Below are 144,179 nucleotides of genomic sequence, written 5' to 3'. Positions count from 1 at the left end.
ACGCCTGTGCTAGAAACGGCCTGCTTCCCTTCTGTGCCACCAACAAACCGCCAGCTGTAAGACTTTGATTTTTCTTTTTGCTGAATCTGTTAACGATATATCTGGTCTTTGTTTAATATCAGTGTCTGTGTAATCAGGGCAATGATCCATTTTGGAGCAAGAAATTGCCGTAGGAGAAACCAGAAAAACCAGACAAACCGGAAAGAGCAACACGGCAAAAGACTAAAGCTGTGAAGAAGACTGCCCACAGGAAAAGAACCACTGCATCTTCTAATCCGGCCCCTGATGATGAGGTGGATAATCCGGACTTTGAGGTAGAGCTTGATTCACTTGGTTTATTTTTCATGCGTCTTATTGATGATGATATTTGTTAGGATGAGGCCGAAGCCAGCCACGCAGATGTTGCAGAGGTAATTATTCTCTCTTCCGACTCAGAAACTTTGCCTTCACAAAAAATCCGTCAGGCAAACCAGAAAGTTAAATTTTCTCATCCTCTTGCTTATTTGGATCCTAAACTTCTTATGAAGACCCAACAACCCGAAGCTCATCGCACCACCCGGCACAGCGACCAGGTAGTTACCTCCGCCGGTTTACCGAACAGTCCGGTTCGGAAACGCCATTCAGAGGTCTCTAATTTGCTTGTCAGTGCTTGTCCTAAAGCGGGCTGCTTTCGTCAACCTCTTAATCCGTCTGACTCTGATTACCAGGTTACTTCCCACTCATCTTCTGGCAAGTCATCGGCTAATCAGCTCCCACCGCTCAAAACGGTGCTTGGGTAAGCTATACTTATTGTGATGTTTGCAGTACATCGCCTTAGAACATATGCTGTATTTGATTTTGTTATTCTCCTCAGGGCCAAACCTAGGCCAAGCAAGAAGGCCCGCCTGGACAAAGCGGCCGAAGAAGATGTCATTCTTGAACCAGGCAAGACACCCAATCTTGAAGCGGCTATTCCTGAGGATATACCCAACGATCCACCCCAGCAGGACGATGATCTTATTGCTGAAGAGAGACCTACTGACGCCTCAGGTCCTGTCAATCAGCCCACAGGTTCCATCTGGATTGAAAGCTCCACCGGTCCAGCAAAACCTACTAACAAGCCAACAGCCCCAGTGCAAACCAGCGGTACCCAGGATGATGAGGTTGTCATTACTAGCACTGGCCATACTGAACCAAGCAGTCCCGTCGCTTTATCCAAACATTCTGCCAAGGAAGGATTTGCTGCCTTTGGCAAAGGCAAGTGGAACGCTGATCTGACGACTTATGTTGCTCTGAACGCCCAAGATATCCATTCCGGCTATCTGAACCGGTTGTATACCAGTCACGACTATGAAGCCGGTCTGGTTAATATGATGAAAGAGAAATATGAGGTAACTTCCGTATGCTCCTTCCTGCTTGTATGCTTCCATTCTTGCTGACTCTCCTAGCCCCCAAGGGCCGGTTTGTAATATTCATTCAAACCGGGACTTACCAATATAAATCTTGATGCTTTGAAATTCGCTGATGTAGCCCCCAAGGGCCGGTTCAACTTAACGTAGTTAAACCGGTACTTTAAGTAATTGAAATTGCCGCATCAGAATATATACGAGCAAATAGCCATTAGCCCCCAAGTGCCAAGTTGAATACTTGTATTGATCTTGGGACTTTATAAGCAATTGAAAGATGAAGATCGAATATGCATTAGCCCCCAAGTACTAAGTGCATAACTTGTTATGTGATTGGTACTTGAATCCTTATACCGATTTGTTGAAGCATATATCTGTATGCATGCAAGCGGAGCTGAAGACGAAAGAAAACCAAGTCACCGATCTCCAAGAAAACCTAAAAACCCAATAGGCTGAAACCTCCAAAGCAAAAGAGGAATTGGCCAGCGCTTTAAGCGCCATGGAACAGCTTAAGGAGAGCTTCAAGAAGAAGCGGGCGGATTGGGCCACTGAAAAGTCCGCTTTGATCAAACGAGCAGAGGATGCCGAGGCTGCACTAAAACCAGTGGCGGATGAACTGACCAGCATAAAGTGGCACGTGCATGCCATGACTACTGCTATCTTTGGTAAGCCACTTTGCCTTTTGAATTGGCTCTGCCTCCTTACAGAGTCGCCGGTTTATTAACCCTTTATGGTATTTCAGGGACACGCATTGGTCACTTGGGGTCAGATGTGCGGAAGAAACTGAAAGCCGCCTATACATTGGTTGAACAATTGTATACTGGTGCCCAACGGATCATCTGTACCGCATCTCATAACAAACCGGCGCCCACTTTGATTCAAGATACTCTGATGAAACTGTCAGTGCTTCCTGCTCGGGTTGAAGACTGAAGAAATCTGCTGCTCGAACCGGTGCAATCAATGCCTTAATCCGGGCAAAAGCCTGGGTGCCAGATTTATTGAAGCGGCTCAGGGCTATCCTAGCTTGAAGGAAGACGGGTCAGAATTTGGTGAAGCGGATCTGCGAGCAATAAACCGGGAGGTACGTCCGCTAGCTTGTCAATTGGCTGAGGAAGCAGACTTGTCTCATTATCAAGCCCAATATGATAGCCAGAACAAGCGAATAGCCGCACCAATCCATGAATCGGAAAATCTGATCCCTCCAATCCGTAAGCATATTTACGCTCCCGATATTGACCCATCATTGCTGATCCATGATGAAGCTGTTTTTCAAGCATTAATGGGAATCGACTGGACAACTATGGATTTCCAGCCACTGGGTAGAGAAATGGAGGTTGAAGCGGCACAGGATGACCCACAACCATTAGGCCAGGCTGGTGACCAAGCTTGAACCAGAAGCCGGTTTTAAAACTGCCTCTCCTTTGCGAAAAACAATTATATTATTATGGGCACCATGTTGCCTTGTAATAGGCTAGCTGATACCTTTGATGTTGATATGCCTTCGTGCCTAATTTGTTCTTCCTGTGGTAATGAACTTTCCAAAACACTTTCTGAAATGAAAAATTCGTCAAGTGCCACCGCGGTTGTACCGTCAGGCGGAATATGATGTCTGCAGATATGAAATCAAAACATCCAAAACAAAATTTTAAGTATATGATCAAATTTTTGAGATACATAATACCTGCCATCATTGAGCGTGAAGTTGGCTTGGCCAATCTTGAAGCGGAGTTTTGCAAACCCACACTGTTGGAGGAGATAACAGCTCCTGTATATATATGACGTTGGTTTACCATGTAAACCGTGCCGGGTTATAATAAACACCGTGTTACTCCATAGGAGGATGTTAACAACAAGGATCAAACTGAGCAAATAGCCTCCGGATTGACGTGAACTGTGTTCCGTCCATTGATTGGTTAAAAAACTTTGTCGGTTTAAAAAACGCAATAAAAAGCAAAAAAAAACCTTCAAAGAAAAGTGTGAAGCAAAAGCAATGACAAAACCATTTGCCAAAAAAGGTTTATTTAAGCTGATCAAATGGCGTTACCATGGCCAAACACGACGAAGCTCCCGTTAGGTGTAACTATGGTTCTAGTCAGCCAGGTCCCCAAATGAAACCGTGGCATTTATGCCGACCAAATGGCATGGTCATGGTTCGGGTTCGACCAAGCCCCCAAGTGATTCTGTGGCCTTAGGCCGATCAAGAGGCATGACTGGTTCAGACATGACCAAGTCCCCAAGTGATCTGGTGGCTCTCGCCTATCAAGAGGCATGGTATTGGTTCGGACACGACCAATCCTCCAAGTGATATAACACGATGCTTTTAGCAAAGTGAACTCAAGGGGTAAACCGGAAGCCGCTTTAGAATAACTCCGTGTAACCACACATGATGTAAAAGAACAGATACCCCACTTTAGCTGAGGTTCTGGTTTATTATAGTTAATATATACATCGTTGTAATATGTACATAAATAGAACCAATGGCTCAGGTATAATAAGGCTGAAGATGAGCTATGTTCCACGGCCTGTTGGTCTCCTCCTCTGATGTACGTGAGTCCTTATGTTCTCGAATATCGATCAGATAGTATGACCCATTGTGCAGATTCTTGCTGACCACGAAAGGCCCCTCCCAAGGTGGGGATAACTTATGCATATCAGTCTGATCTTGGATGAGCCGAAGCACCAAATCTCCCTCCCGAAAGGTTCTGGTTCTGACCCGGCGACTGTGATAATGACGAAGATCCTGCTGGTAAATCGTCGATCGGGCGACTGCGATATCACGCTCCTCATCCAACCGGTCCAAAGCATCTTGCCGTGCTGTCTTGTTGTCCGCTTCAATATAAGCTGTTACACGAGGTGAACCATGACGGATATCACTGGGGAGAACCACCTCCGCTCCATAAACCATGAAGAACGGTGTGTATCCTATTCATCTGTTGGGCGTTGTATTGATGCTCCATAACACAGATGGTAATTCTTCTACCCAACAGCCCGGCGTTCTCTGCAAAGGAACCATGAGCCGGGGCTTGATGCCTCTCAAGATCTCTTGATTAGCTCTTTCTGCTTGACCATTGGACTGTGGATGTGCCACTGATGAAACATCGAGCCGGATGTGCTCCCGTTCGCAGAACTCCTTCATAGCACCTTTGGACAAATTGGTACCATTATCTGTGATGATACTGTGTGGAAAGCCAAACCGGAAAATCACTTTTTTAATAAATTGAACCGCCGTGGCCGCATCACACTTGCTAACAGGTTCTGCCTGCACCCACTTTGTAAACTTGTCAACCGCCACCAGGAGGTGGGTCTTCTTATCTTTGGACCTTTTGAAAGGCCCAACCATATCCAGCCCCCAAGTCGCAAACGGCCAAGTAATTGGAATCATTCTCAATTCTTGAGCCGGTACATGAGCACGTCTTGAAAACCTTTGGCAACCATCACATTGTCTGACCAGATCCTCCGCATCAGCATGAGCAGTTAACCAATAGAAGCCATGGCGGAACGCTTTAGCCACCAGAGACTTTGAACCGGCGTGGTGACCACAATCTCCTTCGTGGATCTCACGCAAAATTTCACGGCCTTCTTCAGGAGACACGCAGCGTTGAAAAGCTCCTGATACACTGCAATGATGCAACTCGCCGTTGATGATAGCCATGGACTTGGATCGCCGGATTATCTGCCGGGCCAGAATCTCATCCTCTGGCAACTCGCCCCGGTTCTTGTACGCCAGGTAAGGAAGCGTCCAATCTGGAATAACATGAAGAGCTGCCACCAATTGAGCCTCCGGATCAGGAATAGCCAAATCCTCTTCACCAGGGATCTTGACCGACGGGTTGTGCAGCACATCCAGAAAAACATTGGGCGGGACCGGTTTGCGCTGAGAGCCCAGCCGGCTTAAAGCGTCCGCCGCTTCATTTTTCCGCCGGTCCACGTGGTCCACCTGATAGCCTCTGAAATAACCTGCAACAATATCCACCTCACAACGATATGCTGCCATGAGTGGGTCCTTGGAATCCCAAGTGCCAGACACCTGCTGAGCCACAAGGTCCGAGTCACCGAAGCACTTAACTTGACTTAGATTCATCTCCTTAGCCATCCGAAGACCATGGAGCAAGGCTTCATACTCAGCTGCATTGTTAGTACAAGGGAACATTAAGCGGAGAACATAACAAAACTTATCACCTCATGGGGAAGTTAATACGACTCCAGCCCCCGAGCCTTCCAATTGCCTGGATCTGTCAAAATGGATGGTCCAATACGTGTGATCCATCTTTTCTTCAGGAGCTTGCATTTCCGTCCAATCATTGATGAAATCAACAAGTGCTTAAGACTTAACCGCTGTCCGAGGCACATACTTCAAGCTGTACGGCCCCAGCTCTATAGCCCACTTTGCAATCCGGCCAGTTGCTTCCTGGTTCTGGATGATATCTCCCAAAGGAGCAGAACTGACCACTGTAATTGGAGGCCCTTGGAAGTATTGTTTAAGCTTCCGTCTTGCCATAAAAACTCCATACACCAGCTTCTGCTAATGCGGATACCTTTGCTTGGACTCAATGAGCACCTCGCTGATATAATAAACCGGACATTGAACCGGATGCTCCTTACCTGCCTCCTTTCGCTCTACCACAATAGCCACGCTGACCACCCGAGCATTAGCAGCAACATATAGCAGCAACGGCTCCTTGTCAATGGAAGCGGCGAGCACAGGCGGATTGGCCAATTGCCGTTTTAAGTCCTCAAATGCTTCATCAGCAGCAGAACTCCAGACAAACTGATCCGTCTTCTTCAACATCTGATACAAAGGGATTGCCTTCTCACCGAGGCGACTGATAAACCGGCTTAACGCAGCAATCCGGCCTGCCAGGCGCTGAACATCATTGATACACTTCAGTTTAGCGAGGGAGGTGATGGCTGTGATGTTCTCCGGATTAGCCTCAATTCCCCTATTGGACACCAAGAAGCCTAATAACTTGCCCGTTGGTACACCAAAGACACACTTGTCCGGATTAAGCATCATCTTGTATGTTCTCAGGTTATCAAAGGTTTCCTTCAAATCATCAATCAGAGTCTCCTTCTCCCTGGACTTAACCACGATATCATCCATGTAAGCATGTACATTACGGCCAATCTGCTTGTGAAGACAATTTTGTACACACCATTGGTAAGTTGCTTGGGCACTCTTGAGCCCGAAGGGCATAGACACATAGCAGAAGGCTCCAAAGGGAGTTATAAATGCAGTCTTCTCCTGGTCCTTAACTGCCATTTTGATCTGATGATAGCCAGAATACGCATCCAAAAAACTTAAACGCTCACAGCCCGCCGTAGCATCAATAATTTGATCAATATGGGGGAGAGCAAAAGGATCTGCTGGACAAGCCTTATTAAGATCTGTGTAATCCACACACATGCGCTAGGTGCCGTTTTTCTTGAGGACCAGCACCGGATTGGCAAGCCACTTAGGGTGAAAAACTTCAACAATAAAGCCAGCTGCTAAGAGCCTGGCTACCTCTTCTCCAATTGCCTTGCGTCTTTCTTCGTTAAACCGGCGGAGGAACTGTTTCACCGGTTTATATTTAGGATCCACATTAAGTGTGTGCTCAGCGAGTTGCCTCGGTACACCTGGCATGTCAGAGGGTTTCCATGCAAAAATGTCCCGATTCTCACGGATGAACTCGATGAGCGCGCTTTCCTATTTCGGATCCAAGTTGGCACTGATGCTGAACTGCTTGGACGAATCACCAGGTACGAAGTCAACAAGCTTAGTTTCTACTGCCGATTTGAACTTCAGGGCCGGATCATGCTCCATAGTTGGCTTCTTCAACGGAGTCATGTCCGCCGGATCAACATTGTCTTTATAATACTTCAACTCCTCAGTGGCACAAACCGACTCTGCATAAGCCGCATCTCCTTCCTCGCATTCCAAAGCGATTTTGCGGCTTCCGTGAACCGTTATTGTCCCCTTGTGACCCGGCATCTTGAGCTGCAAATACACATAACAGGGCCGAGCCATAAACTTGGCGTAGGCCGGTCGCCCAAACAGGGCATGATATGGACTTTGGATTTTCACCACTTCAAACGTCAAAGTCTCCGACCTGGAATCATGATCATCCCCAAAGGCCACTTCCAGAGCTATCTTACCAACGAGATATGCTGATCTGCCAGGCACTACACCATGGAATACTGTATTAGACGGTTTGAGGTTCTTATCTGTTAGTCCCATACGACGGAAGGTCTCATAGTACAGGATGTTAATGCTGCTCCCTCCATCCATGAGCACCTTGGTGAACTTATAACCTCCCACCTGAGGCGCCACCACCAGAGCCAACTGACCCAGATTATCGACCTGGGGTGGGTGATCCTCTCTGCTCCATATGATTGGCTGTTCAGACCAACGTAGATAACTGGGTATGGCCGGTTCAATAGAGTTGACTGCCCGCCTCTGAACCTTCCGGTCTCGCTTGTCCAAGCTAGTGGTGAAGACATGGTACTGCCCACTACTCAACTGCTTTGGATTGCTCTGGTAACCCGACTGTTGCTGCTGTTGGTTGTAACCACCCTGGTTGTTCTAACTATTTTGACCATTATGTCCGCCCGAATTACCATTGAATCCTGAACCAGAACTTCCTCCACCGTAACTCGGCCCAGATCCTGAGCCACCTCCAGATTCGTGATCATATCGGAAATTATTAGAATTCTTGAACTCCTGCATAATAAAGCAATCCTTCCAAAGGTGGTTTGCTGGCGCCTCCTTCGTCCAATGTCTTGGACAGGGCTGGCTTAGCAGATAGTTTAGGTGGTTTGGGTTAGGGTTGGGTGCTCCATTACGATTTTTCAGTCTACCCTTGTGTCGCTGGCCATCGTCCTGTGCATTGGTATTAGCCACAAAGTCCATGTTACCATCCGCTTTACGCTTTCCTCCACCACCATTGCCTGCCCAGTGATGCTGCTAACCTTTGGAACTGCTGTTCTTCTTCCCTTTCCCTGTCTTGTCATCATCAGATTCGGGATCCTTGGTACTATCAGAATCAGCATATTTCACCAAAGCGGCCATGAGGGTCCCCCATGTCAGTGCAATGACGCTTCATCCGTCCCAACTTCAGCTTCAGGGGCCCAAACCGGTAGTTGCATTCTAGGGTTAATACTGCAGTGTCAGCGTTGATGCGGTCTGAGGAGTGCAACACTTGTGAAACCCGGCGCACCCAATGAGTCGTTGATTCTCCTTCCTCCTGGATGCATGCAGCTAAGTCCACTATCGACATAGGCTGTTTACAGGTATCCTTGAAATTGCTAATAAACCGGGCTCGTAATTGGGCCCATGAACTGATAGAATTAGCCGGCAAGCTTTTTAACCAAGTACGGGCCGTTCCTTCAAGCATCATGGTGAAGTATTTCGCACACGCCGCGTCATCCACATCAAGCATCTCCATGGCTGAGGGAGTCCTGGATTAGGGGGTGTCCGGGTAGCCGGACTATACCTTCAGACGGACTCCTGGACTATGAAGATACAAGATTGAAGACTTTGTCCCGTGTCCGGATGGGACTTTCCTTGGCGTGGAAGGCAAGCTTGGCGATGCGGATATTCAAGATCTCCTACCGTTGTAACCGACTCTGTGTAACCCTAACCCTATCCGATGTCTATATAAACCGGAGGGTTGTAGTCCGTAGGCAATCAACTCCATATACAACAATCATACCATAGGCTAGCTTCTAGGGTTTAGCCTCCTTGATCTCGTGGTAGATCTACTCTTGTACTACCCATATCATCAATATTAATCAAGTAGGACGTAGGGTTTTATCTCCATCAAGAGGGCCCGAACCTGGGTAAAACATCATGTTCCCTGCCTCCTATTACCATCCAGCCTAGACGCACAGTTCGGGACCCACTACCCGAGATCTGCCGGTTTTGACACCGACATTGCTGCTTTCATTGAGAGTTCCTCTGTGCCGTCACAATCAGGAAGGATGCCTCCTCCCGTCTTTAAAGACGGCGTCGTTGCTAAGGGAGCCTTGGCTGTCGGCCAAACCCTCCGGCTAGGTGGTTTCCTCATGACCGCCTGTTCGGCTGTTGCACCGACGGTGACCTCTCGGGTCATCAAAAGCAACCTACACGTCAGCTCGGAGCTCGTCGAGCAGCTAGATCCAATGGAGATCTCTTCCGTAAACGAGCTCTTGGATCGCATCGCCGCCCTGGGGGTCGCTACGGATTATGACCAGGTTGGACTTAAACCCGATCTAAGAGAAATTAACTCTCCCCAAGTCATCCACCACGTTGTCGTGGTAGAGGCGCAGTGCGGCGACCCTTCATCTATTTGAAGGACTAGCTACGTCCGAATTCCCGACTCCTCCTAGCTGGATACCCGCGGAGAGGAGGATGTAACTCAAGACCCGAGCTTAGGATCAGGCAATGGGCTAGATTCGTTGGACAACATCCAAGAATCCGAACTTCAGAGTTCAGAAACTCTTCGTCCTCCGAATCTTGGATTGGGTGAGGTTTCAGATTCAATGACACCCGCCCACCCGAACATAAGCGATCTCTCCCAAATCAGGCAGAGGCCCGAGGAAATAGTACATCATTACTGGGCCAGATTCCTCCTGGTTATGAATAGGATAAAGGATTGCCGCGAGGGAGACGCAATCTCAATTTTCTGCAGTAATTGCACGGACGAGGGAATCGTTAACACCGTAAGTCGTCGTGATATTACACGCTTCGCTGACTTGGCGTCCATAGTACAAAAATACTGTGCGATGGAAAGCGCCTGGAAAATCGAAATAAAATTTTGGGATAATCCGGCCTTGAATAGTAATCCCGTCCGAACTAAGAGTGTGCATCATCATAGGACACCCGGGATAAACACCAAAAAGCCAAAACCCTCTACAGGGCATGGAACCGTACTGGAAAGGTGGCTTGATGGACCCTGTAGAATCCACAGTACAGAGGACGCCACACCAACTCACAGCCTTAGAGCATGTTGGATACTCCGGCAGGTGGCCAAAATTGGCGAGGACCTCTTAATTCTGGAGGCCGCAGAAAGCCAGCCCGAGGACACCAGTACCGTTCTCACAGTCTTCGAGACTTGCATCAAACAGTATGCGAAAAAGAACACTCCACAGCCTCGCCGAAGTCTATCAAGTTGCAACAATAAATCCATGGAGCGACACTACTATTACCTTCAACACAAGTGATGAACCTAGATTCCGAACAGCCCGAGCACCAGCCGCATTGGTCCTCAGTCCCATACTGGACGGCTTTCGCCTCACCAAGGTGCTCATGGATGGAGGCAGCGGACTGAACCTCATTTATGAGGAAACCCTTCAAAAAATGGAAATAGACTGGAACCGTATCGAGCGAAACAGCACAACCTTTAGAGGAATAATCCCTAGTCGGGAAGCGCGCTGCACAGGAAAAATCACACTAGATGTGGTGTTCGGCACGCCAGATAATTACAGGTCCGAAGAAGTCATATTTCAGGTGGCCCCGTTCAAAAGCGGATATCACGCTTTACTGGGACGGGAAGCATTCTCAATCTTCCAAGCAATACCCCATTACGGGTACATGAAGCTTAAGATGCCCGGGCCGAACGGAATTATCACTCTAGCTAGTGATCCAGACGTAGCACTCCGCGCCAAAAACAAGATGGCCGCATTAGCCCTGGAGGCACTATCCGAAGCCTTAGCGGCCGAGGAACTGACTGCGCTGCGCTCCACGGTTAACAGGGATGATGTGATACTCGATAAGAGTTCAAATCCACATCCTTCAAGCCAGCTGACGAAATAGTCAAATTCCAGGTCCATCCAATGGACCCCAATAAAACAGCTTCCATCGGGGCACGACTGAACCCTGATGTAGACGCCGCACTGCGAGAGTTCCTATGAGAGAACTGGGACATTTTCGCCTGGCACCCTTCAGACATGCCAGGGATCCCACGCAGGCTGGCCGAGCACAGCTTAAATATCCTAAAAGGATTCAATCCTGTCAAACAAGCCCTTCGGCGTTTTTCCGAACCCAAGAGACAAGCTATGGGAGAGGAGCTAGCCAAGCTATTGGAGGCCGGATTCATTAGAGACATAAAACATCCGGACTGGCTAGCAAACTTGGTGATGGTACCAAAGAAGGACAAATCCTGGCGCCTGTGTGTCGATTTTAAAGACCTCAACAAGGCTTGCCCAAAGGATCCCTTCCCCCTCCCCCGTATCGATCAAATTATCGATGCCACCACAGGACACGACTCCTTGTGTTTCCTCGACGCATACTCCGGATACCATCAAATCAAGATGGCAGAATCAGACTAAGCCGCAACAGCATTCATCACACCATACGGCCCATTCTGCTTCAACACAATGCCCTTCGGGCTGAAAAATGCCGACGCAACATATCAGCGCATGATCCAGACATGTCTGGCAAATCAGATCGGCAAAACATTGGAGGCGTATGTTGATGATGTGGTCGTCAAATCAAGACATGTCGAATCTCTAGTAGACGACTTGAGGCTTACATTCGATAACCTCCGAAAATATGACATCAAGCTCAACCCGGAAAAATGCGTCTTCGGCGTTCCAGCCGGAAAGCTCTTGGGCTTCATTGTATCCGGTAGAGGAATTGAAGCAAATCCAGCCAAGATCCGAGCTTTGTCACAATTGGATATCCCAAAGGACCTCAAACAAATACAAAAATTAACCGGATGCGTGGCGGCTTTAAGCCGCTTCATCTCTCGCTTGGGAGAAAAGGCACTACCCCTCTATCGCCTCCTTCAGCGCACCGAACACTTCGAGTGGACGGAGGCCGCCACGGCCGGACTTGATGAAATAAAAGCCATATTGGCAACAAACCCAGTCCTGGCCGCGTCGAACACCGGTGAACCAATGTTATTGTACATTGCAGCAACACATCAAGTTGTCAGCGCAGTGCTTGTTGTCGAGCGGGAAACGGATGGACACAAATTCCCCCTTCAAAGGCCGGTATACTACGTATCCACTGTCCTCACTCCATGCAAATCACGGTACCCGCATTATCAAAAGATTGCATAAGCGGTATTCATGGCATCCCGGAAGCTACGACACTACTTCCAAGAGTGTTCCATAACAGTAGCCTCGGAAGTACCACTCAACGATATTATCAACAACCGCGACGCAACGGGCCGGATTGCAAAATGGGCCATCGAGCTTCTCCCGTTCGATATAACCTATAAGCCACGGTGAGCTATTAAATCGCAAGTTTTGGCCGACTTCGTCGCAGAATGGACGGAGGCCGAGCTCCCTAAAGAGTACGACACATATTCAAACTGGATTATGCATTTCGACGGCTCCAAAATGTTGGCCGGACTGGGGGCTGGCGTCGTCCTGACGCCCCCCACAGGAGACACAGTCCAATATGTGCTCCAAATCATGTACATGGATTCCAACAATGCAGCCGAATATGAGGCCCTCCTACATGGTCTCCGGATAGCAGTATCCATGGGTATCCAACGCCTAGAGGTACGCGGGGATTCAAACCTCGCGATATCCCAAATAAATGGAGACTTCGACGCCAAGGACCCAAAAATGGCAGCTTACCGCAATGCCGTCCTAAAAATGTCAGCTCAGTTCGAAGGGCTGGAGTTTCACCATATAGCCCGAGAAAACAATCAAGCAGCGGACGTCCTGGCACGCATCGGAGCAAAACGTGATGCAGTCCCCCCCAACATCTTTTTGGAAAGATTGTTCAAGCCATCCATAGCATGGGAGGGGGAACCTGCAAATAACCGCCCAGACCCAGCCGCACCACTCGACACCAAACAATCTGACACAATTGGAGGCTCTGCCAATGAAATTACACCTTCAGCCCACGTAATAATGGCGGTCATCGCCCCATGGACAGAACCATTCCTAGCCTACCTTACTAGGCAGGAACTCCCGGAGGACCAAAACGAGGCCCGCTGCATAGTGCGGCGATCTAAAGCCTATAGAGTCCATGAGGGAGAGCTTTATAAGAAAAGCCCTACCGGAGTCCTTCAAAGGTGCATCTCCAAAGAGGAAGGGCGGAACCTTCTGGCTGAAATTCATGCCGGACTCGGTGGCCACCCCCCCGCTGCTCGGTCCCTTGTTAGCAAGGCTTTCCGTACAAGCTTTTATTGGCCGACGGCCCGGGCAGACGCTCAGGACCTAGTCCAACGATGCGCTGGTTGCCAACTTTTTGCCAACCAAAGCCATATGCCACCCACCGCACTCCAAACTATACCCATCACCTGGCCTTTTGCGGTCTGGGGGCTTGACATGGTCGGACCCCTTAAAGGTGGGACCGATAGGAAAAAATACTTACTGGTCATGGTGGATAAATTCACCAAATGGATAGAAGCCAAGCCTGTTAAAACGGCCGAATCCGGACCTGTGATAGACTTCATATCCGGGGTTGTACACTGTTATGGCGTCCCCCACAGCATCATAACCGATAACGGTAAAAACTTTACCACCGACGAGGTAAAACTCTGGTGCAAAAACATGGGCATCAAGCTCGATTATGCTTCCGTCTATCACCCACAAACCAACGGCCAGGTCGAACGTGCAAATGGTCTTATCATGAGCGGCATTAAACCCAGACTGGTGCGGTCCCTCAAGGAATCTAACACACACTGGGTAGAGGAGCTCGACTCCGTGCTATGGGGGCTGCGGACCACGCCAAATCGCACCACCGGATAAACACTATTTTTTATGGTGTACGGCGCAGAGGCAGTTTTGCCCTGCGACATAATTCATGACTCACCTAGAGTGCGCATGTACGAAGAAAGAGAAGCCGAGCTCGATCGGCAGGACAACTTGGACGCCCTGGAGGAGGAGCGTGACGTGGCAAAAGCCCATTCCGCATTTTATCAACAGCAGGCCCGAAGATATCAAAGAAGAGAAGTACGGGCCAAAAATTACAATGTTGGCGAACTAGTTGTACGCCTGCCGGATAATAAAAAGGACAAACTCAAGCCCAAGTGGGAAGGTCCATTCATAATCGACCAAGGCCTGACTAGCGGGGTGTACCGCCTGCGAGATGTGTTGGATAACCGACTCGAGCCGAACCCGTGGAACGCCACCCGTCTCCGAAGATTCTATGCCTAGCGCCGGACTCTGTGTTCGTCTCCTTCCTCTGTCCATTTTTTGCATTTTTCTGTCTTACATTTATCTACTTCCCCTCTTTTCTTTTATAGCCCTTAAAGGCTCATCTAGTAACGCGCCACTCGCGCTCATTAAACCTGGGGGCTTCTTTAACAAAAGCTTATTTATACGGGCTTCACACCCAACACATGCGTCAAACTTCCGCATGTACCTTTTTCTTCACCATTATATGCATCGATAAGACTTAATTTTTGGCCAAGCTGGGTTGCCTGGCTCCTGTGCTTACCCCTACGTTCCCGATTGTTCGGCTAGGCGGTAAAGGGAGCACCTTGCGATTGTTACTGCCGGGTCAGCCGGATGTGTACCTCAGACTGGGTGAAGCCGAAAGCTAGCGTTCTTAAGGGAATATTCGGTCGGTGACATAAAAGATGATCTTTTTACTCATTTTATGCGCCCCCAGATGCTTTTTCTGCGTCTTTTTACGCAGTCCGGACATGCACTTTAGGGCATGCCTCCCAGCAAAAGGAACCCCTAATGGAACTATTCTCTCTGGAAGATGTTTCTTACTAACCATGTAATATAACATAACTAGTTGGGCACTTGTCTAATAAATCACTAATGACCCCTATGCCTGGTCTCCACGCATACCACGGTTCTTATATAACCGCTATGGTATTGGGACACACTCCGGACCGTCAGGTCCCGAGGTTGAAGCGAAAAGGTCGGCAACAACAAACGATCTACAATCCGGCTAGAAGGCATTACACATGTCAATTCAAAATTACATAGTCATTCTGACTGACTGTATTCCTCTTCTATACCATCTAACAGGCTGTCTAATTTACAGTCCTGCTAGGAATACTTCGCGGCCAACTCTACTTGGCCGTATACTAAGCTCACAGGGATCTCCTTCCCGTCAGGCCCCACTGGTCCGACCTCGGCCATGTGGTTTGGGTTAGACTTCGTAAAATGGGTCTTCACCATGGCCCAGGCTTCCCTAGCGCCTTGCCAGTAGGCCGATATCTTCCACAACCGGAAGCGCCGCCGAGCTCCCTTCAGCTTCTCTGCAAGCTCTCCAAGGCCCTCGGGCATGGAGTGGGCAGGCCATAAGGCTTGGGCAACACCTCGCATCGCTTGCCGAATTCGCTCGTGCAGTTGCATGAGTTCGGGAAGAAGGTCACCCGTAGAACCGGGCATTTCCTCTGCAGGACGACCTGTGAGCATACCTACAGACATTACTCTGTTAGTCGACTTCCTCGCCGAACTCTTTTTTTTTCAAAGTTCGTTCAAGCACTTACTGAATATGCCGCGTCAAAGCCGCTGATTCTCCCTCGTGGAGTCCGACAGCTGGCCACGAACATCTTTAAGTTCGACGTCCAGCCTGGTGTTGGCATCTTGAAGATCATTCTTCTCTCACCTCACCATTGTCAATGTACTCTCACCGGCCTTTAGCCGGCGTAAGAGTTGTTGCTTTTCCGGATCGAGTCCGGCGCCATCTGCAACATGATTTGTCAGATTTGCACCCACACCGCACAATACTAATCTTTCGAAGCGTATCTTACCTGAGGGGGTCTCTTTGGGCTCCCCTGCTGCGGCTAGTGCGGCCTCTAGTTGGGCCTTGAACTTTTCCAGCTCCTGGGACAGTACGATATTCTTCTCTGTAAGAACCTGCTTATTAAATGATCCTTAAATCAGTTGCTTTAACTGTTTCAAGTCTCGGGGGCTACTGGTATATCTATATTTGACCAACATTTTCTTACCCGTATGTCTTTTACATACTGCTCCGTGGCTCTGGCTAAACCATTTTGAGCGGCACGGAGGTACGCATCTCCCGAATTAAAGGCATCTAAAGCCTCTTGGGAGAAACAAGCGTCGCGTAGAACTGTCCGACGACGCCTGTGGTTCATGGCACTCTCCACTTCAGAATTTGTGGCAGACAGCCTGTCCGCATCCTCTGTCGGAGGAGCGTTTGGTGCGCGCCTTGTGCTCGCCTCCGCTTCCTGGCCAGACGTTGGAGCCTGGCTGGTGGGGGCGCGATTGGCAACCTCTCCGGATGTAGTCCGGCGAGGTCTCTTTGTTCTGAAGATAGCACGAACTTTAATATGCCCTGACAGAATAACACCGGGGAAACAGAGGGCGCGCTATACCTTTGCGCCGGCATCTCAGTCCGGACTGCATTCCTTTTTGCCCCACGGGGTCCTGCGGCCCCTCGTTGGCTAGCCGCCGCAGGTTCGGCCTCCTGCCTCGGAAATCTCCCCTGCAAAACACGGTTGTCATCAGAAACACTGGAATACGTGAGAGTGGAATCTCTCTCAAGGGAATGAGACTCCGGTTTCTATCACCTGGGAGGCCGGGATTTACCCTGGGTAATCAGACGTGATGGCTACCAAGGTATTGTCCTTGCTTAGCTGATGGAACACCCCGTCGATAAGCTCCACCGATATGTCCGGGTCCTCTTCGGAGTCCGGATCGAGGGACCGTTCTGGGTCCTCGGGCTGTGGAGGGCGGCTGTTTATATCCTTTACCTCCTGTCGCAGTTCCTGCACTGAAGTCGTTAGACTACATATCTAACCGTGGGAGTATAAAACAGACGGGCAAGCACAATTATTCACTTACCCAACTTGGAGGATCGTACATAGTAAATCCGGCCTACGGATTGACGCGGAGGAATTCCTCCTTTTCTCCCTTGTACAAAGAGGATAAGATCCTTACTAGGACGGCAGCTGAGGCCGGCCCCTTACGACCGTAACGGGTGGCGTCATCCTCCCCGTTGAAATCCCACATGGGGTGGCCTCTATATTGAAGCGGCTGCACCCCTCGCATAATGCATGCGGACATGACTCCAATCATGGTTAGTCCGGAATGAGCCAACAGTCTTATCCGGCCCATCAGGTAAAGGACATCTCTGTCGCTTTCTTTCTGAGAGCTCCGCGGACACCAGCTCAAGCGTTTCTTCAATGGGGCACTCTTGAACTCAGGGAGACCGACCCGGATAGGGTTCGGTAGTGGGACGTCATCTACGTAAAACCATTCTGAAGGCCAGTCCTCGGACGCCTTCTTTGGGGTTCCGGATAGGTATCCGGTCCCGGCGATGCGCCATACTTTGGCTCCACCCACTTGGTATATAGACCCCTCTCGAGAACGGGGCACCAGGCAGAATAACCTCTTCCACAGCGTGAAATGAGCCTCAACGCCTAAAAATAGCTCACAAAGGGCGACGAAACCCGCAATATGTAATACGGAGGCGAGCGTGAGATTGTGCAGCTGGAGGCCGTAGAACTCCAGAAGCCCGCGGAGAAATGGATGAATTGGAAACCCCAGTCCCCTTATTAGATAGGGGACGAGGCACACCCGCTCTCCTTTAGAAGGATTGGGGGTGCTCTCCGCTTGTTTTCCGCTATTATAGGTGGCGAGACCGGCTCGGACCGGGACCATGTATGCTTGAGGGAGAAATCCCTTGGCCTGAAGCGACACTAACTCGCTATGCGGGATGGTGCAACTCTCCCAGTCCTTGGGTTTGGGACCGGAGGGGCGAGGGGAGGAGCTGCGACGGCTGGTCATGTTGGAATGGACCTTTGCTGGAAGCGCTCTGATGATAACTCAGGGAGAGGAGAAGATGTGGTTTGGACCTAAATCCCCATCCCATTAAATAGGCGGCTCGTTTATACGGCTAGGGGCGTGGATGTAAAAACGCCCCGGCTTTTCGCATTCGTTTGACACGTGGAAGACGGCCATTATTGGGCGTGGGAGTTGAGGAGCACTACAATACAAAAATCGGACATTATTCCTACAGGTACACATGATTTGGAGAAGAACCCGCCTTGCAATGCCGAACAATCTGCGCGCCGGACTCATCGTCATTGAAGCCTGGTTCGGGGGCTACCGAGGGAGTCCTGGATTAGGGGGTGTTCGGGTAGCCGGACTATACCTTCAGACGGACTCCTGGACTATGAAGATACAAGATTGAAGACTTCGTCCCGTGTCCGGATGGGACTTTCCTTGGCATGGAAGGCAAGCTTGGCGATGCGGATATTCAAGATCTCCTACCATTGTAACCAACTCTGTGTAACCCTAACCCTATCCGATGTCTATATAAACCGGAGGGTTGTAGTCCGTAGGCAATCAACTCCATATACAACAATCATACCATAGGCTAGCTTCTAGGGTTTAGCCTCCTTGATCTCGTGGTATATCTACTCTTGTACTACCCATATCATCAATATTAATCAAGCAGGACGTAGGGTTTTACCTCCATCAAGAGGGCCCGAACCTGGGTAAAACATCGTGTTACCTGCCTCCTGTTACCATTCGGCCTAGACGCACAGTTCGGGACCCACTACCCGAGATCCGCCGGTTTTGACACCGACAATGGCCATCTCATAGCTCTCCACCCATGTCTTTGGAGGTTGATCCGCCGTGTAATTTGGTACCTTGCGCGGGCCTTTGAAATTCTTGGGCAGGCGTACGTTGCGTAAAGCGGGGATAAGGCAAGGTACCCCCAAAGAACTAGAAGTAACACCAGGTTCAGTCGAGGTGGTTGGACGAACCGGCGTGAGCTGCCGAGCCTGATGCTGTGTGGCTTACTCGGCCTCCCTGCATGCGCGGGCCCGGTCCACCGCTCCCTGAGCGTTATCAGCACCACCCGCCGGGTTGTTGTCACGGGGTGCCCCACGTTGTTCATTACTCGACACTGCTGGTTCATCCATATGTCTGCTATAGCTCCGGCTTGGACGGGGGGTCGAGTGGATCCGGTCGCGGTTGTACGAGTACGCTTCCTGTTGGGCCAAAGCTGTCCTCAGAAGTTCCTTGACCCGTCGCGTCTCTACTGCCTGCGGCGAGTCACCTTCAATTGGAATGGCCTCCAGCCGTGCAGCAGTGGCAACAAGATTGTCCATTGGGTTGGAGTAGTGACCCGGAGGTGTTAAAGCAGCCTGAGGTATAATGGTGTTTTGACGAGGCGGGTCCATCTGACGAGGCTGAACCGGTGCACCGGCCCCAGGGGCTTCTGCCCGGTTTCCCTCCAGCGGATTGCCGGCTCTTGGTCCTAGAGTGTTGAAAAGGTCTTTGGCCTCGAAAACCGGAGGTAAGCGGGATCGGTGCTTCCTCCTCATGACTTCATGCGACGCGCTCTGGTCCAACATAAGCCTATAGGCCTGTGCGTCTAAAGCGGCCCGCTCTGCGGCCATCCTGGTATCCTCAGCCGCCAGATCCGCCTTGGCCTGGGTGATCTGTTCCTTTACCTTTGCAATCTCCGCGTTGTGAATGTCCTGATCCGGCGGATTGACCTCCGCCATAAGCACAGCCAACGCATCAAATAGTTCTGATAGAACCTGAGCCAGCGGGCGCACAGGGCTTCCTGCCCCGGCAGCCGTTGCCGCTGCTGGACCAGAGGTCGTTGCCGTAGCGGTCGAAGAATGAAGCGCTGCTTGTGTGCCAGTCATGAATATTCCAACCCGGTTGGGTAGATCAGAGGGGTCCGGAATACTGTTGCCATCAGAACAGCCCCCAATCCGGCCGTCTTGTAGCTGATAAAGAGATTCGGTTTCTCCGGTCGATGACTCGTAATCGGGACAAATGACGGCATCGCTGCGAGATTCCGATTCATCCTCATAACTTCCTCCATGGATGACTCCCACGAAGGCATGCTTCATGGCCGGTTTAACCCGGGCGGATCGCGCATGCTGAGCCATCTCGACGAGGTCGGTGCAGATGTCCGGCTCAGGGCCCGGTTCACCGATCTTGCCAATGAAAACGTGAATGCTACCAAAGGGGACCCGGTACCCGTACTCAATTGAGCCGGCCTCGGGGCCCCAGCCTGCATCATCGATGTAGAGCTTGCCGCGACGACTCTTAGTCATCCGGCCTACAGCGTAGCCCTCGAGTCCTTCAAAGTGGCCCTCCAAGAACTTGAAACCATCATGCGATAGCCCCACGGTGGGCGCCAACTATCGTGGTTTTGTCACTGCAGATGTCCTAGAGAAAGGACTTAGTCATGGAGCCATCACGACGGGTTAGCATGAAGGGGTTACAGCGGACACAGGGACGCAAGGGAGTTTATACTAGTTCGGCCCCTTCAATGAAGGTAAAAGCCTACGTCTAGTTGTGATGGAATTGATGGGGTTTCGATGACTAGGGAGCAAACAAGCTTCGCCTATGTCTCGAGTTGTTGTCTGTTGTCCTTGAACCGCCGCTGGGTCGTCCCCTTATTTACACGGGTGACTCCCGTCGGTTCACAGAGTCCCAACACCGGTCGATATTCGTATCCGGGTTGGTCTCTCCTTATTCCTAACTTACAATACAAGTTTATATACAAATTCCGGTTTACAGCTACCAGTCTTGAACCGGCTACGGGCCTTAGGCTCTCATCTGCCTTCTTGGGATTTATCACTTCTGGAACTACTAACAGCATTATCATTATTCTTACTATTCAATTCATTGAGCAAATCATTTTGAGCTTTAAGTACTTGTTCTACTTGAGTGGTAACCATATAAGCATGTTTACTAATAAGTTTAAGTTCACCTTTGACATTAGCCATATAACCACCCAAGTGTTCAAGCATATTTGAATTGTATTTCAATTGTCTACCAAAATAAGCATTAAAATATTCTTGCTTAACCATAAATTTATCAAACTCATCTAAGCATGGGCTAGCAAACTTAGTAAATGGGATTTCAGCTTTATCATATCTATAGAGAGAATTTACCTTTACTACCTGTGTCGGGTTATCAGGACCATGAGTTTCTTCAATAGGAGATGGATTAAGGTCATATGTTTCTTCAACAGGCGGTAAATTAAGACCGTGTATTTCTTTAATAGGAGGTAAATTCTTAACATCTTCAGCTTTAATACCTTTTTCTTTCATAGATTTCTTTCCCTCTTGCATATCTTCAGAACTGCGAAATAGAATACCCCTCTTCTTCGGAGTTGGTTTAGGAATAGGCTCAGGAGTTGGCTCAGGAAGTGTCCAATTATTTTCATTTGTCAACATATTATTCAATAGAATTTCAGCTTCATCCGGTGTTCTTTCCCTGAAAACAGAACCAGCATAACTATCCAGGTAATCTCTGGAAGCATTGATTAGTCCATTATAAAAGATATCAAGTATTTCATTTTTCTTAAGAGGAGGATCAGGCAAAGCATTACGTAACTTGAGAAGCCTCCCCCAAGCTTGTGGGAGACTCTCTTCTTCAATTTACACAAAATTATATATATCCCTTAAAGCAGCTTGTTTCTTATGAGCAGGGAAATATTTAGCAGAGAAGTAATAAATCATATCCTGGGGACTACGCACACAACCATGATCAAGAGAATTAAACCATATCTTAGCATCACCCTTTAATGAGAACGGAAATATTTTAAGGATATAAAAGTAACGAGTTCTCTCATCTTTAGTGAACAGGGTGGCTATATCATTTAATTTAGTAAGATGTGCCACAACAGTTTTAGATTCATAGCCATGAAAAGGATCAGATTCAACCAAAGTAATTATATCAGGATCAACAGAGAATTCATAATCCTTATCAGTAACAAAGATAGGTGAAGTAGCAAAAGCAGGGTCAGGTTTCATCCTAGCATTTAGAGATTGCTTATTCCATTTAGCTAATAACCTCTTAAGTTCATAACTATCTTTGCAAGCTAAAATAGCCAAAGAAGCTTCTTTATCAAAAACATAACCCTTAGGAATAACGGGCAAGTCTTCATCATCACTTTCATCAATATTATCAGATCCAATAATTTCATTCTCTCTAACCCTAGCAAGTTGTTCATCAAGAAATTCACCAAGTGGCACAGTAGTATCAAGTGTAGAAGTAGTTTCATCATAAGTATCATGCATAGCAGAAGTGGCATCATCAATAACATGCGACATATCGGAACGAATAGCAGAAGCAGGTTTAGGTGTCGCAAGCTTACTCAAAACAGAAGGTGAATCAAGTGTAGAGCTAGATGGCAGTTCCTTACCTCCCCTCGTAGTTGAGGGATAAATCTTGGTTTTGGATCTCTCAAGTTCTTCATAATGATAAGTAGATATAAATCCCAAGTGACTCAAAGAATAGAGCTATGCTCCCCGGCAACGGCGCAAGAAAATAGTCTTGATAACCCACAAGTATAGGGGATCGCAACAGTTTTCGAGGGTAGAGTATTCAACCCAAATTTATTGATTCGACACAAGGGGAGCCAAAGAATATTCTCAAGTATTAGCAGCTGAGTTGTCAATTCAACCACACCTGGAAACTTAATATCTGTAGCAAAGTATTTAGTAGCAAAGTAATATGATAGTAGTGGTAACTGTAGCAAAAGGTAACGGTAGCAAAAGTAATGTTTTTGGTATTTTGTAGTGATGATAGCAATAGCAACGGAAAAGTAAATAAGCGGAGAACAATATATGGAAAGCTCGTAGGCAATGGATCGGTGATGGAGAATTATGCCGGATGCGGTTCATCATGTAACAATCATAACATAGGGTGACACAGAACTAGCTCCAATTCATTAATGTAATGTAGGCATGTATTCCGAATATAGTCATACGTGCTTATGGAAAAAGAACTTGCATGACATCTTTTGTCCTACCCTCCCGTGGCAGCGGGGTCCTAATGGAAACTAAGGGATATTAAGGCCTCCTTTTAATAGAGTATCAGACCAAAGCATTAACACATAGTGAATACATGAACTCCTCAAACTACGGTCATCACCGGTAAGTATCCCGATTATTGTCACTTCGGGGTTAACGGATCATGACACATAATAGGTGACTGTAGACTTGCAAGATAGGATCAAGAACTCTCATATATTGATGAAAACATAATAGGTTCAGATCTGAAATCATGGCACTCGGGACCTAGTGACAAGCATTAAGCATAGCAAAGTCATAGCAACATCAATCTCAGAAAATAGTGGATACTAGGGATCAAACCCTAACAAAACTAACTCGATTACATGATAGATCTCATCCAACCCATCACCGTCCAGCAAGCCTACGATGGAATTACTCATGCACGACGGTGACTCATCATGAAATTGGTGATGGAGGATGGTTAATGATGACAATGGAGACGAATTCCCCTCTCCGGAGCCCCGAATGGACTCCAGACCAGCCCTCCCGAGAGGTTTTAGGGCTTGGCGGCGGCTCCGTATCGTAAAACGTGATGAATCCTTCTCTCTAAATTTTTTCTCCCCGAAAGCAAATATATAGAGTTGGAGTTGAGGTCAGAGGAGCTCCAGGGGGGCCACGAGGTAGTGGGCGTGCCCTAGGGGGACAGGCGCGCCCCCACCCTCGTGGACAGGTGGTGGCCCCCTGGTCTTCATCTTTTGCAAGGATTTTTTTAATTATTTCCAAATAGACGCTCCGTGAAGTTTCAGGTCATTCCGAGAACTTTTGTTTCTACACATAAATAACACCATGGCAATTCTGCTGAAAACAGCGTCAGTCCGGGTTAGTTCCATTCAAATCATGCAAGTTAGAGTCCAAAACGAGGGCAAAAGTGTTTGGAAAAGTAGATATGATGGAGACGTCTCAAAGATCACATGTTCAGATCCATTATGCATATCAATACCCCTCTGATTATGAACATGAATATGCTTTGTGAGTAGTCACGTTTGTTCCTAAGAACATGGGAGAAGTCTTGATATAAGTAGTCATGTGAATTTGGTATTCGTTCGATATTTTGATGAGATGTATGTTGTCTTTCCTCTAGTGGTGTCATGTGAACATCGACTACATGACACTTCACCATTTTTTGGGCCTAGAGGAAGGCATTGGGAAGTAATAAGTAGATGATGTGTTGCTAGAGTGACAGAAGCTTAAACCCTAGTTTATGTGTTGCTTCGTAAGGGGCTGATTTGGATCCATATGTTTCATGCTATGGTTAGGTTTACCTTAATACTTCTGTTGTAGTTGCGGATGCTTGCAATAGGGGTTAATCATAAGTGGGATGCTTGTCCAAGTAAGGGCAGTACCCAAGCACCGGTCCACCCACATATCAAATTATCAAAGTACCGAACACGAATCATATGAACGTGATGAAAACTAGCTTGACGATAATTCCCACGTGTCCTCGGGAGCGCTTTCCTTTATATAAGAGTTTGTCCAGGCTTGTCCTTTTCTACAAAAAGGATTGGGCCATCTTGCTGCACCTTATTTACTTTATTTACTTGTTACCCGTTACAAATTACCTTATCACAAAACTATCTATTACCGATAATTTCAATGCTTGCAGGCAATACCTTACTGAAAATTGCTTATCATTTCCTTCTACTCCTTGTTGGGTTTGACACTCTTACTTATCGAAAGGACTAGATAGATCCCCTACACTTGTGGGTCATTAAGAATCTTTTCTGGCGCCATTTCCGAGGAGTGAAGCGCCTTTGGTAGGTGGAATTTGGTAAGGAAAAATTTATATAGTGTGCTGAAATTTACTGTCACTTGTTACTATGGAACATAATCCTTTGAGGGGCTTGTTCGGGGTATCTTCACCCCGACCAGTAGAGCAAAGAGTTTCTCCTCAACCTACTGAACCTACTGAAAATGTTTACTTTGAAATTCCTTCGGGTGTGATAGAGAAACTTCTAGCTAATCCTTTCACCGGTGATGAAACATTACAACCCGATTTGCACCTAATCTATGTGGATGAAGTTTGTGGATTATTTAAGCTTGTAGGTATGCCCGAGGATGTTATCAAGAAGAAGGTATTCCCTTTATCTTTTAAGGGAGAGGCATTTACATGGTTTAGCCCATGTGATGATATGGGATCATGGAACTACAACCGATTGAAATTGGAATTTCATCAGAAGTTCTACCCTATGCATCTTGTTCATCGTGATCGTAATTATATATATAATTTTTTGCCTCGCGAAGTAGAGAGCATCGCTCAAGCTTGGGAGAGGCTTAAGCCAATGTTATATTCATTCCCCAATAATGAGCTCTCAAAAGAAATGATTATTCAAAAAATTTATGCTCGGCTTTCTCTCAGTAATCGCTCCATGCTTGATACTTCTTGTATTGGATCTTTTATGATGAAGACTATTGAATTCAAATGGGATTTATTGGAAAGAATTAAATGCAACTCTGAAGATTGGGACCTCGACGAAGGTAAGGAGTCAGGTATAACACCTAAGTTTGATTGTGTTAAATCTTTTATGGATACCGATGCTTTCCGTGAATTTAGCACTAAATATGGACTTGACTCTGAGATAGTAGCTTCTTTCTATGAATCCTTTGCTACTCATGTTGATCTCCCTAAGGAGAAGTGTTTTAAATATAATCCTCCCATTGAAGTAAAAGTAGTTGCACCTATTAAAGTAGAAGAAAATACTATCACTTATAATGATCCTGTTGTTCCTACCTTTCCCTGTTAGAATAAAGGATCATGCTAAAGCTTTAATATTAAGACACCTAAACCCCCTGAGAAAATTAAAGTTGAACCTAGTGTTGCTATGGTTAAAGATCTCTTGGCCGATAATATTGATGGGCATGTTATTTACTTCTGCAATGAATCTGCTAGAATTGCTAGACCTGATACTAAAAATAAACATAGACCTATTGTAGGCATGCCTGTTATTTCTGTTAAAATAGGAGATCATTGCTATCATGGCTTATGTGATATGGGTGCTAGTGCAAGTGCAATACCTCATTCCTTATACAAAGAAATTATGCATGATATTGCACCTGCTGAGATAGAAGAGATAGATGTTACAATTAAGCTTGCCAATAGAGATACTATTTCACCAGTTGGGATTGTTAGAGATGTTGAAGTCTTGTGTGGGAAAGTTAAACCTGCTGATTTTCTTGTTGTTGGTTCCCCACAAGATGACTTTTGTCCCATTATATTTGGTAGACCCTTCTTTAATACTGTTAATGCTAAGATAGGCTGCAATATGGATATTGTTTCTATTGGTTTAGGGGATATGTCTCATGAAATTAATTTTGCTAAATTTCGTAGACAACCCCATGATAAAGAATTACCTAGTAAAGATGAAATTATTGGTCTTGCTTCTATTGCCGTGCCTCCTAGTGATCCTTTAGAATAATATTTGCTAGACCATGAAAATGATATGTTTATGAATGAAAGAAGGGAAATAGATGAAATATTCTTTAAACAGGGACCTATTTTGAAGCACAACTTGCTTGTTGAAATCTTAGGGGATCCTCCTCCACCTAAGGGTGATCCCGTTTTTGATCTTAAACCTTTACCTGATACCCTTAAATATGCTTATCTTGATGAAAAAGAGATATATCCTGTTATTATTAGTGCTAACCTTTCAGAGCATGAAGAAAAGAAATTATTGAAAACTCTGAAAAAGCACCGTGTTGCTATTGGATATACTCTTGATGCTCTTAAGGGCATTATTCTCACTCTATGCCATCACAAAATAAAGCTGGAGAGAGACGCTAAACCAGTTGTTGATCACCAACGATGGTTAAATCCTAAGATGAAAGAAGTGGCAAGAAAAGAAATACTAAAGCTTCTGGAGGCAGGTATAATTTATCACGTTGCTGTTAGTCAATGGGTAAGTCCTGTCCATTGTGTCCCTAAGAAGGGAGGTATTACTGTTGTTCCTAATGATAAAGATGAATTGATCCTATAAAGATTTGTTACAGGTTATAGAATGGTAATTGATTTCCACAAATTAAATAAAGATACTAAAAAGGATCATTACCCTTTACCTTTTATTGATCAAATGCTAGAAAGATTATCCAAACATACACATTTTTGCTTTCTAGATGGTTATTCTGGTTTCTCTCAAATACCCGTGTCAAAGGAGGATCAAGAAAAGATAACTTTTGCTTGCCCTTTCGGTACCTTTGCTTATAGACGTATGACTTTTGGTTTATGCAATGCACCTGCTACCTTTCAAAGATGTATGACTTCTATATTCTGTGATTTTTGTGAAAAGATTGTTAAGGTATTCATGGATGATTTCTCCATTTATGAAACTTCTTTTGATGATTTCTTAAGAAACCTTGATCGAGTTTTGCAGAGATGTGAAGAAACTAATCTTGTCTTGAATTGGGAGAAGTGCCACTTTATGGTTAATGAAGGTATTGTCTTGGGGCATAAAATTTCTGAAAGAGGTATTGAAGTTGATAAAGCTAAAGTTGATGCTATTGAAAAGATGCCGTGATTGAAAAGATGTCGTGTACTAAGGACATTAAAGGTATAAGAAGTTTCCTTGGTCATGCCGATTATTATAGGAGGTTTGTTAAGGACTTCTCAAAAATTCTTGGCCTCTGACTAATCTCTTACAAAAAGATGTTCCTTTTGTCTTCGATGATGATTGTGTAGAAGCATTTGAAATACTTAAGAAAGCTTTGATTTCTGCACCTATTGTTCAGCCTCCTGATTGGAATCTACAATTTGAAATTATGTGTGATGCTAGTGATTATGTTGTAGGGTTGTTCTAGGACAAAGAGTTTATAAGAAATTAAATGTTATTCAATATGCTAGTAAAACTCTAGACAGTGCCCAAAGAAATTATGCTACTACTGAAAAAGAATTTTTAACAGTTGTATTTGCTTGTGATAAGTTCCGACCTTATATTGTTGATTCTAAAGTAACTGTTCACACTAATCATGTTGCTGAGAACCCCGTTGCGGACAACTTGTCTAGGTTAGAAAATGTTCTTAATGACCCACTACCTATTGATGATAGCTTTCCTGATGAACAATTAGCTGTCATAAATGCTTCTCGTACTGCTCCATTGTATGCTGATTATGCTAATTACATTGTTGCTAAATTTATACCACCTAGTTTCACATACCAGCAAAAGAAAAAGTTCTTCTATGATTTAAGACATTACTTCTGGGATGACCCACATCTTTATAAATAAGGAGTAGATGGTGTTATTAGACGTTGTGTACCTGAGAATGAACAGGAACAGATCCTGCGCAATTGCCACTCTGAGGCTTATGGAGGGTACCATGCTGGAGACAGAACTGCACATAAGGTATTGCAATCCGGTTTTTATTGGCCTACTCTCTTCAAGGATGCCCATAAGTTTGTTTTGTCTTGTGATGAATGTCAAAGAATTAGTAATATTAGTAGACGTCAAGAAATGCCTATGAATTATTCACTTGTTATTGAACCACTTGATGTCTAGGGATTTGATTATATGGGACCTTTTCCTTCTTCTAATGGGTATACACATATCTTAGTTGCTATTGATTACGTTACTAAGTGGGTAGAAGCTATTCCAAGTAGTAGTGCTGATCATAACACCTCTATTAAGATGCTTAAAGAAGTTATTTTCCGAGGTTTGGAGTCCCTAGATACTTAATGACTGATGGTGGTTCACATTTTATTCATGGTGCCTTTCGTAAAATGCTTGCTAAGTATGATGTTAATCATAGAATTGCATCTCCATACCATCCACAGTCTAGTGGTCAAGTAGAACTTAGCAATAGAGAGCTTAAAATAATTTTGCAAAATACTATCAATAGATCTAGAAAGAATTGGTCCAAGAAACTTGATGATGCATTATGGGCTTATAGAACTGCATATAAAAGTCCTATGGGTATGTCTCCGTATAAAATGGTTTATGGAAAGGCATGTCACTTACCTCTTGAACTAGAACATAAGGCATATTGGGCCATTAAAGAGCTCAATTATTATTTGAAACTTGCCAGTGAGAAGAGGCTTTTTGACATTAGCTCACTTGATGAATGGTGAGCCCATGCTTATGAGAATGCCAAACTATTTAAAGAAAAAGTTAAAAGATGGCATGATAAAAGGATACAAAAGCGTGAATTTAATGTAGGTGATTATGTATTGCTATACAACTCTCGTTTAAGATTTTTTGCAGGCAAACTCCTCTCTAAATGGAAAGGTCCTTACATCATCGAGGAGGTTAATTGTTCTGGTGCCATAAAAATCAACAACTTCGAAGGCACAAATCCGAGGGTGGTGAACGGTCAAAGAATCAAACATTATATCAATCCTATAAATGTTGAAACTAATGTTATTGAAACCGTAACCCCGGAGGAATACATAAGGGACACTTTCCAGAATGTTTCAGACTCCGAAAAGGAATAGGTACGTGGTACGGTAAGTAAAAACCGACTCCAATTCAGTTCTAATGGAAAATTTTCTCTGTTTTGGAATATATAAGAAAATAGGAAAATAAGAAGTAGTCCGGGAAGGACACGAGGCTTCCATGAGGGTGGAGGGCGCGCCCCCTGCATCGTGGGCACCTCGTGTACTCTCCGGACTCCATTTTCTTGCACGATACTTCTTTTGGTCGGTAAAAATTCATTATATAATCTCCCGAAGGTTTTGACTGCCGTATCATGCAAATATCCTCTATCTTTGTTTCGAGTTGTTTCTATGGCAGATTAGAGCAATATTTCATCCCAAGATTCGGAGGGAGAAGGCTATGTGGCTGATTAACTTGCAGATCATAAGGTCTACAGGGACTTGGAGCATTGTGGTCAGACCACGGAGGAAGAAGAAGACTATGAGCCTAGGGGAAAGGAGGAGACAAGCTCAGATGAAGATGAAGTCCCATTACCTCAACCTAGGGACATGCATGTGGAGTTCAAAAAGTCAAGCCTCCCCAATAGAGCAAAGAAACCTAAGGTCGAGTTTATCCCTTTTCGTCTCTTGCAGGAGAACAAACAAGAACTATGCAAAAAGGTATTAAGCCTTGAGCGGGAGATCGAGGACCTAAGGGAGCAAAATTCTATCCTCAAGCGCAAATTAAGGAAGATGGACGACAAGCCTACATCATCAATAACTCCATCATCACCACCTCCGAGGAAGGAGACATAAACACATGGCTATGGGCACTCCCCTTGGCAACTTCCAAGCTTGGGGGAGTGCCCCGGTATCGTGTCACCATCACACTTTTATCTTTACCGTTTTTCTTAGTTCGGTCCTTTTGATAATATCTTGATCTAGTAGAATAGAGTTTTGGTATGATCTATTTTTTAGTTTTGCTTTATGATCCTTCTATGTAATCGAGTCCGTGAGCTATATATAATAAAAATTAGTGTTGAGTCAAGGGCTTGGTTATCTTACTATGATCTTGAGGGAATAGAATAAAGGAGAATAAATAAAAAGAAATAAAGAGATCATATGGATCTTATGGAGAGTAATGACTTCACATATAAAGAGTATGATGAATAAAAGTTGTTGAGAGTTGACAAACATAGTTTTGGTCATCGTTGCAATTAATAGGAAGTAATAAAGAAAGAGAGGTTTTCACATATAAATATACTATCTTGGACATCTTTTACTATTGTGAGCACTCATTAAAGTATGATATGCTAAAGAGTTGACGTTGGACAAGGAAGACAACGTAATGGGTTATGTTTTCTTACATCTGAGATAAATTATATTGTCATAGATCATCCAACATGTTGAGCTTGTCTTTCCCTCTCATGCTAGCCAAATTCTTTGCACCAAGTAGAGACACTACTTGTGCTTCCAAATATCCTTAAACCTAGTTTTGCCATGAGAGTCCACCATATCTACCTATGGATTGAGTAAGATCCCTCAAGTAAGTTGTCATCGTTGCAAGCAATAAAAATTGCTCTTTAAATATGTATGATTTATTAGTGTGGAGAAAATAAGCTTTATACGATCTTGTGATGTGGAAGAAATAAAAGCGACAGACTGCATAATAAAGGTCCATATCACAAGTGGCAATATAAAGTGACGTTCTTTCACATTAAGATTTTGTGTATCCAACCATAGAAGCACATGACAACCTCTGCTTCCCTCTGCGAAGGGCTTATCTTTTATTCTTGTCTTATACTGCATGCAAGAGTCACGGTGTTCTTCACCTTTCCTTTTTACATTTTATCCTTTGGCAAGCACAATGTGTTGGAAAGATCCTGATATATATGGCTAATTCGATGTGGGTTTTCATGAACTATTATTGTTGACATTACCCTTGAGGTACAAAGTTGGGAGGCAAAACTATAAGCCCCTATCTTTCTCTGTGTCCGATTAAAACTTCATAACCATAAATATCGCGTGAGTGTTAGCAATTGTGAAAGACTAATTGATGGTTGAGTATGTGGACTTGCTGAGAAGCTCTTATATTGACGCTTTCCTATGTTATGATAAATTGCAATTGCTTCAATGACTGAGATTATAGTTTGTTGGTTTTCAATGAAGTTTCTGATTCATACTTGAGTATGTGAATGAATTGTTACTTTAGCATAGGAGATCATATGAATATATATATATATGTTGTTGTTCTAAGAATGATCATGATGCCCTCATGTCCGTATTTTATTTTATCGACACCTCTATCTCTAAACATGTGGACATATTTTTTGATTTCGGCTTTTGCTTGAGGACAAGCGAGGTCTAATCTTGGGGGAGTTGATACGTCCATTTTGCATCATGCTTTTATATCGATATTTATTGCATTATGGGCTGTTATTACACATTATGTCACAATACTTATGCCTTTTCTCTCTTATTTTACAAGGTTTACATGAAGAGGGGGAATGCCGGCAGCCGGAATTCTGGGCTGGAAAAGGAGCAAATATTAGAGACCTATTCTGCACATCTCCAAAAGTCCTGAAATTCAATGGGAATTATTTTCAGAATATATAAAAAATATTGGGCGAAAGAAGTACCATAGGGGGGCCACCCATCGTCCACGAGGGTGGGGGCGCGCCCTACCCCCTGGGCACGCCCCCTACCTTGTGGGCCCCCTGGTGGCCCTCCGATGCCCAGCTTTGGCTATATGGAGTCTTTCGTCGAGGAAAAAAATCATAAGCAAGCTCACGGGATGAAGCTCCGCCGCCACGAGGCGGAACCTTGGCGGAACCAATCTCGGGCGCCGGTGGAGCTGATCTACGGGGGAAACTTCCCTCCGGAAGGTTGAAATCATCACCATCGTCATCACCAACGATCCTCTCATCGGGAGGGGCCTAATCTCCATCAAAATCTTCACCAGCACCATCTCATCTCAAACCCTAGTTCATTGATACGTATCCGTCGTATCTACTTTTCCAAACACTTTTGCCCTTGTTTTGGACTCTAACTTGTATGATTTGAATGGAACTAACCTGGACTGACGCTTGTTTTCAGCAGAATTACCTTGGTGTTGTTTTATGTGCAGACAGCAAATATTCTCCGAATGACCTGAAACTCCACAGGAGGTCTTAGAAAAAACAATAAAAAATCCTCGCCAAATATGAAGATCAGGGGGCCCACACCCTTTCCATGAGGGTGGGGGGCGCCCCCCTACCTCATGGGCCCCCTGGAAACCCTTCGACGCCAATTCCAACTCTATATATTCGCTTCCGGAGAGGAAAAAATCAGAGAGAAGAAATCATCGCGTTTTACGATACGGAGCCGCCGCCAAGCCCTAAAACCTCTCGGGAGGGCTGATCTGGAGTCCGTTCGGGGCTCCAGAGAGGGGGATTCATCGTCGTCGTCATCATCAACCATCCTCCATCACCAATTTCATGATGCTCACCGCCGTGCGTGAGTAATTCCATCATAGGCTTGCTGGACGGTGATGGGTTGGATGAGATTTATCATGTAATCGAGTTAGTTTTGTTAGGGGTTGATCCCTAGTATCCACTATGTTCTGAGATTGATGTTGCTATGACTTTGCTATGCTTAATGCTTGTCACTAGGGCCCGAGTGCCATGATTTCAGATCTGAACCTATTATGTTTTCATGAATATATGTGAGTTCTTGATCCTATCTTGCAAGTCTATAGTCACCTACTATGTGTTATGATCCGGCAACCCCGAAGTGACAATAATCGGGACCACTCCCGGTGATGACCATAGTTTGAGGAGTTCATGTATTCACTATGTGTTAATGCTTTGTTCCGGTTCTCTATTAAAAGGAGGCCTTAATATCCCTTAGTTTCCAATAGGACCCCGCTGCCACGGGAGGGTAGGACAAAAGATGTCATGCAAGTTCTTTTCCATAAGCACATATGACTATTTACGGAATACATGCCTACATTACATTGACGAACTGGAGCTAGTTCTGTGTCACCCTATGTTATGACTGTTACATGATGAACCGCATCCGGCATAATTATCCATCACTGATCCGGTGCCTACGAGTTTTCCATATACTGGTTTACGCTTATTTACTTTCCTGCTGCTACTGTTACAATCACTACAAAATACCAAAAACATTACTTTTGCTGTCTTTACTTTTGTTGCCGCTACCACCGCTATCATATTACTTTGCTACTAAACACTTTGCTGCAGATACTAAGTTTCCAGGTGTGGTCTAATTGACAACTCAGCTGCTAATACTTGAGAATATTCTTTGGCTCCCCTTGTGTCGAATCAATAAATTTGGGTTTAATACTCTACCCTCAAAAGCTATTGCGATCCCCTATACTTGTGGGTTATCAAGACCTTTTTCTGGCGCCGATCCCCTATAGCTCTATTCTTTGAGTCACTTGGGATTTATATCTGCTGGACACTATGAAGAACTTGAGAGATCCAAAAACCAAGATCTATCCCTCAACTACGAGGGGAGGTAAGGAACTGCCATCTAGCTCTGCACTTGATTCACCTTCTGTTGTGAGTAAGTTTGCGACACCTACATCTGCTTCTACTATTCGTTCCGATATGTCGCATGTTATTGAGGATGCCACTTCTACTATGCATGATACTTATGATGAAACTGCTTCTATGCCTGATACTACTGTGCCCCTTAGTGAATTTCTTGAAGAACAAATTGCTAGGGCTAGAGAAAGAGAAATTGATGAAACTGAATACGATGATGATAGTGATGATGAAAATATGCCTGTTATTCCTGAGGGTTATTTATTCGATCGAGATGCTTCTTTAGCTATTTTAGCTTGCAGAGATAGATATGAGCTTAAGAGGTTATTAATTAAATGGAACAAAGCATCACTTAGAGATAAAATGAAACCCGATCCTGCTTTTGCTACTTCACCTATATGTGTTCTTGATAAAGATTATGAATTCTCTGTTGATCCTAATATAATTACTTTGGTTGAATCTGATCTGTTTTATGGCTATGAATCTAAAACTATTGTGGCACATCTTACTAAGTTAAATGATATAGCTGCCCTGTTCACTAATAATGAGAGATCACGTTACCTCTATTTACTCAAGATATTTCCGTTCTCATTAAAGGGCGATGCTAAGATATGGTTTAATTCTCTTGATCCTGGTTGTGTGCGTAGTCCCCAGGATATGATTTATTACTTCTCTGCTAAATATTTCCCTGCTCATAAGAAACAAGCTGCTTTGAGGGAAATATACAATTTCGTACAAATTAAAGAAGAGAGTCTCCCACAAGCTTGGGGGAGGCTTCTCAAGTTACTTAATGCTTTGCCTGATCATCCTCTTAAGAAACCTGAAATACTTGATATCTTTTATAATAGACTAACCGATGCTTCCAAAGATTACATGGATAGTTGTGCTGGTTCTCTTTTCAGGGAAAGAACACCGGATGAAGCTGAAATTCTATTGAATAATATGTTGACAAATGAAAATAATTGGGCACCTCCTGAGCCAGCTCCCACTCCAATTAATGATCCTATTCCTAAACCAACTCCGAAGAAGAGAGGTGTTCTATTTCTTAGTCCCGAAGATATGCAAGAGGCAAAGAAATCTATGAAAGAAAAAGGTATTAAAGCTGAAGATGTTAAGAACTTACCTCCTATTGAAGAAATACATGGTCTTAATATACCGCCTGTTGACGAAGTATATGACATTAATCCTTTATTCATTGAAGAACCTCCCGATATCCCGACACAGGTAGTAAAGGTAAATTCTCTCTATAGATTTGATGAAGGTGATATCCCTCACTATAAGTCTGCTAGGCAATGCTTTGACGAGTTTGATAATTTTATTGTCAAACAAGAAAATTTCAATGCTTATTTTGGTAGACAATTGAAATATGATTCCGATATAATTAAATACTTGGGTGATTATATGGATAATATTAGAGGTGAACTTAAACTTGTTAGCAAACATGCTTCTATGGTTACCACTCAAGTAGAACAAGTACTTAAAGCTCAAAAAGAATTGCTCCATGAAATGAATAGTAAGAAAAATGATTATGCTGTTAGAGTGGCTACTAGAACTGGTAGAATGACTCAGGAACCTTTGTATCCTGAAGGCCACCCTAAGAGAATCGAGCAAGATTCTTAGAGAAATAATATTGATGTTCCTAGTTCTTCTAAGAAGAAGAAAAAGAAAAATGATAGAACTGTGCAAACTTCTAGTGAACCTATTGCTGAACCACCTGATAATCCAAATGATATCTCTATGTCTGATGCTGAAACACAATCTGGTAATGAACATGAACCTAGTGAAAATATTAATGATGATGTTCATGATGATGCTCAACCTAGTAATGATAATGATGTAGAAATTGAACCTGTTGTTGATCTTGATAACCCACAATGAAAGAATCAACGTTATGATAAAAGAGACTTTGTTGCTAGGAAACATGGGAAAGAAAGAGAACCTTGGGTTCAGAAACCCCTGCCTTTTCCTCTGAAAGCATCCAAGAAGAAGGATGATGAGGATTTTGAGCGCTTTGCTGAAATGATTAGGCCTATCTTTTTACGTATGCGATTGACTGATGTGCTCAAAACAAATCCTTATGCTAAATATATGAAGGATATCATTACTAATAAAAGAAAGATACCGGAAGCTGAAATTTCCACCATGCTTGCTAATTATACTTTTAAGGGTGGAATACCAAAGAAACTTGGAGATCCCGGAGTACCTACTATACCTTGCTCCATTAAAAGAAATTATATTAAAACTGCTTTATGTGATCTTGGAGCCGGTGTTAGTGTTATGCCTCTCTCTTTATATCATAGACTTGACTTGAATAAGTTGACACCTACTGAAATATCTTTGCAAATGGCTGATAAATCAACTGCTATACATGTCGGTATTTGTGAGGACGTGCCCGTTGTGGTTGCAAACGTTACTATTTTAACAAACTTTGTTATTCTTGATATTCCCGAGGATGATAGTATGTCTATTATTCTTGGAAGACCTTTTCTTAATACTGCAGGGGCTGTTATTGATTGCAACAAAGGCAATGTCACTTTTAATGTTAATGGTAATGAGCATACGGTACACTTTCCGAGGAAACAACCTCAAGTTCATAGTATCAACTCCATTTGAAAAATTCCATCGATTATAATTGGAGGTTTTGAATTTCCTCTTCCTACGGTCAAAAAGAAATATGATATACTTATTATAGGGGATGTGCATATCCCCGTTGAGGTAACTTACTGTTATTCGAAATTTCTCCGGTTTCATGATTATGGGAATGAGTTTGTTAACAAGACCTGATCAACCTTGTTAGTGGATTCTTTTTGATAAGCATGAGATGGATGAAACTAGAAGCACATATTTCTGTACCCTCTTTATATTTTCTGTAATTTAGTAGAAATAAAGTAAAAATATTATTTTTTCTGTCTGTTTCCTGACTTATCCGTGCAATATAAAAATATCCTAAAAATAAAAGTCCTCAGAATGCCATGCCAATTTAATATGATTTTTTCAGGAATATTTGAGGATTTACTGTGCAAAAATTACCACGGGAGGAGCTGCCACCTGGCCACGAGGGTGGTGGGCGCCCCCCCCTCCTAGGCGCGCCCCCTGCCTCGTGGGTACACGGTGGCCCTCCTCCACTTATCCCAGCACCCATCTTCTTCCCCTGTCTCACACAAACCCGAAAAACCAACTCAAGCACGAGTTCCAGCCACTTTTGCTGTGATTTTCGATCTACTTGCTCAAAGCACCTCTCGCAAAACTACTTGGGGAGATTGTTCCTTGGTATGTAACTCCTCCATTGGTCTAATTAGTTTTTGTTCTAGTGCTCTATTCTTTGCAAATTTGTGCTGCATAGGTGACCATGTTCCTGAGCTTGCATGTCAAATTTATATGGTTCCAAGTAGTTCTAATGCTTGATATAGGCTCTAAGCACTTGTAGGAGTAGTTACTATCGGTTTTATTGAAGTGGCTTCACTTTTGTTTGAAGTTACTAAAAATTTCAGAATTTTTCAGAGAAAAACAATATGCTTAGGAAGATGTTCCAAGGTGGTTCCTCTAAGAAGCAAGGACCCAGGATTGCTATGCGCGATGCTGACGAGGATCCACCAAGAGACGCTCTGGTACGGCCTTGCGAGTGGCCGTCAGAAAATTTTGTGGACCGTGCGGGAATTAAAGAAGAATTCAAAGCATATTTGCGCAATGCCGGTTTTGAGGAATTTGAGGCCAACAAATTCCCCCAGTATCATGATCTCACAAGTTCATTTGTGAGGAGGTTTGAGTATTCATCTTCGCATAATTCTCCTTCAGTCATGTTTGATCTTTATGATAAATCTTATAGAATGGACTTAGAGGATTTCACTCTTGTGTGCAAACTTCCATCATGGGGTAGTATTAGGGATCCCCTAAATCTGAATTTAGAAACTTTCTTGCTGATATAACTGTGGGGGAATCTAGAGATATAACGCAAGCTACCATAGGGAGCATTCACTTTCCTGCTATACATTATTTTGCTCTCTTCATCGGTAGATGCATAAATGCTAAGGATGAATCATGTCACATGTGTGTCCCTGACCTTAGCATTCTTAGGAGTGCTGTGTTAGGAGACCAATCTTATCATTTGGGAGCCATTGTAGCTCGTAGGTTGCATCATAATAGACATAATGGAGATTTCTTTGGAGGAATTTATGCAACCCGCTTAGCTCATTTTCTTGAGATAGACATCCGTGAGGGTGATATGGAGTTGCCTCCTGCATATTTAGATTATAACTCTATGGTTTCGCACCAGTTTGTCGAGAGGCCTGAATCACCTCTCTTATATCGCTTAATTTTTGATAAACGACGTGTTTTCCGTATTACTCTCCCTGCTCCTGCCTTCTTTGATTCACAGACAAAAGGAAGATATGTTATTACCAGAGAGGAGGCAGAAGAGTACGAGAGGAGAGCGGAGGCAACTCGACTCCACACTGCAGCTCAGCAGGCGATAACCGCTGCATAACAGTATGATCCCAACTATTCCTCCTCATCACAGTACGACCCCAACAACTATTATTATGGATATCCGCCAGGCTAGCCGTGGCCATAGACCAACTAAGGCCAAAAGCCTAAGCTTGGGGGAGTACGTATTTCTCACCGACATTACATTTATGTTCACACACACTCATTGCTAGATGTCGGTGCTTATACTCTTTCATTGTAATATCCATGCTAGTTCATTTTCTTTTTCCTGCTTTCTTCTTGTGTGTTTGTTAAACCTTAAGAAAACCAAAAAAAATAGTAGTAATTTACTTTCTTGATGTAGTTGTAATTAAAAAGAAGACCCAAAAAAAATATTTCCCGTTCTTCTTTTGCTTGTTGGGAGCTTTCCCGTGTAAATAGTTTTCTTTTCTTTTCTTTTCTTTGGGGTCAGTAGGAGAAGACCATAATTAAATTGTTGTGGTGGCTCTTATATGCTTTAATGTTGATTTAATCCAGAGCCCATATTGCCTTGTCTTCTTCTGTTTCTTGAATGCTCGCAGATCCCAGCTTAGTCCAATGCACATGCACTCTTATTATTATTCACACCGTTCGGTCGTGCAAGTGAAAGGCAATTATGATGATATATGATGGACTGACTGAGATGAGAAAAGTTGGTATGAACTCGACCTCTTTTGTTTTTGTAAATATGATGAGCCCGTCGTTCTTGATTCAGCTTATTATGAATAAACATGTTTGCAATGACAATTAGAGATCATAGTTGCTTGTGCCATGCTTGATTAGCTATGAGTTATAATGGTTTACCTTGTGTGCCAACATGCTATTGAGATGACTATGATGTGGTATGATGGGGGTGGTATCCTCCTTTGAATGATTTAAGTGACTTGACTTGGCACATGTTCACGCATGTAGTTGAAACAAAATCAACATAGCCTTCACGATATTTATGTTCATGGTGGATTATATCCTACTCATGCTTGCATCCAATGTTTATTAATTTTAATGCATGTACATGGCTGTTGTCGCTCTCTAGTTGGTCGCTTCCCAGTCTTTTGCTAGCCTTCACCTATACTAAGCGGGAATACTGCTTGTGCATCCAATCCCTTAAACCCCAAAGTTATTCCAGATGAGTCCACTATACCTTCCTATATGCGGTATCTACCTGCCGTTCCAAGTAAATTTGTATGTGCCAAACTCTAAACCTTCAAATAAACATTCTGTTTTGTATGCTCGAATAGCTTATGTATCAACAAAGGCTGTCCTTATCTTCCATGTTAGGCGGGTTATTCTCAAGAGGAGTGGACTCCGCTCTTCACTCACGAGAAAATGGCTGGTCACCGGGATGCCCAGTCCCATGCTTTATGCAAACTAAATCAAAATTAATTGCAAACAAAACTCCCCCTGGGACCTGATGTATGTTGGAGGCACTCGTTGTTTCGAGCAAGCCATGGATTGATGCTTGTTGGTGGAGGGGGAGTATAAACTTTACCATTCTGTTTGGGAACCGCCTATAATGTGTTTAACATGGAAGATATCGCCATCTCTTAGTTGTTACGTTGACAATGAAAGTATACCGCTCAAAATGCAATTTATCTATATTTCAAAACCGAGCTCTGGCACCTCTACGAATCCCTGCTTCCCTCTGCGAAGGGCCTATCCATTTACTTTTATGTTGAGTCATCACCCTCTTATTAAAGAGCACTAGCTGGAGAGCACTGCTGTCATTTGCATTCATCACTATTAATCTATGTTGGGTATGACTATGATTGGATCTCTTTTACCATGAATTACAATGTCTAGTCAGTCCTTGATCTTTAAAGGTGCTCTGCATTTATGTTTTGCGGTCTCAGAAAGGGCTAGCGAGATACCATCTTGTTATATCATATTATGATTGTTTTGAGAAAGTGTTGTCATCCGAGATTTATTATTATGACTTGCTAGTTGATTATGCTATTGATACGAGTAATTGTGAGACCTGAGAATTATTGCAAATGTGGTTAGTTATGATCTATGCTGAAAACTTGAATGCTGGCTTGACATAGTTACAACAACAAGAGCAAACCGAGTTTGTAAAAGTTTTTCTTTCTTTCTTTCAGTTTGTCAACTGAATTGCTTGAGGACAAGCAAGGGTTTAAGCTTGGGGGAGTTGATACGTCTCCGTCGTATCTACTTTTCCAAACACTTTTGCCCTTGTTTTGGACTCTAACTTGTATGATTTGAATGGAATTAACCTGGACTGACGTTGTTTTCAGCATAATTACCTTGGTGTTGTTTTATGTGCAGAAAGCAAATATTCTCGGAATGACCTGAAACTCCACGGGAGGTCTTAGAAAAAACAATAAAAAATCCTTGCCAAATATGAAGACCAGGGGCCCCACACCCTTTCCACGAGGGTGGGGGGCGCGCCCCCTACCTCGTGGGCCCCCTGGAAACCCTCCGACACCAATTCCAACTCTATATATTCACTTCCGGAGAGGAAAAAATCAGAGAGAAGAAATCACCGCGTTTTACGATACGGAGCCGCCGCCAAGCCCTAAAACCTCTAGGGAGAGCTGATCTGCAGTCCGTTCGGGGCTCCGGAGAAGGGGATTCGTCGCCGTCATCATCATCAACCATCCTCCATCACCAATTTCATGATGCTCGCCGTCGTGCATGAGTAATTCCATCGTAGGCTTGCTAGACGGTGATGGGTTGGATGAGATTTATCATGTATTCGAGTTAGTTTTGTTAGGGTTTGATCCCTAGTATCCACTATGTTCTGAGATTGATGTTGCTATGACTTTGCTATGCTTAATGCTTGTCACTAGGGCCCGAGTGCCATGATTTCAGATCTGAACCTATTATGTTTTCATGAATATATGTGAGTTCTTGATCCTATCTTGCAAGTCTATAGTCACCTACTATGTGTTATGATCCGGCAACCCCGAAGTGACAATAATCGGGACCACTCCCGGTGATGACCATAGTTTGAGGAGTTCATGTATTCACCATGTGTTAATGCTTTGTTCCTGTTCTCTATTAAAAGGAGGCCTTAATATCCCTTAGTTTACAATAGGACCCCGCTGCCACGGGAGGGTAGGACAAAAGATGTCATGCAAGTTCTTTTCCATAAGCACGTATGACTATTTACGGAATACATGCCTACATTACATTGACGAACTGGAGCTAGTTTTGTGTCACCGTATGTTATGACTGTTACATGATGAACCGCATCCGGCATAATTATCCATCACTGATCCGGTGCCTACGAGTTTTCCATATACTGGTTTATGCTTATTTAGTTTCCCACCGCTACTATTACAATCACTACAAAATACCAAAAACATTACTTTTGCTGTCTTTACTTTTGTTGCCGCTACCACCGCTATCATATTACTTTGCTACTAAACACTTTGCTGCAGATACTAAGTTTCCAGGTGTGGTTGAATTGACAACTCAGCTGCTAATACTTGAGAATATTCTTTGGCTCCCCTTGTGTCGAATCAATAAATTTGGGTTGAATACTCTACCCTCGAAAGCTGTTGCGATCCCCTATACTTGTGGGTTATCATTCATCTGTTGTATCCAATCTTTGTATCCAAACCTCAGATTGGTACTTGTGGGTTTCTAGTAGTGTTGATTACTCCTTGTTGTTGATGCTAGTTGGTTTACTTGGTGGAAGATCATATGTTCAGATCCATTATGCATATTAATACCCCTCTGATTATGAACATGAATATGCTTTGTGAGTAGTCACGTTTGTTCCTGAGGACATGGTAGAAGTCTTGCTATAAGTAGTCATGTGAATTTGGTATTCGTTCGATATTTTGATGAGATGTATGTCGTCTTTCCTCTAGTGGTGTCATGTGAACGTAGACTACATGACACTTCACCATTGTTTGGGCCTAGAGGAAGGCATTGGGAAGTAATAAGTAGATGATTGGTTGCTAGAGTGACAGAAGCTTAAACCCTAGTTTACGCGTTGCTTCGTAAGGGGCTGATTTGGATCCATATGTTTCATGCTATGGTTAGGTTTACCTTAATACTTCTGTTGTAGTTGCGGATGCTTGCAATAGGGGTTAATCATAAGTGGGATGCGTGTCCAAGTAAGGGCAGTACCCAAGCACTGGTCCACCCACATATCAAATTATCAAAGTACCAAACGCGAATCATATGAACGTGATGAAAACTAGCTTGAGGATAATTCCCATGTGTCCTCGGGAAAGTTTTCCTTTATATAAGAGTTTGTCCAGGCTTGTCCTTTTCTACAAAAAGATTGGGCCATCTTGCTACACCTTATTTACTTTATTTACTTGTTACCCATTACAAATTACCTTATCACAAAACTATCTCTTACCGATAATTTCAGTGCTTGCAGGGAATATCTTATTGAAAACTGCTTATCATTTCCTTTTGCTCCTAGTTGGGTTCGACACTCTTACTTATCAAAAGGACCACGATAGATCCACTACTCTTGTGGGTCATCAAGCATCAGCTCCAACGGCGACCTCCACTAATCCGGAGGCGCCGAATGCTCTGGTGGAAGCACTACGGCGTGCTTCCATCGTGGAGGAGCACCGCACCCTGATGGGTGTGGTGGTTGAGAAGGTTTAGTCTGCCAAGAGCGGGCTGAACGAAGCCTTCACCGGCATGCTAACAGGCTTCGAGGTATGCGACATAATGCTCTAGATGCTTTTCATATGAAGGAAATATACCTGTATATAGATAGTAGTCCCTGAAACTCTGTTCAGTTTTGAAAAAGGCCGAACAGAGGATCACATAGTATTCGGAAGAGGTGACGTACTTTTCTATTTTACAACAGGCTTCCCTGTTGGCGGCAACCGCCCAGACCGCTGAAGTTTCCGAACTCAATCGGAAACTGAAGCTGGCTGATGATGAGATCGACCGCGTTAACAAGCGGTTCGATGAGGCGCAAGGTATGTGTGTACATTGAAAAGAGTTTGATCATACATCCGAAGTGATATGCAAATTCAGAGTGTAACTCATGTATTGCTGTAATTATGAGTGCAGCTAGCGCGGCCGAGGTCGAAACCCTCAAGAATGCCCTTGCACAAGTCAAGGAGGAGGCAAAGATGAGCAAAGCAGCTGCAGAACTAAACACCGAACAGGTCGCCCGCCGCCAGCATGAAGAGAGGGTGGCCAAAGTGGAGCAAGAGCTGAAAGATGCCATCAGCAAATGCGAGGCTTTGGAGGAGAAGACTACGACCCAAGCGGCCGAACTCGCCAAAGCCCTACATGAGGCCAAGGAGGCACGGACCGAGTCCCAGAGTGCTCGTGAAGAGATCCGGCAGGCCAAACAGAAAGCGGCTGGTAAGCCCTTTCTTTTGTAGAGTATATTTGGGGGTCAAAGATATGCCTTGCTCACTCGACTGTGGAGTTCTCCAGATGCCTTTGCGGATCTTCCGAGGAGTGTTGCCAAGGTCGTGCAGTTCTTCCAAGCCCAGGAGGGGAACATCACAAAGAAGTTGTTCTGGTCACAGTTCCTGGCGCTGGAGCGTCCGGTGCTATTGAACAACCAGATGATGCAACTGTCGGAGCTGCATAGGATGTCCGGCCTGGCCATGCAGGATATCATAGTCCGGCTTTGGCCAGCCGAGCCCATTCCAAGTAGCTACTTCGGCTTGGTGAGGCGACTCGGTGATGCGTTGCCTCGAGTTGAAGCTGTGAAGCCTTCGTCATGCATAGAGGGTGCGCAGATGGCCTTTGCTCGTGTCAAGATGCATTGGGCGAAGATGAAGGCCACCATCGTGGCAAACGAAGGCCCGCCCGAAGGCAAGGACAACCGCAAGCCAGAGAGGTACTTTGACGATGTCCTGGTTGGTGCCCGAATAGTAGAGGGCCAATGCTCAAAGGATGTCATGTTTGAGTGAATGTATTAGGGTTATCCAGACTTTTTTTATGAACGAAGGCTTGTAATATATTTATTCCTTTATCTGAAAATATTTTCCTCCTATGTGGCCATTTCAATTCTGAAAGTTTTCCAGTCGTCGGCTTCAGCCCCCACGTAAATGCTACGGGGGTGTTCGATATAGTCGCGATCACACTTGACCCAACGTCTTGGTCCGTAAAGGAGGTGTCTGCGCAGCGAACCAGGCAGTCAGACTATGCGGCTTTATTACTTTCACTTAGCCATAGGAGTTTGATGGTGGGGCTAAGGACTAGCCCCTGGTGCATATGCAGCCTTCCAAACTAGGATGGCTGTATCGCATGACTAGGCGAAGGCCAATCCTTCTTATAATATGGAGTAAATCACAAAGGATTTGTAGTAAGTCGCCGAATCGCCGACCAGCTCTCGCCCTACCATGACAGTCAGTTTTCGGCTTTCTCTACTGAGGTGTTTGACCGGACGAACCAGAAACACAATCGCACTAGTTCTCCCTTTACTACCTTAGCCGAACTAGCGGAACATAAGGTGGTAATCACAGGAGCCGGGCAACCCAACTATAGACCAAACACATGATTCGGAGCTGATGCGTATAATGCAATATTCATGACGCCGAAGTATACCCTAAAAGTATTCAGACTTTTGAACATATACGTGGCCGAATAGGGCCCTCGGCATTTAGGTCGGACCAAAGTATGTATGACAATCTAAAGCAAGGAGGGAATACAGGTTATGAAATAAACAAATACCGAATAGGGGTCGGCGAAAAATTGTTTCCATTATAATTGATTGATACGTCAAAACATGCTATTATAGCTAATGCCATAAACATCAAGGCTATTTTCCATGCTAAGAATTTGTAAACAAGGGGAGGCTGTATACGGGGCCTAAAAAGAAAAGGTAGTCTTGAAGATCCCATTGATGTCCTACCGCACGTCTATGCCATTTCTCCTTGGTAGAAAATCACTTGAGAGGAGCGGTCGACGATCGTTTATACGAAAAGGGTCCCAGAAAGAGCCCATGCATGACCATAGGGTAGTTAGGTTTTAATGAACCTATAGTACGAGGGAGAAAAGATCAAAGAAGAAGAGTTAAGGTCCAAATAGGGTCAAGCCGCACTATAGACCTTGTCCGCAGTGTGCCTCCATCATTGCCCAGGGTATTTTGAGTGTGTAATTATGCACACGCGGTACATATGCCGCGGTTGTGTGGGGCTATCGACGGAGGCAAAACTGCTAGTCTAGCTCTGGATTCACCGAGTTGTCATTCTGCAGAGTAGGCCAGACTCACTTAGCAGTGTCCGAGGTCTTGATGGCCGATGAAGTGTTCGGCTTGATGAGGCTGATCTGCACTTCGGCTGTGAGGGCCGCGGTGTGATCCTCCGTACGGAGGGAGCGCTCCATATTTCCATTGACTATGATAACGCCACACGGTCCGGGTATTTTGAGCTTTAAGTAAGTGTAGTGCAGGACCGCATTAAAACGGGCGAAGGCGGTTCGTCCGAGCAGTGCGTGATAACCATTGTGAAAGGGGACAATGTCGAAGATCAAGTCTTCACTTCGGAAGTTATCCGGTGAACCGAAGACGTCGTGTATCACTCCTTTAAAGGTGGTGTTACTGGGCTTGATTCTTGACGGGTCAATACCAATTTTACGGATAGTGTCTTGATAGATCAGGTTAAGGCTGCTGCCGCCGTCCATAAGGACTCGGGTGAGATGGTATCCATCAATGATTGGATCGAGGATCAGGGCTACGAACCTCCATGACGGATACTGGTCGGGTGGTCCCTGTGATCGAAGGTGATCGGGCAAGCCGACCATGGGTTGAATTTAGGGGCCACAGGCTCTACGACGTAGACGTCCCTTAGTGCGCGCTTGCGCTCCCTCTTGGGGATATGCGTGGCATATATCATATTCACTGTTTTGACCTCAGGTGGAAATTTCTTCTGTCCCCTTGTGTTCGGTGGGCGGGGCTCATCATCATCCTCCCTTGGCGACCCTTTCCCCTTGTGTTCGGTATTTAACTTACTGGCTTGTTTAAAGACCCAACAGTTTCTATTGGAATGATTGGCAGGCTTGTCAGGGGTGCCGTTATCTGGCAAGGCCGGTCGAGTATTTTATCCAAATTAGATGGCCCATCCTTATTTCCTTTGAATGGCTTCTTCTGCTGACCGGGCTTAGAGCCATTGTATTCGGCATTGACCGTTGTATCTTCAGTTTCTTCATTGTTGTTCCAACGCTTGTGTTTGTTACGTCGTGGCCTTCTGTTTCCATCCCTGGCTTCGGAGGTGCTAGGGTCGCTGGTACTATTGCTTCTACGAGCTAACTAGCTATCTTCTCCCACGCAGAAGCGGGTCATGAGTGCGGTAAGAGCTGCCATGGGCTTCAGCTTTTCCTGACCGAGGTGTCAGGCAAGCCATTCGTCGCGGACGCTGTGTTTAAAGGCTGCTAGGGCTTTGGCATCCGGATAGTGGACAATTTGGTTCCTTTTAATTAAGAACCGAGTCCAGAGTTTGCGGGCTGACTCTCCGGGTTGCTGGACTATGTGACTAAGGTCATCGGCGTCCGGTGGCCAGACATAAGTACCTTGGAAGGCATCCTCCAAATCTTCCTAGCTGCTAATGGAGTTCTCTGGGAGGCTATTCAACCAGTGTCATGCTGGTCCTTTAGCTTTAGGGGGAGGTATTTAACGGCGTGGAGGTCGTCACCGCGAGCCATGTTAATATGGAGAAGAAAGTCTTCAATCCATACCGCGGGATCTGTCGTTCCATCGTATGCTTCAATGTTTATGGGTTTAAACCCTTCTGGAAACTGGTGCTGCATTACCTCATTGATAAAGCACAAGGGGTGTGCGGGGCCTTTGTAGCGGGCAATGTCCCGACGGAGTTCAGATGACATCTGTGTTCGGTTTTCGTCTCGAGTTTGGTTGGGCTTATCGCGCCAAGCTTGATGGCCGTCATCTCGCATTGGAGCGCGTCCCCTTCATCCATAGATTGATCTAGTCCAACCAGCTCCATTGTCCAGGCCCTGACGAAGTCGTAGCTGTAGCCCGGAGCCGCTGCCTCTTTTCCTCGACGGCGAGGTGGTGCGGTATGGTGTTCGGCATAAGCAGTCGCTTTGTCTCGTCCACATGGTGGTCAGTCTGGTTCGTCGGCGTGATTATATCTTGACGGTATTGGCTCAAGGGCCTCGTCATCAAATTGTGGTAGTAGCCGACGTCTCGGATAACTCTTTGTTGGGCGCTCGAGGTCGTATTCTTCGGTGGCCAGGACCTTGGTCCATCTGTCGTTGAGCGTATCCTGTTCGGCTTGAAGCTATTGTTGTTTCTTTTTAGGCTCCTCATAGTGGTGATTAGCTGTCGCTTGAAGCGCTCTTGCTCGAGGGGTTCCTCTGGCACCATGAAATCTTCGTTGCCAAGGGTGACATCCTCCTCGGATATCGGTAGACAGTTACTATCTTCCGAATCCTCATTCCCGACGAGCTCGTCGGGGTTAACTTGTCCCTCCTCCCATTCATCCTGCTCGGACGCAGGCTCGACGGGGTCTTCGGCGTCATCCAGAGTATTGTTATCTCCGATGCCGATATTGCTTTCCTTTTCGCGACGTGGTTTTGAGCGGCACCGCTGACGTCGGAGTTTTGATGGTGCCTCGGCGGGCTTATCCTCGGTCGGGTTGTTATCACTGTCGCCGTCCTTCTTTTTAGGGGTATCCACCATGTACACGTCGTAAGTGGAAGTGGATGTCCAGCGCTTGGTGAATGGCGGGTTTTGGCCTGGTTCGTCTCCGGCATCGTCGTCCATGCCGTCGATGTCTTTGGAGGCAAAATCTAGCATGTCGGTTAAGTCCTCAACAGTGGCTATTAAGTGGGTGGTGGGTGGGACGCAAAATTCCTAGCTCTCAGCCCCTAGTCTGGGCTGGGCGTAGTTCGGAGGTAATACTTCCATAATGGCGAGAGATCGCATTAAGGCCAGAGCCTCATTTAGGAGTGAAGCATGGACGGGGAACCGGAGACCTACAGAGCCAGCGCGTGGTAAACGTCACATGGCCGTGCTCAATGAACGCAGACCGCGAGAGTTCGGAGCTAGCATCCAAAGGTGAGTTTGGCTCCCCGATGATAGGGGATTCATGTTTGATTCCAGGCTTGCCGATAACGTAGTCGCCTCTGGGTCTCCGGCAGGGAGCTCCGTAGTAGGAGAGAGTCCGGTGGGGTTAATACTCTTGTCTTCGGACAAGATGGTCCGCTCTGGATCTAAGGCCAGGGCAGGAACGATAGTTGATCCTTGAGCGGTGCCTAATGGTGGATCTGACGGGTTTCCTTCTTGAGGATGAGGAATAGCGGTCGAGGCCGTGAACCCTTCAAAGATCAAGCCTCCTTGGATATCAGCAACATAGTTCAGGCTTCTGAATCTGATCTGATGACCAGGGGCGTAGCTATCGAACTATTCAAGGTGACCAACTGAATTGGCATGTAGAGTGAAGCCGCCAAACACAAAAAGTTGACCAGGGGGAAAGTTTCCCCGGAAACAACATCATTGTCAATGATCGAACGAGCCATTGAACCTTCCACCGATGACATAGTGGAACTCTCAATGAAAGCACCAATGTCGGTGTCAAAACCGGCCGATCTCGGGTAGGGGGTCCCAAACTGTGTGTCTGAGGATCGAAGGTAACAAGGGACAGGGGGAACACGATGTTTACCCAAGTTCGGGCCCTCTTAATGGAGGTAAACCTACGTCATGCTTGATTGTACTTGATGAGTATAGGGGTTACAAGAGTTGATCTACCTCGAGATCGAAGTGGCTAAACCCTAGATGTCTAGCTTGTATGAATTCTGATAGCCTCTACGGACTAAAACCCTCCAATTTATATATACACCAGAGGGGCCTAGGGTTGTACAGAGCCGGTTGCAGAGGAAGGAAATTACATATCCGGACACCAATCTTGCTATCCACGCATAGGAGAGTCCTACCCGGACACGGGGGAAGGTCTTCTGCCTTGTATCTCCACGGCTCATCAGTCCGTAGTTCGGACACCCGAGGACCCCCTAATCCAGGACTCCCTCACCGGTTCACCATCTCACTTCATCTCCTTCCTTGTGACAGAAACCACCCCGCCACCATCATCTGCCCCCAGACCTCACCAGATCTCCTTCTTCCCCTCGGGCCTAAAAATGGGACGCAAAAAGAGTGTCGTAAAGGGGAAACAGGCGGCTAAACCTGCGGACCCAAGGGCAGAGACGAAGAAGGAAGCAGAGGAGCTGGCCCAACGGGGGCGGGAGAATGTTGTTTTTTCGTCATTGGACTTGGATGCCAAAACACTAATGCACAGGTATGCTTACATGTGGGGGAAAGAGACCAAGGATGGTCATGGAGCACCAGTAGTTCTCCCTGATGGGCCCAAGATCCCAGAGGACTCATATCCCTTCTTTTGCGCCTATTTTTATTGTGGCCTTTAGTCCCCATTCCCCGATTTCTTCAGCTCCATGATGTCCGCCTATGGATTTCGCCTGTTGGATTTCACACCCAACGTGATGACATGCATGGCGGTTTTTGCCCATCTGTGCGAAGATTTCGTTGGGGTCGCTCCCAACATGGATTTGTTCTGCCACTTCTACATCCCTCGCATTGAGGACAAATCCCTTTCAGGGAACATATCTTGGATTCCGTGAGAGAAGAAAGAAGACTGGGGGTACCTTGGAGGTGAGATGCATGGCAAGTGGGAAGAGTGGAGAGGTGACTAGTGTTGGGTTCAAGACAAAGATGCTCCTCCATTCTGCTTGCCGTGGACTAAGCACATGGTGCGCGACAAGGACTGGAGCGATTTGGGTGCCACTCATGGAAAACTCCGCCCGACTCTGAACAGGATCACCCGCCTCAAAGCTGTCGGGCTTACCATTGAGCATGTGGGAGCTGACTTCCTTCGGCGTTGTATTGCGTCATTGCACAGGAGAGACAAATTTTCTTGGGAGTACAGGGATGCCGCCGACCGGATCTGGCTTTATCCAGGCCGCAACGACAACCTGACGGTCATGAGCCATGCTTGGTTGTACGAGCAATAGTTCCACAAAACCATCACCTTCCATTTGCCGGCAAGAGTCATCACGTTGCACATCAACTCCGCAGTGGGCCAGATCCTCCAGTGGATGCCTGACTACAATGCTAACGTAGTCAAGTGATGTCTACTACACAACCTTCTTCTTGTAGACATTGTTGGGCCTCCAAGTGCAGAGTTTGTAGGACAGTAGCAAATTTCCCTCAAGTGGATGACCTAAGGTTTATCAATGCGTGGGAGGCGTAGGATGAAAATGGTCTCTCTCAAGAAACCCTGCAACCAAATAACAAAGAGTCTCTTGTGTCCCCAACACACCCAATACAATGGTAAATTGTATAGGTGCACTAGTTCGGTGAAGAGATGGTGATACAAGTGCAATATGGATGGTAGATATAGGTTTTTGTAATCTGAAAATATAAAAACAGCAAGGTAACTAATGATAAAAGTGAGCGTAAACGGTATTGCAATGCGTTGAAACATGGCCTAGGGTTCATACTTTCACTAGTGCAAGTTCTCTCAACAATAATAACATAATTGGATCATATAACTATCCCTCAACATGCAACAAAGAGTCACTCCAAAGTCACTAATAGCGGAGAACAAACGAAGAGATTATGGTAGGGTACGAAACCACCTCAAAGTCATCCTTTCTGATCAATCTATTCAAGAGTCCGTAGTAAAATAACATGAAGCTATTCTTTCCGTTCAATCTATCATAGAGTTCATACTAGAATAACACCTTAAGACACAAATCAACCAAAACCCTAATGTCACCTAGATACTCCAATGTCACCTCAAGTATCCGTGGGTATGATTATACGATATGCATCACACAATCTCAGATTCATCTATTCAAACCAACACAAAGTACTTCAAAGAGTGCCCCAAAGTTTCTACCGGAGAGTCAAGACGTGCATAGGTTCATGGGCGGAACCCGCAAGTTGATCACCAAAACATACATCAAGTGGATCAATAGAATACCCCATTGTCACCACGGGTATCCCACGCAAGACATACATCAAGTGTTCTCAAATCCTTAAAGACTCAATCCGATAAGACAACTTCAAAGGGAAAACTCAATCCATTACAAGAGAGTAGAGGGGGAGAAACATCATAAGATCCAACTATAATAGCAAAGCTCGCGATACATCAAGATCATATCACCTCAAGAACATGAGAGAGAGAGAGATCAAACACATAGCTACTGGTACATACCCTCAGCCCCGAGGGAGAACTACTCCCTCCACGTCATGGAGAGCACTGGGATGATGAAGATGGCCACTGGTGAGGGTTCCCCCCCTCCGGCAGGGTGCCGGAACGGGTCTAGATTGGTTTTCGGTGGCTACGGAGGCTTCTGGCGGCGGAACTCCCGATCTATTTTGCTCCCTGAAGTTTTTAGGGTATATGGATATATATAGGAGGAAGAAGTACGTCGGTGGATCTCCGGGCTATCCACGAGGCAGGGAGCGCGCCCAGGGGGGTGGGCGCGCCCCCACCCTCATGGGCAGCCCGGGACTCTCCTGGTCCATCTCCGATACTCCGTGGGCTTCTTCTGGTCCAAAAATAAGTTTCGTGAAGTTTCAGGTCAATTGGACTCCGTTTGATTTCCTTTTCTGCGATACTCTAAAACAAGGAAAAAACAGAAACTGGCACTGGGCTCTAGGTTAATAGGTTAGTCCCAAAAATCATATAAAATAGCATATAAATGCATATAAAACATCCAAAGTTGATAATATAATAGCATGGAACAATCAAAAATTATAGATATGTTGGAGACGTATCAGCATCCCCAAGCTTAATTCTTGCTCGTCCTCGAGTAGGTAAATGATAAAAACATAATTTTTGATGTGGAATGCTACTTGACATATTTCTCTAATTAATTCTCTTTATTGTGGCATGACTGTTCAGATCCATAAGATTCAAGACAAAAGTTTAATATTGACATAAAAAGAATAATACTTCAAGCATACTAACAAAGCAATCATGTCTTCTCAAAATAACATGGCCAAAGAAAGCTATCCCTACAAAATCATATAGTCTGGCTATGCTCTATCTTCACCACACAAAATATTTAAATCATGCACCAACCCCGATGACAAGCCAAGCAATTGTTTCATACTTTTGATGTTCTCAAACTTTTTCAATCTTCACGCAATACATGAGCGTGAGTCATGGATATAGCACTATAGGTGGAATAGAATGGTGGTTGTGGAGAAGACAAAAAGGAGAAGATAGTCTCACATAAACTAGGCATATCAAAGGGCTATGGATATGCCCATCAATAGATATCAATGTGAGTGAGTAGGGATTGCCATGCAACGGATGCACTAGAGCTATAAGTGTATGAAAGCTCAAAAAGAAACTAAGTGGGTGTGAATCCAACTCGCTTGCTCACGAAGACCTAGGGCATTTTGAGGAAGCCCATCATTGGAATATACATGCCAAGTTCTATAATGAAAGATTCCCACTAGTATATGAAAGTGACAACATAAGAGACTCTCTATCATGAAGATCTTGGTGCTACTTTGAAGCACAAGTGTGGTAAAAGGATAGTAACATTGTCCCTTCTCTCTTTTTCTCTCATATTTTTTTGGGTCTTCTCTTTTTTTTGGCCTTCCCCTTATTTTTTTCCGTCCAGAGTCTCATCCTGACTTGTGGGGGAATCATAGTCTCCATCATCCTTTCCTCACATGTGACAATGCTCTAATAATGATGATCATCACACTTTTATTTACTTACAACTCAAGAATTACAACTCGATACTTAGAACAAGATATGACTGTATATGAATGCCTCGGGCGGTGTACCGAGATGTGCAATGACTCATGAGTGACATGTATGAAAGAATTATGAACGGTGGCTTTGCCACAAATACGATGTCAACTACATGATCATGCATAGCAATATGACAATGATGGAGCGTGTCATAATAAACGGAACGGTGGAAAGTCGCATGACAAAATAACTCAGAATGGCTATGGAAATGCCATAATAGGTAGATATGGTTGCTGTTTTGAGGAAGGTAATGGTGGGTGATATGGTACCGGCGAGAATTGCACGGCACAAGAGAGGCTAGCAATGGTGGAAGGGTGAAAGTGCGTACAATCTATGGACTCAACGTTAGTCATAAAGAACTCACATACTTATTGCAAAAATCTATTAGTTATCGAAACAAAGTACTATGCGCATGCTCCTAGGGGGATAGATTGGTAGGAAAAGACCATCGCTCGTCCCCGACCGCCACTTATAAGGAAGACAATCAATAAATAAATCATGCTCCGACTTCGTCACATAACGGTTCACCATACGTGCATGCTACGGGAATCACAAACTTTAACACAAGTATTTATCAAATTCACAACTACTCAACTAGCATGACTCTAATATCACCAACTTCATACCTCAAAACAATCATCAAGTATCAAACTTCTCATAGTATTCAATGCACTTTATATGAAAGTTTTTATTATATCCCTCTTGGATGACCATCATATTAGGACTAGTTTCATAACCAAAGCAAAATACCATGCTGTTCTAAAGACTCTCAAAATGATATAAGTGAAGCATGAGAGTTCATTAATTTCTATAAAATAAAACCACCACCGTGCTCTAAAAATATATAAGTGAAGCACTAGAGCAACAACAAACTACTCCAAAAGATATAAGTGAAGATCAATGAGTAGCTGAATAATTATGCAACTATGTGAAGACTCTCTAACATTTAAGAATTTCAGATCTTGGTATTTTATTCAAAGAGCAAGCAAAACAAAATAAAATAAAATGATGCTCCAAGCAAAACACATATCATGTGGTAAATAAAAATATAGCTCCAAGTAAAGTTACCGATGAACGAAGACGAAAGAGGGGATGCCTTCCGGGCATCCCCAAGCTTAGGCTCTTTGTTGTCCTTGAATATTTCCTTGGGGTGCCTTGGACATCCCCAAGCTTAGGCTCTTGCCACTCCTTATTCCATAGTCCATCAAATCTTTACCCAAAACTTGAAAACTTTACAACACAAAACTTAACAGGAAACTCGTAAGCTCCGTTAGCGAAAGAAAACAAAACACCACTTCAAGGTACTGTAATGAACTCATTATTTATTTATATTGGTGTTAAACATACTGTATTACAACTTCTCTATGGTTTATAAACTCTTTTACTAGCCATAGATTCATTAAAATAAGCAAACAACACACGAAAAACAAAATCTGTCAAAAACAGAACAGTCTATAGTAATCTGTAACTAACGCAAACTTCTAGAGCCCCAAAAATTCTAAAATAAATTGCTGGACGTGAGGAATTGATCTATTAATCATATTGAAAAAGAATTAACTAAATAGCACACTCCAATAAAAAATGGCAGCAATTCTTGTGAGCGCTAAAGTTTCTATTTTTTACAGCAAGATCAAAAAGACTTTCCCCAAGTCTTCCCAATGGTTCTACTTGGCATGAACACTAATTGAAACATAAAAACAAATGTAACCAGAGGATATATAAATTATTTATTACTAAACATGAGCAAAAATCAAGGAATAAAAATAAAATTGGGTTGCCTCCGAACAAGCGCTATCGTTTAACGCCCCTAGCTAGGCATGATGATTTCAACAATGCTCACATAAAAGATAAGAATTGTAACATAAAGAGAGCATCTTGAAGAATATGACTAGCACATTTAAGTCTAACCCACTTCATATGCATAGGGATTTTGTGAGCAAACAACTTATGGGAGAAATAATCAACTAGCATAGGAAGGCAAAACAAGCATAACTTTAAAACTTTAAGCACATAGAGAGGGAACTTGATATTATTGCAATTCCTACAAGCATATATTCCTCCCTCATAATAATTTTCAGCAGCATCATGAATTAATTCAACAATATAACCAGCACATAGAGCATTATTTTCATGATATACAAGCATAGAAAATTTACTACTCTCCACATAGGCAAAATTCTTCTCATAAATAATAGTGGGAGCAAACCCAGCAAAATAATTATCATGTGAGGCATAATCCAATTAAAAACTAAAATCATGATGACAAGTTTCATGGTTATCATTATTTTTAATAGCATACAAGTCATCAAAATAATCATCATAGATAGCAACTTTGTTCTCATAATCAATTGGAACCTCTTCCGAAATAGTGGATTCATCACTAAATAAAGTCATGACCTCTCCAAATCCACTTTCATAAATATCACAATAATATTCAACATCCTCCAAAATAGTGCGATCATCACTTCCTAAAGTTTACACTCTTCCAAACCCACTTTCATCAATATAATCATCATAAATAGGAGGCATGCTCTCGTCATAATAAATTTGCTCATCAAAACATGGGGAACAAAAAATATCATCTTCATCAAACATAGCATCCCCAAGCTTGTGGCTTTGCATAATATTAGCATCATGCATATTCCAAGAATTCATACTAACAACATTGCAGTCATGCTCATCATTCAAATATTTAGTGCCAAAAATTCTAATGCATTCTTCTTCTAACACTTTGGCACAATCTTCCTTTCCATCATACTCACGAAAGATGTTAAAAAGATGAAGCGTATGAGGCAAACTCAATTCCATATTTTTTTGTAGTTTTCTTTTATAAACTAAACTAGTGCTAAAACAAAAAACAAAAAGATTCGATTGCAAGATCTAAAGATATACCTTCAAGCGCTAACCTCCCCGGCAACGGCGCCAGAAAAGAGCTTGATGTCTACTACACAACCTTCTTCTTGTAGACGTTGTTGGGCCTCCAAGTGCAGAGGTTTGTAGGACAGTAGCAAATTTCCCTCAAGTGGATGACCTAAGGTTTATCAATCCGTAGGAGGCGTAGGATGAAGATGGTCTCTCTCAAGCAACCCTGCAACCAAATAACAAAGAGTCTCTTGTGTCCCCAACACACCCAATACAATGGTAAATTGTATAGGTGCACTAGTTTGGCGAAGAGATGGTGATACAAGTGCAATATGGATGGTAGATGTAGGTTTTTGTGCTCTGAAATTATAAAAACAGCAAGGTAACTAATGATAAAAGTGAGTGTAAATAGTATTGCAATGCGTTGAAACAAGGCCTAGGGTTCATACTTTCACTAGTGCAAGTTCTCTCAACAGTAATAACATAATTGGATCATATAACTATCCCTCAACATGCAACAAAGAGTCACTCCAAAGTCACTAATAGCAGAGAACAAATGAAGAGATTATGGTAGGGTATGAAACCACCTCAAAGTCATCCTTTCTGATCGATCTATTCAAGAGTCCGTAGGAAAATAACATGAAGCTATTCTTTCCGTTCAATCTATCATAGAGTTCATACTAGAATAACACCTTAAGACACAAATCAACCAAAACCCTAATGTCACCTAGATACTCCAATGTCACCTCAAGTATCCATGGGTATGATTATACGATATGCATCACACAATCTCAGATTCATCTATTCAAACCAACACAAAGTACTTCAAAGAGTGCCCCAAATTTTCTACCAGAGAGTCAAGACGAAAACGTGTGCCAACCCCTATGCATAGGTTCATGGGCGGAACCCGCAAGTTGATCACCAAAACATACATCAAGTGGATCAATAGAATACCCCATTGTCACCACGAGTATCCCACGCAAGACATACATCAAGTGTTCTCAAATCCTTAAAGACTCAATCCGATAAGATAACTTCAAAGGGAAAACTGAATCCATTACAAGAGAGTAGAGGGGGAGAAACATCATAAGATCCAACTATAATAGCAAAGCTCGCGATACATCAAGATCATATCACCTCAAGAACACGAGAGAGAGAGAGAGAGAGAGAGAGAGATCAAACACATAGCTACTGGTACATACCCTCAGCCCCGAGGGAGGACTACTCACTCCTCGTCATGGAGAGCGCCGTGATGATGAAGATGGCCACCGGTGAGCGTTCCCCCCCTCCAGCAGGGTGCCGGAACAGGTCTACATTGGTTTTTGGTGGCTACGGAGGCTTCTGGTGGCGAAACTCCCGATCTATTCTGCTCCCTGAAGTTTCTACGGTATATGGATATATATATATAGGATGAAGAAGTGCGTCGGTGGATCTCCGGGCTGTCCATGAGGCAGGGGGCGCACCCAAGGGGGTTGGCGCGCCCCCACCCTCATGGGCAGCCCGGGACTCTCCTGGTCCATCTCCGATACTCCGTGGGCTTCTTCTGGTCCAAAAATAAGTTCCATGAAGTTTCAGGTCAATTGGACTTCGTTTGATTTCCTTTTCTGCGATACTCTAAAACAAGGAAAAAACAGAAACTGGCACTAGGCTCTAGGTTAATAGGTTAGTCCCAAAAATCATATAAAATAGCATATAAATGCATATAAAACATCCAAAGTTGATAATATAATAGCATGGAACAATCAAAAATTATAGATACATTGGAGACGTATCATCAAGGCAGACTGGGACCTACCTACTGATGACCCACAATTATAGGGGATCAATTGTAGCTCTTCTCGATAAGTAAGAGTGTCGAAACCAACGACGAGCAGAAGGAAATGACAAGTAGTCTTCACTAAGGTAGTGTTTGCAAGTGCTGAAATTGTAAGTAGCAGAGTAATTTGATAGCAAGATAATTTCTAATGAGCAAGTAACGATAGTAGTAACAAAAGTGCAGCAAGGTAACCCAATCCTTTTGAGGCAAAGGACAGGCCAAAATGGTCTCTTTTGATAAGATAGCGTTCTTGAGGGTACACGGGAATTTCATCTAGTCACTTTCATCATGTTGGTTTAATTTGTGTTCACTACTTTGATAATTTGATATGTGGGTGGACCGGTGCTTAGGTGTTGTTCTTACTTAAACAAACCTCCTACTTATGATTAACCCTCCCACAAGCATCCACAACTACGAGAAAAGTATTAAGAATAAATTCTAACCATAGCATTAAACTTTTGGATCCAATCGGTCCCTTACGGAATAGCGTATAAACTGGGGTTTAAGCTTCTGTCACTCTCGCAACCCGTCATCTAATTGCTACTCCACAATGCATTCCTTTAGGCCCAAATATGGTGAAGTTCCATGTAGTCGACATTCACATGACACCACTAAGGGAATCACAACATACATATTATCAAAATATCGAACACATATCAAATTCACATGATTACTTGCAACATGATTTCTCCCATGACCTCAAGAACAAATGTAACTACTCATAAATAATAAACATGCTCATGATCAGTGGGATATTAAATAGCAGATTGGATCTGAACATATAATCTTCCACCAAATAAACCATACAGTAATCAACTACAAGATGGAATCAACACTACTAGTCACCCACAAGTACCAATCTATAGTTCTGGTAACAAGATTGAAAACAAGAGATGAACTAGGGCTTGATAGGAGATGGTGTTGTTGAAGATGTTGATGGAGATTACCCTCCCCAAGATGGGAGAGTTGTTGGTGATGATGATAACGATGATTTCCCCCTCCGGGAGGGAAGTTCCCTCGGCGGAATCGCTCCGCCGGAGGGCAAAAGTGCTCCTGCCCAAGTTCCGCCGCGAGACGGTAGCGCTCCGTCCCGAAAGTCCTCCCCTTATTTTTTTCTAGGTCAAAATGACTTATATACCAAAAGATGGGCACATGAGGAGGGACGAGGAGGGCACAACCCACCAGGGTGCGCCTGGGCTCCGTGGTGCGCCCAAGTGGGTTGTGCCCACCTGGTTGGCCCCTCTGGTAGTTATTTGCTCCAATAATTCTTAAATAATCCATAAAAAATCTCCGTGCAATTTTAGCTTGTTTGGAGTTGTGCAGAATAGGTGGCCTGGCGTAGCTTTTCCAGGTCTAAATTTCGAGCTGCCGGAATTCTCCTTCTTTGTGTATACCTTGCATATTATGAGAGAAAAGGCATTAGAATTACTCCAAAAAGCATTATTATGGATAAAAACATTGTAAGTAATAATAAGAAAACATGATGCAAAATGGACATATCAACTCCCCAAGCTTAGACCTCGCTTGTCCACAAGCGAACACCGAGATCGAAAAACACGTCCACATGCTTTGAGAGAGAGGTGTCGATAAAAAAAATACGGACATAGAAGCATCATGTTGATTATTATAACAGCAAGAAAATTAAACATAGGGCTTTTATCATAAGACTTCTTATCATATACTTCTCATGAATAAGTAATAATTCATCACACAATCGAAGTATAAAGAAAAAACACTATTAGAAATCAACAAACTATGTTCTCAGTCAACTTTGCAACTACAATTCATCATCTTTTCAGGAAGGGTCGCGTGTCGGAGCCTTTAGGAAAGTCCACATACTCAACCATCATATAGTCTTCTATGATAGCTAACACTCATCGCGTACACATGAGCAAAACGTTTCCACTGGACACATAGAAAGATAGGGGCTTATGGTTTCGCCTCCCAACGTACTCACCTCAAGGGTGATGTCAACAATAATAACTCATGCCACCCATATTCAACTAGACATATGTGCCTAGATCTTTCCTCACCACATGATGCTTGCCAAAGGAGAAAAATAAAAGGAATAGAGAGAAAAACTTTGACTCTTGCATAAAAGTAAATACATAAAAGTAAAAGACAAGCCCTTCGCAGAGGGAAGCATAGGTTGCCATGCGCTTATTTGTTTGTATGCTCAATCCCTTAGTGCAAAAGAACGTCACATTACATTGCCCCTTGTGATAGCGACATGTATTAGTCTGTCGCTTTTATTCTTCACCATCACAAGTTCGTGCACCGCTCAATTTTCTCTTACACTAAATGATCTCACACTTCTAGAAGCAATTTTTATTGCCTTTTTGCATTGATGACAACTTACTTTAGGGATCTTGCTCAATCCCTAGGTAGGTATGGTGGACACTTGAAAATAAGATTTGGTTTAAAGGGTTTTTGGATGCACAAGTAGTATCTCTACTTAGTGCGGAATTTTTGGCTAGCAAAGATAGGGGCAAGCACCACATGTTAAAGGATCCATGACAATATGACTTCTATGTGAATATGAACAAACATAAATCATTATGTTGTATTCCTTTTCCAACGTCAACAATTTTGGCATATAATATTTTGATGAGGGCTCATAATCACAAAAGATTTCTAGGATAGTATATTTATATGTGAATCCTCTATTCCCTTATTAGTTCTTTCATGAGTTGCATCATTGACTAATGCTATGTTTGTCAATCTCTAATAAAATTTTCTACTTATACTTTTCCTTATGTGGTGCCATCACCTACCATAGGATTAGTATATGATCTTATCGATTTTTCCTTCCTTTTATTTATTTCCTTTCTCCTTTTCCTTTCTTAATTCTTTTCTTTATTTGCAACATGAGAGTAAAGAAAGCAAAAACTCACACTAAACTTTATTATATAACTTGCACGCGATTACAAGGATAGATCACTAAGCAAACTCTCAAAGAAGAAAGGGTCGAACTAAACTTTTATTCATCTAAAGCAAAAGATCGAACTAAAATAAGTAAAAGCAAAAATATAGTGGGATGATACGATACCAGGGCACCTCCCCAAGCTTGGTGGAAGCCAAGGGGAGTGCCCATAGCCGATACTCAGTTCTCTTTTGGTGGTGAAGAAGGTGATGTTGGTGATAGCGATTCTATCCTTAAGGATCAAGAGATTCTCCAATAGACGAATGACGCTCTGGAGATGGTGATGTGCTCTTGATGTGGAATATTTTCAAGAGTGAGATACTTATTTTGTATGCGAACTATTTCAATGATGCGAAAGGCTTCAATCTCAGCAGGAGTAAGATGAGTAAGGTAAGTATTAAGGATATCTTCCTCCTCCTCAGCTGGCAGTGCTTGTTCGAGGACCAGAGGTTGATCTACGGTAACATCCTTGCTCCCATCTCCTCTGACGTCTTCCACAAGTTCTTCTCTATTCAGCTCGATCTTCATCAACCAAGCATCCTCTTCCACGTTGTTGGAGGAAGAAGAAGACATGATGCCTGGCCCGACAGATCTGACAGAAAACAGCAAGAAAAGAGAACAGAGGATTTCTTCGTGATACAGGGATCAACAGGTTCAGGAAGTATATATATATATTATCTTGGGGGACAATCAAACTATAGAAAACGGAGTACAGAAGGTGTCCCAGGCGGGCACAACCCACCTGGGCACACCAGGCAAGCCTGGCATGCCCAGGTGTCTCGTGCCCACCAGGGGACGCTTCCTGGAAGTTCCTTTATTTCCAAAATTCTTAAATATTCCAAAACTGATAAAAAATATTTTGTGGATTTTTCGGAGTTCATTTACCTACCGTATCATGTACCTCCTTATTTTCACGATTCTGAAGCGTTCCGAAGGACTCTTTTATGTGTTCTTCCGGTGTCAAAGTTTGAATAATATTACTTTCAATATTAATAGGCATACCTGAGATATAATGGTTTATTCGTTGCCCATTGACAACCTTCGGGTTAGTACCTCTGGAATTATTTATTTTGATGGCTCTAGACTGATAAACCTCCTCGGTGACATATGGGCCTTCCCATTTTGAGAGGAGTTTTCCTGCAAAGAATCTGAAACGAGAGTTGTACAAAAGAACATATTATCCGACTTTAAACTCATGCTTTTGGATTCTTTTGTCATGCCATCTTTTAACTTTTCATTTCAATAATTTTGCATTTTCATAATCTTGGGTTCTCCATTCATCTAATGAGCTAATATCAAATAACCTCTTTTCACCAGCAAGTTTGAAGTCATAATTGAGGTCTTTGATTGCCCAAAATGCTTTATGTTCTAACTCAAGAGGCAAATGACAAGCTTTTCTGTAAACCATTTTATAAGGAGACATACCCATAGGATTTTTATATGCTGTTTTATAAGCCCAAAGTGCATCATCTAATTTCTTAGACCAATTCTTCCTAGACCTATTGACAGTCTTTTGCAAAATTAATTTTATTTCTCTATTGCTAACTTCAACTTGACCACTAGACTGAGCGTGATATGGTGATGCAATTCTATGGTTAACATCATACTTGGCAAGCATTTTATGGATAGCACCATGAATAAAGTGTGAATCACCATCAGTCATTAAATATATCGGGACTCCAATCCTTGGGAAAATAACTTCCTTAAGCATTTTAATAGAGGTGTTGTGATCAGCACTACTGGTTGGAATAGCTTCTACCCATTTAGTAACATAATCAACAGCAACCAAAATATGTGTATACCCATTAGAGGAAGTTAAGGGTCCCATGTAATCAAATCCCCAAACATCAAATGGTTCAACAGCAAGTGAATAATTCATAGGCATTTCTTGACGCTTACTGATATTACCTATTCTTTGACATTCAACACAAGATAAGACGAACTTACGGGCATCCTTGAAGAGAGTAGGCCAATAAAATCCAGATTGCAATACCTTGTGAGCAGTTCTATCTCCAGCATGATGCCCTCCAACGTGACATTTCCGTAGGATTTGTCACTATTCATGCTCAGGTACACAACGTCTAATAATACCATCTACTCCTTCTTTATAAAGATGTGGGTCATTCCAAAACTAGTGTCTTAAATCATATAAGAATTTTTTTTCTTTTGTTGTTATGTAAACCTAGGTAGTAAATATTTCGCAACAATGTAATTAGCATAGTTAGCATACCAAGGAGTACTATGAGAAACATTTATTGCAGCTAACTGCTCATCAGGAAAACTATCATCTATAGGTAGTGGGTGTTGGGGAACGTAGTAATATCAAAAAAATTCCTACGCACACGCAAGATCATGGTGATGCATAGCAACGAGAGGGGGAGAGTGTGATCTACGTACCCTTGTAGATCAACAACGGAAGCGTTAACTTGGTTGATGTAGTCGTATGTCTTCATGGCCCGACCAATCAAGCACCAAAACTACGGCACCTCCGAGTTCTAGCACACGTTCAGCTCGATGACGATCCCAGGACTCCGATCCAGCAAAGTGTCGGGGAAGAGTTCCGTCAGCACGACGGCGTGGTGACGATCTTGATGTACTACCATCGCAGGGCTTCGCCTAAGCACCGCTACAATATTATCGAGGACTATGGTGGAAGGGGGCACCGCACACGGCTAAGAATATGATCACGTGGATCAACTTGTGTCTCTAGGGGGTGCCCCTGCCTCCGTATATAAAGGATCAAGGGGAGGAGGCCGGCCGGCCCTCTATGGCGCGCCAGGGAGGAGTCCTCCTCCTAGTAGGAGTAGGACTCCTACTAGGAGGGGGAAAGAAGTGGGGAGGGAGAGGGAAAGGGGGGCGCCGCCCCCCCTCTCCTAGTCCAATTCGGACTAGGGGGGAGGAGGCGCGCGGCCCACCTTTGGCTGCCCCTCTCTCTCTCCACTAAGGCCCATATGGCCCATTACTTCTCCCGGGGGGGTTCCGGTAACCCTCCGGCTCTCCGGTTTTCTCCAAAATCACCCGGAACGCTTCCGGTGTCTGAATAAAGCCGTCCAATCAATCTTTATGTCTCGGCCATTTCGAGACTCCTCGTCATGTCCGTGATCACATCCGGGACTCCGAACTAACTTTGGTACATCAAAACTCATAAACTCATAATATAACTGTCATCGAAACCTTAAGCGTGCGGACCCTACGGGTTCGAGAACAATGTAGACATGACCGAGACACGTCTCCGGTCAATAACCAATAGCGGGACCTGGATGCCCATATTGGTTCCTACATATTCTACGAAGATCTTTTATCGGTCAGACCGCATAACAACATACATTGTTCCCTTTGTCATCGGTATGTTACTTGCCCGAGATTCGATCGTTGGTATCCCATACCTAGTTCAATCTCGTTACCGGCAAGTCTCTTTACTCATTCCGTAATACATCATCCCGCAACTAACTTATTAGTTGTAATGCTTGCAAGGCTTCAGTGATGTGCATTACCGAGAGGGCCCAGAGATACCTCTCCGACAATCGGAGTGACAAATCCTAATCTCGAAATATGCCAACCCAACATGTACCTTTGGAGACACCTGTAGAGCTCCTTTATAATCACCCAGTTATGTTGTGACGTTTGGTTGCACACAAAGTGTTCCTCCGGCAAACGGGAGTTGCATAATCTCATAGTCATAGGAACATGTATAAGTCATGAAGAAAGCAATAGCAACATACTAAACGATCGGGTGCTAAGCTAATGGAATGGGTCATGTCAATCAGATCATTCAACTAATGATGTGATCCTGTTAATCAAATAACAACTCTTTGTCCATGGTTAGGCATAACCATCTTTGATTAACGAGCTAGTAAAGTAGAGGCATACTAGTGACACTCTGTTTGTCTATGTATTCACACATGTATTATGTTTCCGGTTAATACAATTCTAGCATGAATAATAAACTTTTATCATGATATAAGGAAATAAATAATAACTTTATTATTGCCTCTAGGGCATATTTCCTTCAGTCTCCCACTTGCACTAGAGTCAATAATCTAGATTACACAATAATGATTCTCACACCCATGGAGCCTTGGTGCTGATCATGTTTTTCTCGTGGAAGAGGCTTAGTCAATGGGTCTGCAACATTCAGATCCGTATGTATCTTGCAAATCTCTATGTCTCCCACCTGGACTAGATCCCGGATGGAATTGAAGCGTCTCTTGATGTGCTTGGTTCTCTTGTGAAATCTGGATTCCTTCGCCAAGGCAATTGCACCAGTATTGTCACAAAAGATTTTCATTGGTCCCGATGCATTAGGTATGACACCTAGATCGGATATGAACTCCTTCATCTAGACTCCTTCATTCGCTGCTTCCGAAGCAGCTATGTATTCCGCTTCACACGTAGATCCCGCCACGACGCTCTGTTTAGAACTGCACCAACTGACAGCTCCACCGTTTAATGTAAACACGTATCCGGTTTGCGATTTAGAATCGTCCGGATCAGTGTCAAAGCTTGCATCAACGTAACTGTTTACGATGAGCTCTTTGTCACCTCCATATACGAGAAACATATCCTTAGTCCTTTTCAGGTACTTCAGGATGTTCTTGACCGTTGTCCAGTGATCCACTCCTGGATTACTTTGGTACCTCCTTGCTAGACTTATAGCAAGGCACACATCAGGTCTGGTACACAGCATTGCATACATGATAGAGCCTATGGCTGAAGCATAGGGAACATCTTTCATTTTCTCTCTATCTTCTGCAGTGGTCGGGCATTGAGTCTTACTCAACTTCACACCTTGTAATACAGGCAAGAACCCTTTCTTAGCTTGATCCATTTTGAACTTCTTCAAAACTTTGTCAAGGTATGTGCTTTGTGAAAGTCCAATTAAGCGTCTTGATCTATCTCTATAGATCTTAATGCCTAATATGTAAGCAACTTCACTGAGGTCTTTCATTGAAAAACTCTTATTCAAGTATCCCTTTATGCTATTCAGAAATTCTATATCATTTCCAATTAGTAATATGTCATCCACATATAATATCAGAAATGCTACAGAGCTCCCACTCACTTTCTTATAAATACAGGTTTCTCCAAAAGTCTGTATAAAACCAAATGCTTTGATCACACTATCAAAGCGTTTATTCCAACTCCGAGAGGCTTGCACCAGTCCATAAATGGATCGCTGGGGCTTGCACACTTTGTTAGCTCCCTTTGGATCGACAAAACCTTCTGGTTACATCATATACAACTCTTCTTCCAGAAATCCATTCAGAAATGTAGTTTTGACATCCATCTGCCAAATTTCATAATCATAAAATGCGGCGATTGCTAACATGATTCGGACAGACTTAAGCATCGCTACGGGTGAGAAGGTCTCATCGTAGTTAATCCCTTGAACTTGCCGAAAACCTTTTGCGACAAGTCAAGCTTTGTAGACAGTAATATTACCGTCAGCGTCAGTCTTCTTCTTGAAAATCCATTTATTCTCTATTGCTTGCTGATCATCGGGCAAGTCAACCAAAGTCCATACATTGTTCTCATACATGGATCCCATCTCAGATTTCATGGCTTCAAGCCATTTTGCGGAATCTGGGCTCACCATCGCTTCTTCATAGTTCGTAGGTTCATCATGATCTAGTAGCATGACTTCCAGAACAGGATTACCGTACCACTCTGGCGCGGATCTCACTCTGGTTGATCTACGAGGTTCAGTAGTATCATTTTTTGAAGTTTCATGATCATCATCATTAGCTTCCTCACTGACTGGTGTAGGTGTCATAGAAACAGTTTTCTGTGATGCACTACTTTCCAATAAGGGAGCAGGTACAGTTACCTCGTCAAGTTCTACTTTCCTCCCACTCACTTCTTTCGAGAGAAACTCCTTCTCCAGAAATTTTCTGAACTTAGCAACAAAAGTCTTGCCTTCGGATCTGTGATAGAAGGTGTATCCAATAGTCTCCTTTGGATATCCTATGAAGACACATTTCTCCGATTTGGGTTCGAGCTTATCAGGTTGAAGCTTTTTCACATAAGCATCGCATCCCCAAACTTTCAGAAACGACAACTTTGGTTTCTTGCCAAACCATAGTTCATAAGGCGTCGTCTCAACGGATTTTGATGGTGCCCTATTTAACGTGAATGCGGACGTCTCCACAGCATAACCCCAAAACAATAGCGGTAAATCAGTAAGAGACATCATAGATCGCACCATATCTAGTAAAGTACGATTACGACGTTCAGACACACCATTACGTTGTGGTGCTCCGGGTGGCGTGAGTTGCGAAACTATTCCGCATTGTTTCAAATGTACACCAAACTCGTAACTCAAATATTCTCCTCCACGATCAGATCGTAAAAACTTTATTTTCTTGTTATGATGATTTTCAACTTCACTCTGAAATTCTTTGAACTTTTCAAACGTTTCAGACTTATGTTTCATTAAGTAGATATACCCATATCTGCTTAAGTCATCTGTGAAGGTGAGAAAATAACGATATCCGCCACGAGCCTCAATATTCATCGGACCACATACATCAGTATGTATGATTTCCAACAAATCTGTTGCTCTCTCCATCGTACCGGAGAACGGTGTTTTAGTCATCTTGCCCATGAGGCACGGTTCGCAAGTACCAAGTGATTCATAATCAAGTGGTTCCAAAAGTCCATCAGTATGGAGTTTCTTCATGCGCTTTACACCGATATGACCTAAACGGCAGTGCCACAAATAAGTTGCACTATCATTATCAACTCTGCATCTTTTGGCTTCAACATTATGAATATGTGTGTCACTACTATCGAGATTCAATAAGAATAGACCATTCTTCAAGGGTGCATGACCATAAAAAATATTACTCATATAAATAGAACAAGCATTATTCTCTGATTTAAATGAATAACCGTCTCGCATCAAACAAGATCCAGATATAATGTTCATGCTCAACGCTGGCACCAAATAACAATTATTTAGGTCTAATATTAATCCCGAAGGTAGATGTAGAGGTAGCGCGCCGACTGTGATCACATCGACTTTGGAACCGTTTACCATGCGCATCGTCACCACGTCCTTAGCCAATCTTCGCTTAATCTGTAGTCCCTGTTTCGAGTTGCAAATATTAGCAACAGAACCAGTATCAAATACCCAGGTGCTACTGCGAGCATTAGTAAGGTACACATCAATAACATGTATATCACATATACCTTTGTTCACCTTGCATCCTTCTTATCCGCCAAATACTTGGGGCAGTTCCGCTTCCAGTGACCAGTCTGCTTGCAGTAGAAGCACTCAGTTTCAGGCTTCGGTCCAGACTTGGGTTTCTTCTCTCGAGCAGCAACTTGCTTGCTGTTCTTCTTGAAGTTCCCCTTCTTCTTCCCTTTGCCCTTTTTCTTGAAACTAGTGGTCTTGTTGACCATCAACACTTGATGCTCCTTTTTGATTTCTACCTCCGCAGCTTTCAGCATTGCGAAGAGCTCAGGAATAGTCTTATTCATCCCTTGCATATTATAGTTCATCATGAAGCTCTTGTAGCTTGGTGGCAGTGATTGGAGAATTCTGTCAATGATGCAATCATCTGGAAGATTAACTCCCATTTGAATCAAGTGATTATTATACCCAGACATTTTGAGTATATGCTCACTGACAGAACTGTTCTCCTCCATCTTGCAGCTATAGAACTTATTGGAGACTTCATATCTCTCAATCCGGGCATTTGCTTGAAATATTAACTTCAACTCCTGGAACATCTCATATGCTCCGTGACGTTCAAAACGTCGTTGAAGTCCCGGTTCTAAGTCGTAAAGCATGGCACACTGAACTATCGAGTAGTCATCAGCTTTGCTCTGCCAGACGTTCACAACATCTGGTGTTGCTCCAGCAGCAGGCCTGGCACCCAGCGGTGCTTCCAGGACGTAATTCTTCTGTGCAGCAATGAGGATAATCCTCAAGTTACGGACCCAGTCCGTGTAATTGCTACCATCATCTTTCAACTTTGTTTTCTCAAGGAACGCATTAAAATTCAACGGAACAACAACACGGGCCATCTATCTACAATCAAACATACATAAGCAAGATACTATCAGGTACTAAGTTCATGATAAATTTAGGTTCAATTAATCATATTACTTAAAGAACTCCCACTTAGATAGACATCCCTCTAATCCTCTAAGTGATTACATGATCCAAGTCAACTAAACAATGTCCGATCATCACGTGAGATGGAGTAGTTTCATTGGTGAACATCACTATGTTGATCATATCTACTATATGATTCACGCTCGACCTTTCGGTCTCCATGTTCCAAGGCCATATCTGTATATGCTTGGCTCGTCAAGTATAACCTGAGTATTCCACGTGTGCAACTGTTTTGCACCCGTTGTATTTGAATGTAGAGCCTATCACACCCGATCATCACGTGGTGTCTCAGCACGAAGAACTTTCGCAATGGTACATACTCAGGGAGAACACTTCTTGATAATTAGCGAGAGATCATCTTATAATGCTACCGTCAATCAAAGCAAGATAAGATGCATAAAAGATAAACATCACATCCAATCAATATAAGTGATATGATATGGCCATCATCATCTTGTGCTTGTGATCTCCATCTCCGAAGCACCGTCATGATCACCATCGTCACCGGCGCATCACCTTGATCTCCATCGTAGCATCGTTGTCATCTCGCCAATCTTATGCTTCCACGACTATCACTACCGCTTAGTGATAAAGTAAAGCATTACAGCGCGATTGCATTGCATACAATAAAGCGACAACCATATGGCTCCTGCCAGTTGCCGATAACTCGGTTACAAAACATGATCATCTCATACAATAAAATTTAGCATCATGTCTTGACCATATCACATCACAACATGCCCTGCAAAAACAAGTTAGACGTCCTCTACTTTGTTGTTGCAAGTTTTACGTGGCTGCTACGGGCTTAAGCAAGAACCAATCTTACCTACGCATCAAAACCACAACGATAGTTTGTCAAGTTGGTGCTGTTTTAACCTTCGCAAGGACCGGGCGTAGCCACACTTGGTTCAACTAAAGTTGGAGAAACTGTCACCCGCAAGCCACCTATGTGCAAAGCACGTCGGGAGAACCGGTCTCGCGTAAGCATACGCGTAATGTTGGTCCGGGCCGCTTCGTCCAACAATACCGCTGAACCAAAGTATGACATGCTGGTAAGCAGTATGACTTATATCGCCCACAACTCACTTGTGTTCTACTCGTGCATATAACATCAACATATAAAACCTAGGCTCGGATGCCACTGCTGGGGAACGTAGCAATTTCAAAAAAATTCCTACGCACACGCAAGATCATGGTGATGCATAGCAACGAGAGGGGGAGAGTGTGATCTACGTACCCTTGTAGATCGACAATGGAAGCGTTAACTTGGTTGATGTAGTCGTACGTCTTCACGGCCCGACCGATCAAGCACCGAAACTACGGCACCTCCGAGTTCTAGCACACGTTCAGCTCGATGACGATCCCCGAACTCCGATCCAGCAAAGTGTCGGGGAAGAGTTTCGTCAGCACGACGGCGTGGTGACGATCTTGATGTACTACCGTCGCAGGGCTTCGCCTAAGCACCGCTACAATATTATCGAGGACTATGGTGGAAGGGGGCACCGCACACGGCTAAGAATATGATCACGTGGATCAACTTGGGTCTCTAGGGGGTGCCCCTGCCTCTGTATATAAAGGATCAAGGGGAGGAGGCCGGCCGACCCTCTATGGTGCGCCAGGGAGGAGTCCTCCTCCTAGTAGGAGTAGGACTCCTACTAGGAGGGGGAAAGAAGTGGGGAGGGAGAGGGAAAGGGGGGCGCCGCCCCCCCCCCTCTCCTAGTCCAATTCGGACCAGGGGGAGGAGGCGCGCGGCCCACCTTTGGCTGCCCCTCTCTCTCTCCACTAAGGCCCATATGGCCCATTACTTCTCCCGAGGGGGTTCCGATAACCCTCCGGCTCTCCGGTTTTCTCCGAAATCACCCGGAACACTTCCGGTGTCCGAATAAAGCCGTCCAATCAATCTTTATGTCTCAACCATTTCGAGACTCCTCGTCATGTCCGTGATCACATCCGGGACTCCGAACTAACTTCGGTACATCAAACTCATAAACTCATAATATAACTGTCATCGAAACCTTAAGCGTGCGGACCCTACGGGTTCGAGAACAATGTAGACATGACCAAGACACGTCTCCGGTCAATAACCAATAGCGGGACCTAGATGCCCATATTGGTTCCTACATATTCTACGAAGATCTTTTATCGGTCAGACCGCATAACAACATACGTTGTTCCCTTTGTCATCGGTATGTTACTTGCCCGAGATTCGATCGTCGGTATCCCATACCTAGTTCAATCTCATTACCGGCAAGTCTCTTTACTCGTTCCGTAATACATCATCCCGCAACTAACTTATTAGTTGCAATGCTTGCAAGGCTTCAGTGATGTGCATTACCGAGAGGGCCCAGAGATACCTCTCCGACAATCGGAGTGACAAATCCTAATCTCGAAATACGCTAGCCCAACATGTACCTTTGGAGACACCTGTAGAGCTCCTTTATAATCACCCAGTTACGTTGTGACGTTTGGTAGCACACAAAGTGTTCCTCCGGCAAACGGGAGTTGCATAATCTCATAGTCATAGGAACATGTATAAGTCATGAAGAAAGCAATAGCAACATACTAAACGATCGGGTGCTAAGCTAATGGAATGGGTCATGTCAATCAGATCATTCAACTAATGATGTGATCCTGTTAATCAAATAAAAACTCTTTGTCCATGGTTGGGAAACATAACCATCTTTGATTAACGAGCTAGTCAAGTAGAGGCATACTAGTGACACTCTGTTTGTCTATGTATTCACACATGTATTATGTTTCCGGTTAATACAATTCTAGCATGAATAATAAACTTTTATCATGATATAAGGAAATAAATAATAACTTTATTATTGCCTCTAGGGCATATTTCCTTCAGTGGGTCATCAAGCACATTTTCAAGCCTAGATAAATTATCAGCTATTGGGTTCTCGCCTCCTTTTCTAACAATGATATGTAAATCAAATTCTTGTAACAAGAGAACCATTCGAATAAGTCTAGGTTTAGCATCTTTCTTTTCCATAAGATATTTAATAGCAGCATGGTCTCTGTGAACAGTTACTTTGGAATCAACAATATAAGGTCTAAATTTATCACAAGCAAACACAACTGCTAAAAATTCTTTTTCAATAGTAGCATAATTTCTTTGAGCACTATCTATAGTTTTACTAGCATAATGAATAGCATTAAGTTTCTCATCGACTCTTTGTCCTAGAACAACACCAACATCATAATCACTAGCATCACACATAATTTCAAAAGGAAAGTTCCAATCAGGTGGTTGAACAATAGGTGCAGAAATGAAAGCTTCCTTAAGTGTTTCAAAGGCTTCTAAACAATCATCATCGAAAACAAAAGGAATATCCTTTTGCAAGAGAGTAGTAAGAGGCCTAGAAATTTTCTAAAAGTCTTTGATAAATCTCCTATAGAAACTAGCATGACCTAAGAAACTACAAATACCTTTTATATCTTTAGGACATGGCATTTTCTCAATTGCATCAACCTTAGCTTTGTCCACTTCAATACCTCTTTCAAAAAAATTATGACCGAAGACAATGCCTTCATTAACCATAAAGTGCCACTTCTCCCAATTCAAGACAAGATTTGTTTGGTCACAACTCTGCAAAACTCGATCAAGATTGTTTAAACAATCATCAAAAGACTTCCCATAAACAGAAAAGTCATCCACGAAAACCTCAACAATCTTTTCACAAAAGTCGGAGAATATAGCAGTCATACATCTTTGAAAGGTAGCAGGTGCATTACATAAACCAAAAGGCATACGTCTATAAGCATAGGTTCCAACGGGACAAGTAAAAGTGGTCTTTTCTTGATCAGGTTGAGAAACAGGTATTTGTGAAAAGTCAGAATATCCATCAAGGAAGCAAAAGTGTGTGTGCTTAGATAATCTTTCAAGCATTTGATCAATAAAAGGCAAAGGGTAATGATCTTTTCTAGTTGCTTTGTTTAATTTTTCTAAAATCTATTACCATTCTATAGCCTGTAACAATTCTTTGTGGAATAAGTTCATTCTTATCATTAGGAACAACAGTTATACCTCTTTTCTTAGGAACACAATGAACAGGACTTACCCATCTACTATCAGCTATAGGATAGATTATACCTTCCTCTAGAAGTTTTAATATTTCCATTCTTACCACTTCTTTCATCTTCGAATTTAACCGACGTTGGTGATCAACAACGGGTTTAGCATCAGGTTCCATATTTATTTTGTGCTGACATAGAGTGGGACTGATGCCCTTTAAATCATCAAGAGTATATCCAATAGCAGCTCAGTACTTCCTGAGAACTTTCAACAATCTTTCTTCTTCATGTTTTGAAAGGTTAGCACTAATAATAACAGGATATATCTTCTTTCCATCAAGATAAGCATATTTCAAAGTGTCTGGCAATTGTTTTAATTCAAACACATGATCACCTTTAGGTGGAGGAGGACCTCCTAGAGTTTCAATAGGAAAATTGTGTTTAAGCAGAGGACGTTGTTCAAAGAAAATTTTATCTATTTCATTTCTTTCATGCATATGTAAATCATTCTCATGGTCTAGCAAATATTGTTCTAAAGGATCAGTAGGTGGAACAGCAATAGAAGCAAGACCAATTAATTCATCCTTAATAGGCAATTCATTTTCATGAAGATTTCTATGAAACTTGGAAAAATTAAACTCATGAGACTCATTGCCAAAACTAACACCGACAGTTTGTTTCTCACAATCTATTCTAGCATTAACGGTGTTCAAGAAAGGTCTACCAAAGATAATGGGATAAAAGTCATCTTGTGGGGAACCAAGAACAAGAAAATCAGTAGGGTATTTTAGTTTCCCACACAAGACTTCAACATCTCTAACAATCCCAATTGGTGATATAGTGTCTCTATTAGCAAGTTTAATAGTAACATCTATGTCTTCTATTTCCTTGGGTGCTATGTCATTCATAATTTGTTGGTATAAGGTATAAGTAATAGCACTCACACTAGCACCTATGTCACATAAACCATGATAACAGTGATCTCCTATTTTAACTGAGATGACGGGCATGCCAACAACAGGTCTATGTTTATCTTTTCTATTAGGATTTGCAATTCTAGCAGCTTCTTCACAGAAGTAAATAACATGCCCATCCATATCTTCTTCTAAGAGATCTTTAACCATAGCAATACTAGGTTCTAGTTTGATTTGTTCACCAGGTCTAGGTGTTCTAATATAGATTTTGGTCACCACAGTTGAAACTTTAACATGTTCCTTTATCCTAACAGGGAAAGGTGGTTTCTCAATATAAGCAGAAGGAACAACTGGATCAACATTATAAAGTATAGTTTTTTCTTTAACTGGTACCGGTTCTTTAATTTCTTCTTTAATAGGTGGGTGATATTTAAACAACTTCTCCTTAGGGAGTTCAACATGAGTAGCAAATGATTCACAAAAGTACGCCACTATCTCAGAGTCAAGTCCATATTTAGTGCTAAACATTCGAAAAGCATCGGTATCCATAAAAGATTTAACCCAATCATACTCAAGTTTAATACCTGACTCTTTACCTTTGTCGAGTTCCCAATCTTCAGAGTTGCGCTTAATTCTTTCCAAAAGATCCCACCGGAATTCAATAGCCTTCTTCATAAAAGAACCCGGACAAGAAGTATCAAGCATGGTTTGATCATTACGAGAGAGCCAGGCATAAAAATTCAGGATGATAATTTCTCTTGAGAGCTCATGATTGGGGCATGAATATAACATTGACTTAAGCCTCCCCCAAGCTAGAGCGATACTCTCTCCTTCACGAGGCCAAAAATTATATATATAATTCCTATCACGATGAACTAGATGCATAAGATAATTTTTTTGGTGGAACTCCAATTTCAAACGATTCCAATTCCAAGATCCAATATCATTGCATAGCCTATACCATGCCATTGCTTTTTCCCTTCAAAGATAAAGGGAAAACCTTTTTCATAACTTTATCTCCAGGTAAACCTGCAAGCTTAAACAATCCACAAATTAGTTCTACATATATCAAGTGCATATTAGGATGTTCGGTTCCATCTCTTGCATAAGGATTAGCTAGCAGTTGTTCTATCATACCCGAAGGAATTTCATATTCAATATTTTCAGTAGGTGCAGTAGGTTGAGGTGTAGCAAACTATAGTTCCGGACGAGGTGAAGATACCCCGAACAAACCCCTCAAAGGATTGCTTTCCATAGTAACAAGTGACAATAAATTTCAGCACACTATATAAATGTTTCCTTACCAAAGGCACTTCACTCCCCGGCAACGGCGCCAGAAAATAGCCTTGATGACCCACAAGTATAGGGGATCAATTGTAGCTCTTTTCGATAAGTAAGAGTGTCAAACCCAACGAGGAGTAGAAAGAAATGACAAGTAGTTTTCAGTAAGGTAATGTCTGCAAGTGCTGAAGTTGTAAGTAGCAGAGTAGTTTGTTAGCAAGATAATTTGTAACGAGTAAGTAACAATAGTAGTAACAAAAGTTCAGCAAGATAGCCCAATCCTTTTGAGTCAAAGGACAGGCCAAAACGGTCTCTTATGATAAGCAAAGCGTTCTTGAGGATACACGGGAATTTCATCTAGTCACTTTCATCATGTTGGTTTAATCCGTGTTTGCTACTGTGATAATTTGATATGTGGGTGGACCGGTGCTTAGGTGTTGTTATTACTTGAACAAACCTCCTACTTATGATTAACCCTCCCGCAAGCATCCGCAACTATGAGAAAAGTATTAAGAATAAATTCTAACCATAGCATTAAACTTTTGGATCCAATCGGTCCCTTACGGAATAACGCATAAACTGGGGTTTAAGCTTCTGTCACTCTCGCAACCCATCATCTAATTTCTACTCCACAATGCATTCCATTAGGCCCAAATATGGTGAAGTGTCATGTAGTCGACGTTCACATGACACCACTAAGGGAATCACAACATACATATTATCAAAATATCGAACACATATCAAATTCACATGATTACTTGCAACATGATTTCTCATGTGACCTCAAGAACAAAGGTAACTACTCACAAATGATAAACATGCTCATGATCAGTGGGGTATTAAATAGCATATTGGATCTGAACATATAATCTTCCACCAAATAAACCATAGAGTAATCAACTACAAGATGTAATCAACACTACTAGTTACCCACAAGTACCAATCTATAGTTCCGGTTACAAGATTGAACACAAGAGATGAACTAGGGTTTGAGAGGAGATGGTGTTGTTGAAGATGTTGATGGAGATTTCCCTCCCCAAGATGGGAGAGTTGTTGGTGATGATGATGACGATGATTTCCCCCTCCGGGAGGGAAGTTCCCTCGGCGGAATTGCTCTGCCGGAGGGCAAAAGTGCTCCTGCCTAAGTTCCGCCATGAGGCGGCGACGCTTCGTCCCGAAAGTCCTCTCCTTATTTTTTTTCTAGGTCAAAATGACTTATATAAGAAAAGATGGGCCGTGGAGGGCACAACCCACCAGGGTGCGCCTGGGCTCAGTGGCGCGCCCAGGTGGCTTGTGCCCACCTAGTGGGACCCCTCTGATAGTTATTTGCTCCAATAATTCTTAAATAATCCATTAAAAATCTCCATGAAGTTTCAGCTTGTTTGGAGTTGTGCATAATAGGTAGCCTGACGTAGCTTTTCTAGGTCCAGATTTCCAACTGCCGGCATTCTCCTTCTTTGTGTATACCTTGCATATTATGAGAGAAAAGCCATTAGAATTAATCCAAAAAGCATTATTATGGATAAAAACATTGTAAATAACAGTAAGAAAACATGATGCAAAATTGACGTATCAATACCGACGATCGAATCTCAGGAAAGTAACATACCGATGACAAAGGGAATGACGTATGTTGTTATGCAGTTTGACCGATAAAGATATTCGAAGAATATGTAGGAACCAATATGAGCATCCAGGTTCCGCTATTGGTTATTGATCGGAGATGTGTCTCGGTCATGTCTACATAGTTCTCGAACACGTAGGGTGCGCACACTTAACGTTTGATGATGATTTGTATTATGAGTTATGTGTTTTGGTGACTGAAGTTTGTTCGGAGTCCCGGATGAGATCACGGACATGACGAGGAGTCTCGAAATGGTTGAGAGGTAAAGATTGATATATTGTGAGGTTATATACGGACACCGAAATGGTTTCGAAGAGATTCGGGGATTTTTCGGAGTACCAGGAGGTTACCGGAACCCTCCCCCCCAGAAAGTTAATGGGCCTCATGGGCCATAGTGGAGAGAGGGAGGAAGGCCACAAGAGGAGGCGCGTGCCTCCCCCTGCCCAATCGGAATTGGACAAGGGGTGGGGCGCCCCCCCCTTTCCTTCTCCCTCTCCCCTCTTTCCCCTTTCCCCTCTCCGTTGGAAGGAAGGGGGTGAATCCTACTAGGAGTGGAGTCCTAGTAGGACTCCCCCCATGGAGCACCACCCCTAGGGCCGGCCACCTCCTCCTCCCCTCCTTTATATACGGGGGCGGGGGGCACCCCAAAGACACACCAATAGTTCTCTTAGCCGTGTGAGCTGCCCCCTCCACAGTTCTCTTAGTCATAATGCTTAGGCGAAGCCCTGTGCGGATCACATCACCATCACCATCACCACACCGCCGTGCTGATGGAACTCTCCCTCTGATATGTCTCCATCGTATCTACTTTTCCAAACACTTTTGCCCTTGTTTTGGACTCTAACTTGTATGATTTGAATGGAACTAACCAGGACTGACGTTGTTTTCAACAGAACTGCCATGATGTTGTTTTATGTGCAGAAAACAAAAGTTCTCGGAATGACCTGAAACTCCACGAAATATCTTACAATAAATAATAAAAAATCCTCTCCAAAGATGAAGACCATGGGGGCCCACACCCTGTCCACGAGGGTGGGGGCGCCCCCCCTAGGGCGCGCCCCCTACCTCGTGGGCCCCCTGGAGACCTCCCGACTCCAACTCCAACTCTATATATCTTCTTTCGGGGAGAAAAAATAAGTGAGAAGATTTCATCGCGTTTTACAATACGGAGCCGCCACCAAGCCCTAAAACCTCTTGGGAGGGCTGATCTGGAGTCCGTTCGGGGCTCCGGAGAGGGTGATTCATCGCCGTCGTCATCATCAACCATCCTCCATCACCAATTTCATGATGCTCACCGTTGTGCGTGAGTAATTCCATCATAGGCTTGCTGGATGGTGATGGGTTGGATGAGATTTATCATGTAATCGAGTTAGTTTGTTAGGGTTTGATCCCTAGTATCCACTATGTTCTGAGATTGATGTTGCTATGACTTTGCTATGCTTAATGCTTGTCACTAGGGCCCGAGTGCCATGATTTCAGATCTGAACCTATTATGTTTTCATCAATATATGAGAGTTCTTGATCCTATCTTGCAAGTCTATAGTCACCTATTATGTGTTATGATCCGTTAACCCCGAAGTGACAATAATCGGGATACCTACCGGTGATGACCGTAGTTTGAGGAGTTCATGTATTCACTATGTGCTAATGCTTTGTTCCGGTTCTCTATTAAAAGGAGGCCTTAATATCCCTTAGTTCCCATTAGGACCCCGCTGCCACGGGAGGGTAGGACAAAAGATATCATGCAAGTTCTTTTCCATAAGCACGTATGACTATATTCGGAATACATGCCTACATTACATTGACGAATTGGAGCTAGTTCTGTGTCACCCTATGTTATGACTGTTACAAGATGAACCGCATACGGCATAATTATCCATCATTGATCCGATGCCTATGAGCTTTCCATATACTGGTTTACGCTTATTTACTTTCCCGTTGCTATTGTTACAATCACTACAAAATACCAAAAAGATTACTTTGCTTTTGTTACCCTTTTGTTACCGTTACCATTACTATCATATTACTTTGCTACTAAACACTTTGCTGCAAATACTAAGTTTCCAGGTGTGGTTGAATTGACAACTCAGCTGCTAATACTTGAGAATATTCTTTGGCTCCCCTTGTGTCGAATCAATAAATTTGGGTTGAATACTCTACCCTCGAAAGCTGTTGCGATCCCCTATACTTGTGTGTTATCACCCTCAACCCTTTGCTGGATCAAGAGTTCGAGGGACGTCATCGAGCTGAATGTGTGTTGAACACGGAGGTGCCGTATGTTCGGTACATGGATCGGTTGGATCGTGAAGATGTTTGACTACATCAACCGCGTTAACCTAATGCTTCCGCTTTCGGCCTATGAGGGTACATGGACACACTCTCCCCTCTCTTTGTTATGAGTCTCTTAGATAGATCTTGCGTGATCGTAGGAATTTTTTTGAAATTGCATGCTACGTTCCCCAACAGTGGTATCACAGCCAGGTCAATGCGCAGATGATATGCACGAGTAGAACACAAAGAGTTGTAGGCGATAATAGTCATACTGCTTACCATCAACGTATTACTTTAATTCGGCGGTATTGTTGGATGAAGCGGCCCGAACCAACATTACATGACCACATTCACGAGACCGGTTCTACCGACGTGCTTTGCACACAGGTGCCTGACGGGTGTCTATTTCTTAAACTTTAGTTGAATTGAGTTTGACTATTGCCGGTCCTTGCAGAAGGTTAAAACAACACACTTGATGAAAAATCGTTGTGGTTTTTATGCGCAGGTAAGTACGATTCTTACTAGAAGCCCGTAGCAGCCACGTAAAAAACTTGCAACAACAAAGTAGAGGACGTCTAACTTGTTTTTGCAGGGCATGTTGTGAGGTGGTATGGTCAGGACATGATGAGATATAAATTGTTGTATGAGATGATTATGTTTTGTAAAAGTTATCGGCAACTGGCAGGAGCTTTATGGTTGTCTCTTTATTGTATGAAATGCAATCGCTGTGTAATTGCTTTACTTTATCACTAAGCGGTAGCGATAGTCGTAGAAGCAGTAGTTGGCGAGACGACAACGACGCTACAATGGAGATCAAGGTGTCAAGCCGGTGACGATGGAGATCATGACGGTGCTCTGGAGATGGAGATCAAAGGCACAAGATGATCATGGCCATGTCATGTCACATATTTTGATTGCATGTGATGTTTATATTTTATGCATCTTATTTTTCTTAGTACGGCAGTAGCATTATAAGATGATCCCTCACTAAATTTTAAGGTATAAGTGTTCTCCTTGAGTATGCACCGTTGCTATAGTTCATCGTGCCGAGACACCACGTGATAATCGGGTGTGATAAGCTCTACGTTCACATACAACGGGTGCAAGCCAGTTTTGCACGTGCCGAATACTCGGGTTAAACTTGACGAGCCTAGCATATGCAGATATGGCCTCAAAACGCTAAGACCCAAAGGTCGAATGCGAATCATATCGTAGATATGATCAACATAGTGATTTTTTTTAAAACTACTCCATCTCACGTGATGATCGGACATGGTTTAGTTGATATGGATCACGTGATCATTTAGATGACTTGAGGGATGTCCATCTAAGTGGGAGTTCTTAAGTAATATTATTAATTGAACTTTAATTTATCCTGAACTTAGTCCTGATAGTTTTTTGCATATCTATGTTGTTGTAGATCAATGCCCGTGCTACCGTTCCCTTGAATTTTAATGTGTTCCTAGAGAAAGCTAAGTTGAAAGATGATGGTAGCAACTACACGGACTGGGTCCATAACTTGAGGATTATCCTCATTGCTGCATAGAAGAATTACGCCTTGGAAGCACCGCTAGGTGCAAGACCCGCTGCAGGAGCAACTCCGGACGTCATGAACGTCTGGCAGAGCAAAGCTGATGACTACTCGATAGTTCAGTGTGCCATCCTTTACGGCTTAGAATCTGGACTTCAAAGACGTTTTGACCGTCATGGAGCATATGAGATGTTCCAGGAGTTGAAGTTAATATTTCAAGCAAATGCCTGAGTTGAGAGATATGAAGTCTCCGACAAGTTCTACAGCTGCAAAATGGAAGAGAATAGTTCTGTCAGTGAACACATACTCAGAATGTCTGGGTACCATAACCACTTGACTTAGCTGGGAGTTAATCTTCCTAATGATAGTGTCATTGATATGTTCTTCAATCACTACCACCAAGCTATAAAGGCTTCATGATGAACTATCATATGCAAGGGATGGAAAAGACAATTCCCGAACTCTTCGCGATGCTAAAGGTTGCGGAGATATAAGTTAAGAAGGAGCATCAAGTGTTGATGGTTAACAAGACCACTAGTTTCAAGAAAAAGGGCAAAGGGAAGAAGGGGAACTTCAAGAAGAATGGCAAGAAAGTTTCTACTCCCAGGAAGAAGCCCAAGTCTGGACCTGTCGGGGATATACCCCGTGGCGTAAACCAGCCAGAAGTATAAACCGGCTGGACTGGATGACTCACTGGTAACCCGCCCGTTGCTTGGCGATTCACGGGCTACCCGTCCGGTCTTGGCGGTTCATTAGTAACCCGGCGGGCGAGTCAGATGGATGACAAGGCCCATGGCCCAGAAGGCCAGTTCACGTTTAATGGTGGGCCGGTTTATGAGGAAAGCACAAAGAATATTCCCTTACAAAGGAAGCAAGACTAGGACTCCACTTGTAATAGAGTAAACCTAATCCTAATAGGACTAGTCATGTAAACCGCCCCTTCAAGATATATAAGGAGGGGTAGGGCACCCCAAGAGGGACAAGCTACAAGAAAGAGAAACAATCTTAGGGCTAGATACAAAGAGGAGAGCCGGTTTACGGCGACTCCCTCGTGATGATAATGAGACCTAGCCTCAAACAGCATGTAGGGTTGTTACCGGATGATGTTTCCCAGGGCCCGAAGCTGTCTAAATCCATGTCTTGTGTTGCGTCTCTCGATTCCGCTCAACCCCTCTCAAGCTAACACATAGATGCGTTGGCCTCACGACTAAGTCCTGACACTAAGGACATCTGCCGTGACAATTCCACGACAGTTGGCACCCACCGTGGGGCTAGCGCATGGTGGTGTTGAGTTCTTGGAGGGATCTCTCCTGAAGATCGAGGAGTTCACAATATTTCAGATAAAGAGCTGGTTTGAAAGGATTTGCATCAGTTTATTTTGTCGGTGGTTCAAGATGTTTTCGCGAGAGTCAAACACGATCCGGAGGAATCAATGCTGCCTGTCACGACTTCGCCTCGTTTCCCCCTCGCGGCAGCCCCACTTCTGCCATGGCCCTCCTCCGGCCTCTGCTAATGCTGTCTGTCCATCACCTGCCGGGTCAATGGATTTTTATTTTCCTTATCAGTGACGTGATGCATAGGTTGACTTGAATATGAGTTGGACTTGGTCTGTACGGGTACCAGCCAATTGATTGGTCAGTCAAATACTAGTACTCTGGGTCAACGTCAAAACTGATTAGAAAGGTGTCTCCCTGGAATACTAGTACATGCATGATCACAGAGATTTGATGGATATATGGATTGAAATGTTGCGAGCTACTACCGAGTCATCCTGATTGAAAAATTCCAGCTCTCAATATCCGGTTCATTAGCCGAGACCGCGCCCTTGTGCTGCCTCCGTCTTGTCTCCGGTTCAAGTCACCACCGGGACTCGTATCGATTCCGGTTCAAGTGGTCGGATAAGCTAAGAGTCATGATTGACTCGCCATCTGCTTTAGGATTTTTCCCGAGTACACCTGCCCTTGCTGAGTCATTTTGTGCCTATGCTCTTTTTCAGAATCTGATATTTTTCAAACGGAAGGATGTACATACCATCAGTCTAAAGATGCCAGGAAGTCTCTAGTGCTCAAGTTAAATTGCTGCTGAGTTTCGGTGGATACAGAGAACATACTTGCTATGGGTTTTTCCTGATGAGGAGATGTATTTATCCACTATCAGCATCTGGATCATGCAAGGCACTGCCTCCGCCGTCACGTCAAGCTGTTGTGGTTCAAACCGACCACCCACGACTCAGCTCTGAGTCTCCCAGCCTCACGTTCAAAGTGTTCAGCTGATTGCTATTGTGGGGATATCAAGATTTTTAAATGGAACTGGTGTTCAAAAAGGAGCTACGGCAAACTTCTGCAATCGCTGATCATCAGAGTATTATGTATACACCCGATGGGCTATACTATTGTTAGCTTATTGACAGATATTACATCTGGATCTTCCAACCTCCGGATAAATCAGGTGATATCTATCTAAATTTAGTTTCTTGGTATATATTGTTTTTATCAAGGGAACAATTACTTTGGACCGTATGTTTTGATATGCAGGAAAATTACTCATTATAAGAGTGGCTACCGTGCCACAGATACGGAGAGCACATTGCTGGCGTCTGTCTACACCGACAATCAATCATGTCGGTTTACAATGCCCGCGGCCAACTCTCCGTTCGCGCCGGTTTACAAATGCCCGCGGCCAACTCTCCGTCCGCGCTGGTTTACAATGCCCGCCGCCGGTTCATGCGTCCGCACCGGTTTAGAACACCAGTGTCGACTCTCCTCGTCTGCACCGGCTTACAACGCTGCGGCCGACTCATCTGTCTGTGCCGCCTGTGATGCTGCGGTCATCTTTGTCGTCTGCCCCCGCGGCCTGGTCTACATCAACATACCGGGCCGCACTTGTCTGGATGAACTGTTTATTGACTATGAGCAAGTCACTACTTGGGAAGCCCGGTTTCTTTCCAACAAATTGGAGGTAAATTATCATATATTATCAGCCACCGTCTGCACTGGATGGTTTAACGGGTGGGCGCACAAGTCGCCACCACTACAGTTTGGTTAACTTCAAGTCGCCAGTTGGAAGGAACCATTAGCCGAGTTGCTGACACGGCTCATATGGGATCATTTACAACCCGCCGCAGCCACCTCAACCTTCTATGGATTCACATCGTGCTATCAACGCCAATGATATACAAGTTATGCCGGTTTATATCACGATCAAATATGGAGAATCTCAAGCCAACTCCTCGAGTCACCTTGAGACTTGGGGGCTACAATGATATGACTTAGCAAACGTTGCCGGTTTTCAGTGAAGTCAAGAACCCCAATACGTTGGAGGGAGAAATAACCCGGTCCCGGATTCACATCATGCTGTCAGAAGGTTTCCAGATTAGAAAGTATATGACAGTTACAAAATCCCGGCTCAATGAAGAAGTTTCGGGTCATCAGAAAAGGATTCCGGTTTACAATCCGGTACAAGGGAAATTTGTTCTCCAATAAAGCTCTGAAGCTCTCAAATCCGGTTTAAGAATTTCTGGTTCAAAAAGGAATTAACTTCTCGCAAGTTCGAGTTTAAAGGCCGTCAGAAAATTTCCGGCTAAAAATGAAGATTCTGGTTTAAAATCCGGTTCAAGGGAAAGATGTCCCCCACAAAGCTTTGAAGGTCTCCATATCCGGTTCAAGATCCCGGTTCAAAGAAGAATTTATCTCTTGCAAAAAGTTAAAAATTGCTGAAGAGGACCTGCTGCCACGATGCGCGGTTCAAACATGGATATCCCGCCTTACTGGCCTGACATATTATTGATCACATGGGGGCTTCTGCTTCATAAAGCAGGGTCTCTGTTCTTTTACATCATGCGTGGTTACACGGAGCTGTTCTGTCTTAAAGCGGCCTCAGGTTTACCCCTTGAAAATTTTATAAACATCACTTGGGGGCTTGTCGTGTCCGAACCAATGCAATACCTTTTGATAGGAGAAAGCCACCAGATCACTTGGGGACATGGTCAAGTCTGAACCAGTCATGCCTCTTGATCGGCCTAAGGCCACAAAATCACTTGGGGGATTGGTCGAACCCAAACCATTGCCACGCCTCTTGATCGGCGAGAGCCACCAGATCACTTGGGGACTTGGTCACGTCTGAACCAGTCATGCCTCTTGATCGGCCTAAGGCCACAGAATCACTTGGGGGCTTGGTCGAACCCGAACCATCGCCATGCCACTTGATCGGCATAAATGCCACGGTTTCATTTGGGGACCTGGCTGACTTGAACCATAGCTACACCTATCGGGAGCTTGGTCGTGTCCGACCATGGTAACGCCATCTGATCAGCTCAAATAAGCTTCTTTTTGGCAAACGGTTTTATCATTGCCTTTGCTTCACAATTTTCTTTGATAAATATTTCTTTCTTTTTGTTGCATTTTTAAACCGACATTTCTTAAACCGGTTCGACTGTCAATTACAAATGGACGGGACACGGTCAAATCTTAATCCGGAGACTATCTGCCCGGTTTGATTTTCTGTTACCATCCTATTATGGAGTAAACCGGTGTTTATCAACCCGGCTCGGCTTTCAAACTACAAGTTGTCAGTACACGATCAAGTTATAATCGGGAGACTATCAGCCCGGTCTGGTTTGACTACAAGTCGCCAGTATTATATATGGTTAATCCGGTGTATTTCACAACCCGGCACGGTTTTATCATAAACCGGCACAATATGGAAGGAGTTATCAGTACTCAAGATTGGGATTGTCACCCTTACTACAAAAAGTTGGTAAAACCAACAATGTGATTCAATGCCACAGGTATGATCTATTTCATATTTGATTATTCTTAAGTGCAGCCTTGGTTATAAACCCGGGTTATATGTTGGGCATTATGACCCATCCGGCGGTAAACCGCCAGGACACTTTACACTTGTTGTATGCAGAAACAGGTTTGTTAAACCGGCCTGGCTTTGGACTATAAGTCGCCAGTATATATTTGGATTGCGCCATTGGAATTATGCGCTTATAAATCATTGGGTATATTATTCAAATAGCCAACATGGCTGGATTTTTATTATGGTTATCAATAACCAGTATTATGATTAAGGTTTTCAAAGTCGCTTTAGCGTAATGGCTATCATATTATCAATAGATATGATTTATTCTACAATTGAAGGAATAGTCCCGAGTTTCTGCAGGCTTACGACCCGGCACTTGGGCGCTACATTATTTCAGTTGAAATTACATCAAATACACAAGTCTCATGGCGCTGCAAGCATGCACCATGACACTTGGGGGCTAATGCAAAGTCATTTTTTTACTAGTCTTATTGAAGACCCGATTCATCATATTATAATGAGCCAGCCCTTGGGGGCTACCAATTGCTCATGTCAACAATTCAAGGTACACAAGTTTTCGTCCATAATATTGAGGGATCCATTGCTCAGTTGGTAAAGCACAAAGCTCTTAACCTTGTGGACGTGGGTTCAAGCCCTGTGATGGAAGCTACATTATAATATGTTATTTTGATTGAAGTATATATCAAGTCCCGGTTCAGTATTATCTTACTAAGCTGACCCTTGGGGGCTACACGTTGCTATTCAAAGTTTACAAGATTATATTTACAAAGTCCCTGCTCATTATGGCATAATGACCCGACCCTTGGGGGCTACACTGATTGAAGTTTTTATGAGCATCAAGCAATTACAAGTCCCAGGTTGCTGCAAGCATGACAACCCGGCACTTGGGGGCTACATATGTGGAATACTCAATTCTGACTAGTGACTGGGATGAACAACATGGATTTCTTCAAAATTGGTAACATTTATATTGAAGCAAGTCTTAAGCCATCACTTTGTTCTGCTCAAGATTTGGGGGCTACAGCAATCATAACCCGGCGTCTATCAACGGTCATAATCTGGGATCATCAGTTTTTATAACCCAGCCATTTTGGTAATGTTAAACCTGCAAGTTTTACATCTTCAAACCGGCTGAATATCATATAAGTATTTCAAGACCCATATTTTTTAAACCGGCACTTTGGGAGCTGAGTCAAAAGAGTTATTTTTCACAATATTTCTTGGTGACAAACCAATGTCGGCAAAATTGATTATGAAGCTGGTCTGTTGACCCGGATTTCCCAGAGGAAATAACAAGGACTTAAGGATGATCAGGTACCGGTTTACAAAAATTCTTAACCCGGAGCATAACCTATCAAATTTGCTCTTGAGTTTATGTTGCAGATCAGTTTAACATGGATAAATCCAAATTAAACTGGGGGCTAATGTCGGGGATATACCCCGTGGCGTAAACCGGCCGGAAGTATAAACCGGCCGGACTGGATGACTCACCGGTAACCCGCCCGAAGCTTGGCGATTCACGGGCTACCCGTCTGGTCTTGGCGGTTCATTAGTAACCCGGTGGGTGGGTCAGATGGATGACAAGGCCCATGGCCCAGAAGGCCGGTTCACGTTTAATGGTGGGCCGGTTTATGAGGAAAGCACAAAGAATATTCCCTTACAAAGGAAGCAAGACTAGGACTCCACTTGTAATAGAGTAAACCTAATCCTAATAGGACTAGTCATGTAAACCACCCCTTCAAGATATATAAGGAGGGGCAGGGCACCCCAAGAGGGACAAGCTACAAGCAAGAGAAACAATCTTAGGGCTAGATACAAAGAGGAGAGCCAGTTTACGGCGACTCCCTCATGATGATAATGAGACCTAGCCTCAAACAGCATGTAGGGTTGTTACCGGATGATGTTTCCCGGGGCCCGAAGCTGTCTAAATCCCTGTCTTGTGTTGCGTCTCTCGATTCCGCTCAACCCCTCTCAAGCTACCACATAGATGCGTTGGCCTCACAACTAAGTCCTGACACTAAGGACATCTGCCGTGACAATTCCACGACAGGACCTAAGCCTGGAACTGAGTGCTTCTACTGCAAAGGGATTGGTCACTAGAAGCGGAACTGCCCCAAGTATTTGGTGGATAAGAAGGATGGCAAAGTGAAAGGTATATTTGATATACATGTTATTGATGTGTACCTTACTAGTGCTCGTAGTAGCCCATGGGTATTTGATATTGGTTCTGTTGCTCATATTTGCAACTCGGAACAAGGGCTACAGATTAAACTAAGATTGGCTAAGGACGAGGTGATGATGCGCGTGGGAAGTGGTTCCAAAGTCGATGTGATCGCCGTCGGCACGCTACCTCTACATCTACCGTCGGGGTTAGTTTTAGACCTGAATACTTGTTATTTGGTGCCAGCGTTGAGCATGAACATTATATCTGGATCTTGTTTGATGTGAGACGGTTATTCATTTAAATCAGAGAAAAATGGTTGTTCTATTTATATGAGTAATATATTTTATGGTCATGCACCCTTGAGGAGTGGTCTATTTTTGTTGAATCTCGATTGTAGTGATACACATATTCATAATATTGAAGCCAAAAGATGCAAAGTTAATAATGATAGTACAACTTATTTGTGGCACTATCGTTTAGGTCATATTGGTGTAAAGAGCATGAAGAAACTCCATGTTGATGGACTTTTGGAATCACTTGATGCTTGTGAACCATGCCTCATGGGCAAGATGACTAAGACTCTGTTCTCCGGAACAATGGAGCGAGCCACTGACTTATTGGAAATAATGCATACTGATGTATGCGGTCCGATGAGTGTTGAGGCTCGCGGCGGGTATCATTATTTTCGGACCTTCACAGATGATTTGAGCAGATATGGGTATATCTACTTAATGAAACATAAGTCTGAAACATTTGAAAAGTTCAAAGAATTTCAGAGTGAAGTGGAAAATCATCGTAACAAGAAAATAAAGTTTCCACGATTTGATCATAGAGGACAATATTTGAGTTACGAGTTTGGTCTTCATTTGAAACAATGTGGAATAGTTTTGCAAATCACGCCACCTGGAACACCACAGCGTCATGGTGTGTCCGAACGTCGTAACCATACTTTATTAGATATCGTGCGATCTATGATGTCTCTTACCGATTTGCCGCTATCGTTTTGGGGTTATGCTTTAGATACAGCTGCATTCACGTTAAATAGGGCACCATCTAAATCCATTGAGACGACACCATATGAACTGTGGTTTGGAAATAAACCTAACCTATCATTTCTTAAAGTTTGGGGCTATGATGCTTATGTGAAAAGGCTTCAACCTGATAAGCTCGAACCCAAATCGGAGAAATGTGTCTTCAAAGGATACCCAAAGGAAACTGTTGGGTACACCTTCTATCACAGATCCGAAGGCAAGATATTCGTTGCTAAGAATGGATCCTTTCTAGAGAAGGAGTTTCTCTTGAAAGAAGTGAGTGGGAGGAAAGTAGAACTTGCTAAGGTAATTGTACCTTCTCCCGAATTGGAAAGTAGTTCATCACAGAAATCAGTTCCAGTGATTCCTACACCAATCAGTGAGGAAGCTAATGACAATGATCATGAAACTTCAGATCAAGTTACTACTGAACCTCGTAGGTCAACCCAAGTACAATACGCACCAGAGTGGTATGGTAATCCTGTTCTGGAAGTCATGTTACTAGACCATGACAAACCTACGAACTATGAGGAAGTGATGATGAGCCCAGATTCCGCAAAATGGCTTGAGGCCATGAAATATGAGATGGGATCCATGTATGAGAACAAAGTGTGGACTTTGGTTGACTTGCCCGATGATCGGCAAGCCATGGAGAATAATGAATCTTCAAGAAGAAGACTGACGCTGGCGGTAATGTTACTATCTATAAAGCTTGACTTGTTGCGAAAGGTTTTCGACAAGTTCAAGGAGTTGAAAACAATGAGACCTTCTCACCCGTAGCGATGCTTAAGTCTGTCCGAATCATGTTAGCAATTGCCACATTTTATGATTATGAAATTTGGCAAATGGATGTCAAAACTGCATTCCTTAATGGATATCTTAAAGAAGAGTTGTATATGATGCAACCAGCAGGTTTTGTCGATCCTAAAGGTGCTCACAAAGTGTGCAAGCTCCAGCGATCCATTTATGGACTAGTGCGAGCTTCTGGGAGTTGGAATATACGCTTTGATAGTGTGATCAAAGCATATGGTTTTATACATGCCTTTGGAGAAGCCTGTATTTACAATAAAGTGAGTGGGAGCTCTATAGCATTTCTAATATTATATGTGGATGGCATATTGTTTATTGGAAATAATACAGAATATCTGGATAGCATAAAAGGATACTTGAATAAGAATTTTTCAATGAAAGACCTCGTGAAGCTGCTTATATATTGGGATCAAGATCTATAGATATAGATCAAGACGCTTAATTGGACTTTCACGAAGCACATACCTTGATAAAGTTTTGAAGAAGTTCAAAATGGATCAATCAAAGAAAGGGTACTTGCCTGTGTTACAAGGTGTCAAGTTGAGTCAGACTCAATGTCCAACCACTGCAGAAGATAGAGAGAAAATGAAAGTCATTCCCTATGCTTCAGCCATAGGTTCTAACATGTATGCAATACTGTGCACCAGACCTGGTGTGTGCCTTGCTATAAGTTTAGCAGGGAGGTACCAAAGTAATCCAAGAGTGGATCACTGGACAACGGTCATGAACATCCTGAAATACCTGAAAAGGACTAAGGATATGTTTCTCATTTATGGAGGTGACAAAGAGCTTGTCGTAAATGGTTACGTCGATGCAAGCTTTGGCACTGATCCAGATGACTCAAAGTCGCAAATCGGATATGTATTTATATTGAATGGTGGAGCTGTAAGATGGTGCAGTTCCAAGCAGAGCGTCATGGTGGGATCTACGTGTGAAGCGGAGTACATAGCTGCTTCAGAAGCAGCAGATGAAGGAGTTCATATCCGATCTAGGTGTCATACCTAGTGCATCGGGTCCAATGAAAATCTTTTGTGACAATACTGGAGCAATTGCCTTAGCGAAGGAATCCGGATTTCACAAGAGAACCAAACACATCAAGAGACGCTTCAATTCCATCCGCGATCAAGTCAAGGAGGGAGACATAGAGATTTGCAAAATACATACAGAGCTGAATGTTGCAGACCCATTGACTAAGCCTCTTTCACGAGCAAAACATGATCAACACCAAGATTCCATGGGTGTTAGAATCATTACTATGTAATCTAGATTATTGACTCTAGTGCAATTGGGAGACTTAAGGAAATATGCCCTGGAGGCAATAATAAATTTGTTATTTATATTTAATTATATCATGATAAATGTTTATTATTCATGCTAGAATTGTATTAACCGGAAACTTAGTACACGTGTGAATACATAGACAAAACAGAGTGTCCCTAGTATGCCTCTACTTGACTAGCTCGTTAATTAAAGATGGTTAAGTTTCCTGACCATAGACATGTGTTGTCATTTGATAAATGGGATCACATCATTAGAGAATGATGTGATGGACAAGACCCATCCGTTAGCTTAGCATAATGATCGTTTAGTTTTATTGCTATTGCTTTCTTCATGACTTATACACATATCTCTAACTATGAGATTATGCAACTCCCTAATACCGGAGGAACACCTTGTGTGCTATCAAACATCACAACATAACTAGATGATTATAAAGATGCTCTACAGGTGTCCCCAAAGGTGTTTGTTGGGTTGGCACAGATCAAAATTAGGATTTGTCACTCCGTGCATCGGAGAGGTATCTTTGGGCCCTCTTGGTAATGCACATCACTATAAGCCTTGCGAGCAATGTGACTAATGAGTTAGTTGCAGGATGATGCATTATGGAATGAGTAAAGAGACTTGTCGGTAACGAGATTGAACTAGGTATGATGATACCGATGATCGAATCTCGGGTAAGTAACATACCGATGACAAAGGGAATGACGTATGTTCATATGTGGTTTGACCGATAAAGATTTTTGAAGAATATGTAGGAACCAATATGAGCATCCAGGTTCCGCTATTGGTTATTGATCGGAGATGTGTCTTGGTCATGTCTACATAGTTCTCGAACCCGTAGGGTCCACACGCTTAATGTTCGATGATGATTTGTATTGTGAGTTATGTGTTTTCGTGACCGAAGTTTGTTCGGAGTCCCGGATGAGATCACGGACATGATGAAGAGTCTTGAAATGGTTGAGAGGTAAACATTGATATATTGGAAGGTTATATACGGACACCGGAATGGTTCCGAAGAGGTTCGGGGATTTTTCGAAGTACTGGGAGGTTACCGGAACCCCCCGGGAAAGTTAATGGGCCTCATGGGCCATAGTGGAGAGAGGGAGGAAGGCCACAAGAGGAGCTCTCCGTTGGAAGGAAGGGGGTCCGAATCCTACAAGGAGAGGAGTCCTAGCAGGAATCCCCCCCCCATGGCGCAACACCCCTAGGGTCGGGCACCTCCTCCTCCCCTACTTTATATACGGGGGCGGGGGGCACCCCAAAGACACACCAATAGTTCTCTTAGCCGTGTGCGGTGCCCCCCCCCCCCACAGTTTACTCCTTCGGTCATAGTGTCGTAGTGGTTAGGCGAAGCCCTGCGTGGATCACATCACATCACTATCACCACGCCGTCGTGCTGACGGAACTCTCCCTCGACCCTCTGCTAGATCAAGAGTTCAAGGGACGTCATCGAGTTGAACATGTGCTAAAAATGGAGGTGTCGTACGTTCGGTACTTGGATCGGTTGGATCGTGAAGATGTTCGAATACATCAACCGCGTTAACCTAACGCTTGCGCTTTTGTTCTACGAGGGTATGTGGACACACTCTCCCCTCTCGTTTCTATGCATCTCCTAGATAGATATTGCATGATCATAGGAAATTTTTTGAAATTGCATGCTACGTTCCCCAACACCATGTACTATGTTTGAGCTTTCAAGCACCGCACGGTGGCCATGCAGCGGGCGCCACCGTTCCCGGCCGCTCGTCAGCCCCCTCGGCCGACCCCCCTGCATCGGGGCGTCCCGCCCAGGCTCCCCCAGCACACAAGGCCATGGCCGCGGCGCGCCCGCTCCGTTGGTTCACCCCAGCCGAGCAACTCGAGCGCCGTCGTCAGGGGATGTCCTACAACTGTGACGAGCCCTACGTTCCGGGGCACTTCCGCCCGCGACTCTTCTACTTGGAGGTTGTGGACTACATCGAGGAGGATGCCGCCGCCGCCATGTTCGGCGACCTACCCACCCCATTTGACATAGAGGTCGCCCCGAGACCCGCCCATGCGAACGCCCTCGTGGTCTCACTCCATGCCCTCGTGGGTATACGGGCGAAAAAATTATGCTGCTACCGGTGATGATCAATGGGGAGCGCTTCCTCGCCCTGCTAGATATGGGCTCCACCCATGACTTCCTGCCCGGGTCCACCATGCGCCGCTTGGTGCTCCAACCGACTGGCAGGGAGCAGCTCCGGGTTATCGTGGCCAACAATGATCGCTTACACTGCCAGGGTATTGCTCAGCATGTCCCCATCATCATCAGCGACAAGCACTTCACAATCACATGCATCGGAATAGACTTGCGTTGCTTTAACTTCATCCTCGCTGTCGACTTTTGCGGACCCTGGGTCCCATCCTTTGGGACTTCGATGCCATGACGATAATATTCTGGCGCCTAGGTCGCCGCGTTCGGTGGGAGGGCATGGGTGGCACCACTGCCCAGCTGACGGCGACCGCCATCGACCCCGAGCAACCCCTATTGGCTTGCCTTTTGCAGTAGCACAGCGCCCTCTTCGATGAGCCATAGGGCCTCCCACCAGCCCGACCCTACGACCACCACATTCACCTGCTACCGGGCATTGCCCCCGTCGCCGTGCGACCGTATCGCTACCACCAGCTGCAGAAGGATGAGCTGGAGCGGCAATGCTCGGTCATGCTCGCCCAGGGCATCATCCGGGCCACTACCTCGCCGTTCTTGGCGCCGGTGCTCCTCGTTCGCAAGGCCGACGCTCGTGGCGGTTCTACATCGACTACCGTGCTCTTAACACCAAGACATCCAAGGACAAATTTCCCATCCTCGTCGTTGATGAACTCCTGGACGAGCTACACGGGGCATGCTTCTTCACCAAGCTCGACCTCCGCTCTGGCTACCACCAAGTGCGGATGCACCTGGACGACATCGCTAAGACGGCCTTTCGCACACATCACGGTCACTTTGAGTTCTTCGTGATGCCCTTTGGCCTCTCCAATGCCCCAACGACATTTCAGACCTTGATGAACGATGTACTCCACCCCTACTTGCAGCGGTTTGTGCTCGTTTTCTTTGACGACATCCTCATCTATAGCTCGTTGTGGGCGGAGCACCTGCAGCACGTGGCCATCGTATTCAATGAGCTTCGGGCGCACCATCTGCACCTCAAGAGCTCGAAGTGCTCATCCGGCACGCCATCTATCGCGTATCTCGACCACGTCATCTCGGTGGAGCGAGTCGCCATGGATGCCGACAAGGTCGCAGCCATCGCGGCTTGGCCAACGCCGCACTAGCCGCGGGCCCTCCGTGGTTTTCTGGGCCTCGTGGGCTATAACCGAAAGTTCATCTGGGAGTTCGGCCTCATCACGGCACCGCTCACATGACTATTGCACCGCGACGCCTTCACCACGGGGCCGGTCCTCCAGATGCCTAACTTCGACAAGCTATTCATGGTGGACTGTGATGCCTCGGGCGTGGGGTTTGGCGCCGTCCTTCATCAGGGCGCAGGGCCGCTCGTGTTCTTTAGTGGGCCTTTCACCGTGTGCCATCACAAGCTCGCGGCCTACGAGAAGGAGCTCATCGGCTTGGTGTAGGTTGTGCGCCACTAGCGGCCGTATCTATGGGAGCGGTCATTCCTTATTCGCACGGATCACTACAACCTCAAGTTTCTGTTGGAACAGCGCTTATCCACCATCCCGTAGCACCAGTGGATCAGCAAGCTCTTTGGGTTCGACTTCATCATCGAGTACCGGCCGGGTCGCCTCAACACCGTGGCGGACGCGCTGTCCCGCCGCAACGCCGACCATGACGCGGGCGCCGTCAACACCGAGGGGGCTGCCCTTTGCACCCGCTCAGGGCCCTCGTTCACCTTCATCGATGACATCCGCCGAGCCACGGCAACCTTCGCGGATGTGCGGCACCTCCATCAGCGCCTCGATGCGGGCGAGTTGCAGGAGTCGTGCACCTGGACGACGGCTTATTACTCCTGCACGGGCGGCGCCTCTTCGTGCCAGATCACGGCGATCTACGCCACCAGACCATGTTGCTGGCACACTCGGCCGGCCACGAGGGTGTGCAGAAGACCCTCCACCGCCTCCGATCAGGTTTCTACATCCTCGGTGACAGTGCGCTGGTACGAGACTAGGTGCGGTCTTGCATGATGTGCCAGTGCAAAAAGACGGAGACATTGCAACCGGCGGGACTGCCACAGCCCCTGGAGGTGCCCTCTCAAGTCTGGGTGGACTTCTCCATGGATTTTATTGAGGGCCTTCCCAAGGTGGGCGGCAAGTCCGCTATTCTTACGGTGGTCAACCGCTCCTCCAAGTATGCACACTTCATCGCGCTCGGCCACCCCTACACCGCCACCTCCCTCACGCATGCTTTCTTCGATGGCATCGTCCGCCTCCATGATACGTCCATTTTGCATCATGCTTTTATATCAATATTTATTGCATTATGAGTTGTTATTACACATTATGTCACAATACTTATGCCTATTCTCTCTTATTTTGCAAGGTTTACATGAAGAGGGGGAATGCCGGCAACTGGAATTCTGGGATGGAAAAGGAGCAAATATTGGAGACTTATTCTGCACAACTCCAAAAGTCCTGAAACTTCACGGGAGCATGTTTCATAATATATAAAAAATATTGGGCGAAAGAAGTACTATAGAGGGGCCACCCATCATCCATGAGGGTGGGGGCGTGCCCTACCCCCTGGGCGCGCCCCCTACCTCATGGGGCCCATGGCATCCCTTTGATGCCCATCTTTGGCTATATGGAGTCTTTCGTCGAGGAAAAAAATTCATAAGCTAGCTCACGGGACGAAACTCCGCCGCCACGAGGCGGAACCTTGGCAGAACCAATCTAGGGCTCCGACGGAGCTGTTCTACCAGGGAAACTTCCCTCCGGGAGGGGGAAATCATCACCATCGATCCTCTCATATGGAGGGGGTCAATCTCCATCAACATCTTCACCAGCACCATCTCATCTCAAACCCTAGTTCATCTCTTGTATCAAATCTTTGTCCCAAAGCCTCAAATTGGTACTTGTGGGTTGCTAGTAGTGTTGATTACTCTTTGTAGTTGATGCTAGTTGGTTTATTCAGTGGAAGATCATATGTTCAGATCCTTTATGCATATTAATACCCCTCTGATTATGAACATTTGTTCCTGAGGACATGGGAGAAGTCTTGCTATAAGTAGTCATGTGAATTTGGTATGCATTCGATATTTTGATGAGATGTATGTTGTCTTTCCTCTAGTGGTGTCATGTGAACGTCGACTACATGACACTTCACCATTGTTTAGGCCTAGGTGAAGGCATTGGGAAGTAATAAGTAGATGATGGGTTGCTAGAGTGACAGAAGCTTAAACCCTAGTTTATGCGTTGCTTCGTAAGGGGCTGATTTGGATCCATATGTTTCATGCTATGGTTAGGTTTACCTTAATACTTCTTTTGTTGTTGCAGATGCTTGCAATAGGGGTTAATCATAAGTGGGATGCTTGTCCAAGGAAGAATAGTACAGAAGCACCGGTCCACCCACATATCAAATTATCAAAGTACCGAACGCGAATCATATGAATGTGATGAAAACTAGCTTGACGATAATTCCCATGTGTCCTCCAGAGCGCTTTCCTTTATATAAGAGTTTGTCCAGGCTTGTCCTTTGCTACAAAAAGGATTCGCACATATTGATGCACCTTATTTACTTTTATTACTTGTTACCCGTTACAAATTACCTTATCACAAAACTATCTATTACCGATAATTTCAGTGCTTGCAGAGAATACCTTACTGAAAACTGCTTATCATTTCCTTCTACTCCTCGTTGGGTTCGACACTCTTACTTATCGAAAGGACTATGATAGATCCCCTATACTTGTGGGTCATCAAGAATCTTTTCTGCCGCCCTTAACAGGGAGTGAAGCACCTTTGGTAGCTGGAATTTGGTATTGAAAATTTTATATAGTGTGCTGAAATTTACTGTCACTTGTTACTATGGAACATAATCCTTTGAGGGGCTTGTTCGGGGTATCTTTACCCCGACCAGTAGAGCAAAGAGTTGCTCCTCAACCTTCTGAAAATGTTTACTTTGAAATTCCTTCGTGTATGATAGAGAAACTGCTAGCTAATCCTTTCACAGGTGATGGAACATTACATCCCAATTTGCACCTAATCTATGTGGATGAAGTTTATGGATTATTTAAGCTTGCAGGTATACCCGAGGATGTTATCAAGAAGAAGGTTGATACGTCTCCATCGTATCTATAATTTTTGATTGTTCCATGCCAATATTCTACAACTTTCATATACTTTTGGCAACTTTGTATACTATTTTTGAGACTAACATAGTGATCTAGTGCCCACTGCCAGTTCCTATTTGTTGCATGTTTTTTGTTTCGCAGAAAATCCATATCAAACGGAGTCCAAACGGGATAAAAATGGACAGAGATTTTTTTTGGAATATATGTGATTTTTGGGAAGTGAAATCAACGCGAGACGATGCTCGAGGGGCCCATGAGGCAGGGGGCGCGCTCCAATGGGGCAGGCGCGCCCCTGACACTCGTGGCCACCCCGTAAGGCGGTTGATGTCCTTCTTTCGCCTCAAGAAAGCTAATATCCGGATAGAGATCGTGTTAAAATTTCATCCCAATCGGATTTACGAATCTCTGGGAATATAAGAAATGGTGAAAGGGTAGAATCTGAGAACGCAGAAACAGAGAGAGACAGAGAGACAGATCGAATCTCGGAGGGGCTCTCGCCCCTCCCGTGCCATGGAGGCCATGGACCAGAGGGGAAACCCTTCTCCCATCTAGGGAGGAGGTCAAGGAAGAAGAAGAAGGAGGGGGGATCTCTCCCCCTCACTTCCGATGGCACCGGAGTGCCACCGGGGGCCATCATCATCACCGCAATCTTCACCAACAACTTCACCGCCATCATCACCAACTCTTCCCCCCTCTATGCAGCGGTGTAACCTCTCTCTTACATGCTGTAATCTCTACTTAAACATGGTGCTCAACGCTATATATTATTTCCCAATGATGTATGGCTATCCTATGATGTTTGAGTAGATCTGTTTTGTCCTATGGGCTATTTGATGATCAAGATTGGTTTGAGTTGCATGTTTTGTTATTGGTGCTGTCCTATGGTGCTCTCCGTGTCGCGCAAGCGTGAGGGATACCCGTTGTAGGGTGTTGCAATGCATTCATGATTCGCTTATAGTGGGTTGTGTGAGCTGGTCCTTTAAGTTTGAGTGGGAGGTATTTGATGGCGTGTAGGTCATCACCGCGGGCCATGTGGATATGAAGGAGATAGTCCTCGATCCATACCGCAGGATCTGTTGTGCCATCGTATGATTCGATGTTCACGGGTTTGAAACCCTCGGGGATTTGATGATCCATTACTTCATCTATGAAGCATAGTGGGTGTGTGGCGCCTCTGTATTGGGCTATATCACGACGCAGCTCAAACGAGGTTTGTCTACTGTGTTCGGCACGGCCGGATTTACTGTATCCGGCGTGACGGGTATCGTCTTGTGCCGTGGGGCGCCCACGTGATCCATAGATCGATCTTGTTTGTCTTGCCTTGTCCTCCAATATGTCTCGCAGGTCTGGCGCATTTTCCCATGGCTTGGTATTTTTTGAGCGGCATCGGGGTGCGGCTTGAGTGGAGGGCCGAGAGGCCTCTCTGTCGCAGCCACGGGGTGGCCGGTCGGCCGCATCATGCGCTGGTGATGTAGGTTTAGGTGCTTCCTCCTCTAATTGGGGTAGCAACCTGAGCTTTGGGTAGCTCTTGGAGGGGCGTTCAAGTTCATACTCTTCGGCCGCAAGGACTTCAGCCCATCTGTTGGCTAGCAAATCTTGATCAGCTCTAAGTTGTTGCTGTTTTTTCTTGAGGCTGCTCGCCTTGGCCATAAGCCTGCGTTTGAAACGCTCCTGTTCGACGGGATCCTTTGGCACGACAAATTCGTCATTGTCGAGGCTTGCTTCTTCTTTGGAGGGAGGCATATAATTATCGTTGAGGGAGTCCTGGATAAGGGGGTGTTCAGATAGTCGGACTATACCTTCAGCCGGACTCCTGGACTATGAAGATACAAGATTGAAGACTTCGTCCCGTGTCCGGAAGGGACTTTCCTTGGCGTGGAAGGCAAGCTTGGCGATACGGATATTCATATCTCCTACCATTGTAACCGACTTTGTGTAACCCTAACCCTCTCTGATGTCTATATAAACCGGAGGGTTTTAGTCCGTAGGACAACATAGACAACAACAATCATACCATAGGCTAGCTTCTAGGGTTTAGCCTCTCTGATCTCATGGTAGATCTACTCTTGTACTACCCATATCATCAATATTAATCGAGCAGGAAGTAGGGTTTTACCTCCATCAAGAGGGCCCGAACCTGGGTAAAACTTCGTGTCCCTTGCCTCCTGTTACCATCCGGCCTAGACACATAGTTCGGGACCCCCTACCCGAGATCCGCCGGTTTTGACACCGACATTGGTGATTTCATTGAGAGTACCTCTGTGTCGTCGCCATCAGGAATGATGCATCGCCCCGTCTTTAAAGACGACACCGTTGCTAAGGGAGCTTTGGTTGTCGGCCAAACCCTCCGGCTAGGTGGTTTTCTTATGACCGCCTGTTCGGCTTCTGCGCCGACGATGACCTCTCGAGCCATCGAAAACAATCTTCATGTCAGCTTGGAACTTGCGGAGCAGTTAGATCCAATGGAGCTCTCCTCCATAAACGAGCTCTTGGATCGCTTCGCCGCCCTGGGAGTCGCTATGGATTACGACCAGATTGGGCCTAAACCCGATCTGAGAGAGATTAACTCTCCCCAAGTCACCCATCATGTTGCCATGGTAGAGGGACAGTGCGACGACTCCTCATCTATCTTAAGGACTCGTTACGTCCGGATTCCCGATCCCTCCAAGCCGGATACCCGCGGAGGGGAGGATATCACTCAAGACCTGAACTTAGAGTCAGGCGACGGACTGGATTCATTGGACAACATCCAGGAATCCAAATTCTCGAGTTCAGAAATTCCTCGGCCTCTGAGCCTCAGATGGGGTGAGGCTTCGGATTTAATTCCACCCACCCACCCGAACATTAGCGATCTATCCCAAATTAGGCAAGAGCCTGAAGAGACAGTACATCATTACTGGGCCAGATTCCTCCTGGTTATGAACAGGATAAAGGACTGCCGCGAGGAAGCTGCGATTTCATTCTTCTGCAATAATTGCACAGACAAGGGAATCCTCAACGCCATAAGTCGCCGTGATATCACACGTTTCGCTGACTTGGCGTCCATAGTATGAAAGTACTGTGCAATGGAAAGCGCCTGGAAAACCGAAATAAAATTTTGGGACAATCCGGCCCTGAATGCAAACCCAGTCCGAAATAAAAGGGTGCATCATCGCCAGACACCCGGGTCAAACACCAAAAAGCAAAAACCCTCTACAGGGCATGGAACTGTATTGGAAGGATGGCTTAATGGACCCTGTAAAATTCACAGTACAGAGGACGCCACACCAACTCACAGCCTTAGAGCATGCTGGATACTCCGGCATGTGGCCAAAATTGGCGAAAATCTCCTAATTCTGGAGGCCACAGAAAGCCACCCCAGAGACACCAATACGGTATTAACAGTCTTCGAGACTTTCGCATCAAATAATATGCGAAAAAGAACACTCCGCAGCCTTGCCGAACTCTACCAAGTAGCAACAATAAATCCATGGAGTGACACGGCTATTACCTTTAACGCCAGTGATGAACCTAAATTCTGAACAGCCCGAGCACCTGCCGCATTGGTCCTCAGTCCAATAGGGGACGGCTTTCGTCTTACCAAGGTACTCATAGACGGCGGCACCGGATTGAACCTCATTTATGAGGAAACCCTTCAAAAAATGGAAATATACTGGAACCGCATTGAGCGAAGCAGCACAAACTTTAGAGGAATAATCCCCAGTCGGGAAGCGCGCTGTACAGGGTACAGGAAAAATCACACTAGATGTGGTGTTCGGCACACCGGATAATTACAGGTCCGAAGAGGTCACATTCCATGTGGCTCCGTTCAGCAGCGGTTATCACGCTCTGCTAGGGCGGGAAGCGTTTACAATCTTCCAAGCAATACCCCATTACGGGTACATGAAGCTCAAGATGTCCGGGCCCAACGGGATCATCACTCTCGCTAGTGATCCGGACATAGCACTCCGCGCCGAAAACAAGACAGCCGCACTGGCCCTTGAGGCACTATCCGAAGCCCTAGCGGCTGAGGAACTGACTGCGCTGCGCTCCATGGTGAATAGAGACGACGTGGTACTCGACAAAAGATCCAAGTCCACCTCCTTTAAACCGGCAGACGAAATAGTCAAATTCCAGGTCCATCCAATGGACCCCAATAAAACAGCTTCCATCGGGGCACATTTAAACCCTGATGTAGATGCCGCACTGCGAGAGTTCCTACGAGAGAACTGGGACATTTTCGCCTGGCACCCTTCAGACATGCCAGGAATCCCACGCAGGTTGGCCGAGCACAGCTTAAATATCCTAAAAGAATTCAAACCTGTCAAGCAAGCTCTTCGGCATTTTTCCGAACCTAAGAGACAGGCCATGGGAGAAGAGCTAGCAAAGTTATTGGAGGCCGGATTCACAGAGATATAAAACATCCAGACTGGCTAGCAAACCTGGCGATGGTACCAAAGAAGGACAAATCCTGGCGCCTGTGTGTTGATTTTAAGGACCTTAACAAGGCTTGCCCAAAGGATCCCTTCCCACTCCCCCGCATCGATCAAATTATCGACGCTACCGCAGGACACGATTCGTTGTGTTTCCTCGACGCATATTCCGGCTACCATCAAATCAAGATGGCAGAACCAGACCAAGCCGCAATGGCATTCATCACACCATACGGCCCATTCTGCTTCACCACAATGCCCTTCGGGCTCAAAAACGCCGGCGCAACATATCAGCGCATGATTCAGACATGTCTGGCAAACCAGATCGGCAAAACAGTGGAGGCATATGTAGATGACGTGGTCGTCAAAACAAGACATGTCGAATCTCTAGTAGACGACTTGAGGCTCACATTCGATAACCTCCGAACATACGACATCAAGCTCAACCTGGAAAAATGCATTTTCGGTGTTCCAGCCGAAAAGCTCTTGGGCTTCATTGTATCCGGTAGAGGAATTGATGCAAATCCAACCAAGATCCGAGCTCTGTCGCAACTGGATATCCCAAAGGACCTCAAACAAATACAAAAGTTAACCGGATGCATGGCGGCTCTAAGCCGCTTTATCTCCCGCTTGGGAGAAAAGGCCCTACCCCTTTACCGCCTCCTTCGGCGCACCGAACACTTCAAATGGACGGATGCAGGCACGGACGGACTCGATGAAATAAAAGCCATATTGGCAACAAACCCAGTCCTGGCCGCGCCAAACACTGGCGAACCAATGCTATTGTACATTGCAGCAACACATCAGGTTGTAAGCGCAGTACTCGTCGTTGAACGAGAAACGGACGGACACAAATTCCCCCTTCAAAAGCCGGTCTATTATGTGTCCACTGTCCTCACTCCTTGCAAATCATGATACCCGCATTATCAAAAGATTGCATACACGGTATTCATGGCATCCCGGAAGCTACGACACTACTTTCAAGAGTGTTCAATAACAGTAGCCTCGGAAGTACCACTTAACGACATTATAAACAACCATGACGCAATGGGCCGGATTGCAAAATGGGCCATTGAGCTCCTCCCGTTCGACATAACTTATAAGCCACGGCGAGCCATCAAGTCGCAAGTCTTGGCCGACTTCATCACAGAATGGACGGAGGCCGAACTCCCTAAAGAGTACGACACATATTCAAATTGGATCATGCATTTCGACGGCTCCAAGATGTTGGCCGGACTGGGGGCTGGCATTGTTTTGACGTCCCCCACAGGAGACACAGTTCAATACGTACTCCAGATTATGTACACGGACTCCATCAATGCAGCCGAATATGAGGCCCTTTTACATGGTCTCCGGATGGCAGTATCCATGGGCATTCAACGCCTAGAGGTGCGCGGGGACTCGAACCTCGCAATATCCCAAACAAATGGAGACTTCGATGCCAAGGATCCAAAAATGGCAGCTTACCGCAACGCCGTCCTAAAAATGTCAGCTCGGTTCGAAGGGCTTGAATTCCACCATGTAGCCCGGGAAAATAATCAGGCGGCAGATGTCCTGGCACGCATCGGCGCAAAACGCGATGTAGTCCCCCCCAACATCTTCTTGGAAAGGCTGTTCAAGCCATCCGTAGTATGGGAAGGGGAGCCAAACAATAACAGCCCGGACCCAACCGCACTGCCCGACACCGAACATTCTGACACAATCGGAGGCTCTGCCAATGAAATAACACCTTTAGCCCATGTAATAATGGCCGTTATTGCCCCGTGGACGGAACCATTCCTCGCCTACCTTATTAGGCAGGAACTCCCCGAGGACCAAAATGAGGCACGCTGCATAGTGCGGCGATCCAAAGCCTACAAAGTCCACGAGGGAGAGCTTTATAAGAAAAGCACTACTGGAGTCCTTCAAAGGTGCATCTCCGAAGAGGAAGGGAGGAACCTCCTGGCTGAAATTCATGCCGGACTCGGCGGTCATCACATTGCAGCTCGGTCCCTTGTGAGCAAGGCCTTCTGCACAGGCTTTTACTGGCTGACGGCCCGGGTAAACGCCCAAGACTTAGTCCAACGATGCACCGGTTGCCAGCTCTTTGCAAACCAAAGCCATATGCCACCCACCGCCCTCCAAACTATCCCCATCACTTGGCCCTTCGCGGTCTGGGGGCTTGACATGGTTGGACCCCTTAAAGGCGGAACCCACAAGCAAAAATACTTACTGGTCATGGTGGATAAGTTCACCAAATGGATAGAAGCCAAGCCTGTTAAGACGGCCGAATCCGGACCTGTGATAGACTTTATATCCGGGGTTGTACACCATTACGGCGTCCCCCACAGCATCATCACTGATAACGGCACGAACTTTACGGCCGACGAGGTAAAACTCTGGTGCAAAAACATGGGCATCAAGCTCGATTATCCTTTCGTCTATCACCCACAAACTAACGGCCAGGTTGAACGTGCAAATGGTCTTATCATGAGCGGCATCAAACCCAGATTAGTGCGGTCCCTCAAGGAATCTAACACACACTGGGTAGAGGAGCTCGACTCCGTACTCTGGGGGCTGCGGACCACGCCGAATCGCACCACCGGATACACACCATTCTTTATGGTGTACGGCGCAGAGGCGGTTTTGCCTTGCGACATAATTCATGACTCACCTCGAGTGTGCATGTACGAAGAAAGAGAAGCCGAGCTCGATCGGCAGGACAGTTTGGACGCATTGGAGGAGGAGCGTGGCGTGGCAAAAGCCCGTTCTGCATTCTATCAACAGCAGGCTCGAAGATACCAAAGCAGAGAAGTACAGGCCAAAAATTACAACGTTGGCGAATTAGTTCTACGCCTGCCGGACAAGAAAAAGGACAAACTCAAGACCAAGTGGGAAGGACCCTTCATAATTTACCAAGTCCTGACTGGTGGAGCATACCGCCTGCGAAATGCATCGGATAACCGACTTGAGCCGAACCCATGGAACGCAGCCCGTCTCCGAAGATTCTATGCCTAGCGCCGGACTCTGTGTTCGTTTCCTTCCTCTGTCCATTTTTTATATACTTTCTGTCTAACATTCCTCTTCTTCTCTCTCTCTCTTATAGCCTTTAAAATCTCATAAAGTGACGCGCTATCCACGCTCATTAAACCCGGGGGCTTCTTTAAACAGAAGCTTATTTATACGGGCTTCATGCCCAACACATGTGTCACACTTCCGCATGTACCTTTTATTCACCATTATATGCATCGATATGACTTAAGTTTTGGCCAAGCTGGGTTGCCTGGCTCCTGTGCTTGCCCCTATGTTCCCGATTGTTCGGCTAGGAGGTAAAGGGAGCACCTCTACGATTGTTACTGCTGGGTCAGCCGGACGTGTACCTCAGACTGGGTGAAGCCTAAAGCTAGCGTTCTTAAGGGAATATTCGGTCGGTGAACTAAAGATCATATTTTTTATTTTATTTATCTATACGCCCCCAGATATTTTTCATGCGTTTCTTTTCGCAGCATGGACATGCACCTTAGGGCATGCCTCCCAGGGAAAGGAACCCCTAACGGAACTATTCTCCCTGGAAGATGTTTCTTACTAACCATGTAATATAACATAACTAGTCGGGCACTTGTCTGTTCACGCACTAATGGCCCCTACACCTGGTCTCCATGCATTCCCCGGTTCCTATATAACCGCATGGGAATTCAGACACACTCCGGACCGTCAGGTCCCGAGGCTGAAGTGAAAAGGTCGGTCATGACAAATGATCTACAATCCGGCTAGAAGGCATTATAAATGTCAATTAAATTACATAGTCATTTTGACTGATTGTATTCCTCTTCAATACCATCTAACAGGCTGTCTAATTTACAGTCCTGTTGGGAATACTTTGCGGCCAACTCTACTTGACCGTATACTAAGCTTACAGGGATCTCCTTCCCATCGGGCCCTACAGGACCGACCTCGGCCATGTGGTTGGGGTCAGCCTTTATGTATCGCGTCTTCACCATGGCCCAGGCCTCCCTAGCGCCTTGACGGTAGGCCGATATCTTCCACAATCAGAAGCGCCGCCGTGCTCCCTTTAGCTTCTCCGCAAGCTCTCCAAGACTTTCGGGCATGGAGACAGATGGCCACAGGGCCTGGGCGACGCCTTGCATCGACTGCCGAACTCGATCGAGCAGTTGCGAGAGCTCGGGAAGAAGGTCACCCGTAGAACCGGGCATCTCCTCTGCAGGACGACCTGTTAGCACACCTACAGACATTGCTCTATTAGTCGACTTCCTCGCTGAACTTTCTTTCAAAGGTTCGTTCAAGCACTTACTAAATATGCCGCGTCGAAGCCGCTGATTCTCCTTTACGGAGTCTGACAGCTGGGCACGAACATCTTTTAGCTTGACGCCCAGCTTGGTGTTGGCATCTTGGAGATTGTTCTTCTCCCGCCTCAGCTTTGTCAGCACCTTCTCACCAGCCTTTAGCTGGCGTAGGAGGTGTTGCCTTTCCGGATTCAATCCGGCGCCATCTGCAATTTCATTTGTCAGATTCGCACCCATGTCGTGCTTTGCAAAATACTTATCTTTTGAAGTGTATATTACTAGAGGGGGTCTCCTTGGGCTCCCCTGCTGTGGCTAGTGCGGCCTCAAGTTGGGCTTTGCACTCTTCCAGCTCCTTGGACAGTAGGGAATTCTTTTCTGTAAGAACCTGCATAACAAATGATCCTTAAATCAGTTATTCTAACTGTTTCAAGTCTCGGGGGCTACTGGTATATATATATAATTACCAAAATTTTCTTACCCGTATGTCCTTTACATATTGCTTCGTGGCTCTGGCTAGACCATTTTGAGTGGCACAGAGGTACGCATCTCCCGAGTTGAAGGCATCTAACGCCCCTTGGGAGAAACAAGCGTCGCGAAGAATTGTCCGGCGATGCCTGTGGTTCATGGCACTCTCCACCTCAGAGTTGGTGGCAGACAATCCGTCCACATCCTCCCTCGGAGGAGCGGCTGGCGCGCGCCTTGTGTTCGCCTCCGCCTCCGGACTAGGCTTTGGAGCCTGGCTGGTGGAGGCGCAATTGGCAGCCTCTCCGGATATAGTCTGGCGAGGTCTCTTTGTCCTGAAGAGAGCATGAGTGTTAATGTGCCTCAAAGGTATAACACCTGGGATAAGGGGGCGCACCATACCTTTGCGCTGACGCCTCGGTCCGGACTGCACTTCTTTTCTGCCCACGGGGCCCTGTGGCCCCTCGTTGGCTTGTTGCCATAGGTTCGGCCTTCCGCCTCAAAAACCTCCCCTGCAAAGCTCGGTTGTAATCAGGAAACTGAAAACACGAGAGGGCGGACACCTATTTGGGGTACTGGGACTTCGACCTCAGTTACCTGGGAGGCCGGGATTAGCCTCGGGTAATCGGTCGTAATGGCCACCAAGGCGTTGTCCTTGCTCAATTGATGGAACACTCCATCAATCAGCTCGACAGATATGTCCGGGTCCTCTTGAGAGGCCGGGTCGAGGGACCGTCCTGGGTCCTCGGGTTGTAGAGGAGGGCTGCTTATTTCCTTAACAGTCCGACGCAGTTCCTGCATTGAAGTCGTCAGACTGAATATTTAACAATGGGAATACAAAACGGATGGGCAAGTAAATACGACCACTTACCCAGCTTGGGGGATTGTGCATAGAGAATCCACCCTGTGGGTTGACGCGGAGGAATTCCTCCTCTTCTCCCTTATACAAAGTGGACAAGATCTTTAGTAGAGCGGCAGCTGAATCCGGCCCCTTACGACCATAGCGGGCGGCGTCGTCCTCCCCGTTGAAGTCCCACATGGGGTGGCTTCTATACTGAAGCGGCTGCACCCCCCGCATGATGCATTCGGCCATAACCCCGATCATGGTTAGTCCGGAATGGGCTAACAATCTTATTCGGCCTATCAGGTAAATGATGTCCCTGTCACTTTCCCTCTGAGGGCTCCGTGGACGCCAGCTTAGGCGCTTCTTTAAGGGAGCACTGTCAAATTCAGGGAGGCCGATCTAGACAGGATCCGGCAGCGGGACGTCTTCTATATAAAACCATTCCGAGGGCCAGTCTTCAGACGCCTTCTTTGGGGTTCCGGACAGATATCCGGTCTCGGCAATGCGCCACACTTCGGCTCCACCCACTTGATACATTGACCCCTCCTTAGAGCGGGGCACAAGGCAGAATAACCTTTTCCATAGCCCAAAATGAGCCTCGACACCCAAAAACAGCTCGTAGAGGGCTATGAAGCCCGCGATATGCAATACGGAGGCAGGCGTGAGATTGTGTAGCTGGAGGCCGTAGAACTCCAGCAGCCCCTGGAGAAATGGGTGGATTGGAAACCCGAGACCCCTTATTAAATAAGGGACTAGGCATACCCGCTCTCCTTTGGAGGGATTGGGGGCACTCTCCGCTTCCTTTCCGCCATTGTAGACGGCAAGACCGGCTCGAACCGGGATCATGTAGGCCGGGGGAAGAAATCCCTTGGTCTGGAGCGTCACTAGCTCGCTATGCGGGATGGAGCATCTCTCTCAATATCCAGGCTGAGGGCTGGAAGGGCGAGAGGAGGAGTTGCGACGGCTGGCCATGGTGGAATGGACCTTTGTCGGATGCATGAACACTCGCGAAGGGGGAAGATGTGGTTTGGATCTAAATCCTCGTCCCCTTAAATAGGGCAGCTCATTTACGCGGCTAGGGGTGTGAATGTAAAAACACTCAGACTTTTCATATTCGTTTGACACGTGGGAAGTGGCCATTATTGGGCGTAGAAGCCAAGGGGCGCAACATCTATAAGAAACCGGACTTTATTCAACAGGTACATGGAATTTGGGGGAGAACTCGCCTTGCAATGCCGAAGACAATCTGAGCGCCGGACTCATCGTCATTGAAGCCTGGTTCGGGGGCTACTAAGGGAGTCCTGGATAAGGGGGTGTTCGGATAGCCGGACTATACCTTCAGCCGGACTCCTGGACTATGAAGATACAAGATTGAAGACTTCGTCCCGTGTCCGGAAGGGACTTTCCTTGGCATGGAAGGCAAGCTTGGCGATACGGATATTCAGATCTCCTACCATTGTAACCGACTTTGTGTAACCCTAACCCTCTCTGGTGTCTATATAAATCGGAGGGTTTTAGTCCGTAGGACAATATAGACAACAACAATCATACCATAGGCTAGCTTCTAGGGTTTAGCCTCTCTGATCTCGTGGTAGATCTACTCTTGTACTACCCATATCATCAATATTAATCGAGCAGGACATAGGGTTTTACCTCCATCGAGAGGGCCCGAACCTGGGTAAAACTTCGTGTCCCTTGCCTCCTGTTACCATCCGGCCTAGACGCACAGTTCGGGACCCCCTACCCGAGATCCACCGGTTTTGACACCGACAATCGTCCTCAACCTCTCTGTCTGCCGCTCTCTCATGAGGGCTGGCTTCTCTATCCTCCTGTGCTGAATCTTGCTGGAGGTGGTTGTCCTCGGCACTGTCCGGGGTGTTATTATCTCCCGTGCCGGAATCACCATTTTTGTTTTGGTGGGATTTAGAGTGACGCCGCTGACGCCGGCGCTTAGGCTCCTTCTTGGAGGGGTCATCCTCCGCTGTTCCATCGCCATTGCCTTCTTTTGGGATGTCCATCATGTATATATCATACGATGAGGTGGCTTTCTAGTGCCCTATAGGCACTGGTTCTTGATCGTCTCCTGCATCGACGTCCATACCGTCAATGTCTTCGGAGTCGAAGTCGAGCATGTCGGTTAAATCATCGATAGTGGCTACGAAGTGGGTGGTGAGTGGGCTTTGAATTTCTTCATCATCCGCATCCCAACCTTGCTGACCATAGTCCGGCCAGGGCTCTCCTGACAAAGAGAGAGACTTTAGTGAATTCAGAATATCGCCAAAGGGCGAGTGCTGAAAGATGTCCGCGGCGGTGAACTCCATGATCGGCGCCCAATCGGGTTCGATCGGTCGGGGGCAGAGGGCTCGGAGTCTGGAGAGGAGTCCGGCTCCTTGGTGTCACGGGCTTCGCAGAGAATAGGGATGGTGTTCGGCTCGATCGTCGTAGAGATTGCAGCCCCCGAGGCGGTGTTTAACCACCCATCCTCGATTGGTGTGATCGGCTCCGAGCTAGGGGTCGGAGCGGACACAGGTGCGGCCTCTGGGCACTGTTCGGCGGCAGAGCTAAATCATGCCCATCGTGACAGTGCGGCGCGCACGGCTGTGGCTCGAATCCGTCGTAGATCAAGCCTCCGCGGATGTCGGCCGTGTAGTTCAAACTTTCAAATCTGACATGATGGCCAGGGGCGTTGCTTTCAATCTGCTCCAGATGACCAAGCGAATTGGCCCGCAGTGCAAAGCTGCCGAATACGAAGTTCTGTTCGAGGAGAAAAGTCTCACCCTCGGTCGCATCGCTGTTGATGATCGGAGAAGCCATCGGGCCTAAAAGTGATGACACAGAGGAACTCTCAATGAAAGCACCCATGTCGGTGTCAAAACCGGCGGATCTCGGGTAGGGGGTCCCGAACTGTGCGTCTAGGCCGGATGGTAACAGGAGGCAGGGGACATGATGTTTTACCCAGGTTCGGGCCCTCTTGATGGAGGTAAAACCCTATGTCCTGCTTGATTAATATTGATGATATGGGTAGTACAAGAGTAGATCTACCAAGAGATCAGAGAGGCTAAACCCTAGAAGCTAGCCTATCGTATGATTGTTCTTCGTCCTACGGACTAAAACTCTTCGGTTTATATAGACACCGGAGAGGGCTAGGGCTACACAGAGTCAGTTACAATGGTAGGAGATCTACATATCCGTATCGCCAAGCTTGCCTTCCACGCCAAGGAAAGTCCCTTCCGGACATGGGACGAAGTCTTCAATCTTGTATCTTCATAGTCCAGGAGTCCGGCCGAAGGTATAGTCCGGCCATCCGGACACCCCCTAATCCAGGACTCCCTTAATAGGCATCTCCATAGCCCGTTGATACGCCTAGTTGATGTGAGACTATGTTCTCCTTTTGACTCCTCCACAACCACCATTCTATTCCACCTATAGTGCTATGTCCATGGCTCACGCTCATATATTGCGTGAAAGTTAAAAAGGTTTGAGAACGTCAAAAGTATGAAACAATTGCTTGGCTTGTCATCGGGGTTGTGTATGATGTGAATATTTTGTGTGGTGAAGATGGAGCATAGCCAGACTATATGATTTTGTAGGGATAACTTTCTTTGGCCATGTTATTTTGAAAAGACATGATTGCTTTATTAGTAGGCTTGAAGTATTATTGTTTTTATGTCAAATGATAGACTATTGCTTTGAATAACTTGTATCTTAATATTCATGACATGATTAGATATGTGATCAAGATTATTCCACATAAAAAATTATCCTTGTTATCATTTACCTACTCGAGGACGAGCAGGAATTAAGCTTGGGGATGCTGATACGTCTCCTCGTATCTATGATTTTTTTATTGTTCCATGCCAATATTCTACAACTTTCATATACTTTTGGCAACTGTTTATACTATTTTTGAGACTAACATATTGATCTAGTGCCCAGTGCCAGTTCCTGTTTGTTGCATGTTTTTTGTTTCGCAAAAAATCCATATCAAACGGAGTCCAAACGGGATAAAAACGGACGGAGATTTTTTTTGGAATATATGTGATTTTTGGGAAGTGAAATCAACGTGAGACGATGCTCGAGGGGCCCACGAGGCAGGGGCGCACCCATGACCCTCGTGGCCACTCCTTAAGGTATCTGATGCCCTTCTTTCGCTGCAAGAAAGCTAATATCTGAATAGAGATCGTGTTAAAATTTCAGCCCAATCGGAGTTACGGATCTCCGGGAATATAAGAAACGGTGAAAGGGTTGAATCTGAGAACGCAGAAACAGAGAGAGACAGAGAGACAGATCCAATCTTGGAGGGGCTCTCGCCCCTCCCGTGCCATGAAGGCCATGGACCAGAGGGGAAACCCTTCTCCCATCTAGGGAGGAGGTCAAGGAAGAATAAGAAGGAGGGGGCTCTCTCCCCCTCGCTTCCGGTGGCACCGGAGTGCCACCGGGGGCCATCATCATCACCACAATCTTCACCAACAACTTCACCGCCATCATCACCAACTCTTCCCCCCTCTATGCAGCAGTGTAACCTCTCTCTTACCCGTTGTAATCTCTACTTAAACATGGTGCTCAATGCTATATATTATTTCCCAATGATGCATGGATATCCTATGATGTTTGAGTAGATCTGTTTTGTCCTATGGGCTATTTGATGATCAAGATTGGTTTGAGTTGCATGTTTTGTTATTGGTGTTGTCCTATTGTGCTCTCCGTGTCGCGCAAACGTGAGGGATGCCCGCTGTAGGGTGTTACAATACGTTCATGATTCGCTTATAGTGGGTTGCGTGAGTGACTGAAACACAAACCCGAGTAAGGGGGTTGTTGCGTATGGGATAAAGAGGACTTGATACTTTGATGCTATGGTTGGGTTTTACCTTAATGATCTTTAGTAGTTGTGGATGCTTGCTAGAGTTCCAATCATAAGTGCATATGATCCAAGTAGAGAAAGTATGTTACCTTATGCCTCTCCCTCAAATAAAATTGCAATAATGATCACCGGTCTAGTTATCGATTGCCTAGGGACAAATAACTCTCTCGTAACAACAAGCTCTCTACTAAAACTAATTTAGTTGTGTATTTATCTAAACAGCCCCTAGCCTTTATTTACGCGCTCTTTATTATCTTGCAAACCTACCCAACAACACCTACAAAGTACTTCTAGTTTCATACTTGTTCTAGGTAAAGCGAACGTCAAGCGTGCGTAGAGTTGTATCGGTGGTCGATAGAACTTGAGGGAATATTTGTTCTACCTTTAGCTCCTCGTTGGGTTCGACACTCTTACTTATCGAAAGAGGCTACAATTGATCCCCTATACTTGTGGGTTATCAAAGGTCTTCCATTTATCTTTGAAGGGAAAGACATTGACATGGTTTAGGCTATGTGATGATATGGGGTCATGGAACTACAACCGATTGAAATTGGAATTTCATTAGAAATTTTATCCTATGCATCTTGTTCATCGTGATCGTAATTACATATATAATTTTTAGCCTCGCGAAGGATAAAGCATCACTCAAGCTTAGGGGAGGCTTAAGTCAATGTTATATTCATGCCCCAATCATGAGCTCTCAAGAGAAATTATTATTCAAAAAATTTATGCTCGGCTTTCTCTCGATAATCGCTCCATGCTCGATACTTCTTGTATTGGCTCTTTTATGATGAAGACTATTGAATTCAAATGGGATTTATTGGAAATAATTAAATGCAACTCTGTAGAATGGGATCTCGACGAAGGTAAGGAGTCAGGTATAACACCTAAGTTTGATTGTGTTAAATCTTTTTTGGATACCGATGCTTTCCGTGAATTTAGCACTAAATATGGACTTAACTCTGAGATAGTAGCTTCTTTCTGTGAATCCTTTGCTACTCATGTTGATCTCCCTAAGGAGAAGTGGTTTAAATATAATCCTCCCATTTAAGTAAAAGTAGTTGCACCTATTAAATTTGAAGAAAATACTATCACTTATAATGATTTTGTTGTTCCTACTGCTTATATTGAGAAACCACCTTTCCCTGTTAGAATAAAGGATCATGCTAAAGCTTTAACTGTGGTTCGTAAGAGTAATACTAGAACACCTACACCCTCTGAGCAAATTAAAGTTGAACCTAGTGTTTCTATGGTTAAATATCTCTTGGCCTATAATATCGATGGGCATGTTGTTTACTTCTGTGATGAAGCTGCTAGAATTGCTAGACCCGATACTAAACATAAACATAGACATGTTGTAGGCATGCCTGTTATTTCAGTTAAAATAGGAGATCATTGCTATCATGGCTTATGTGATATGGGTGCTAGTGCAAGTGCAATACCTCATTACTTATATAAAGAAATTATGCACGATATTGCACCTGCTGAGATAGAGGAAATTGATGTTACAATTAAGCTTGCTAATAGAGACACTATTTCACCAGTTGGGATTGTTAGAGATGTTGAAGTCTTGTGTGGGAAAGTTAAATATCTTGCTGATTTTCTTGTTCTTGGTTCCCCACAAGATAACTTTTGTCCCATTATATTTGGTAGACCCTTCTTGAATATTGTTAATGCTAAGATAGACTGCAACAAGGATATTGTTTCTGTTGATTTAGGGGATATGTCTCATGAATTTAACTTTGCTAAATTTCGTAGACAACCCCATGATAAAGAATTGCCTAGTAAATATGAAATTATTGGTCTTGCTTCTATTTCCATGCCTCCTAATGATCCTTTAGAACAATATTTGCTAGACCATGAAAATGATATGTTTATGAATGAAAGAAGGGAAATAGATGAAGTATTCTTTAAACAGGGACCTATTTTGAAACACAACTTGCCTGTTGAAATTCTAGGGGATCCTCCTCCACCCAAGGGTGATCTTGTGTTTGAGCTTAAACCTTTACCTGATACTCTCAAATATGCTTATCTTGATGAGAAAGAGATATATCCTGTTATTATTAGTGCTAATCTTTTAGAGCATGAGGAAAATAAATTATTGAAAACTCTGAAGAAGCACCGTGCTGCTATTGGATATACTCTTGATGATCTTAAGGGCATTAGTCCCACTCTATGCCAGCACAAAATAAAATTGGAGAAAGACGCGGAACCGGTTGTTGATCACCAATGACGGTTAAATCCTAAGATGAAAGAAGTGGTAAGAAAAGAAATACTAAAGTTTTTGGAGGCGGGTATAATTTATCCCGTTGCTGATAGTCAGTGGGTAAGCCCTGTCCATTGTGTCCCTAAGAAGGGAGCTTTTACTGTTGTTCCTGATGATAAAGATGAATTGATCCCACAAAGAATTGTTACAGGTTATAGAATGGTAATTGATTTCCGCAAATTAAATAAAGCTACTAAAAAGGATCATTACCCTTTACCTTTTATTGATAAAATGCTAGAAATATTGTCCAAACATACACATTTTTGCTTTCTAGATGGTTATTCTGGTTTCTCTCAAATACATGTGTCCAAAGAGGATCAAGCAAAGACAACTTTAACTTTCCCTTTCGGTACCTTTGCTTATAGACGTATGCCTTTTGGTTTATGCAATGCACCTGCTACCTTTCAAAGATGTATGACTGCTATATTCTCTGACTTTTGTGAAAAGATTGTTGAGGTATTCATGGATGATTTTTCTGTTTATGGAACTTCTTTTGATGATTGCTTAAGCAACCTTGATCGAGTTTTGCAGAGATGTGAAGAAACTAATCTTGTCTTGAATTGGGAGAAGTGCCACTTTATGGTTAATGAAGGTATTGTCTTGGGGCATAAAATTTCTAAAAGAGGTATTGAAGTTGATAAAGCTAAAGTTCATGCTGTTGAAAAGATGTCGTGTCCTAAGGACATTAAAGGTATAAGAAGTTTCCTTGGTCATGCCGATTTTTATAGGAGGTTCATTAAGGACTTCTCTAAAATTTCTAGGCCTCTAACTAATCTCTTACAAAAAGATGTTCCTTTTGTCTTTGCTAATGATTGTGTAGAAGCATTTGAAATACTTAAGAAACTTTGATTTCTACACCTATTGTTCAGCCTCCTGATTGGAATTTACCATTTGAAATTATGTGTGATGCTAGTGATTATGCTGTAGGGGCTGTTCTAGGACAAAGGATTGATAAGAAATTAAATGTTATCCAATATGCTAGTAAGACTCTGGACAGTGCCTAGAGAAATTATGCTACTACTGAAAAAGAATTTTTAGCAGTTGTATTTGCTTGTGATAAGTTCAGACCTTATATTGTTGATTCTAAAGTAACTGTTCACACAGATCATGCTGATATTAAATATCTTATGGAGAAGAAAGATGCTAAACCTAGACTTATTAGATGGGTTCTCTTGCTACAAGAATTTGATTTGCATATTATTAATAGAAAGGGAGCTGAGAACCCTGTTGCAGACAACTTGTCTAGGTTAGAGAATGTTCTTGATGACCCACTACCTATTGATGATAGCTTTCCTGATGAACAACTAGCTATCATAAATGCTTCTCGTACTGCTCCATGGTATGCTGATTATGCTAATTATATTGTTGCTAAATTTATACCACCTAGTTTCACATACCAGCAAAAGAAAAAGTTCTTCTATGATTTAAGACATTACTTTTGGGATGACCCACACCTTTATAAAGAAGGAGTAGATGGTGTCATTAGACGTTGTGTACCTGAGCATGAACAGGAACAGATCCTACACAAGTGTCACTCTGAGGCTTATGGAGGACACCATGCTGGAGATAGAACTGCACATAAGGTATTGCAATCCGTTTTTTATTGGCCTACTCTCTTCAAGGATGCCCGTAAGTTTGTCTTGTGATGAATGTCAAAGAATTGGTAATATTAGTAGACATTAAGAAATGCCTATGAATTATTCACTTGTTATTGAACCATTTGATGTTTGGGGCTTTGATTATATGGGACCGTTTCCTTCCTCTAATGGGTACACACATATTTTAGTTGCTGTTGATTACGTTACTAAGTGGGTAGAAGCTATTCCAACTAGTAGTGTTGATCATAACACCTCTATTAAGATGCTTAAAGAAGTTATTTTTCCGAGGTTTGGAGTCCCTAGATACTTAATGACTGATGGTGGTTCACATTTTATTCATGGTGATTTTCGTAAAATGCTTGCTAAGTATGATGTTAACCATAGAATTGCATCTCCATACCACCCACAATCTAGTGGCCAGGTAGAATTGAGTAATAGAGAGCTTAAATTAATTTTGCAAAAGACTGTTAATAGATCTAGAAAGAATTAGTCCAAGAAACTTGATGATGCATTATGGGCTTATAGAACTGCATACAAAAATCCTATGGGTATGTCTCCATATAAGATGGTTTATGGAAAAGCATGTCATTTACCTCTCGAACTAGAACATAAGGCATATTGGGCCATTAAAGAGCTCAATTATGATTTCAAACTTGCCGGTGAGAAGAGGCTTTTTGACATTAGCTCACTTGATGAATGGAGAACCCAGGCTTATGAGAATGCCAAACTGTTTAAAGAAAAAGTTAAAAGATGGCATGATAAAAGGATACAAAAGCGTGAGTTTAATATAGGTGATTATGTATTATTATACAACTCTCGTTTAAGATTTTTTGCAGGAAAACTCCTCTCTAAATGGGAAGGTCCTTACGTCATCGAGGAGCTCTATTGTTCCGGTGCCATAAAAATCAACAACTTCGAAGGCACAAATCCGAGGGTGGTGAATGATCAAAGAATCAAACATTATATCTCAGGTAATCCTATAAATGTTGAAACTAATGTTGTTGAAACCGTAACCCCGTAGGAATACATAAGGGACACTTTCCAGAATGTTTCAGACTCTGAAAAGGAAGAGGTATGAGGTACGGTAAGTAAACCGACTCCAAAACAGTTCTAATAGCAATTTTTCTCTGTTTTGGAATATTTAAGAAAATAGGAAAATAAGAAGCAGTCCGGGAAGGACATGAGGCGTCCACGAGGGTGGAGGGCACGCCCCCTGCCTCGTGGGCTCTCCGGAATCCGTTTTCTTGCATGATACTTCTTTTGGTCGGTAAAAATTCATTATATAATCTCATGAAGGTTTTGACCATGCAAATATCTCTTGTTTTTGTTTCGAGCTGTTTCTGCTGCAGATTAGAGCAACATGTCATCCCAAAATTCGGAGGGAGAAAGCTATGTGGCTGATTACCTTGCAGATCATAAGGCCTATGGGGACTTGGAGCATTGTGGTTAGACCACAGAGGAAGAAGAAGACTATGAGCCTAGGGGAAAGAAGGAGACGAGTTCAGATGAAGATGAAGTCCCACTACCTCAACCTGGGGACATGCATGTGGAGTTCAAAAAGTCAAGCCTCCCTGCTAGAGCAAAGAAACCTAAGATCAAGTTTATCCCTTTTCGCCTATTGCAGGAGAACAAACAAGAACTTTGCAAAAAGGTATTAAGCCTTGAGCAGGAGATCGGTGACCTAAGGGAGCAAAATTCTATCCTCAAGCGCAAATTAAGGAAGAAGCACACGCACCAACAACTCCATCATCACCACCTCCGAGGAAGGAGACATAAACACATGGGTATGGGCACTCCCCTTGGAAACTACCAAGCTTGGGGGAGTGCCCCGGTATCGTATCATCATCACACTTTTATCTTTACCGTTTTTCTTAGTTTGATCCTTCTGGTAATACCTTGATCTAGTAGAATAAAGTTTTAGTATATGATCTAGTTTTGAGTTTTTCTTTATGATCCTTCTATGTAATCGAGTCCATGAGCTATATATAATAAAGATTAGTGTCGAGTCAAGGGCTTGATTATCTTGCTATGATCTTGAGGGAATAAAATAAAAGAGAAAGAATAAAAAGAGATCATATGGATCTTATGGAGAGCAATGACTTCACATATAAAGAGTATGATGAATAAAAATTGTTGAGGATTGACAAGCATATTTTTGGTCATCGTTGCAATTAATAGGAAGTAATAAAGAAAGAGATATTTTCACATATAAATATACTATCTTGGACATCTTTTATGATTCTGAGCACTCATTAAAATATGACATGCTAAAGAGTTGACGTTGGACAAGGAAGACAATGTAATGGGTTATGTTTTCTTACATCTGAGATAAATTATATTGTCATGGATCATCCAACATGTTGAGCTTGCCTTTCCCTCTCATGCTAGTCAAATTCTTTGCACCAAGTAGAGATACTACTTGTGCTTCCAAATATCCTTAAACCCAGTTTTGCCATGAGAGTCCACCATATCTACCTATGGATTGAGTAAGATCCCTCAAGTAAGTTCCCATAGTTGCAAGCAATAAAAATTGCTCTCTAAATATGTATGATTTATTAGTGTGAAGAAAATAAGCTTTATACGATCTTGTGATGTGGAAGAAATAAAAACGACGGACTGCATAATAAAGGTCCATATCACAAGTGGCAATATAAAGTGACGTTCTTTTGCATTAAGACTTCGTGCATCCAACCATAAAAGCACATGACAACCTCTGCTTCCCTTTGCGAAGGGCCTATCTTTTATTCTTGTCTTATAGTTCATGCAAAGAGCCACAGTGATCTTCACCTTTCCTTTTTACATTTTATCCTTTGGCAAGCACAATATGTTGGAAAGATCCAGATATATATAGCCAATTGGATGTGAGTTTTCATGAACTATTATTGTTGACATTACCCTTGAGGTAAAAGGTTGGGAGGCAAAACTATAAGCCCCTATCTTTCTCTGTGTCTGATTAAAACTTCATAACCATAAATATCGCGTGAGTGTTAGCAATTGTGAAAGACTAAATGATGGTTGAGTATGTGGACTTGTTCAAAAGCTCTTATTGAATCTTTCCTATGTTATGATAAATTGAAATTGTCTCAATGACTGAGATTATAGTTTGTTGGTTCTCAATGAAGTTTACGATTCTTGAAACTGTGAATGAATTGTTACTTTAGCATAAGAGATCATATGACAATATATATATATATATATATATATATATATATATATTGTTGTTCTAAGAATGATCATGATGCTCTCATGTCCGTATTTTATTTTTATCGACACCTCTATCTCTAAACATGCAGACATATTTTTTGATATTGGCTTTCACTTGAGGACAAGCGAGGTCTAAGCTTGGGGGAGTTGATACGTCCATTTTGCATCATGCTTTTATATTGATATTTATTGCATTATGGGATGTTATTACACATTATGTCACAATGCTTATGCCTATTCTCTCTTATTTTACAAGGTTTACATGAAGAGGGGGAATGCCGGCAGCTGGAATTCTGGGATGGAAAAGGAGCAAATATTGGAGACCTATTCTGCACAACTCCAAAAGTCCTGAAACTTCACGGGAGCATGTTTTAGAATATATAAAAAATATTGGGAGAAAGAAGTACCAGAGGGGGCCACCCACCATCCACAAGGGTGGGGGCGCGCCCTACCCCCTGGGTGTGCCCCCTCCCTCGTGGGCCCCCTGGCAGCCCTCTAATGCCCATCTTTGGCTATATGGAGTCTTTCGTCGAGGAAAAAATCATAAGCTAGCTCATGGGACGAAACTCCGCCGCCACGAGGCGGAACCTTGGTAGAACCAATCTAGGGCTCCGGCAGAGTTGTTCTGCTGGGGAAACTTCCCTCCGGGAGGGGGAAATCATCACCATTGTCATCACCATCGATCCTCTCATCGGGAGGGGGTCAATCTCCATCAAAATCTTCACAAGCACCATCTCATCTCAAACCCTAGTTCATCTCTTGTATCAAATCTTTGTCCCAAAGCCTCAGATTGGTACCTCTGGGTTGCTAGTAGTGTTGATTACTCTTTGTAGTTGATGCTAGTTGGTTTATTCGGTGGAAGATCATATGTTCAGATCCTTTATGCATATTAATACCCCTCTGATTATGAACATGAATATGATTTGTGAGTAGTTATGTTTGTTCCTGAGGACATGGGAGAAGTCTTGCTATAAGTAGTCATGTGAATTTGGTATTCGTTCGATATTTTGATGAGATGTATGTTGTCTTTCCTCTAGTGGTGTCATCTGAACGTCGACTACATGACACTTCACCATTGTTTGGGCCTATTATACGTCTCCAACGTATCTATAATTTTTTATTGCTCCATGCTATATTATCTACTGTTTTGGATGTTTATGTAGGGGAACGTTGCAGAAAACAAAAAAATTTCCTACGGTTTCACCAAGATCCATCTAGGAGCTCATCTAGCAACGAGTCATTAGATGCATCTACGTACCTTGTAGATCGCGAGCGGAAGCGTTCAAAGAACGGGGATGAGGGAGTCGTACTCGACGTGATTCGAATCACCAAAGATCCTAGCACCGAACGGACGGCACCTCCGCGTTCAACACACGTACGGAACAGCCACGTATCCTCCTTCTTGATCTAGCAAGGGGGGAGGAGAGGTTGAGGGAGATGGCTCCAGCAGCAGCACGACGGCGTGGTGATGATGGAGCTGCAGTACTCCGGCAGGGCTTCGCCAAGCACTATGGAGGAGGAGGATGTGTTGGAGAGGGAGAGGGAGGCACCAAAGGCAAGGGTGAGAAGTCCTCCATCTCCCCCACTATATATAGGAGGGCCAAGGGGGGGCGCCGGCCCTAGGAGATCTAATCTCCTAGGGGGGTGCGGCCAAGGGGAGGAATCCCTCCTCCCCAAGGCACCTAGGAGGTGCCTTCCCCTCCTAGGACTCTTCCTTTTAGGGTTTCCCCCACCCTAGGCGCATGGGCCCTAGGGGAAGTGGCGCCCCAGCCCACTTTGGGCTGGATCCCTTCTCACTTCAGCCCATGGGGCCCTCCGGGATAGGTGGCCCCACCCGGTGGACCCCCGGGACCCTTCCGGTGGTCCCGGTACAATACCGGTGACCCCGAAACTTGTCCCGATGGCCGAAATAGCACTTCCTATATATAATTCTTTACCTCCGGACCATTCCGGAACTCCTCGTGACATCCGGGATCTCATCTGGGACTCCGAACAACATTCGGGTTACTGCATATACATATCCCTACAACCCTAGCGTCACCGAACCTTAAGTGTGTAGACCCTACGGGTTCGGGAGACATGTAGACATGACCGAGATCGCTCTTCGGTCAATAACCAACAGCGGGATCTGGATACCCATGTTGGTTCCCACATGCTCCTCGATGATCTCATCGGATGAACCACGATGTCGAGGATTCAATTAATCCCGTATACAATTCCCTTTGTCAATCGGTATGTTACTTGCCCGAGATCTGATCGTTGGTATCCCAATACCTCGTTCAATCTCGTTATCGGCAAGTCACTTTACTCGTACCGTAATGCATGATCCCGTGACCAGACACTTGGTCACTTTGAGCTCATTATGATGATGCATTACCGAGTGGGCCCAGTGATACCTCTCCGTCATACGGAGTGACAAATCCCAGTCTTGATCCGTGTCAACCCAACAGACACTTTCGGAGATACCTGTAGTATACCTTTATAGTCACCCAGTTACGTTGTGATGTTTGGCACACCCAAAGCACTCCTACGGTATCCGGGAGTTACACGATCTCATGGTCTAAGGAAAAGATACTTGACATTGGAAAACTCTAGCAAACGAACTATACGATCTTGTGCTATGTTTAGGATTGGGTCTTGTCCATCACATCATTCTCCTAATGATGTGATCTCGTTATCAATGACATCCAATGTCCATAGTCAGGAAACCATGACTATCTGTTGATCAACGAGCTAGTCAACTAGAGGCTTACTAGGGACATGTTGGTGTCTATTATTCACACATGTATTACGATTTCCGGATAACACAATTATAGCATGAATAAAGACAATTATCATGAACAAGGAAATATAATAATAATGCTTTTATTATTGCCTCTAGGGCATATTTCCAACAGTCTCCCACTTGCACTAGAGTCAATAATCTAGTTACATTGTGATAAATCGAACACCCATGGAATTCTGGTGTTGATCATGTTTTGCTCTAGGGAGAGGTTTAGTCAACGGATCTGCTACATTCAGGTCCGTGTGTACTTTACAAATATCTATGTCTCCATCTTGAACATTTTCACGAATGGAGTTGAAGCGACGCTTGATGTGCCTTGTCTTCTTGTGAAACCCGGGCTCCTTGGCAAGAGCAATAGCTCCAGTGTTGTCACAGAAGAGCTTGATCGGCCCCGACGCATTGGGTATGACTCCTAGGTCGGTGATGAACTCCTTCACCCAAATTGCTTCATGCGCTGCCTCCGAGGCTGCCATGTACTTCGCTTCACATGTAGATCCCGCCACGACGCTCTGCTTGCAACTGCACCAGCTTACTGCCCCACCATTCAAAATATACACGTATCCGGTTTGTGACTTAGAGTCATCCAGATCTGTGTCGAAGCTAGCGTCGACGTAGCCCTTTACGACGAGCTCTTCGTCACCTCCATAAACAAGAAACATTTCCTTAGTCCTTTTCAGGTACTTCAGGATATTCTTGACCGCTGTCCAGTGTTCCTTGCCGGGATTACTTTGGTACCTTCCTACCAAACTTACGGCAAGGTTTACATCAGGTCTGGTACATAGCATGGCATACATAATAGAACCTATGGCTGAGGCATAGGGGATGACACTCATCTCTTCTATATCTTCTGTCGTGGTCGGACATTGAGCTGAGCTCAATTTCACACCTTGTAACACAGGCAAGAACCCCTTCTTAGACTGATCCATGTTGAATTTCTTCAATATCTTATCAAGGTATGTGCTTTGTGAAAGACCTATGAGGCGTCTTGATCTATCTTTGTAGATCTTGATGCCTAATATATAAGCAGCTTCTCCAAGGTCCTTCATTGAAAAACTCTTATTCAAGTAGGCCTTAATGCTGTCCAAGAGTTCTATATCATTTCCCATCAAAAGTATGTCATCTACATATAATATGAGAAATGCTATAGAGCTCCCACTCACTTTCTTGTAAACGCAGGCTTCTCCATAAGTCTGCGTAAACCCAAATGCTTTGATCATCTCATCAAAGCGAATGTTCCAACTCCGAGATGCTTGCACCAGCCCATAAATCGAGCGTTGGAGCTTGCATACCTTGTCAGCATTCTTAGGATCGACAAAACCTTCCGGCTGCATCATATACAATTCTTCCTTAAGGAAACCATTAAGGAATGCCGTTTTGACGTCCATTTGCCATATCTCATAATCATAGAATGCGGCAATTGCTAACATGATTCGGACGGACTTTAGCTTCGCTACCGGTGAGAATGTCTCATCATAGTCAACCCCTTGAACTTGTCGATAACCCTTAGCGACAAGCCGAGCTTTATAGATGGTCACTTTACCATCCACGTCTGTCTTCTTCTTAAAGATCCATTTATTTTCTATGGCTCGCCGCTCAACGGGCAAGTCAGTCAAAGTCCATACTTCGTTTTCATACATGGATCCTATCTCGGATTTCATGGCTTCCAGCCATTTGTCGGAATCCAGGCCCGCCATCGCTTCTTCATAGTTCGAAGGTTCACTGTTGTCCAACAACATGATTTCCAAGACAGGGTTGCCGTACCACTCTGGTGCGGAACGTGTCCTTGTGGACCTTCGAATTTCAGTAGGAGCTTGATCAGAAGTATCTTGATCATCATCATTAACTTCCTCTCTGGTCGGTGCAGGCACCTCAGGAACATTTTCTTGAGTTGCGCCATTTTCCGGTTCAAGAGGTAATACTTCATCAAGGTCTACTTTCCTCCCACTTACTTCTTTCGAGAGAAACTCCTTCTCTAGAAAGGATCCATTCTTGGCAACAAAGATCTTGCCTTCGGATCTGAGGTAGAAGGTATACCCAATAGTTTCTTTAGGGTATCCTATGAAGACGCATTTTTCCGACTTGGGTTCGAGCTTTTCAGGTTGAAGTTTCTTGACATAAGCATCGCATCCCCAAACTTTTAGAAACGACAGCTTAGGTTTCTTCCCAAACCATAATTCATACGGTGTTGTCTCAACGGATTTCGACGGATCCCTATTTAAAGTGAATGCGGCGGTCTCTAAAGCATACCCCCAAAAAGATAGCGGTAAATTGGCAAGAGACATCATAGATCGCACCATATCTAATAGAGTTCGATTACGATGTTCGGACACACCATTATGCTGAGGTGTTCCAGGCGGCGTGAGTTGTGAAACTATTCCACATTTTCTTAAGTGTGTGCCAAACTCGTGACTCAAGTATTCTCCTCCACGATCTGATCGCAGGAACTTGATTTTCCTGTCACGTTGATTCTCAACCTCACTCTGAAATTCCTTGAACTTTTCAAAGGTCTCAGACTTGTGTTTCATTAAATAGATATACCCATATCTACTCAAGTCATCAGTGAGGGTGAGAACATAATGATAGCCACCGCGAGCCTCAACACTCATTGGACCGCACACATCAGTATGTATGATTTCCAATAAGTTGGTTGCTCGCTCCATTGTTCCTGAGAATGGAGTCTTGGTCATTTTACCCATGAGGCATGGTTCGCATGTGTCAAATGATTCATAATCAAGAGACTCTAAAAGTCCATCAGCATGGAGCTTCTTCATGCGTTTGACACCTATGTGACCAAGGCGGCAGTGCCACAAGTATGTGGGACTATCATTACCAATCTTACATCTTTTGGTACTCACACTATGAACATGTGTAGCATTACGCTCGAGATTCATTAAGAATAAACCATTCACCATTGGAGCATGACCATAAAACATATCTCTCATATAAATAGAACAACCATTATTCTCGGATTTAAATGAGTAGCCATCTCGAATTAAATGAGATCCTGATACAATGTTCATGCTCAAAGCTGGCACTAAATAACAATTATTAAGGTTTAAAACTAATCCCGAAGGTAAATGAAGAGGCAGCGTGCCGACGGCGATCACATTGACCTTGGAACCATTCCCGACGCGCATCGTCACCTCGTCCTTTGCCAGTCTCCGCTTATTCCGCAGCTCCTGTTTTGAGTTACAAATGTGAGCAACCGCACCGGTATCAAATACCCAGGAGCTACTACGAGTACTGGTTAGGTACACATCAATTACATGTATATCACATATACCTTTCGTTTTGCCGGCCTTCTTGTCCGCTAAGTATTTGGGGCAATTCCGCTTCCAGTGACCACTTTCCTTGCAATAAAAGCACTCAGTCTCGGGCTTGGGTCCATTCTTTGGCTTCTTCCCGGCAGCTTGCTTGCCGGGTGCGGCAACTCCCTTGCTGTCCTTCTTGAAGGTTTTCTTACCCTTGCCTTTCTTGAACTTAGTGGTTTTATTCACCATCAACACTTGATGTTCCTTTTTGACTTCTACCTCTGCTGATTTCAGCATTGCAAATACTTCAGGAATGGTCTTTTCCATCCCCTGCATATTGAAGTTCATCATAAAGCTCTTGTAGCTCGGTGGAAGCGACTGGAGGATTCTGTCAATGACCGCGTCATCCGGGAGATTAACTCCCAGCTGAGTCAAGCGGTTATGTAACCCAGACATTGTGAGTATGTGCTCACTGACAGAACTATTTTCCTCCATCTTACAGCTGAAGAATTTGTCGGAGACTTCATATCTCTCGACCCGGGCATGAGCTTGGAAAACCATTTTCAACTCCTCGAACATCGCATATGCTCCGTGTCTCTCAAAACGCTTTTGGAGCCCCGGTTCTAAGCTGTAAAGCATGCCGCACTAAACGAGGGAGTAGTCATCGGTACGTGCCTGCCAAGCGTTCATAACGTCTTGTTCTGCAGGGAGAACAGGTGCGTCACCTAGCGGTGCTTGTAGGACATAATCTTTCTTGGCAGCTATGAGGATGATCCTCAGGTTCCGGACCCAGTCCGTGTAGTTGCTGCCATCGTCTTTCAGCTTGGTTTTCTCTAGGAACGCGTTGAAGTTGAGGACTACGTTGGCCATTTGATCTACAAGACATATTGTAAAATAATTAGACTAAGTTCATGATAATTAAGTTCATCTAATCAAATTTATTCAATGAACTCCCACTTAGATAGACATCCCTCTTCTAGTCATCTAAGTATAACATGATCCGAGTCAACTAGGCCGTGTCCGATCATCACGTGAGACGGACTAGTCAACATCGGTGAACATCTTCATGCTTTTATTATTGCCTCTAGGGCATATTTCCAACAGTTTATGGGCTTTATTATACACTTTTATATTATTTTTGGAACTAACCTATTAACCCAGAGCCCAATGCCAGTTTCTGTTTTTACCTTATTTTAGGGTTTCGAAGAAAAGGAAAATCAAATGGAGTCCAATTGACCTGAAACTTCATGGAACTCATTTTTGGAAGGAAAGAAGCCCAGAAGACTTGGAGTGCACGTCAGGGGACCTTCGAGGAGGCCACGAGGTAGGGTGGCGCGCCCACCCCCCCTAGGGCGCACCCTCCACCCTCGTGGGCCCCTCGTGCCCCCCTGACGTACTTCTTCCGCCTATATATCTCCATATACTCTAAAAACATTGGAGAGCACAATAGATCGGGAGTTCCGCCACCAGAAGCCTCCGTAGCCACCGAAAGCCAATCTAGACCCGTTCCGGCACCCTGCCGGAGGGGGGAATCCCTCTCCGGTGGCCATCTTCATCATCCCGGTGCTCTCCATGACGAGGAGGGAGTAGTTCTCCCTCGGGGATGAGGGTATGTACCAGTAGCTATGTGTTTGATCTCTCTCTCTCTCGTGTTCTTGAGGTGATACGATCTTGATGTATCGCGAGCTTTGCTATTATAGTTGGATCTTATGATGTTTCTTCCCCCCTCTACTCTCTTTCAATGGATTGAGTTTTCCCTTTGAAGTTATCTTATCGGATTGAGTCTTTATAGATTTGAGAACACTTAATATATGTCTTGCCGTGTGTATCTGTGGTGACAATGGGATACCATGTGATTCACTTGATGTATGTTTTGGTGATCAACTTGCGGGTTCCGCCCATGAACCTATGCATAGGGGTTGGCACACGTTTTCATCGTGATTCTCCGGTAGAAACTTTGGGGCACTCTTTGAGGTCCTTTGTGTTGGTTGAATAGATGAATCTGGGATTGTGTGATGCATATCGTATACTCATACCCACGGATACTTGAGGTGACATTGGAGTATCTAGGTGACATTAGGGTTTTGGTTGATTTGTATCTTAAGGTGTTATTCTAGTATGAACTCTAGGGCTGTTTGTGACACTTATAGGAATAGCCCAACGAATTGATTGGAAAGAATAACTTTGAGGTGGTTTCGTACCCTGCCATAATCTCTTTGTTCGTTCTCCGCTATTAGTGACTTTGGAGTGACTCTTTGTTGCATGTTGAGGGATAGTTATGTGATCCAATTATGTTAGTATTATTGAGGGAACTTGCAAAGTATGAACCCTAGGCCTTGTTTCAACACATTGCAATACCATTTACGCTCATTTTTATCATTCGTTACCTTGCTGTTTTTATATTTTCAGATTACAAAAACTATTATCTACCATCCATATACCACTTGTATCACCATCTCTTCGCCGAACTAGTGCACCTATACAATTTACCATTGTATTGGGTGTGTTGGGGACACAAGAGACTCTTTGTTATTTGGTTGCAGGGTTGCTTGAGAGAGACCATCTTCATCCTACGCCTCCTACGGATTGATAAGTCCTACAAACCTCTGCACTTGGAGGCCCAACAACGTCTACAAGAAGGTTGTGTAGTAGACATCAAGCTATTTTCTGACGTCATTGCCGGAGAGGTTAGCGCTTGAAGGTATATCTTTAGATCTTGCAATCGAGTCTTTTAGTTTCTTGTTTTAGCACTAGTCTAGTTTAGAAAAGAAAACTGTAAAAAATGGAATTGAGTTTACCTCATACGCTTCACCTTTTTAATATCTTTCGTGAGTATGATGGAAAGGAAAATTGTGCCAAAGTGTTAGAAGAAGAGTGCATTAAAATGTTTGGCACTAAATATTTGAATGATGAGCATGATTGCAATGTTGTTAGTATGAACTCCTTGAATATCCATGGTACTAATGATGATTGCACTAGTTATGATGAAAATGTCTCCTATAAACATGTAAATTTTTGTGGAGTGCATTGGGTTTGTAAGTACACACCAAATAGGGAAGATAGATATTGAAAGAGGCATAAGTACTTAGAAACTAAATTGTTGCAAGAAAGGCTAGATGATTGTGCTGAAGATTTAAATTTTCTTGGCCGTACTTGTATACTTTGCAATGAACAGGGTCATTTAGCTATCCGATGCAAATTGTTCCATGATCTAATCATGTCCAAAAATTGTGATGACTTGATTTCCCTTGCACATTATAATGAACTTAGTTTTCTTATGGTCTACGAAGAAATGAAATGTATAACTAAACATCTTCCAGAATTTGCCCGTTATAAACTTCTTGGTTTTGATCTAGAGGAAATTTATATGTATTGTGCGGTGAATTGTATTGAAAATCCTTATATTGCCAATTACATAAAGAAAAGAAAACAAATAGAAGATGAAGAGAATACTGATGAAAGGGCAGAGACTTCCCAATACCCTCCTATTATTTCTTATGATGAATCAGGTAATGAGGAGGAGCCTCCTATTCAACCAATCCCATTAATAAGGAGCTCCAAAAAGAGGATTGAACCCACACATGATGTGGTGAAGAAGAAGAAAAGAAAAAGGAAGAGAGGTAAAAAGATATCTCCCCCAAATAGTGCTGCTCCTATTACTATTGTGCCTCATGAAAATATAATTGTGGAAGATAATGATACTTCTTATGATCTTGAAAATCTTTTTGGCACTTGCTTGGAAGAATATGATAATTGCTATACTATTGGTGCTATCCATACTATTAATGATGAGAGTGATTATGCTTATAATATGAAAAGGCCCAAGCTTGGGGATGCTATGTTTGATGAAGATGATGTTTTGAGAATATATTTGCTGCAATTAATGTTTGTCCCAAGCTTGGGGATGCTACGCTTAATGAAGATGATATTTTTAGTATCCCAAGTTTTGATATGCAAATTTATAATGATAATAACATGCCTCCTACTTATGATAATTATTGTGATGATACATATGCTATAAAAAGTAGTGAGGATTATATTTATAAAACTTGTCATGATTATGGTTACCCCTTTTCTGAACATTACTCTTTTAATTTGGAAACAATTTATAGTATTCGAGTCTCTTATGATACTCTCACTATTACGAATGAGAAGAATCTTGCTTATGTGGAGAGTAGTAAATTTTCTATGCTTGTAGATCATGAAAAGAATGCTTTAGGTACTGGTTATATTGTTGAATTCATTCATGATGCTACTGAAAATTATTATGAGGGAGGAACATATGCTTGTAGGAGTTGCAATAATATCAAGTTTCTTCTCTATGTGCTTAAAGTTTTGAAGTTATGCTTGTTTTGCCTTCCTATGCTAGTTGATTATTGCTCCCATAAGTTGTTTGTTCACAAAATACCTATGCATAGAAAGTGGGTTAGACTTAAATGTGCTAGTAATATTCTTCATGATGCTCTCTTTATGTTTCAATTCTTACCTTTGTGAGCATCATTGAAATCATCATGCCTAGCTAGGGGCATTAAACGATAGCGCTTGTTCGGAGGCAACCCAACTTTATTTTTATTCCTTGCTTTTTGTTCCTGTTTAGTAATAAATAATTCATCTAGCCTCTGTTTAGATGTGGTTTTATGCTTTTAATTAGTGTTTGTGCCAAGTAGAACCGTTGGGGAGACTTGGGGAAAGTCTTGTTGATCTTGCTGTAAAAAACAGAAACTTTAGCGCTTACGAGAATTGCTGCCATTTTTATTTGGAAAGTGATATTTAGTTAATTCTTTTTGCATATGATTAATAGATTAATTCCTCATGTCCAGAAATTTATTTGAGAATTTTATGAGTTCCATAAGTATACGTTTGATCCATATTACTACAGACTGTTCTGTTTTTGACAGATTCTGTTTTTTCATGTGTTGTTTACTTATTTTGATGAATCTATGGCTAGTAAAATAGTTTATAAACCATAGAGAAGTTGGAATACAGTAGGTTTAACACCAATATAAATAAAGAATGAGTTCATTACAGTACCTAAGTGGTGATTTATTTTCTTATACTAACGGAGCTTATGAATTTTCTGTTAAGTTTTGTGTTGTGAAGTTTTCAAGTGTTGGGTAAACATTCGATGGACTATGGAATAAGGAGTGGCAAGAGCCTAAGCTTGGGGATGCCCAAGGCACCCCAAGGTAATATTCGTCTTCGTTCATCGGTAACTTTACTTGGAGCTATATTTTTATTCGCCACATGTATGTGTTTTGCTTGGAACGTCATGTTATTTTATTTGGTTTTGCTTGCTGTTTGAATAAAATACCAAGATATGAAATTATTAAATGTTAGAGAGTCTTCACATAGTTGCATAATTATTCGACTACTCATTGATCTTCACTTATATCTCTCGGAGTAGTTTGTCATTTGCTCTAGTGCTTCACTTATATCCTTTTAGAGCACGGTGGTGGTTTTATTTTATAGAAATAGATGAAGTCTCATGCTTCACTTATATTATTCTGAGAGTCTTGAATAGCATGGTAATTTTATTAAATAATCCTAATATGCTAGGCATCCAAGAATAGTAAAAACTTTCATATAGAGTATTGAATACTAAGAGAAGTTTGATGCTTGATGATTGTTTTGAGATATGGAGGTAATAATATCAAAGTCGTGCTAGTTGAGTAGTTGTGAATTTGAGGAATACTTGTGTTGAAGTTTGCAAGTCCCGTAGCATGCACATATGGTAAACATTGTGTAACAAATTTGAAACATGAGGTGTTATTTGATTGTCTTCCTTATGAGTGGCGGTCGGGGACGAGCGATGGTCTTTTCCTACCAATCTATCCCCCTAGGAGCATGCGCGTAGTGCCGAGGTTTTTGATGACTTGTAGATTTTTGCAATACGTATGTGAGTTATTTATGACTAATGTTGAGTCCATGGATTATATGCACTCTCACCCTTCCATCATTGCTAGCCTCTTTGGTACCGTGCATTGCCCTTTCTCACATTGAGAGTTGACGCAAACTTCGCCGGTGCATCCAAACCCCGTGATATGATACGCTCTTTCACACATAAACCTCCTTATATCTTCCTCAAAACAGCCACCATACCTACCTATTATGGCATTTCCATAGCCATTCCGAGATATATTGCCATGCAACTTTCCACCATTCAGTTTATCATGACACATTCATCATTGTCATATTGCTTTGCATGATCACGTAGTTGACATCGTATTTGTGGCAAAGCCACCATTCATAATCTTTCATACATGTCACACTTGATTCATCGCAATCCCGGTACACCGCCAGAAGCATTCATATAGAGTCATATTTTGTTCTAGTATCGAGTTGTAACCATTGAGTTGTAAATAAATAGAAGTGTGATGATCATCATTTTCTAGAGCATTGTCCCAAGTGAGGAATAAAAAAAGAAAGGCCATAAAAAAGAGAAGGCCCAAAGAAGAAGAGAAAGGCCATAAAAAAGAGAAGGCCCAAAAAATGAAAAAAAATGAAAATGGGAGAAAAAAAGAGAAGGGACAATGCTACTATCCTTTACCACACTTGTGCTTCAAAGTAGCACCATGATCTTCATGATAGAGAGTCTCTTGTTTTGTCACTTTCATATACTAGTAGGAAATTTTCATTATAGAACTTGGCTTGTATATTCCAACAATGGGCCTCCTCAAGTGCCCTAGGTCTTCGTGAGCAAGCAAGTTGGATGCACACCCATTTAGTTTCTTTTGTTGAGCTTTCATACATTTATAGCTCTAGTGCATCCATTGCATGGCAATCCCTACTCCTTGCATTAACATCAATCGATGGGCATCTCCATAGCCCATTGATTAGCCTCGTTGATGTGAGACTTTATCCTTTTTGTCTTCTCCACATAATCCCCTCATTATTCTATTCCACCCATAGTGCTATGTCCATGGCTCGCGCTCATATATTGCATGAAAGTTTATAGGTTTGAGATTACTAAAGTACGAAACAATTGCTTGGCTTGTCATCGGGGTTGTGCATGATGAGAGCATTCTTGTGTGACGAAAATGAAACATGACTAAACCATATGATTTTGTAGGGATGAACTTTCTTTGGCCATGTTATTTTGAGAAGACATAATTGCTTAGTTAGTACGCTTGAAATATTATCATTTTTATGTCAATACGAACTTTTGTCTTGAATCTTTCGGATCTGAATATTCATGCCACAATTAAGAAGAATTACACTAAAATTATGCCAAGTAGCACTCGGCATCAAAAATTCTGTTTTTATCATTTACCTACTCGAGGACGAGCAGGAATTAAGCTTGGAGATGCTGATACGTCTCCAATGTATCAATAATTTTTTATTGCTCCATGCTATATTATCTACTGTTTTGGATGTTTATGGGCTTTATTATACACTTCTATATTATTTTTGGAACTAACTATTAACCCAGAGCCCAGTGCCAGTTTCTGTTTTTACCTTATTTTAGGGTTTCGAAGAAAAGGAAAATCAAACGGAGTCCAATTGACCTGAAACTTCATGGAACTCATTTTTGGAAGGAAAGAAGCCCAGAAGACTTGGAGTGCACGTCAGGGGACCTTCAAGGAGGCCACGAGGTAGGGTGGCGCGCCCACCCCCCTAGGGCGCACCCTCCACCCTCGTGGGCCCCTCGTGCCCCCCTGACGTACTTCTTCTGCCTATATATCTCCATATACTCTAAAAACATCGGAGAGCATAATAGATCGGGAGTTCCGCCACCAAAAGCCTCCATAGCCACCGAAAGCCAATCTAGACCTGTTCCGGCACCCTGCCGGAGGGAGGAATCCCTCTCCGGTGGCCATCTTCATCATCCCGGTGCTCTCCATGACGAGGAGGGAGTAGTTCTCCCTCGGGGATGAGGGTATGTACCAGTAGCTATGTGTTTGATCTCTCTCTCTCTCTCTCTCTCTCTCTCGTGTTCTTGAGGTGATACGATCTTGATGTATCGCGAGCTTTGCTATTATAGTTGGATCTTATGATGTTTCTTCCCCCCTCTACTCTCTTTCAATGGATTGAGTTTTCCCTTTGAAGTTATCTTATCGGATTGAGTCTTTATAGATTTGAGAACACTTGATGTATGTCTTGCCGTGTGTATCTGTGGTGACAATGGGATACCACGTGATTCACTTGATGCATGTTTTGGTGATCAACTTGCGGGTTCTGCCCATGAACCTATGCATAGGGGTTGGCACACGTTTTCGTCGTGATTCTCCGGTAGAAACTTTGGGGCACTCTTTGAGGTCCTTTGTGTTGGTTGAATAGATGAATCTGAGATTGTGTGATGCATATCGTATAATCATACCCACGAATACTTGAGGTGACATTGGAGTATCTAGGTGACATTAGGGTTTTGGTTGATTTGTGTCTTAAGGTGTTATTCTAGTACGAACTCTAGGGTTGTTTGTGACACTTATAGGAATAGCCCAACGGATTGATTGGAAAGAATAACTTTGAGGTGGTTTCGTACCCTACCATAATCTCTTCGTTCGTTCTCTGCTATTAGTGACTTTGGAGTGACTCTTTGTTGCATGTTGAGGGATAGTTATGTGATCCAATTATGTTATTATTGTTGAGGGAACTTGCACTAGCGAAAGTATGAACCCTAGGCCTTGTTTCAACACATTGCAATACCGTTTACGCTCATTTTTATCATTCGTTACCTTGCTGTTTTTATATTTTTAGATTACAAAAACTATTATCTACCATCCATATACCACTTGTATCACCATCTCTTCGCCAAACTAGTGCACATATACAATTTACCATTGTATTGGGTGTGTTGGGGACACAAGAGACTCTTTGTTATTTGGTTGCAGGGTTGCTTGAAAGAGACCATCTTCATCCTATGCCTCCTACGGATTGATAAACCTTAGGTCATCCACTTGAGGGAAATTTGCTACTGTCCTACAAACCTCTGCACTTGGAGGCCCAACAACGTCTACAAGAAGAAGGTTGCGTAGTAGACATCAGCCTAGGGGAAGGCATTGGGGAGTAATAAGTAGATGATGGGTTGCCAGAGTGACAGAAGCTTAAACCCTAGTTTATGCGTTGCTTCGTAAGGGGCTGATTTGGATCCATATGTTTCATGCTATGGTTAAGTTTACCTTAGTACTTCTTTTGTAGTTGCGGATGCTTGCAACAGGGTTAATCATAAGTGGGGTGCTTGTCCAAGGAAGGACAGTACCCAAGCACCGGTCCACCCACATATCAAATTATCAAAGTACCGAACGCAAATCATATGAACGTGATGAAAACTAGCTTGACGATAATTCACATGTGTCCACGGGAGCGCTTTCCTTTATATAAGAGTTTGTCCAGGCTTGTCCTTTTCTACAAAAAGGATTGGGCCATCTTGCTGCACCTTATTTACTTTTATTACTTGTTACCCGTTGCAAATTACCTTATCACAAAACTATCTGTTATCAATAATTTCAGCGCTTGCAGAGAATACCTTACTAAAAACTGCTTATCATTTCCTTCTTCTTCTCGTTGGGTTCGACACTCTTACTTATCGAAAGGACTACGATAGATCCCCTATACTTGTGGGTCATCACTCCATGGGTTTCCCTCCTCGATCGTCAGCGACCGTGACCCGGTGTTCACCGGCCATGTCTGGCGCGATCTTTTTCGGATGGCGGGCGTAAAATTGCGCCTGAGTACGGCATTCCACCCATAGACTGATGGTCAATCCGAGGTGGTCAACAAGGTCATTGCTATGTACTTACGCTGTGTTACAGGTGATCGTACACGTGCTTGGGTGGACTAGCTTGCTTGGGCGGAGTACTGCTACAACACCTCCTACCACCCCGTCCTGCGTGCCACAACCTTCGAGGTGGTCTACGGTTGTCCTCCACCACCCATCATGTTGTTTCAACCCGAGACAGCCCGAACTGAGGCGACGAGCAACCTTCTCTGCAGCAGGGATGAGATCCTTGCCGAGGTGCGCCGGCGTCTTCTCCAGGCCCAGCAGTTGTCCAAGAAATACTACGACGCCCACCACCACGAGGCAGAGTTTTCGGTAGGTGACTGGGTGTGGCTGCAGCTCCTCCACCGCACCACGCAGTCACTGGACCCTTGAGCCAATCGCAAGTTGGGTCCTCGCTATGCATGCCTGTTTCCGGTGTTGAAGCGCATCGGCAACATCGCCTACCGACTTCAGCTGCCGCCTGACGCCCGCATCCAGGACGTCTTCCAAGTGGGCTTGCTGAAGCCCTTCCGCGGCGACCCGCCGGCGGCCGCGCTGGCTCTTCCTCTGACCTGCGAGGGTCGTCTACTTTCGGGCCCAGAGAAGGTGTTGAAGGCCCAGCAGAGCCGAGGTATTTGGCACCTGTTGATCCAGTGGCAAGGCCTTCCGGAGGAGGACGCCACTTGGGAGCACCTCGAGGAGTTCTGTAAGCACTTTCCCGACTTCCAGCTCGAGGACGAGTTGTTTGCGTAGGCGGGGAGAGATGTTGTGACCGGCGTACACTATAGCCAGAGGAGGCCCAATGGCGCATGCAGTTAGGGGCTTGGCCCAACTTATCATTATTTTTATTAGCACATAGGAGGATTATATAAACACATGTAAGGATTCGTTTTGGAAATAAGCAATAAGAAATCTCTATTGCTCGGCTCCCTTCGGGAGCCGGGACCCCCAAACCCTAGCCACCCATATGTCTCCTCCTCCTCGCTCGATCACGGCGCCCCAGCGCCGCCGCCTGCGCCCTTCACCTCGCCAACTCTTCTTCCACCCCTATAACCTGAGACCACGTCCTGGTAGGGACTCCGTTCCTATCAACAACCTTATTTCTAAAGCTTGTTTGAGTTGTGAAAGTAGCTTCAGGAGACCATGCATTGCAAAAGTAACTGACGTGGAAATAGTGTTCAGCGGATCGTGGATATATTCTTTTTTTTTGCAATAGGATCGTGGATATATTCAGTTAGACTGGAACTTAAATCCACATATATAGGTGGCTGCAAGTGTCCATGTTGTTGCAGATAGCCAGATACAACCCGGCATCCCTGTGCACGGCACAAATTTTGTGATTCCAGGAAAAGATTGGAGCACCCAACAATGTCTTATTACTGTTTGTATGGTACAAGGAAAAGTGTTGCAGATAAGGTCTCATCTAGGTGTTAACTTACCTTTTGTTAAAGTAAACCACGTTAGGCGTATGTATGTGTGGGTGTGCTCCTCCAGTTTAGAGCCAGCGATGTAGCCATTGAAAAGATAAAGAAGATTAGGGCGTGCGTGCACCCACAGTGGTGTTCGTGCGCCGGCCCAGAATTTCTTGTGTCTTCTGTCTTCTTCTACCTCTAGCTGATAGTGAGAGAGGGCTGCGGTTCCAACAATTGGTATCAGAGCTTGGTGTCTTGGGTGTGCTTGCCGTGTCGGAGGCGTGGCAGCGATGGCGGCGCTCGCTGGCGGCTGCACGATGGAGCTCCGGGCCGTGTGTCGGCCCATGGAGGTGGGCGGCTCTGTGGCTGTCATGGCGCGTGGCGGATGCGGCGAGCGGTGATGCCGTACGTGCGGCGACCGCGGAGGCCGCTGAGGCGCTGCGTGGTGGCGCGGCGGCGCAGCACGGCGTGGTGGCGTGGAGGCACTGCATGGCGGCATGGAGGCCGCGGCGGTGCAGGGCAATAAGTCGCGGCGGCGAGCCAGTCGTGACCGGTGCGTGTTATGGGTGCGCACCAGACGCGTCGGGCGCGTCGGGACCGCGGGCGCGCGTACGAGCGTGCGGTTGGCGTTCGCAGGAGGTGTATGTCGCCGTGGTGCTCGAGTCCATGCTCGAGTTCGGCTACATCCTTCCGCGTTTGTCGCTGGCGGCTGCGATGGCGGACGCGGAGGCGGCACGCGGTGAGCGTCTGGTGCTGTCGGGCGCGTCGGGTGCGCGCGGGACGTGCGGGGCGCGGAGGGACGCCAGGCGTGTGTCGCCGGGGGAGATGGAGCTCGGCGTATGTCGCCGGGGTCGTGACGGAGCACGGTGCGACCGGCGTCGGTGCGCCTGGTCGGGTCCGCGGGCTGGGGTCACGGCCGTGACGACGACAATAGAGGGAGCTGCAACAACTCCGGCAAGTCGGCAACGGCAAAATCATGGTTTAGGAGAAGTATGTTAAAGTAAACCACGTTAGGCGTACGTATGTGTGGGTGTGCTCCTCCAGTTTAGAGCCAGCGATGTAGCCATTGAAAAGATAAAGAAGATTAGGGTGTGCATGCGCCCACGGCGGTGTTCGTGCGCCGGTTCGGAATTTCTTGTGTCTTGTGTCTTCTTCTACCTCTAGCTGATAGTGAGAGAGGGCTGCGGTTACAACACCTTTTCCCTGAATATTGATCATGTACATGCATGCAATTTATCTGCATTCCTAAACTATTTATTTGGGTTTTAACCAGAGGTAAAACTAACTTTGTCGAACTTCCTTATTGTTGATTCACGTCGCCTAGGTTCTGGAACTACTTCTTCATGAGTTTCCATGCCTGTTTTACACAATTCCAAAATGAAGTTTGAAATCATATGCCATACTTTTTTTATGTCTATCCCCTTTTGTTTATCCCCCATGGTCCTTAAAAGTTTGTTCATTTCTATTTTTTCCATACAAACCAGAGGATCCCGTTCTTTGTTGGAAGAAATTAAGGAGAAATGCAGCTCATTAATCTCCAGCAAGGAATTCAAGAAATATTAAACTGCACCATTCATGTCCAACAAAATTATGGCCAGTTTTGAGTATGGAGAAGTGTAAGAGAAGCCATATTATATTCTTGATGTAATGGAGAATAATTTGGCTCATGCTTATCTAATCCGGTCTGTTAGTCTGCTCCTTTTGATCATTAGTTATCAGTGCCTGAAATTTGTGGCATGATTATTTTGTCAGTGTAACCAGTCCAGAAATTTGTACCTAGACTTATTTTAGTTATAGATACATTTATTTTATCCATTTCTAGGACAAGTATTTCCGGACGGATGGAGTATAAGAGAGTAATAGTAATTAACCCCATTAATTAGCATCATGAATCAGATGTTAGCTTTAGTTAACTCATAATACTCCCTTCATTCCCTTATATAAGGCCACTATGAAAAATACATTTTGCATCTATACAAGGCCACTAACAATAATCGAGGCAAAAATTAATGATGCTTTTTCGTACTAGCAACTTGTTTAATACTTGCATGCATGTAGTCATAATGACACTATACTACTTCCTTCCCAATCCTTCCTTGCATGCATGTAGGCATATTAATGATTCCGGTTAACGAAAAGAAAATTAGCTTGCAAAGCAGTCATTGAATTTTACCTTGGTACCTGTAATCTGAGTTTGTGGCCTTGTATAAGGGAATGGAGGGAGTATATATTTGCTAACCAGTTGTGTTCCATAGTTGCCATTGAAAGAACTAGCACGTTTTCTAGGTTATTATAATCCTGGAATTGCATAGTGCTAATTATTAGATTGGACAGTTTACTATGAAATGGAGGTAGTGCTATTTTCTTTAGCAGGTTTTTGGTTGTTAGAAAGGTTGTCTGAATCTTAAACAACATAGTCCTGTCCAAAAGGTGGTATATCTATGAAGAGTGGCGACAAAAGGATTGTGCTTCCTTTTAGATAAAAGTTGTATAATTAGTAAGAGAAGTATAACAGTTATAGTCATATGTTACTCGTGGTACGATTTATATGTTTGTTTTTGCCATTTGCCTAAGAGAATGTCACTTAGATGTTAGCATGTTCGGATATATCTCCGTAGATATCTGTTGTCTGTTGAGTAATGACCGAGGAGTATATAACATAGGCAATGATCCATAGGAAACAAAGAACTTAGTCTGTATTACTATTGCTTTAAGAAAAAATGCGTAGGCAAATGGGTTGGCTGTGCTCTCCATCCTTCAAGAATTTTCCAAAAGGAAAAGCCGGATCTAAATGGTATCATGTGCCATTATAGCCAAAAAAATCCGTTGGACAAATTTCGAATATACTCAAAGGGCACAGCAAAGCGCGCGTCCACTTCTAGTTCCAAGATGAATACCAAGTCTATAGTACTTCACAACATACTCAAACTCACATGATCCAACTCAAATGAAAATCTAAATGCATTTCATAATTATTAATTAGTCAGATGCAACAAAACCAACCATAACTCTACATGATCCAATCCAAAACAATATTTGAACACATCACAATGTGTGAATTCCTGCGTGCGTGAATGAAATGTAGAGAGAGAGAGAGAGAGTATGTGAAGATGTAGCAATGGAGGGAGAGAGATGTGTGCGCGCAACACACAAGATATATACCTCATGGAAGAGAGAGACAGAGGGAGAGAAAGATTGTATATATGTGTTTCTATAGAAGCATCAAAATATATGTTCGCAAACCTATATGCAATATATTTTTCCAGCCAAGTGAGTAGTACATTAATTTATTGCATCTTTATGAAAAAAATCATTCTATAATTGGGCCATATCTTCTAAAGAGTGAAATTAATCATTGTCGAGATGGAAGATATTACATGGCATATATTAATTTCAAGGTATGGAAGAATCAACGAAATTAAGTTACTTTCGATATTTGGAATTCTAATATAATTCCATAAGAATTACAAGGGCGAATATTTACTCTTTGTTGTCTTATTTGTTAATTTATAGACTTACCAAATAAGATAATTTTTAGGATCTTCCATATCTTTCAAATAAGAATGAATTTCAGGAAAATAACTTTCATATCTCGAAATAAGAAAATTTTGATTAAAAGATATTCGCCATGTATATGCTATAAATTCTATTTAATCAATACTACATATCAATCTTCTCTTTAAGATTGTGCCAGCACAACAATTTAGACGAACCAACCGATGGGATAAATGCTTTCCCTTTGCAATTTTCTTAGAGAATCAACGATGATTTAGTCAGATACTAGCTTTAAATGTATGCAATATATACACAAATAGATTTCATAAAATATCACCATCTTTAACAAATACAGTACATGCCTTTTGAAAAAAGATACTCCTACATCCGAGGATAACATGGCATATAGTGCATTCTTTCCCATTTATCAAATTAATTAATTGTTTTGATGTCTGCAAGATATGTCTTGAATGTACCACTAATGAATACTTCCAAACAAAGGGTGCAAGGCATATCAATCTTCTATTTAAGTTTGTGGTAAACACAAAATTCCTCACTACAACTTGTTAGTTTGTAGGCGATTTTTCTATACCAAACTCACTGCAGATCACAATCACGCTCGCAAATGCCACATGTGGTACGCCTTTTGGCACTAGTACTCTGTGTGGTTTCTTTAAATCCTAGGGCATCATATTCGGCAACATCAAGCTATCATGAGTATCCTAGGAGATTAGGACATCACATGTGAATGCCATCCTTGAATAGCAGTTCCAAGGTCACACGCACAGGTTCTGAGAGAGCAGAGGCTTCGATCAAAGGAGTGGAAGAAATACCATACGTAAGTTTTAAATGCTTATCTTATTTTGTTTCCTTCACAATTTTATGCCTTAATACTGTCAGCTGGAAGTCTCTTGCATAACTCTTATTCTTAAGTATGTCTGTTTTTTTGCATCAACTATGCATGATTCTTGTTATTATCCAGAGCATCACATAGATAATCTTCATAGAATTACCCATGTGTCCAATCAGCGTTGGGGCAAATGCTCATAGCATGAGGCCAAAACCAAGCTCTAGATAACAAATTCTAATTCTAGTGAGAGTTTCTTTTTAGCAATTGACTGTTTTTTCTACGTCCAATAGTCAGCGTGTATCCACCCTAGAAATTAGATCAGGGATTCGGGGTCGTCACTTCATCTTCTAGCTTATCATCAACCTGACCACAATTACCCCACACTACACTTCGTACCTATGGCGTGTCCGACTAACCTACATCTAATCTCAGGTAACTAATACTAATTAGAAAGGATTCAAGGACCTAATACAAGTATTAAAAAAATATCACCTGTACCTATAGTTTTTGCAATATACCATTTATACAGAAAATATATGTGCTCAGGCGATTTTTTTCATAAGATTTGCTTTGAGGTATCTAGAAATTAATAATGAAGTATGTAAAAATAATAATGTGGTATAATTGGTCCATCTATGTGGCATATATGTTCAAGGAATGCTATCCAGCACATAGTAGTTTATTTCAAACTTCAAATTAACTCACAACATTGTCTACAGTATTGTGCATATCAATCAGGTGAAGCGGCATATGTTGGTACTATAGCGACTATGGATGTCTATGCTTTTCCAAATTTGAAGAAGGGCCAATCAATTTCAGCCCATATCTCAGTGGCTGACAGCCAAACGTCGAACCAAGTTATATCCGGATGGGAGGTAAAATTCGTCTCTATCTTGCAATCTTCATTAGCAATACTAGTCATGAGCACGTGCAATCTTCATATCATCTTAGAAAAAAGATGATATGAAAAGTTTTGAATAGTTTGATATATATCATTGAATAAATTAGACATATAGAAGAAGGATGCCTCAGAATTATGCATTTCAGGTATCTTTGTATTATGAAAACATAAGGTAAACAACTCACCTCATTAGTCCATAATGGCTAAGCATAAGTTGTCGATCATGCAGTGGGTCTAGATTTGATCTGACAATGCATGCAAACTGAGGGTAATTCAAGTGTTTGAATTTAATTCCAGAACATACACACATAGCAATCGAATTGCCGGATCTCCTTAGTCCAATATCTGATTGTTATGAAAGCATGTCGCATGGATGCACAACCAAGTTAACTATCATGCATGTACATCCATGTTAACTAGCAAATCATAGCTCCAAAACCTTTAGATGGAACTAAAGGAAAACTAGGGAAATTAAATACACATGTACGACTTGGGCCTATGTTAACGAATGTAAAAACAGTATTTTGTGCGGGGCCCAAAATTCACCAAAGTATAGATGTGTTCTGCAAAACAATGCATTTGTTTTTTTTAAAAATCAAACTATATTAAATTAAAATATAAAAAATTAATGTGATGAAACAATAATAAAAATGGCTTAGCAACTTTTTTTTGGCAATATACATTCAAATAAACATATAAGCAATGTTGAAAAGCTAGAATATAAGATGAGAATTTTGTGCATGCATCTTGGAAGAATGTCATTGCACTAATAAAAATATAAGATGGATTGAGGAAGAAAAACAAATTTATTATACGTCACTAGTGTTTTAGATTTAGATATTTAAAAAAATCCTCAAAAGAAATAAGAAGACGATCAGATCACACTAAGGTGCTCTTTCTTTCCAATTTCTATTGACAACGTAGCATGGAAGAAAGACACACATGGTAGAGGAAGATGCATAAGTAGAAGACAATAAGAGATGCAAACATGTGAATGCGAAATTCAAATGATACGGTAGATATATTTATTTTAAGATAATGCTTTTCACAAAAGGTGTATTTCGATAATATGGAAGGTTCACCAAAGGCAATAATAAATAAGATGTGAATTAGGAACAACCAAAGATGGATGCATGCATAATGATTACATGGCATTGGGTAATAAGGATTAGAGATCTCCGTCAACTAATTTATGTGTGCGACAGAGCATATATCATGAAGAAAGTGAAAAGATGTTGTGACTACAATAGTAAAGGTATAAGCAAAAACCATGTGAAGTGGCTAAACAATCATCTCAACCAGGTTAAACTATTAATAAAGCAAAACAAGACCGATGCGATAAAAATAAGCAGAACCAAAGCATCTGTTTACAAAGTGCCGACATTGAAGAGTAGAAGAGAGACATAAGTAGATTACAAATAAGGCACATGAATATAGAGTAAAATTATATGGCAGGTGCATTTATTTTTGAATATAATTTTCACAAAAATCAAATTTAATTATTAGTTTAGTACTAAAATAGCACACTAATCAAATACATGAACTGTAATGCAATTAATGATCAAAGAGAACACAAGATTTAATTACGAATAATCGATCTACAGATTTAATTCTATATGGAGATTTTTGCAAGAATCAATGGTGAAAATCAGTCATGGCAAAATGAAAATGTATGTTTTTTATGTGGGGACACAAACCTCAAGGCTATCAATTTTTGGTTGTCAAAATCATGGTCAATTCCAACAACTAATACACGCAATGAAAGGACTTATGCCAAAATATATTCACGTGTTATGGAAACATACTTTTGGCTAAAAAATACCTATACCATTTATATATAAAAAGGTAATAAAAGGATTAAATAAATAAATAAAATACAATTAGAGACCTGGGATAATAACAGGTAAAAAATACCAAATGTAAAGGATGGAGGAAATCTAGCTGGGTAAATGTTTGTGTCATCTTCCTAGATAGTATATATGGTAAAAGTGTAAATTTCACTGGACTATTCCTATAGCTGTTGTTTCTTAGCAAGAATATTTTCCAACAATTTCTATCTCGACCATTTTAACAGTGTTTGTAAACAGTAGTGTTGCTTGAATCAACTAATGTCACAAACGCCAAATTACAGCTTTCTTCAATTGAAAACAAGAAATTTGTTGCTGTGTAGCGGACTCACGTTTAGGCTAGTCATAGTGGGAAGTAAGTTAAACTAGTAACATGTATATGTTACTTGTCTATTTTACGGCCTTGTTCAATTAGCTGCATATTTTATTTTATTTTTTGAGAACTGAGATGCATGTGTGCAACCTCTCAATAATATCGTGTGGCTCCCGCAGTGAGGACCGATGTCTTCCGCCAACCACGTGATGTAGAACTTGTGACTTGTGATGCGTGCATTGATGCTAGGCTTGACATGGTCATTCGTTGGCAGGTGTGGTCAAGGCTTTCATGATGATGAGAATTTTAGTATTTGAAAGAAGTAGAGAAAGAATACAAAAAATAAGCCTTTGCCTCCGTTCATTTACTGTACTACGCAACAGCTGCATTCGTATGGCGACACGAGTTGGACTGCTAGCTGCCATGCCAAAAACTCGCAGGGGTACGAAGGTGTAGGGGCACACTCGCGATTCGCAAAGTAATTAGATTCTGCATAAGAGCATCTCTAGCATACCCCACATAACGTTGACCTGCAAAACGTGTTTGCAATTCGCGGAAAAATGACTTTGCGGGCCGGCGTGGACGGCCGCAGAAACAGACCCCGCAAAACAAACCCATATAAAAAGATATTCGCGGAATATAGTTTTTTTACGGGTCGGCTTTGCGAAGTTTGGTCTGGCGCCGCTCCCGCCCACAAATCCTAAATTTGCATCTCAATTTGACACAAGATAATGCATTTCTTTACTTTTCAACAACATTGCATACATAGGACATCACCAAATCTTTGCTAGAATAGCAAGACCAAATAAAACAAGAATCGCAATT

Source organism: Triticum dicoccoides, chromosome 4A (assembly GCF_002162155.2).
Source record: "Triticum dicoccoides isolate Atlit2015 ecotype Zavitan chromosome 4A, WEW_v2.0, whole genome shotgun sequence".
Taxonomy (NCBI): domain Eukaryota; kingdom Viridiplantae; phylum Streptophyta; class Magnoliopsida; order Poales; family Poaceae; genus Triticum; species Triticum dicoccoides.
This window is presented reverse-complemented; position numbering follows the sequence as displayed.